At 33.1% G+C, this 144,179-nt stretch overlaps 4 protein-coding genes and 1 long non-coding RNA gene across 5 annotated transcripts; all 5 read right to left on the bottom strand.

Moving 5' to 3' along the window:
- Positions 1-55,551: 55,551 nt before the first annotated feature.
- LOC140050277 (uncharacterized) lies at positions 55,552-66,848 on the bottom strand. Its single transcript, XM_072095401.1, has 18 exons — positions 66,626-66,848; positions 66,335-66,523; positions 65,535-65,777; positions 64,921-65,160; positions 64,567-64,680; positions 64,141-64,407; positions 63,696-63,808; positions 63,130-63,331; positions 62,779-62,880; positions 62,327-62,454; positions 62,018-62,167; positions 61,547-61,913; positions 61,151-61,323; positions 60,610-60,777; positions 59,493-59,605; positions 58,732-58,994; positions 58,454-58,520; positions 55,552-57,222 (listed from the first exon to the last, which is right to left on the bottom strand). Exons 1-18 carry the CDS (start codon positions 66,846-66,848, stop codon positions 56,706-56,708), a joined length of 3,639 nt encoding a protein of 1,212 aa, XP_071951502.1. The 3' UTR covers positions 55,552-56,705.
- A 3,494-nt stretch (positions 66,849-70,342) lies between these two features.
- On the bottom strand, positions 70,343-99,778 carry LOC140050267 (uncharacterized). The gene is made up of 11 exons (XM_072095388.1): positions 99,757-99,778; positions 99,304-99,588; positions 98,744-98,989; positions 84,816-84,978; positions 84,357-84,493; positions 83,816-84,061; positions 77,877-78,152; positions 72,536-72,790; positions 71,551-71,835; positions 71,088-71,336; positions 70,343-70,353 (listed from the first exon to the last, which is right to left on the bottom strand). The coding sequence occupies exons 1-11, from the start codon at positions 99,776-99,778 to the stop codon at positions 70,343-70,345; spliced, it is 2,175 nt and encodes a 724-aa protein (XP_071951489.1).
- An 8,546-nt stretch (positions 99,779-108,324) lies between these two features.
- On the bottom strand, positions 108,325-115,229 carry LOC140055000 (uncharacterized). Its single transcript, XR_011846599.1, has 3 exons — positions 115,129-115,229; positions 114,588-114,833; positions 108,325-108,380 (listed from the first exon to the last, which is right to left on the bottom strand). It is a non-coding gene; the product is annotated as an uncharacterized lncRNA (long non-coding RNA).
- A 306-nt stretch (positions 115,230-115,535) lies between these two features.
- LOC140040723 (protein cueball-like) lies at positions 115,536-119,147 on the bottom strand. Its single transcript, XM_072086870.1, has 3 exons — positions 118,851-119,147; positions 118,287-118,532; positions 115,536-115,750 (listed from the first exon to the last, which is right to left on the bottom strand). The coding sequence occupies exons 2-3, from the start codon at positions 118,522-118,524 to the stop codon at positions 115,536-115,538; spliced, it is 453 nt and encodes a 150-aa protein (XP_071942971.1). The 5' UTR covers positions 118,525-118,532; positions 118,851-119,147.
- A 17,363-nt stretch (positions 119,148-136,510) lies between these two features.
- On the bottom strand, positions 136,511-143,615 carry LOC140040718 (hyalin-like). The gene is made up of 9 exons (XM_072086859.1): positions 143,603-143,615; positions 143,187-143,441; positions 142,800-143,084; positions 142,237-142,485; positions 141,835-142,089; positions 141,446-141,730; positions 138,943-139,191; positions 138,154-138,253; positions 136,511-137,668 (listed from the first exon to the last, which is right to left on the bottom strand). The coding sequence occupies exons 1-9, from the start codon at positions 143,613-143,615 to the stop codon at positions 137,410-137,412; spliced, it is 1,950 nt and encodes a 649-aa protein (XP_071942960.1). The 3' UTR covers positions 136,511-137,409.
- Between the last annotated feature and the right edge of the window lie 564 nt (positions 143,616-144,179).

The raw sequence follows: 144,179 nt of genomic DNA, 5'->3' as shown, positions 1-144,179 counted from the left end.
TGCAAGGACGACACTGCCTATCCTACCCCACGGTTCCAATTCTGGATCACTTTTAAAAATTATTTTCAGACCTGCTAGTGTTAAAAAATAGGACAGAATTATCAAAAGCCGGTGAGCAGTCTTAAATTAACAAGTAAACTGAAATTGCATTTTCTCGAGAACTACTTCTCCAAAAAACTTCATTTTTGTACACCCGTGTGTTTTTCGCGTTGCTGTTCTATTATTAGTCGACTGAAGCTATTGTTAGTTGAAAGGCTGGTTACATAACCTGTACACCAAATTCGTATGCACATGATTGTAGTGAAATTAGCCTAAATCACACAGCATAAGACACACACTTTTGGTGAAAATTGGGTCAATGTCAGGAGGCCAATTTTGATTTGGCCAAGTATCGCGCTATGCGCGAAGGCTAGTTTGTTTGTTTGTTAGCAGGATTACTCAAAAAGTAATTACAAAATCTTTACCAAAATGAATAGACAGATAGATATGTGGTCAAGGACCATTCCATTAAATTTTGGGACAATTTGGGACCACAGACCCAATTCTGGACCACTTTTTAGTATACTTTTTCAGACCTGCTAGTGTTAAAAAATAGGACAGATTTTTTCAAAAGCCGGCGAGCAGTCTTAAAGTAACAAGTAAACTGAAATTGCATTTTATCGAGAACTACTTGTCCAAAAAACTTCATTTTTTAACAAGAGGCAAGAGTTATAATTTGTGTTTTGTAATTTTAAAACATAATTTGATTTAATGGGCACGTTTTTTGACGTGAGTAGTTTAAAAAACCTATTTATTTTCAAATTCACTCGTTTGATTTTCGCGTTGCTGTTCTATTGTTCGTCAACTGAAGCTATTGTTAATTGAAAGGCTTGTTACATAACCATTACACCAAACTCGCATACACATGCTTGTAATGAAATTAGCCTAAATCAAACAGCATTAAGACTAAAAATATAAATATTTTTTTTTACCGGACAAATCTTATGTAGGAGAATTTTACAGTAGGCGGAGGTATGCACTCTCGGAGTGGCTTTCTAGTTCAAAATGTTCTTAGCTCCAACCCAAAACCATGGTGGGCTGGTCCTGTAGACCTATAATTTCGTTTCATATTTCAATGTTTTAAAGGGACCTAGCAGCTCTATTTTTCAAAATTTTCTTAGCTCCACCCAACCATCCATGGCGGGCTGGAACTGTAGACTTATAATTTTGTTTCATTTAACAATATTGGCAATTTCAAGTGCAATTTCCAGGTACCTGGCAGTTCTATTTTTCACAATTTTCTTAGCAGCTCAACCTCCTGGTCCTGGAGACGTATATATTTTGTTTCTTTTTTTTTCGAAATACTATAATCCAATTTCCGGGGACCTAACAACTCTACTTGTTTAACATGTTCTTAGCTCTATCTCAACCTCGGTGGGCTAGTTCTCTGGTAGACTTGTAATTTATTTTCATATATCAATGTATAATTGCAATTTCCGGAGACCTAGCAGCTCTATTTGTCAAAATGTTCTTACAGATCAGCCCATGGGTGTTAGTCTCGCGCACTTACAATTTTCGCACCCCACCAGACAGCAACCTGCCTACGCCTCTGCGAATATAACGATATATACATCTTGGCCCGTGGGAAGTTTTATGTTCGCGTATATTTTCTATGATAGGAATATTGAACTTCATTTTTAAAATTGAAAGGATGGATTTACACATTCATCGCATCGGATCTCGTGCTATGTATTTTATCGCACAGTATCTTATCATACCACACAAAATGGAAAAAGTTGGCTACCCTAAATCTGAATAAAACGGCCTCAAATTACGCTATAACGCGTTGCTTTCGGGGGCGTCGCCCTGGACCCCATCGGGGGCCCTCGGCGGCCCCCTGCCCCCAGCATAACGATGCTCGCTTCACTCGTATAGCCCCTCCGTCGGGGAATTTAGCCCCCGCGTCGGAAAGATCCTGGCGCCACCACTGACACGGCGATTACGGCAATCATTGTATACTAAATTACATTGAGTTATTCACCCGGCTATAGGGTATATATCTGAGGTTAAACATACCACCAAAGCACAGTCGTACACTAAACACATGCACTATCGAGGCATTTTCGGAGTGCCGCATTACCAACTGAAGTGTTTTTCGATCAAAGTTTATTATTAGTTCGTCGAAAAAGATCCGTATTAGAGTATTTAGGAAGGATTTATTTAAATTTACATTATGTGACATTGTTATTAAATGTAATGGAAACAGTTGCTCTAGCCTATTAAACAGTGTGTAAGCATCTAATTTTTTTCAAAATTGTCTGAGGCTCGGGAGGGGGACACGATTGGGGGGGGGGGGGACACCCACTCCCAAACCCACTCCCCTCCCAAACCCACCCCTCTTTCGCGCGTACGCCCCTCCCCGAATTACAAGCCGTTTAACGTCTTCTTTCTTAGGCCGAAACAAAACGGCTCACTGTGCCACAGAAGTTAGTTTCTAACTAACTAAATAATGTTTTAACTATACCAATTAGGTATAGTTAATAAGCACCTCCCCTAAATGAACTCCGCCTCCTCACCTCCTCCTATACGGGCCCTGACAAACAATAAATAGTATACTATATAATGTTGTTAATCATCTGAGACAGTGTGAAACAGAGTAGGTTTAGTTTTTACGAAAATCAAGAATTTCAATAAATAATGTAGTTTAAGTCCTATTTATTTGTTGTTAGCCGAAACCATTCAATTCATTTCAATGTAAATGTTTTTATATGGCAATAAATTTATTTGACTTGACTTGACTTAACTCTCAACCTATTAAGTGCTGGCAGGTCCTCCTTGTACGTTCCGAAATAAATTGTATTTAAACTTATTCCTTCCTGCGCTTAACAAATTCAGATATTTCAGATTTAGATACAACTTAACTTCAAATCTATTAAATTCAGGTTGAAGATTCCCCAAGTTTTTTAATCTGTGTGTTAAAATCCCAAGCCAGTTGAGGGAATCAATAAAGTGCCTAACTTCAAACTGAGTTACTATACCAAAAAGGGAAGATCAGGCTCGACCACTACCAGTTTTTAAAAAACTAAGTTTATTATTTTATTTTTATTCCAACGTTAATAGGAATGATAGTATATATAAGCCAACTATTTCATTTGAACTCTCTATATTATCTGTCTGCAGCCATCAACCCCACACACTAAGTCGATGCTGTATTTCTTTCATGTTACGTGTAGAACGGTTACATGTTATTGAATTTTGACATTTTGACTCACTAAAAATAAAGGTTTGTTTGACTTAACATAGGTGACCGCCATGAAAACTAACTACTTTTGTTCATTGGCTTGCATTACAAATGTTTGTTTACAAAACATTATAAAGTGTTCTGGAACATGACTACAAACATAAAAATGCTCAGGACCAGATCAAGATATTGATTAAAGTCTAACTAGGAAGAAAAAACTCACTTTGTGAATTAAAAAGATTAGAAATTCCAAGTATCAAAATCAGAAATATTAGTAACATTTTCCTGTAAATGTAGATGTAGGTAAACTAATAGTCTGATACAATAAAAACTAAAATTGTTTTATTCAAAGCAATATCTTCAACATCGTTTTGATGTGTGTGTGTGTGTATGTTGAATGTATACAAAGTTGTATGTACGAGGAACTAATAAATAAAATGTAGAAATAGTGCTTTATATACGTTTATCTTGATCTGAAATGTTTAAATAGGTACCAGGAGGTTCAAAGGATTAATATGCTCAAATGGTTTTATATTGGTGTTTTGTAGACGAACGTAGACAGTTGTATGTACAAAGAATAATGCATTATAGTTTGCAATACATTGTAACGTATTTATTTTGAATCGTAGCCTTTCAAAACACCTTTGACTAATGTAGGATTCATTTTGAACCACCAATTTGATGCCGTATTGAGAGGTATAGAAAATCAACAATCCCGTACTTAGCACGAATCTTATAATTTGCTTTGTTTTATGCCTTGTTTTTTTTTATTGTAATCCAACCGATTTAGCTGTTGCTGCATATTGGAATGTAAATGTGTTTATACCTGAATAAATGAAAAATAAATAAATAACATCTAATTTTGTCATATAAGGTACACTCTTACCTTCAACATGGATAACAAAAGTGCAGCTATCATTAAAGTTACCAGCTGAATCTGAGACATTGTACTGGACTGTTGTGGTCCCAATTCCAAACATATTATCACCAGACGTGTAGTCTGCTACTGGTACAGGAGTCTCTCCAGAGTTATCAGTAGCTGTCGGTACCATCCATGTGACATTGAAGACAGATGCCTCACCAGTTGTTGTGTTCACAATCGAATCCATTGGACAATCAATTATCTCAGGTGATTCTAGATCTAAAAATGATAATAATAATAATAGTAGTAGTCTTTAATATTAAGTTATGCAGTATAGAACTACTTAGTTACAGATATCAGAGAATTACTTTCTGTAGCACAAAGCTTTACTTCCAGTAAGCATAACACTTACAGTGCAATACAGTGCAATACAGTATGCTTGAGCAAGACATGACTATTTAATAGCAGGAAAAAATCTTACCTGTAAGGGTAATATTGAATAAACATATGGCTACATTTCCGGAAGGGTCAATAGCAGTATAGTTAACAGTTGTAACACCAAGATAGAATAAATCTCCTGAATTATGTGTCTTTTCAAAACTTACAACACCATCATTATCTGTAGCTGTAGGCTCCGGAGTCCAGGTAATATTACTGTAATTTTTGCCATTATCTGTTATGCTTGCAGTATTGTTTGGACAATTGGCAATAGCTGGATCTTCAATATCTACACACAAAATGAGTAGAAAAGAGTAAATATATCCCGTCCCTTAATTATAACAGGACTGTGTTTGATGAGTATAATCTAAAAACTTAATTTTAAAATTTTTTAAACAGAAATACAAAAAAAAAATACTTTATTGAAATATAATAAACATACAAGCAAGACTAAATTAGTTTAATTTCTTTTGTAATATTTCAAAGATTCTTTGAAAATTATAATTTTTGGAAAACTGGACATCGTGACTGAGCTTTACTTAACTGTGCCAATATGTTTTTAAACCTGGCAAATGTAAAATTATTCACCAAGAATCTTAGTATAATTTGAGAAATTAAAATGGTTGGTTATTGTAAAACGCGTTAGTGTGTCAACGGATGACGTCCTAATTACAAGCAATAGGGATTAGTTCGGCTTGTATTATAATTAATCAAGAGGGGTACTTTCGCTATGAATTGCGTCAAGTATGTTGTTTTATCGTATCCCACTAAACTCTATTTAATTCAAGGTATTTAAAAAATTATATATCTTTAAAATATTAATTAATTAAAAGTAAAGGAATAACGGAAACAGAAACATACCTACAACCACAAGTGTAAAGTTACAACTGTTTTGGTTTCCTGATGTATCATAGTTTATATAAATAATATAATTTTCTCCGATGGTAAAGTCTTGACCTGGAGCAAAATTAGGTGTTGATCTCTCTGAATCTACTAAAATGTTGTCAGCATTAGTTGGCTCCATCCATGTGTATGGTGCAAAGTTTTCACCAGCAGTGTTGTTGATATAAACAGTTGAGTTGTCACAAACATAGAAGACAGGAGGTTCTTCGTCTGAAATAAAATATTAATAATATATAATAATATATAATAATATTAATAATGAAATAAACAGATATGAGTTGCAAACAGTTATGGCCATGTTAATCTACAGACTAGATTATTACTATTGATCAATGTGAGAATTATACGGCTTTACCACGTTGAAACACCGGTTCTCGTCAGATCACTGAAGTTAAGCAATGTAGGGCCTGGTTAGAGCGTGGAGGGGAATATAGTGGTGTATATGGAGATGGTGTCCCATTAGGCATTAAACAGTCCTGGCTTAGTTTCATCCATCATTTACTTTATATATAAATATACTAACATTCACCGAAGAAAATTAATGTTTTTATGGTATGGTAAATATTTCTTCGAACGATATAAGTTATTGTAATATATATATGATTATATATTATTTTTAATTAATTCTTACCCACAACTTTTACTAAAAATGAACATATCGCCACATTGCCTGCTGCATCTTGTGCAGCATATGCCACATTCATGTCATAATCAGAAGATATATTGAAATATACTGGAGATCCAGGGTAGCTGTTGTTTGTAACCATGACAACACCTACATTATCAGTTGCTGATGGAATTGTCCAGATCACAGTTGCAAACATTTCCCCAATGAGTCTGTTGCCGGTTGGAGGATCAGTTGGTACCTCCAAAGGACTGGATGGGCATGTACCATTAAAAGATGGTGTCTCCAAATCTATAATAACAATGCAGAAAAGTTAGAAAGAGTACTAATATGCATTTTGAGAGGAAAATGTGTGGGGTCTCGAGGGTGTCCCATTAATAGAAGATCTACTTTATTACCTTTTCAACATTTTATGCTAATTTACTGAATTTAAATTATTGTATATCCTCCTTCTCCTAAAACTAGATCACATTTGACATATTCACATTACTTAAGCTCAAGTTTAATTTCTTCTTTTCTTACCTTTAACAGTGACGAAAAAACTACAGCTATCATTAAAATTACCAGCTGAATCTGAGACATTGTACTGGACTGTTGTGTTACCAAGTGCAAACATATCACCAGAAGTGTAGTCTGATACTGGTATAGGAGTCTCATCAGAGTTGTCAGTAGCTGTCGGTTCAACCCATGTGACATTGATGGCAAATGCCTCACCAGTTGCTGTGTCAACAATCAAATCCATTGGGCAATTGAAAATATCTGGAGCTTCTTGATCTAAACAATGTTGATAATAATATATGGATAGTCTTTCGATATATTGGATTATTCCAATTCAAACCCTCCCTCATTATTAACTGAGACAACAATGTTCATTCTTGTCTCAGTTATTATGGAATATGAGTATAAATTATTCTATTCTATGAATATATTATTAAACTATAGTAACACCTATTTTATATCAGTTACATTTTGTAACGTCTAGAATGTGCAGGCTGATAAGTTAGATTATTATCCTCGTGCAATTGTATGTGCCTCCAATACGATGCAACCCTCGATCCTGATTCAGAAACTACTACTTTATATTACTTCTTAGATTAGTGTATTTCTACATTTAACCGAACAACGGGTTTTAAGTATCTGATACATTATCTGTAGTAAAAATATCTGAAGAAAGTTGGATCACCCCATGAGTGTTACTTGTCTGCACTGATGTGAAGCGTATAGAAATGGCTAAGAATAATATGTCGAAATCAACCAACGGTAAAGTTACCATAAAAAATGGAGCCTCAATATCTATGAAAAGTACATGTAACTATGCTTAAGTACTGATTATTCGTATTTCAATTGAATTGATCTTGATATAAGGAGAGTTGTGAACACATGTCAACAATTTGTTAAACCGAATGACTTTTAAAGAATGGCTTGAGTGACTTTAACTTTTTTTAGTTTGCATTATGTACAAAAAAACACATTACAATTTGTTATTCTGTTACCATTTGTTATATTATGCTGCGAATAAAAGAAATGAATATAAAAGACAAATTATGAATCAGAATTACAGTATATACAAGAATTCAAGTGCACACGTTTCATTCCAAAAAAACATGGCTCTTACACAGGAAAATGAATTTTCTGTAGTTGTAATCATTATACACAATTGTATTTAATACATTGGCCTAGTATATCAAATATAATTATCTACTCTCAATTGAAAGTTAAAATGATATAATATCTCAAATGCTTGGCAAAATCAAATTTAAGACATTAAACTGAAGGCAGTCCATGAAACATTTCCATTAGAAACATACTGTTTACGTAAAAACTGCACTACCACTATCAATCGGGGGCAATTATGTAGCGCCTTTTAATGGTTGCCACCATTAAATGTGATGGCAATGCATCTAATGTTACACCCTCTTTAAGACACTCGTGATTTTATTTAAAATCAAGTCCAATAGTGGACGTGCATGGAGATGATAACATAGTTGAGTATTTTTGTTGTTTAACTACAGTACAGTAAAGTATGTCAATAAAAACACGGTTTGATTTAAACAATATGCATTGTTTAATTCAAATAAAAGTCAGCACAACTCAGTACCATTCATTCTTTCAGTCAAACACACACACATACAAAATACAGATCAGTTTCTTTGTTGTTAACTCAACTTGTCACTCATTCACACAAAATTATATTGCACACTGTTGCGTATGTACTTTATCAGCAGTCAACTGTATCAAAAATGATTAATCGTCAGTAACAAGACTCCTACAGTTGGTTTTGATTTTAATTGATTGAACTCCATGAATAGGTATTACAAAGAATAGCTTATAAATTATGTGTTGCTTTATTGTTAAAAGTTGTTATATTAGATAATACTGCAGATAGTGCTTAAATTAGGCCAAAATCGCAATGAATTCTACTAGTCCTAAGGGTTCCAAATCTTATAGGAACTCAATTTGACCAATAAAATCTCCGGACTATTCTGCACATGTATTTTGCTGGGGATGCAACAATTTAAACTAGATTGACATATTTCAATTGTAAACTGGAGATTTATTGTATAATTTATTTAAATACGGATATTTTATCTTCCTGAAAAAATGATTTATTAAATTGTATTGTTAAATATGTCATTTTAAGTCACATAGGCCTAATATATTTGATGGAAAAGTATTTACCTAAAAAACTGAAATTTAAACCAAGAAATAGTCAGATTTGGTTTTAATTCGGGTTTTTCAACGCAAGTGATTAACTCTATTAAAACTACAAACTTATCTTAGACAAAGTCTGATTTTATTAATTTTAATTTGTCATGTTTTTGGGAGACCTGTATAACTTACTAAATCAATAAAATGATTTAGTAAGCTCTTACTAAATCATTAAAATGATGACAGCATAGATTTATTTTATTATTATTATCCTCTAGATATTGACGCAGGTTACAAGCGTTACACGTGCCATAAAAACTACCACCTGAGCAGACAGGAATGGGGAAGAGTCTTACTTGGATCACTTAATCAAAATATTAAATTAAATTCCAGTTTTCGTTTCTGAAATTTGGCATTGAAACAACAAACCAGAAGTTAGGAAATTCAAATTGTATGTAGAAGCCAGCCGATTTTGTGTCTAGTATTAGTGTATAAATAGTACAGGGAAGGGTGAAATTACACTTTTCCTTGGATAGAGTTAAAAATGTTATAGTCAGGAGACAATAAATTGCAGATTTCCGCAGTTTATTGTATGTAGACATACAGTACAAGTGTCGGGTGTAGAAGCTAATAAAGAAGAATTATACTCACTTTGTGAATTAACAAGATTAATAAATCCAAATAACACAGTTAAAAATAATGGTGACATTATTGATCTAAAACAATATTTGTACGCTCCAAACAAAGCAAGATTAGGCGATAGATTCAGCTTAGGGCGAGATAAGTACTGATCTAGTTAAATTTTACAAGAGCGGTAATTCGGTTAAATTCATTAAAATGCGTTCGACGGCTCATGTTAGGGCGAGATAACTTAAGCATCACATGCTCGCGACCCCGCCGACACGAACATGAAGTACAGTTGAACAGGTTAGGGCACTTTATTGTGGGCTATTCCTTGTGTGTATAATACGCACCCATTCTACCACCTTCTTCTTTTTCGAGTACTGTTTAACGATCCGTCGACACAATGCTTCCTCAGTTATTATTATTATCGGGGTTTTTACTTATATTTTTACAAATGATTAATGACGATGTTATGCGCGATTTAAAATTGCGCAAAAAATTCTTTGCGCAATATTAATTGAAACATGTGTTAAACGTATTAAATTGCGCAAGTAATCTGCAAATTGCGCAAGGTTTTTCGACAGATTGTGAAATCATGCACACCCATATTTTTTAGTAATTTCTAAGAATGATTCAAAATTAAAGATAATATCGCATTTCCTTACCCTCCCGGGAGCTTCCCTCCCAATTTTTTTTTTCCGAATAAAAAAAATCTCGAATTCCCAATGGTTCTATAAAATACCATATTCACACATAATATTATGAGGAGAAGGCATAAATAAATACCAATAGTATAATATAATAATTTCAATTCAAATATCAATACTAATGACGATTAATAAGACTAATAAAGATTGGATTTTTTTAGAAACGATAATTATTACGAATTATTAGACGTCTACTATTTGACTTAAAAATTAATTTTAATGACAAAAGATATCGACCTTTCGGTACCATTCTCAACAACAAATGAGTACAATAATAAAAATAACAAACAGTTCGTTTTCAAATTGCGCAAAGGTGTCATATTGCGCAAGAACTATCTTGCGCAATTTAGAAATTGTGCAGCGCAATTTGAAATTGCGCAAGGATTTTCTTGCGCAATTTCAAATTGCGCAAGTTGATTGCGCAATTTCATATTGCGCAAGAAAATCCTTGCTCAATTTCAAATTGCGCAAGAATTTTTTGCGCAATTTTAAATTGCGCAAATCGTTCAAATCGCGCATAACAACGACACTGAACTAGATGAAGGTACTGCTTTGCTGCTGTTTGCGCTAGTTGAGTTCGTTTCTAGCTGCATGGAATCCCAGCGAATGATGCGACAACAACGACGGCTCAGATACCTACGATATGCCGAGGAACAGCGCGAACTTGGGGAGATCATGTTTCTTTTACATACAAGCCTAGATGTAACAACGGTTAGAAGGCAACTTTGGCGAAAGAAAAAAAGTGTGCATTGGTGGCAAACAATAGTACCTTTGTATTCTGATCAAGATTTTATCAACAATTTCAGGTAGGCCTAATGTTAATAAAGCTATGAGTTATTATGACAAGTATTACTATTTATTTTTATGTGTAGGCTGCCTACACTAACCGGATTAGGTAGGAGTACTGTATACTAGGCCTACTACATAGCTTGTATAGCTTTTTGCTATGCTACACTGGCGAAATTATTCCCTGAAACGCACTGAAACCTTTCAACTGAATAATTATTAATATGAAATATAACTTTGCGTTTACAGATTAAACAAGGAAACCTTCAAGTATGTCGTTGAGGAACTAAGGCCATATATTGAGAAATCTAGTAAAAAAAATGGTCCCACATTCTCTGCAGAATGGAGAGTTGCCATGACACAGATTATTATATAACTGCTAACCAATTTGGATGTGCCAAATCAACCGCTTGTACAGTATATCACGAAGTATGTGAAGCAATTGAAAGTGTTTTAATGCCAAAATTTATAGTTTTTCCAACTGGACAAGAACTTCAGGTAATTTACAGAGGAAGAACATATTATTAATGTTTTTATGAACAGATTTCATTCAAATGTAAATAACATGCTTTGCTATTGAAAATAAACAATATAAGTAAAGAAAATGAATTTCATTTTATTTAAGTATTTTAGTTATACTATTTTAAAACATGCAATAACATAATATGATTATTGATTGTTTTCAATGTACATATTATTGGGTTTTTTTTCTTTGCTTTTCAGAAAAACATAGAGAAATTTAAAATGAAAGGAGATTTCCCCCAGGTTGTTGGTGCAATCGATGGGACACACATTGCTATAATTGCACCACGAGAACAGGCTCAAGATTATTACAACCGCAAAGAATACTACAGTATTGTTCTTCAGGGTGTTGTTGATTGGCCTATTTATTGACACCTTTTGCGGCATGCCGGGTAGTGTGAATGATGCAAGAGTATTCAGTATTTCAAATTTTGGCGAATCATTGAAGACCGGCAACCTCTTTCAGCCGAATATTGAAGAGGATGTTAACGGTGTACAAGTTCCACCATTAATTTTAGGGGATGGGGCATACCCATTATTAAATAATCTGATGCGGCCTTTTCGGAATCGTTTAAACAAACAAAGGGAACAGTCTCGTTTTAATTATAAACTTTCTCAATGTAGGGTGGTTGTTGAACATGCATTTGGGCGTTTAAAGGGTCGATGGCGAATACTATTAAAAAGGAACGAGCATGAGACGCAAAAACTTCGTCCAGTTGTACAAGCCTGCTGTACACTTCACAACATTTGTACCAGCAATGGAGTTCCCTACCAACATGCTTGGACAGATGACGAGGTGAATGCCAGTTTGTCGTGCCAACCTGCTAGGGTCAACCAAATTGTAGAAGGTCCAAGAGCAGAGCAAATCCGAAGTGCTATCATTGCCGAATTAATGAAAGTTGATTAATATTGTGGTATCGTACACTACCAAATAAATGTTTGTTATTTATAGAAAATCTGTTTTTTTTTGCTTTTATGTTCAACATGGTATGTAGCAAACTACTACTCCATTAGAAACATACTGTTTACGTAAAATCTGCACTACCACTATCAATCGGGGGCAATTATGTAGCGCCTTTTAATGGTTGCCACCATTAAATTTGAGGGCAATGCATCTAATGTTACACCTTCTTTAAGACACTCGTGATTTTATTTAAAATCAAGTCCATTAGTGGACGTGCATGGAGATGATAACATAGTTGAGTATTTTTGTTGTTTAACTACAGTACAATAAAGTATGTCAATAGAAACACGGTTTGATTTAAACAATATGCATTGTTTAATTCAAATAAAAGTCAGCACAACTCAGTACCATTCATTCTTTCAGTCAAACACACACACATACAAAATACAGATCAGTTTCTTTGTTGTTAACTCAACTTGTCACTCATTCATACAAAATTATATTGCACACTGTTGCGTATGTACTTTATCAGCAGTCAACTGTATCAAAAATAATTAATCGTCAGTAACAAGACTCCTACAGTTGGTTTTGATTTTAATTGATTGAACTCTATGAATAGGTATTACAAAGAATAGCTTATACATTATGTGTTGCTTTATTGTTAAAAGTTGTTATATTAGATAATACTGCAGATAGTGCTTAAATTAGGCCAAAATCGCAATGAATTCTACTAGTCCTAAGGGTTCCAAATCTTATAGGAACTTAATTTGAGCAATAAAATCTCCGGACTATTCTGCACATGTATTTTGCTGGGGATGCAACAATTTAAACTAGATTGACATATTTCAATTGTAAAGTGGAGATTTATTGTATAATTTATTTAAATACGGATATTTTATCTCCCTGAAAAAATGATTTATTAAATTGTATTGTTAAATAGGTCATTTTAAATCACATAGGCCTAATATATTTGATGGAAAAGTATTTACCTAAAAAACTGAAATTTTAAACCAAGAAATAGTCAGATTTGGTTTTAGTTCGGGTTTTTCAACGCAAGTGATTAACTTTATTAAAACTACAAACTTGTCTTAGACAAAGTCTGATTTTATTAATTTTAATTTGTCATGTTTTTGGGAGACCTGTATAACTTACTAAATCAATAAAATGATTTAGTAAGCTCTTACTAAATCATTAAAATGATTTAGTAAGTTATACTGATGACAGCATAGATTTATTTTATTATTATTATCCTCTAGATATTGACGCAGGTTACAAGCGTTACACGTGCCATAAAAACTACCACCTGAGCAGACAGGAATGGGGAAGAGTCTTCCTTGGATCACTTAATCAAAATATTAAATTTAATTCCAGTTTTCGTTTCTGAAATTTTGCATTGAAACAACAAACCAAAAGTTAGGAAATTCAAATTGTGTGTAGAAGCCAGCCGATTATGTGTCTAGTATTAGTGTATAAATAGTACAGGGAAGGGTGAAATTACACTTTTCCTTGGATAGAGTTAGAAATGTTATAGTCAGGAGACAACAAATTGCAGATTTCCGCAGTTTATTGTATGTAGACATACAGTACAAGTGTCGGGTGTAGAAGCTAATAAAGAAGAATTATACTCACTTTGTGAATTAACAAGATTAATAAATCCAAATAACACAGTTAAAAATAATGGTGACATTATTGATCTAAAACAATATTTGTACGCTCCAAACAAAGGTGATAGATTCAGCTTAGGGCGAGATAAGTACTGATCTAGTTAAATTTTACGAGAACGGTAATTCGATTAAATTCATTAAAATGCGTTCGACGGCTCATGTTAGGGCGAGATAACTTAAGCATCACGTGCTCGCAACACCGCCGACACGAACAGGAAGTACAGTTGAACAGGTTAGGGCACTTTATTGTGGGCTATTCCTTGTGTGTATAATACGCACCCATTCTACCACCTTCTTCTTTTTCGAGTACTGCTTAACGATCCGTCGACACAATGCTTCCTCAGTTATTATTATTATCGGGGTTTTTACCTATATTTTTACAAATGATTAATGACGACACTGAACTAGATGAAGGTACTGCTTTGCTGCTGTTTGCGCTAGTTGAGTTCGTTTCTAGCTGCATGGAATCCCAGCGAATGATGCGACAACAACGACGGCTCAGATACCTACGATATGCCGAGGAACAGCGTGAACTTGGGGAGATCATGTTTCCTTTACATACAAGCCTAGATGTAACAACGGTTAGAAGGCAACTTTGGCGAAAGAAAAAAAGTGTGCATTGGTGGCAAACAATAGTACCTTTGTATTCTGATCCAAGATTTTATCAACAATTTCAGGTAGGCCTAATGTTAATAAAGCTATGAGTTATTATGACAAGTATTACTATTTATTTTTGTATGTGTAGGCTGCCTACACTAACCGGATTAGCTAGGAGTACTGTATACTAGGCCTACTACATAGCTTGTATTATTATTATTCCCTGAAACGCACTGAAACATTTCAACTGAATAATTATTAATATGAAATATAACTTTGCGTTTACAGATTAAACAAGGAAACCTTCAAGTATGTCGTTGAGGAACTAAGGCCATATATTGAGAAATCTAGTAAAAAAAATGGTCCCGCATTCTCTGCAGAATGGAGAGTTGCCATGACATTTTACAGATTATCATCAGGTATACTGTTCAATCAAACTGCTAACCAATTTGTATGTGCCAAATCAACCGCTTGTACAGTATATCACGAAGTATGTGAAGCAATTGAAAGTGTTTTAATGCCAAAAATTTATAGTTTTTCCAACTGGACAAGAACTTCAGGTAATTTACAGAGGAAGAACATATTATTAATGTTTTTATGAACAGATTTCATTCAAATGTAAATAACATGCTTTGCTATTGAAAATAAACAATATAAGTAAAGAAAATGAATTTCATTTTATTTAAGTATTTTAGTTATACTATTTTAAAACATGCAATAACATAATATGATTATTGATTGTTTTCAATGTACATATTATTTTTCAGAAAAACATAGAGAAATTTAAAATGAAAGGAGATTTCTCCCAGGTTGTTGGTGCAATCGATGGGACACACATTGCTATAATTGCACCACGAGAACAGGCTCAAGATTATTACAACCACAAAGAATACTACAGTATTGTTCTTCAGGGTGTTGTTGATTGGCCTATTTATTGACACCTTTTGCGGCATGCCGGGTAGTGTGAATGATGCAAGAGTATTCAGTATTTCAAATTTGGCGAATCATTGAAGACCGGCAACCTCTTTCAGCCGAATATTGAAGAGGATGTTAATGGTGTACAAGTTCCACCATTAATTTTAGGGGATGGGGCATACCCATTATAGAATAATCTCATCCGGCCTTTTCCGAATCGTTTAAACAAACAAAAGGAACAGTCTCGTTTTAATTATAAACTTTCTCAATGTAGGGTGGTTGTTGAACATGCATTTGGGCGTTTAAAGGGTCGATGGCGAATATTATTAAAAAGGAACGAGCATGAGACGCAAAAACTTCGTCCAGTTGTACAAGCCTGCTGTACACTTCACAACATTTGTACCAGCAATGGAGTTCCCTACCAACATGCTTGGACAGATGACGAGGTGAATGCCAGTTTGTCGTGCCAACCTGCTAGGGTCAACCAAATTGTGGAAGGTCCAAGAGCAGAGCAAATCCGAAGTGCTATCATTGCCGAATTAATGAAAGTTGATTAATATTGTGGTATCGTACACTACCAAATAAATGTTTGTTATTTATGTAAAATCTGTTTTTTTTTTGCTTTTATGTTCAACATGGTATGTAGCAAACTACTACTCCATTAGAAACATACTGTTTACGTAAAAACTGCACTACCACTATCAATCGGGGGCAATTATGTAGCGCCTTTTAATGGTTGCCACCATTCAATTTGAGGGCAATGCATCTAATATTACCCCACTCGTGATTTCATTTAAAATCAAGTCCAATAGTGGACGTGCATGGAAATGATAACATAGTTGAGTATTTTTGTTGTTTAACTACAGTACAGTAAAGTATGTCAATAGAAACACGGTTTGATTTAAACAATATGCATATGTTTAATTCAAATAAAAGTCAACACAAGTCAGTACCATTCATTCATTCAGTCAAACACACACACACACACATACAAAATACAGATCATACTGAAAAACAGTCGTCTTAATTCTTCTTAGCCCTGCAAAACACTCACCAGTAGATGTAAATAAAATAATATATTCCAACAATTTTAAATTCCAGAACTGAATTAATCACAAGTAAAGTAGATATAAAACTTTATTGAATAAAAAACATGCACTAAATAAATACAGTATTAACACAAATACAATACAACAATATTGCTGAGCTATTATTTTTGGTTTAAGTATGAAAAAAACACAGCACAGAAGATATTTCTCAGTTTGAGTTCATATATTTGTCCATTTTGTATTAGTAAAAAAAAGTTAGTTTCTATATGGTAGTATTCATTTACAACATGTAGTTAACGACCAAACACAATTTTATGTACAAAGTTAAAGTTTAGAATTGCTGCCACTGTTGACCTTCCTTGTATTGTTGAAATCTAGGATCAGACTGACCAAAATTCTGTTGATTTTGCATCGGCTGATGTTGCATCGGCTGACTTTGCATCGGCTGATGTTGCATCGGCTGATGTGGTATTGCTTGACTAAACAATGCCAAAAATTGCCTTTGGAAATTTTCGTTTTGTTTGCGCTCTTCCTTTTGATCTTCTCTCTGTTTTTCGATAGCCGACACCACTTTGTCTATCATCTTGTCCATGTTTTCTTGCACTTGTTTCATTTCCACTTCTTGCCTTTGATCTATTGTCTTCCACCTCTTGAAGTTGTACTCTTGAAGCTCTTTCAAATTTTGTGTCACTGCATCAACAGTCCTGTCTTTTTTGCTTCTTGATTTTGATGAATCATCATCATCTACAATATAAACAATAACATTAGCTAATTATTATGAATAATTAATATTCAAATGGTTTTGTTGTGGATTACATATCATTTTTTTAATTTATTGAAGCACACATGGCAAGACTTACTTGAAGGCAGGGGTGGCGCCAGGATCTTCCCGACGCGGGGGCTACATTCTCCGACGAGGGGGCTATGCGAGCATCACAAGGCTGGGGGCCAGGGGGCCGCCAGCGATTTTTTTTTTCGTACATAAGTTGGGGACCCCCTCACGAAACGTCACAAAATAAACATGAATAATTCATCAGCTAAATTTTCTTGTTCCGTGTGCACCCAAGCGTATAGCAACAAGAAGTGATTACACAACTGCGATACGATACTTTTACACAGTAGGCCTAGGATTCTAAGTCAATTCACGTGATTGCCTTCGCGCACTCTTCTTCATACACACACACACCACTATGCAAAATGTGTCGAGTCGAGGCTAATCGACAGCTAGGCAAGACATTACACTAAGTAGTAATTCATTGGACATAGCCCAAAGAAAGCTTAGACCCACAAGAATAAAGAATGTGTATAATTTGTGTACTGTATTTTTTTAATTCTGCTATTTTATTATCAAACAATATGCACGTAATCAAAGGAACTGCGCGTATATGAACACATGAGATGGGAAGGTTAGACCCACGAGAATAAAAAATGTATTTTTGTGTAATGTTTATTGTTTAATTTTGCTGACTCTAACACACACGTCACACACACCAACACAGCTACTACTAGAATAGACATGGGTTTAGAGAATAGTAATTAGGCCTAATAGTATCAATAGAAACTATAATTTTAACACGTAATTCTTTAGTAATAAATTATATTAAACACATCATAAACTAAAGGCTGATTATTTCGACAATCCACACAAAACGCCGCTATTCTATTATGAAATCGCACGCGGCAACCACAGCGGAGATAGGCCTAGAATCGTACCGCACTTGTGTAAACTACTGTAATCACTTCTTGTTGCTATACGCTTGGGTGCACACGGAACAAGAAAATTTAACTGATGAATTATTCATGTTTATTTTGTGACGTTTCATGAGGGGGGTCCCCAACTTATGTACGAAAAAAAAAATCGCGGGCCGCCAAGGGGCCCCCGGTGGGGGTCCAGGGGGGCGAAGCCCCCGGAAGCAACGCGTTCTAGCGTCATTTGAGGTCATTTTAATCAGATTTAGGGTAGCCATTTTTTTTCATTTTTTATAATGCATAAATAAAATACTGCGTGCAAAAAAACGGTGCGCGATGACTGTTTCAATCCATATTTTTTAATTTTAAAAATAAAAGTTCAAAGAAAATTTAGAAAAATAGAGTTGGAGGTCCTGGAAATTGGACTTATTATACTTCAAAACATGAAACAAAATATATAAGTCCCTATCATGGTTGTGACTGAGCTAAGAACTGTTTGAAAAATAGAGATGTTAGGTCCCGGAAAATGCACTTCTTGTACTTCGAAATATGACCAGCTTTATTGTTGGGGCTGAGCTAAGAAAATGTTTAAAACTAGAGCTGCAGGTCTTCAAAAAATTTGCATTTTATGCTTTGGAAACATCAGGCCCAGAGGCTTAAAAAACGCAAGCGTAGACCTTTTCAGTCGGGGAAATAAGTTTATTCCTCCCAAGTGTATGCCTGCGTACCATCTGGACTTCCGAGTGGTGAGAAATTCATGACATACAGGACATTGAAAATTTAATAACTTAGCTATAATAAGATGTTGGCTAAGCGAAAATGGCATGTTTTTTTGTTTAGTAATGGATGAAATATTTATTTTAGGTGCTCCACGGTACAGAAGGTTACTTGTAAATTAAAAAATTGGTGAACATACGAACAATTAACATAATTCGTTTTTGCTGTAGTGTAGCGTACGTCGACACAGTACACGACGTAACCGTCGGTAAACTTCGCCTGGAAAATAACTACAGTACAAATTTTGGTCCTTGGATGGAACATGATATCACGACCCAACGTTGAACGATTCGTACAAAGGGATACCGCCAGACAAGTGCGTACCTATAGCTATTGTTTAGTAGTAAGTTAGATTGCTGGCAATAATGAATGCATATAAAGTGCATAATATCACTCTGACGTACTCTCACGGTCAATGAAACGTCGAGGTTTTCTAGGCGCTGAAGCTACGAAGTGAACGCGAACGAATTATATTCCCCGACAAAAAGTATCCGAACCGTCGGTAAACTTCGCCTGGAAAATAACTACATTACACATTTTGGTCCCTGGATGGAACTTGATATCACCCGTCTCGACCCAACGTTGAACGATTCGTACAAAGGGATACCGCCAGACAAGTGCGTACCTAGCTAATGTTTAGTAGTAAGTTAGATCGCTGGCAATAATGAATGCATATAAATTGCATAATAGCACTCTGACGTACTCTCACGGTCAATGAGACGTCGCAGTTTTCTAGGCGCTGAAGCTACCAAGTGAACGCGAACGTTTTTTACTGTATATTATATTCCCCGACAAAAAGTACCCGTGTTCCCTTCGGTAACCGTCGGTAAACTTCGCCTGGAAAATAACTACATTACACATTTTGGTCCCTGGATGGAACATGATATCACGCGTCTCGACCCAACGGTGAACGATTCGTACAAAGGGATACCGCCAAACAAGTGCGTACTAGCTATTGTTTAGTAGTTAGATCTCTGGCAATAATGAATGCATAAAAGTGCATAATAGCCCTCTGACGTACTCTCACGGTCAATGGAACGTCGTGGTTTTCTAGGCGCTGAAGCTATATGAAGTGAACGCGAACGTTTTTTACTGTATATATATTCCCCGACAAAAAGTACCCGTGTTCCCCGACGGGGGGACCAGGCTCCCCGACGAGGGGGCTAGAGCCCCCGTAGCCCCCCCCCCCCCGCTGGCGCCACCACTGCTTGAAGGTCTACGTCGTCTGGTTGTGTGAGTTGTCGGCCTTTCCCGGTGTGATAAAGGGGTCTCGACAGGAAGTTGTGCGGGAGGGCTGGGACTTAAAGATGTTGATGTTGAAGTTGATGAAGCTGCAGACTTAAGAGTTGCTGTGTTAAAACAAAAGTTTGATTTACCATGAAAATTATACTATGAATTATAACAGTGTGTTGCATGAGCTTGTCGGGATAAATTTCACTAAAATTAAAAATCATGAATTCAATAAATAAAATGTAACTTACAAATTGGCCGAAATTGTCGCACTGACTGCTTTGCCTCAGATGCTAAATCAGTTGAAGTGGCAGTGCTGCTTGTTGAAGCCACATCTGACAGCAGTTTTCTTGTAGCAGTCAGTTCGCAGTCGTCATATTCATCTTCCCATCCTATGGAAGATTTAATTTGATCAAATATTAAAAATTATCACTAGTAAATCATGATTGTTCAGCTGAAATAACATTTAATATAATATGCATTCTTATTTTCGCAATGTTTCATTATTTTTTTTGCATTTCTCTTTATACAAATTATTAAATCACTGGTGTTTAAAGACAAAAGTTAAAAATTTACCCCATATTTTTCTTTTCTTAGGTGGTACTTGACATGAGTTAACAAATGCATTCTCCAACTCATCGTCATCATCACCTTGCCACAGAGCGACTAAAATAAGAATTAAATAGATTTAATATAACACCATTTCTTTAACAACTTACAAATTGCATTTGTAATACTGTACAGTATATATCTTTTGAAAAACTTACTTTCAGCTTTTTCCACACACTTCTTGCATTTTACTGCTGAGCCGAATCCTTCCTCTGATCCTTGTTATCCAAGGCATGGCTCTATAATATGTGTGGGTTTGTGGCATACCTTGCAAGTGTAACTCTCACACTCATTGTCACACACCACACAAATTGGAAAACCTATTAAATTAAACAAAGAAAAATATACACTGTGTATATTATAGTCCTAACTATTTGATATTTAGGGCTGCAAATAATAACGAGGGTTACATATATTTTTTTATTTTTTTAAATATATTTTATTTAATCAAAACCAACAGCCATAATTACCGCTACTAACAGGTTTGATACAATTTACAGTTTAAAGCACCCTGATTGGTCCTAACATTGATCAGGGCTTCTATTGATATACAAAATCAATAATATTATAAATCAAATACAGTAAATAACAAAATTTGTTATAAAGGAAAATTGTGTTTTTTAGTATAGTTTTCATTGTTAATAATTATTGAAAGATAAGTACGTTAGACCTAGAGTGTAGTAGTAAGTTATAGCATGGAGGTATACCTCCATGGTTATAGCATAGTATAAATAGAAATTTACCTTCATCTTCATCAGGCCTGAGCCTGTCTGAGCTAGGCTACTACTGTTGGATTACGGTCGAAGCGGCCGCTAACCAAAGCGGCCGCTAGTTCAATAACGGTAATTTGTATAGAACGCCGTGTGTGCTTTGATTGCCATTGTTTAGATCGACAGGTTTTCTTTTCCTCGAGGCCTCGGACGTAAATAACAACCTACATTATTAATATTATGTAATATATTCTCTTTTTTTACAGATTGAATGTGATAAAAAAAACATTGTGGTGTTTTTATTGTATAATAATGTATTATAAGCCAATTATTAAGAATAGGCCTAATATATATATATTTTCAATAAAGTATATCAAAATATATATCTTTGTTATTGTATATTAATATATTAGTAAAGTAACTACTGTAAGTAATACGTGTTCGCAAACATAATTAATTACAATAACATGATGACATCAATTTATTTAATATCCTAAATTGTTTTATACCTTCAGATATATAAATATTGATCAATTTAAAATGAGTTTTAAATACTAAAATAAGACGCAAGTGTCTGATTCGATAGTACATGATTTGGCTTATATTTATTGGTTTGACCATACATACAGCTGTAACTCAACTCGCCATAGGCCATGGCGTTGACAACGACAATCAAAGATTAAAGCGCACATGGCGTTCCATACAAATTACGATATTAAACTGGCGGCCGCTTTGGTTGGTAGGTCTATTCCTGGAGGTACTACTACTACTAGTAGACGCCGACTAGGACCATGGATGTGGTGGTACGGAGGACTGGCCCAACATTTCAGGAGGTGGATTCACTGAATGTTTTCCTCCGAGAATTTTGTTCAGTGAATGATAATGAGGCCACGCAGACTTGGGATCGTCCCTTGCCACATTACTTTCCCCCTTCCCCGTACCCCTAATAAAAATATTCCGGACAGATTTATGCTCTGACCGGAGGTTCTTTAGTTTTGTAATTACAATCGCAGCAGTAACATCATTGCCCAAGTCCCGCATCCGTTCGGCCATTTTTTCGTAGACGGCCGCCTTTTGTCGGAACAGCTTGTCCTCAGTTTTTTCATTGAAATCTGGCTCTCTTTAGATATCTATGAGGTCCAACTCTTGAGTGTACGTCCAACAAAACCTCTTTTTTGTCTTCGCTTTTACTTTTTCGGACATGATGAATGCGGTACAGATGTATTGAAATAAGTTTTAAAATAGTAATATGACAGATCGTCGCTCTCGGTTAACATGTGTTCAGAAATAAAGCGCTAACTTGTTGATGTTTATATGTCAAAGTTGAAATTTTCTTTAATCTGATTGGTATATTGGTGACCTCCAATTCTGAATGCCTCATGCTGTGTTAATTACCTTAATCGTTTTCTAGCTTTACCAGTGGATTTACTATTCCATCGAGGCGATGGCCTTGACTGACCGTAGTCGAGGAAATTCCTTCATCTGGCCCTAATAATTCGTTCACATCGAAGTTATGGCGACATCATCTCGTTAATCTAGTAAATTTATCTCGCCCTAAGTTCGATATGAACCCAACTAACATTTTTTTGCACTACAAAGAATAAACATTTTGCAATTTATCTTCAAAACAATGCGCAACTGTTTTAACGTAAACGTAGGGCCTAGGTACGTGTTGCTGTTGCTGTTGCAGGAAATGGTAAATTTAAGTAATAGTTAGGTATATGCATGCATCCTACAACAACAACAAAAATAAAATAACGTAAAAATAAAGATTCAACAAAAGCCACTTATTTCTGTTGCTGGCAATCTCACGCAAATTAATTAGGTCGTTTAAATTATTTATCTTAAAATTTCTGATAAATAAATCATTTCTAAGTGTACTTAACAGATTGGTTTGATGTTTTCCAATTCGCCCTTTTATTGGATTAGAGTGTACTATACCAAACACCAATGCTGAAAAAGCAGGAGTATCTTCACTCATTCTAAGTATATGGCCAAGCATAGACCACCTAAATTTATTTACATTCTCAGATAAAGGTTTAGTATTTGTTACCAAATATAACTTATTATTGCTAATCTTTTTCGGATATTTCACATTAATAATAGTTCTTAAGTGGGACCTATGACAGGTATCAATTTTTTTCATAACAACTTTGGGAGCAGACCAGCTATTGCAATTATACAATGAAATAGATACAACTAATACATTATGTAACTTGAGTTTCAAATCAGTTGCAATATCTTTCTTAAGCCACACATTATTAAAGTTGTTAAATGCTACATTTGCTAATATAATTCTATGCTTAATATCCTTAGTAGTATCTAAAAATGAACCTAAGACCTTATGAGACCTCCATACTTCAGATTTTGGGTCCTTACTATCAATAAACACATGGTTAAACTAAGTCTTGCTTTCATTAATAAATAAATTCCAATCTTTAAAAACTTTAACAGCAATTGACAAGGTTTAGAGGGCGCTCTGGTCAGGAAACCAAGGTGACAGGCCAAACTAAGCTCTGAGTAAAATAGTTATTTTTACACCATATTTCACTGTAAAACGAGGACTAAGTAAGTAATCCTGATTTACATAAGGATTCTGAACAAAAAGAAGTTTGTCGTTTGGTATATTACGATAATATACTCAAGTTTAACGTGTAAAATCCAACGTAGCTTAATGGCTACATATCAACCGAAATCTCCCGCCGCTTCTACAGAGTCAGCGGGGGCTACGAGCAACCGAGTAAACAAAGCCGGTATGCAAACAACGCAACAACAAGGAGGTGTGAAGCCGGTGTTTTTAAAAGCAGACCAAATTCCAACCGATAAATCGTTCTTTAGAGATGAAGATCTATGCATTACATTAACAAAAATTATACCCGCCGATCACATCGTAGGTGTTCAGAAAATCCGGAATCTCTGGAGAATCTATGTCAATGATAGGAAAGACAGAGTGCAACTAATAACGAACGGTATTAACATAAGAAATTGTAATGTCACAGTGTTCGACATTAATCCATATCTTGCATATAACAAAACGGACAGTACGAGAATCCTCATTAAAGATATTCCGTTGTCTGTAGCGGACTCCGAGATAGCAAACCGGTTAAAAGCATTGGGTTGCAAACCAGTAAGTGATATAATGAGGCAAAAAATCAGAGTCAACGGACAACTGACAAGTTGGCTTAATGGTGATAGGGCTGTCTTTGTTGAAAAAATGTCATCCCCCATACCCAGGCAAATCGTTCTAAATGGTTTCAAAGCTCGTGTGTTTCACGAAGGACAAGAGATCAAATGTAACAAATGCTTGAAAAATGGACACGAAGCTTATCAATGTAAGGCTAATAGAGTATGCTTTAAATGTCACCAAGAAGGTCATACTATGAGCACTTGCAACAATGAAATAGGCCAACAGCAAATATCAGCCAACTCAATGGGATCAACAGGGGCATATATTAACCGTATGTGGGAATCATTTGTGCACACTCCAATACCAAAACAAATAACAGATAAAGACTTAAAGATAACAGATAAAGATAAATCACATGATAATGCAAACCCAAATTCAGACACAGAAGTAGATATTGATGAAGTGTTCAGCTCACAAGATACTGCAGATGACAGCAGCGGAAGTGAATCTGATGAAGAACAAGAACATGTAAAAGACAAAGATATAATAATTTTGGACAGTGAGGAAAAGACCATTAGTGAAGCAAGTGAAAGCAAAGAACAGAAGAAGGTAACAGATTTTTTTGTTTCTTCCACTCAAAACTCAAAAAGTAACAATGAAAGGAAAGGGGCTACCACTGATGAAAGTAGAACTGAAAAAGATTTAAAGGAAACATCACCAGAAAATCCACCACAGAAAACCAAAAAAAAAATCAACCTAAGGAAAAGGGTTACAAGGAAGTAAGTTGCAGAACTACTGTATCATACTGTGCAATATGACTTCAAATGTTTATTATTACAATTTAGTTTTTTTATTTAAGATAAATTGTAAAGTTTATAAAATGTTGTTATATTTAATAATCATATGACACCAAACATACACCTTTTATCATTAAATGTTAGAGGATTTAGAGAAAAACAAAAACAAATTAGTATTTTTAAATGGGTCAAAGACAACAAAGCAGATATCATCTTCATTCAAGAATCACATTTGACAAATGATAAAACCCAGTCACTGAATGATATATGGCAAGGTGATTCCTACCACTGCTTTGGCTCATCACACAGTAGAGGAACATCCACATTTATTGCTAGTAAAATTCAACACAGGGTAACAAAACAATACAAAGATATTAATGGTAGATTTTTACTTCTAAGAGTTGAAATAGATGACAACTATTTCATTCTTGTCAATTCATATGCCCCAAATTATGTAAAAGATCGATGTTCTTACTTCAGGACTTTACATAAAACAATTAGTGACTTCAAAGAAAGCAAAAATGATAAAATAATTATAGGTGGTGACATGAATTGTGCTCTAGACAGAAAATTTGACCAAAAAGGTAGTGTCGATAGAGTAGATAATTCTGTTTTTACAATAACACATTTTATGAAAAATCTGAATCTTAATGACATCTGGAGAAAAAATAACCCGGATACATGTCAATTCACATGGCGAAGGAAATCCACCCAAACATACAGAAGGTTGGACTATTTTTTTATATCTAACGACTTATGTGAATATGTTAACACATGTGATATCAGGCCGTCAATCATGTCTGATCACCAAGCCATATCCTTAAAAATAAGTTTAACTAATGAAGAAAGAGGCCCAGGATTATGGAAAATGAACAATTCTCACTTAGATAATGAAGATTATATAAACAACATCAAAAACATAATAGAAAGAGCTAGATTAGAAGAACTTAACCCAAAGGATAAATGGGAAATGATTAAAGTAAAAATAAAGGAATTCTCCATAAAATATGGGAAAATGAAAAATAAAAATAAATGCAAAAGAAAAGAAATACTTCAACAGGAAATTGCTATCATTAATGATTTAATTATGAAAAAGGATAATACTGATAATAATATCCAGTATGAAACAGAATTAGATCAAAAAAAGAATGAACTTGAGCAAATTTACCTATTGGAAGCTAAAGGCGCTCAAATTAGGTCAAGAGTAAAGTGGATAGAAGATGGCGAACGAAACACTAAATACTTTCTTGGTTTAGAGAAAAATAATAGTAATAAAAAACATATTAAAAAATTAAAAAAACAGGACGGATCCATTATATCAAATTCCACAGAGATATTGAAGGAAGAGGTTAATTTCTTCAAAAAAATATATGCAAAACAGGATGTTCCTTACAAATCAATTGATAAGTACCTATCTCATGTTAATTTAACTAAACTCACAGAGGCAGAACAAGAGATGTGTGAGGGTCATCTCTCTCTCTTCGAATGTGAGCAAGCAATAAAGAAAATGAAAAAAAATAAAGCTCCAGGCAGTGACGGTTTAACAGTTGAGTTTTATCAACTCTTCTGGTACCTTATCTGTGACCTTGTTTGTGATGCACTAAATTATGGTTTTGCCACACAAGAAATGTCTGTGTCACAAAGAAGGGGAATAATCAACCTTATTTACAAAAAAGGTGATCACAAAGATTTAAATAACTGGCGCCCTATCACATTACTCAATATTGACTACAAAATAGCTTCTTTTGTTCTTACAACAAGATTACATCGAGTTGCAAAGTATATAATAAACAATGACCAAAAAGGGTATGTAAAAGGTCGCTTTGGTGGTGACAATATAAGACTAATAGAGGACATAATTACTTACATGGAAAATGAACAGCTTGAAGGTATACTTATAAGTTTAGATTTCCAAAAAGCATTTGACAGTGTCAATAGATCATTTTTAATAGAAGCCTTAAATAAATTCAATTTTGGTATTTCATTTGTGAACTGGGTAAAAGCACTGTATAACAATACAAATTGTATATTCACAAATAATGGTTGGCAATCAGAAAGTTTTGCAATGCACCAAGGTATTAGACAAGGATGTCCCTTGTCTGCTCTATTGTTTATTTTAGTAGCTGAAGTCCTAGCTACAAAAATAAGAGCATGCGATATGGTCAAAGGCCTGATTGTTCCTGCAGGCAATGGTATATTTAAAGATATTAAGATTGCACAGCTAGCAGATGACACTGTGCTTTTTCTAAAGGATATAAATAGTATAGATAACAGCATAAGTATTATTGAAAAGTTTGGAGAGGTTTCTGGATTAAAATTAAATAAGAATAAAACAAATGCTTTTTGGCTTGGCAGTTTAAGAGACTACAAGGACACACATGGTAACATTTCTTGGACATCCACACCAATTCGGATATTAGGTATCTATGTTGGACATGATAAGGAATATTGTTATCAAAAGAACTGGAAAGAAAAAATAGACGCATTAGAAAATACCCTAAAAACATGGGAGAAAAGACACCTCACTTTTTTTGGAAGAATTACTATTGTAAAAACATTAGCGCTCTCAAAAATTATATACAATTCCTGCATTTTGCTAGTACCAGAAAAAGTAATAAAAGAGGTGGATAAATTAATTTTTAAATTCATTTGGAAAACTAAGAAAGAGAAAATAAAAAGAAAAACCATGTGTGCCAATTACAGTCAAGGTGGTCTAAAAATGGTAGAATTCAGATCTCAGGTAATATCTTTCCAAGTTAAATGGTACAGGAGACTGTATGAAAACGATGATGCCAAATGGAAATATTTACCTACATTTTATATAGAAAAGATAGGCCCAAAATCATTAACCTCAAATTTATCAAAAGTTCCGTGTAATATATCCGTACCACCATTTTACCTCTCAGTTATTAAGTCTATAGCAGTAGCTAATGCTTGTAATAATAGATTAAATAAGGAACCAATAAGCTATGATGACATTATTAATCAATCATTATGGGGTAATGAGTTTATATGTATTAAAAAGAAGCCGTTATATAACTGTAACTGGATTAGTTCAGGGTTTTTAAAAATATATGATGTAATAAATAATAATGTGTTTAAGCCTGCGATAGAGATAAAAAGAAGGTTAAGATGTACACAAAATTGGATCAGTGAATATTCATGTATATTGAAAGCCATTCCAAAAGAATGGAAATGTATTTTAAAATCAACACATGACATTAATGTAAATGATATACCTATTACAAACAATAAGGTCTTAAATATGACGTCTAGACAATTATATAGATTCATAATAGATGCTCAATATATTACACCTACGGCACAGGTTAAGTGGGAATCCATATTTGGTAATATGCCATGGACAAAAATATGGGTTAAGAAATTTCTGGTCTTAAAGAAAAAAAACTGGCACATTTTAATTTTAAATTGTTGCACAGAATATTGCCAACAAATGAAAGATTACATAGGTGGAGACTTGTAAATTCCCCATGTTGTGACACATGCAATGTTATTGAGAATGATAAACATATGTTAGTAGAGTGCATAACAGTAAAATGTTTATGGAGAGAGATAAACGAAATAATTAGAGCAGTAAGCATACATATTCCTGTTTTTTCTTTCAAAAGACTTTTATTTGAAACTGACAATAATTACGTAAATAAATTATACACTTTAGGAGCATTTTGTATTTATAAAGTAAAGATATTAAGTTTATTGGAAAAAGAAAAAAAAATCAATCTCCTACAAATGTTTAAATCTGAAAAAAAGATAAGAAATATGTAAATCTGCAGGTATACTGTATATGCTCAACCAGATTAAGGAAGAAAATATGTAAATGAGATACCATGAATGATGAATCTATTATGTTTTTTTTTTTTTTTTTTTTTTTTTTTTTTTCTACTATACTGTATATTTTGTAAATATGTATACCTTGATGATTTGAAAAAAAAAAGACAAAATGTGAAAAGATTTTTATAGATTGATGATAAAAAAAAATGATGAAGGATAAGAAGGTTTAGGTTTAAGTGGTGAAGTGTTTTCATCAAAGCTTTCATATTATAGGTATATACCGTATATATGTAATTTGCACATTCTTACTGCATGTGGAATTTTGAAATGATAAAATGGTTAAAAAGAAAAAAAAAATGTCAAATTTTTTTAATGGATCATTAAACACAAATGTTGTTAAATGATAATGTATGTATAAAAAAATAATAGAATAAATAATAAGTAAAAAAAAATAATTGAATGAACCCACATAGGAAAAAAAAAGTTAAATGAAACTTTGATGGGTTATACTGTAGATGCAAAAAAGGATAATCTGTTGGAAATAAATTTTGTAAACATTTAAAGATAAAAAAAAATCAATGTTAAAGGATGAGGAAAATATAATGTTAACAGTAAAAAGTTAGTAAGTAATTAGTATAACCGAGAATATGCATTGTTTAAATGAAAATATGTTTGCATAGATAAACCCAAAGAAAAATAAAATGGGACAAACCCATGGGATGGATTTATTAAACATAAACGTATTATAATTGTATGAAATAAATATGCATGTAGATGAAAAAAAACCAAAAACAACTATGTAAGAAAAAATAAGCTTTGTTAATGAAAATGTGTTATAGATAATATGTATAAAAAGAGGAAACTATGTAATCAATGTGGTTAAATGATAATGTATGTATAAACAAAATAATATATGGAAATAGTTTTTTTTTTTTTTTTAAAGAAAATAAGTAAAAAAAAAAAAGTGGAATGAATCCACATAAGAGAAGAAAGTAAAAAAGTTAAATGAAAATTTAAGAAGTTATAGATGCAAAAAAGGATCTGCTGGTTTTGTAAACATTAAAGAACAAAAATATTAATATTAATGTTAAAGGATGAGAACAATATTATGTTAACAGTAAACATTTAGTAAGTAATGAGTATAACAGAGAATATGCATTGTTAAATGAAAATGTGGTAGATGAAAAAAATCAAAAACAACTATGTAAGAAAAAAAATAAGCTTGTTAATGAAAATGTGTTACAGATAATATGTTTAAAAAGAGGAAGCTATGTAATCAATGTGATAATATGTAAACAAATGAATAAAACTCTTTAAATAAGTATATGTATACAGATGATTAAACAAACATTGTAAATATAATGATATGTATAGTGTATAGTGAAAAATATATGTAAAGAGAACAGTGGTATGGAAATAAAAGTGGGATGAACCCACATAAGATAAAAAAAAAAAAAAAGCAATTGACAAGACCTTATCAAGTTCGCTCTTGAGTTCAGAAAGAAAGTCAATATCGTCAGCATAGGAGAATTCAAGCGGGAAACATTTAATGTCAATTGGTGGATTAGGTCTGAAAGTAGTCATAGCTCTTAACTGGTACACATCTCCAGCAAATGTGATAGTAAAAAAAAGTCCTGATAAACAATCGCCTTGAAAAGAACCTAATACAGATTCAAACGAACTGGAAAGTTTACCACCAACTTTTACTTGTAGTTTGGTATTTGATAACATAAACCTAAATAGGCGCATGTCATCGTCAGAACAACCAGCATCGCTTAGTAAACGTAACACAGTATCACGTTTAATAGTATCAAACGCAGAAGACATGTCTAAACCCATTTTGTAGAATTCCCATTTCTTTTGTTTGACTATAGATGTTAATATTCTTTGCGCCCATACAATATCAGCACAGCTCCGACCTCTTTTATAAGCACTTTGGAAGGGTCCTGTATAATTGTTAACGTTTTCCTCAATACGTTTATAAATAATCAACGACATTACTTTGCGAATAACGTTGCTCAATGTAAGAGGCCTTAGACTTTTACATGGTCCCTTCGGTTTTCCAGGTTTTTGCAGGAGTGTAATTAAACCTTCAGTTATACTCTGCAGATGTATATTTCTTTCAAAACATTGATTAATGATGCAAGCGTAAAGCACATAGACGTCATCGCTCGCATACTTGAACAATTCTGGTGCAATCTTGTCAGGTCCACAAGCTTTATTATTGTTTAAAGAGGAAGCAGCATTAGCCACTTCACTGACCGTTATTGGGTAGTTTAACTTTCTTGGTGGACCATCAAATGCGTTTATTGGATCAATGCTGACATCAGTTAACTGTTTGCAAAACCAATCTTTCACGACTTCTGCTTTCTTTTGATTTGAATAAATCGCACTTCCGTCATTTTCTGTTACAAATATTTCATTAGTTTTCTTGTTTGTGCAGAGTAATTTTACAGAATCAAACATTTTCTTTGTTTCATTTGTAGTAGTGATTCTATCGATCAATTGTTTTGCTTTGTTTTCTTCAATGTTTTTCAACCGTTTAGAAATTGCATTTTTTTTTCTTATTAATATACGTACGCAATAAACTACGATCTTTCGAGGTATTGCATGAGTTTAATTGACAACGTAACTCAGATCTTTCAACAGTGAGTCTTGACAACTCATTGTCTTGTACATAATTAGGTCTATCATTATTTGTCATACCAATTGTCTTCCGTGCAGAAAGTACAGTTGCTGTTAACAATTTACTCATTGACACATTAGGATCATTATTAATATCAATATTCATTTTACAAAGTCCACGTTTTATTTGATTACAATATCTATCACGTGATTCTTGATTTAATAACAATGAACAATTAAGCTTGATTGTATATTTACTTTTCTTAAAAGTTAGTACACGCATATTTAGATTAAATTGAGCACACACTATTTTGTGATCACTGATGGTTCTGGTGCCACTATATGCCCTACTATTTTTTAAAGTACTTTTAAAACGAGTTTTACAAAGTATGAAGTCAATCTGTCTATGATATGGCTTAGTTTCTTTTGTTACTCTACCAGCATCCCAGGTTTTAACATACATTGTGTGTGTTGTTACATGGCCAATTTTATGTTTGGATGCTGTATTACAGGCAAAAAGCTTATTATTCATCATAAAATTAAAAAAAAACTTGACCACTTTCATTAATAACACCGTGTCCATAAGAACCAATGTGTTCAGATAAGTTGTCAAAACCAATATTATTAGCTTTACCAAGTACAGCGTTAAAATCACCCAGCACAAACAATTCCCATTTTGCAGGTACACAACATGCTTTCTCAAGATCATTATAAAATTTATTTAGCAATCCGGGATTAGTTTTTTTGCCCTCACAGCAGTGGGGCTATATGCATTAACAACTCTACACTTAATGTAACCATTATTTTTTCGGGTTGGAAAAACAATGTTTAATGTTTTTTGAGCCATTGTCTGTAAGAATCAAAGAAATATCAAAAAGAGTGGCAGACTAAAAAAAAATGGATTTCTTTCAAATTTTGCACATGGCTATATATGTGTTGAGAGAAATCAAAATGAAATATTTTTTATTTCACACGTATATTTCCATGGCAACGGCCAAATTTGTGTTATTGACAAATTTAGTCCTTTTTTAAGGTTTTTTAAAATGGATATTGGTACTACTTTGATGAACGATATTTTTGTTTTGTTCATTTAATTATAAACAATAATTAGTGTATGCATAATAACAATGCATTGTGTACCTGTTTCAAATTTTTTTATTTTTTTTTATTTCATACTTTGGGAGATACCATTTATTTAAAAAGGGGTGTTTTTCACTTTTTTTAAATTGTTCAATGCAACTAAACTTTACTTCACCATAACGCCCAAAGTGGTGTATTTTTTTAGCTGATTTATTACAAATAGGTAGTACTAATGTTTAATAATTGATTTCTAACATAAACTACTGGGGTAAATTTAAAATCTACAAGCAGTGTTGCGAGAAACATAGGCATTTTTATAAAAAAAAAAAAAACATGGTATATTAGTAAAAACATTTTATTTTCTTTGATTATTTGATTTGAAACTCATTGGTCAGAAAAATTCTTAATGTTTTATAAAGTTGTAGTTGTGTTGTGAGAAAAAAAAAATGTTTAAAGCCCCATTCCCTACGTTTTTTAGATCTAATTTAAGATCACAAACTATATTTAATGTAAAAATAATACTATATGGTCCTATTGCGATAACTTTTTTCGTCTTTACACGGTTAAAAATGTGAAAAATAAGTCGATTCTAATAATTATAGCGGCCCGCTATAAATCCCAAAATGCATTGCGCGCGGATTGATATTTTTGTTTTTCACCTGTAATTCGCCCACTTTTCGATCGATCGTGAGGCCAAAACAAATGGAAGACTCCTAACTTTTCAGCGAAAATACCGGGTTTTCCCCAATTTGTATCAACGGAGTCTGGCAAAACTAGAAAGACAATTAATGCAGCAACTATACAACGTCAGGCTAGGTATATAGCTCGCTTACGATGTTCGTACGTTACCGATGTTTACCAGCTAGGCCTACAAAACTAAGCCTAGCTAGGCTAGGCCTAAGACCGTCCACGAGAGGTCGATCGCCGCGAGCTACTTAGGTAGTGCATTGTTTCTCACTTTTTATCATAATTTACCATAAAACGTACATTTAAGACAAGAAATGACATGGTTTAATGTTTTTAAAGTGATATATATGTATTATTTTCCAAAAAACGTCCAAAATTGCAGGGAAGGGGTCTTTAATTATAGATTCTGTAATTCCAAGTTTTATTGTCATTTTATAGGTTATATCCTCTGGAAATTTGAATAAATTATCAGATCGTTGTGAATTTTAATCTTTGCAACAGATTACTCCTCTCTTATTTTGAAGCTCCTCTTTCATTTGTTTACTTCTTTTATTTGCTAACCTAAGCAGATCCCACATGCCCATCCACCACCACTTTCGTCTACCACCCAAGAAACTCCATATTATTTTTTTTTTTAAATATCATTTGTTACGTAAACAGGTTTAAGATAACACTAAAGGTCATTTTTGTTACCTTTATTCAGATTCGTCAAGACTTTCTTTCTGATATTATTAGGATTCAGTATTTAAAGTAAATTTGGCAAAAAGTAGAAATGTAAAACTATGTAGAAAAAATGTTTTGTATTTATGAAAAACCCCTTATTTTTTTTAAATTTTCGCATAGAAACAGTTACTATGGTAAAATGTTGACCTCAAAATGAATGAATTTACAAGGTCAAGTTTGTCATAAATGGAATGCAGTAGAAGTAAAATTGAGAAAAATTACAAATGCAATCAATTCTTTGTATTTATAAAAACGCAATTTTTCAGGGTTTTTTTAAAATTACTTTCCTTAGTTACACATAGAAATGGTTGCTAAAGTAACACTATAGGTAAAATATGAAAATTGTTGAGAATTGTTATGAACTATCTTGTAAATTTTGATCAAACATTAATAGTTGTAGTAAAGTGGGGACCTCAAATGACCTATTTACAAGGTCAGATTTTTTGGGACATCTTTCTGTATCTCTTCACACAAAATAGATTTAAACATTTATAAAAACCATTGACGCAATTATTTCCAAGTTTAACATTATTTTCCATCAACTAAATATTTCAATGCAAAATACTGTTTTTCTGGCAATTAATTGAAATAAACCTGGCAACACATTCTCCTATTTTATCTAAACTATTCGTATGACTCTAGTAGCATTATGACAAGCCACATATACATTTTATTATTGGATTAGCCATATTTAAATTGTGTTTCATGTGTTTTGTTTGTTGATATTTTGTTATATTTTTTGTATTTTTCGTATTTTCCTGGCAACACAAAACCTATGTACGAAATTTACCCCAGTGTTTTTTTCGTGATTATTGTTGACAAACCTATTGACTATCAAATCAAAATACCTCATTGATTTAAAAACACCACTTTGGAAGTTATAGGTACGTTCATGAGGTATACTTTTATAAAAAAAAATATTTTTTAAAAACACCCCTTTTTAAAATAATGGTATCAACAAAACTCCATTTTGTAATTAATTTTTTTTCTACATTAAATGGAACTCAATACATGTTTGTTTACACTGCTATAAACAAAAACTGTATACTGTAAGTATTTTTGGTTAAAATAAGTATACAAGTTTGTACTTTTTCACTATAGAAAATCTGTGAAAAATGGCAAAAACATCAAAATTTGGATAATTGACCGTTGTCATGGCAACGGAGGCTAAAAATTAAAATGAATGTTGTAGATATGCTTTTTATTGAAATGTCTATTCATGGTAAAAATTTGAGAGAAATCCTTTTTTTTACATCTGCCACCAAATCTTTGATTTTTACAGACAATGGCTCTTAAGGTACACGATATCATCGTTAATTACGTTCCATGTCTCAACATATTCATTAATTAAAGGTGGCACGAGATAACATAATTACATTCACTAAGTATACTAGCCTTATGTACATATCTAGGAATATTTAAGGAACAATACTGACTATAAAATACCACACAAAAGACAAAACAGTGCGTCAAAACTAAACCAGCTACATCATGTAGTTAAAAAAACCACGTACTGTGTATTCAAATGAAGCACAACTTGTGTATTCGTGTATTGTTTGCAGCTGTACACTTTGGTCAAAAAAATTCGCTCGTGGTTCAGAGGTCATGACTTTCGGGATGTATCCAATCACGTGGATTTAGGCTGGCATTGACAGTCATACTCATAGTCCAGCAAAGGACTGTTTTATAACTCCGATAGTGGCGCGCAGGCTAGGTTCCGTGTAACACTTCGCCGTAAAATTACAGAAAAATATACAAAAAACTTCAAAAAACGATAAACAAATAGCAACTTCTGATAATAATAATAAGCAGCATGCACATAAGTTAAACTGTCTAGCAGTGGATTAAACACGTCGTTTTGACGGTAAAATATGCTCCACTGCTATGCGTGGTCGTTACACCATCGCGCCATAATATATAAAGCAATATATACAATATGCTGTTGTTAAAGTATAAAATAGAACTTTTATTCAACGATCAAAGAAGTCATGCATTACATTCCAATACTAAAAGACAATTCAGAAGTGGAATGCTATAGAAATATTAAAAAACTATTATTAGGTATAATGAACAATTACTCAATTTCTAGTCGTAGCCGAAAACTAGATTTCCGAGAATTAATCAAGTATTTTTTTTAAAAACAACGTTGATCTGCACAGAATACATATTTTTGTAGACCTACAAAATTATTATGCAAATATTATTATTATTAATAATATTACAGGAATCAGTTGGGCTTTTTAGACATGCAAACAACCATATTTAAATGATAACATAGGCAATATGAATTAGCTATTTATTGATACCGTTCTAAATAGGTAACGGTCTCTATAAGTGCAATCATTCGATCAAGTGCAACAATAAAATATTAGATTTTGAGATTATTTAATACAAATGTTGGGCTCATCAAGTTTTACTACTGGATTAAACTTGTTTATAGTATAGATATATATAACAGGAAAATGTTGCGAAAGATAATAAATATTAAATTAACAGATAGAGTGTGTTACATGAAAATATACGAGATAACAAAACAAGAAGAATGGAGTAAAAGAATTAAACGATGGAGACTAAAATGGTATGGACACATAATTAGATTACCGGATGATACCCCAATCAAACAAACAATGAAGGAAACTAACAGGAAAGTAAAACGACCCGTAGGAAGACCCATAAATAATTTGATGAATCAAATAAAGAAAGACTTACAAGGAAATGTAGACACTAACACAATAACACACCATCCTGCCATAAACAGACAAAAATGGAAACAAATTGTGGAAAGCGTAATGTCGGAAGACGGAAAACGTTAAGAAGAAGATAAAGTGGTTTAAATCTGACCATGAATCTATTTCAGTTTTTTTTTATAAATAGTAATAATAGAATTTTATATAATTTTGTAATACTCAATTATAATGATATTGTAAATATTCTCAATTATATTCCCGGGAACATGCTTCTTTGCTCATAGTAGTAAGTAGTAAGTAGAAAGTATTTAGAATTAAATACTAGGATTGTTGTGGACAATTTCAGGTTGGCCAGAACAAGTTTCAAAAGCTTTGTAATCAGAGGCTTTGTCCAAAGATATTACCATTAATCCTAAAAGATTCTGGGCGTGGATCAGGGCTTCTTGGAAGCATATACAAAGTTATAACGACCATGTTTATACGCCTCTGAATAAAGCTACACTGTATAAAATATATGCTTAGTTTTCCCCTAAAAGTGGATGCCACCAGGCTGCCACCAATTAGTGGAGTAAACTCTTATTTTCCTCTTTGGGAAATGTTACCCAAAATTGGGAAAGTGGATGTTTCCCTGGCGTGGGAAAACTAAATTTACCCAGCTTTTCGGGGTACATTACCCAGCTTTTTAGTGAAAGGTTTTATTACACCAGTTATTGGTGGCAGCAAAGTAGCAACCACATAATCTGGGTTATCTGGTTACACCAAAATGTGGGTTCACAGTGGATTTCCTAAAAAATACAGAAACGAGTAGAAAAAATGTATTCAAGATATACACATCCAACAAAGCTGTTTAATTACAACCTGAATTTAAATAACAAAGTGCAGTAACTGAATAACATCCTTTGTGTATAATTATACACGAGAACACAACTAAAAGTCTGCAACACCTTTTTTATATTAAATAATATACACTATTTTTCTTATAAAGGTAAATCAATATATATGTTATTAAGTTATTATTAAAATTAAATAAACAGCTCAATAATTACAAATAAAAATGACATTTTTAATTAACATTTTGTATAAAAATGATGTTGCAGAATTTGGCAAGGTATGTTTTCATGTAGACTTTAAAACACAACATAAAATTACAAGAATAGTATTATGATAGTAAATACCTATCACTGAACTCATGGCATTGAACAGAATCTGTTTTGAAATGATCAACAAAATGAATGAATCAACGGTTCATTGTTTTTTTTAAAACAAACTATTAAGCTAATTCCAATTGGTAAGTAAATGTAATTATTTTTAAATTAAATATGAGAACAAAATCCCTGCTTTGAAGTCTGCAACATTTGTTTTATATTAAATAATATACACTATTTTTCTTATATAATATATAATATAAAAATGACATTTTCCATTAACATTTGTATAAAACTGATGTTGCAGAATTTAGCAAAATACAGTATACTAAAACGGTGTCAAGGTACAAAAATGTTTCATCATTAGTTTACTTCTTAAGTTTTTCAGCAAGTGAAAGAACCCTTCGTGGTACCTTTATCTTGTCTGTAATTTCTAAAAGAAATTTCTGAAAGAATACCAAGGTTTCCAGAGCTCGTTTTTGAAACTGCAAATTACAAGCATAGTAAATACCCATCGCTGAACTTGTAATAAAGACTTTGTTTATGTAGAGCATTGTGTGTATATGTTTGTCTCGTGAACGGATTGCCACCTTTAAGAATGATAGTGATTGAATTTGCTTATGGTTATCCTGGGCAATTTGCCTAAATATATAAAATAAATAAATAAATAAATAAACTCATGACATTGATCACAGAATCTGTTTCCATCAAATTTACCTTCTCAGCAATGATATAACATTTCGGCTTATAGATATTGCCCACAATAGCAATAAAGAGTTCACCTTTATTTGAAGACTTGAGTATGGACTCTAGTGTACAATCATCCTATATTAGACCAAAACAAAAATCAAAATCAATCAACAAAAACAAATTTCAACACAGCATTTACAAGGCATTGTCTTTTGCAATTAAAATAAAATGCATGCAATATAAATAAACAACTTAAATGTTGAAGATTTTGTTTTACTTAATGTATTCAGTATATTTTATATAGAATTTGTATTTATTTCCCAATTTAAAGGCATAGCAAAATTGTAAACAGTGCATGCTAAACTAGATAAATATATTATTTACTTCAATATGTAGTAGTAAATATTTATTTAAACCATATTTCTATGTTTATAAACCAGCATTTTTATTATAAACCACCATTTAAAAGAAAACAAACAATGTGTCCAGTACCTTAAATTGTTTATGTAAAGCATCTGGGGAATTACCAAGCAAATATGGTAGGAAAAGTATTGCTGCTGTGGATTGTCGAGTAGAAGAATATATTCCAACAATTTCTGTATCAACTTGATCAAATATACCGTAATCGTCACTACTGATTTTGTTGGATGCTTTTCCAAGTGTCAAAATATCAGTAGCTACATTCTCCAGAGAACTTTGAAATTTTGTATGCAAACAACTGCCCATCAAACGGTTAAATTCATTGTCTAGACTTTCAAATTGAAATAAACATGGGAACTCTTCTTTAATTTCTGAAACTGGAGGGTTCAAATTTATAAACTGACGTCTTTGACGATAGGTGATTTCCATTCTTCGCTCTATTAGCTTTTGATTTGGTACATTTTTCTTGTTTTCCTTCTTCATATCATCTTTATGTTTTGTCAGTGTTAGTTCATCTTCCCCTTCTGGTATTTCAATTGCAAAGTTTACTTCTCCTCTATTAGCCTGAAAATTGAATTAAAGAAAATAAGTAAAAATATTAGCGATAACAATTAAAACAATATAATTTTGATAATTACATGGCAATCATAACAAAATGGAATTGTATAAATTTATGTTTGAGTATTTAGATTCCAACTTCAGGTCTTTTTCAATAAATGAACCAGCAAAATTCCCAGTGGAAGGGAAAGTGAATTTTAATTGGTAGGAGATGCATTCATGAATGTGATCATTACCATAGCCAAAATAGCTGTGCTATTTAAAGTTAATAATACAGATACTCACTTTCTTCAACTGGGGTTCTAGAGCATTCTGTTTTGGATTATTTCGTTGTAAAGGGCCTTCTGATTTTTTGTTTCTACGGACATTTTTCATTTTGTCACGTATCCGCTCCTGCCATCCATCTGTTCCACTCCCTAGATTTTCTTTCAAATATGGATACTTTTGTATTAAAGCAATACAAACTTATTTTCGTTGCTGCCTACTTGGAAAGTATGTATATTTCAAAATTTCTTCTGATAAATTGTCCAATATTTCTTTCCTTTGCCTCCAATTTAGAGGTTTTTTGTAGTACAGTGCATCTTGTAAATCTTTTGAAAAACGATCTTCATTTATAGGAAATTTGGTTCGAAATCTTTCATTGAGATGGTAAGACTAGTTTCCAGTGCATGTTTCATCTGAACTTGACTGGCTGTCTTTTTCCATTGCGGAGTCATCAGAACTTGCAATTGAACTATCATCAAGGCTCGACTCTGGGAGCGATGTCGGAGAAATTGTATTTCGTAAACTAACGTCTAATGAAACAAGGCCAACAGCCATTAAGTCGCGTGCTACAATGCATAGTGATACCGGACCGACAGACAGACCGACAGACAGACAGACAGACAGACCGACCGACCGACATAGTGAACTATACTGACCGAAATTACTGAACATGTTTAAAAATGTTGAAATGTTTAAAAACATTTATATTTTTTTAATTTACACGTGCGTAGCCTGTCACTTTTGACGTGCTCGTATAACGTAATTTCGAGTTGAAAAGTAAGTCAAGAAAACAGAAATCGGGCAAAAAGAGTGCGCAATAACATTTAACGCGCAGTGCGCGCGCAAAAATCAATCCAACATCAATTACTCTCTGACTCATCTTATATTTTACAAGAAAATTTTTTTCCATTCTGTAACTAAGAGTATAAAAGGTCAGTCAAAGCCAATTTAATGTTGCTGCATAAATCACTATTTTATAATTTTGTTTAAAATGTTAGGATTTGTTGCAATATAAGAAATTCCAATATTTTTATAATACTGACTTTCGAAAACTGTTACATAATTTTTAATATGGTATAATCAGAAAAAATAATAATCTAAAAATGTAGCCAACACTATTTTTTTCTTAAATTTTCACCAAAAATATACAATTTTCTATACAATGAAAAATTAATCACAGGAAACAGACTTCAGCAGAAAAGTTCACAAAGGAAAATTATTCATTGCAAATATAGAACTTTAAAGACACAAATTTACGCCCATTAACCATGTAGGCTGATAAAGGATAAAATGATAACAAGTGCGATTGCCTGATTACTGTGAGATCTTGTGTTGTATTGACATTATATGCTGACAAATGGTGTGAGTAAATAGATTCCACATTGTGAGTGACAAGACACAGGGAATCTTGATCGACAATTATCTTCCATATGTAACCAAATATAGGTTCATCCTCTCTTACTCCAATAACAACAAACATTCCCGTTTTATATTGAATTCCCTTAACATAGGCATTATTGCAACTGCACACTGTGTGTGAATTTATATTCATTGCATTTATAGTTGTTGTTTAACGTCTTCAGGATATAGTTCTAAAATATCATTAGTAATACGTTTAATATCAATGCTTTCTGGGTTTGATTCAGATCCTACTGCCATATAAGCCATTTTGTACTGATGCTTCTTTGAAATTGTTTTACATGGATTTTTGAAATTCTTAGATGTTTGTAAAACACGCTTACAATATGAGTGTTTTGCCTCAAATCGCATTGTCCATGTTGACTTTAAAGGACCATACGTAAGTATCTGATCAGGATAATGAAGCATATAATGTTGTTTAGGTTTTATTCTATTATCTGGGTAGAGTTCTTTAAACATCTCAAGATTTGTCTGAACAATATAGTTCAGATTTACAGCTACACCTATGGTGATAGAAGGGTAAAATATAATCTCAACACACTGCTTCAAATTTTCAGGAATTTTGGTCCCAATTAATAATGGCAGTAGTCTTATGAGACACCAGTTCATTGCAGCATTTTGTTTTACTTTTACAGTATTTCCCTTTACATGAAGAATAACTGGTTTATTCCTCTTATCTAATGGACCATATTTAAATGACTTGATCTGTTTATTAATGTAGTTAATTGTGACAAATCCACCTTTAATCAAAGAATTTAAAATCAAACTGAGTTCATATGGAATTACCCCTTCTAAGATGTCATACATACAATCAGCAGGCAAACCAGAAGTGACATGAAATGAAGGTAAGGAGTTAAGAAGTGACTTATATTTAACACCATATTGATTTGCAACTGTTGGATCATCTTGTACAATTGATACATGTCTGTCATAATTTTTTTCATTTCGAAGAACAAATTCTGATGGAATAAAATTTTTCTGCATACCAGTGTTTATACATAAGCAAAATCTACATGGCCTTTGAACTGTAGATGCAAAACTTTCATAAAATCCTCCAAGAAAATGCTGACCAAGGTTGTCACCAGCTACAAAAACAAGAGAACCTCTTAGGTGCTGTTGATCTACAACAATTCCCTCTCTTTCAAGTACTTCAAAATCTTGCAAAAGAGGAGTTAAAATTTTTTCTGAATATTCAATAGTCAAATACTTAGAAGGACACATAATCGCAAGATAAATAGACTTTAGTTGAGAATTTCTTTGATCACCAAGATTGTCAATAATGAAATAGAAACCAGCCATCTTGTGTTTTTTCGTATGAGCACTGTTACGGGCTCGCTCGTTAGGCTGAAACCAACAATAAGAACATAACAAAACACGTTGTAGTTGTCGTCCATCTTTATTCATCTCCTCTCTTTTACTCTAGAGGGCTCACTTCCGTGTTACAAATTATCACACACCCCCACTTAAAGAAAGTTTGATATGATTAAACTTATAACTGTTTACTATAAGATCTTAAATCTTTTCTTATACAGTAGTTATTTTAACAGGTCATTGATATGAATTTACTTCAACTGCTTCTTTAAAATTTCACAAGTTATAATTACTTTACTTTAAATCCGTGTATGCCATTAATGCGTCAGCTACAAAATTGTCTTTTTTTCTGATATGATGAATTTCCAGATTCATTTCTTGAACTGCTAAACTCCATCTCAACAAGCGTTGATTCTTGTCCTTCATTCCTGCCAAGAACGTTAATGGGTTGCGGTCAGTCCAAACTACAATTGGAAACGGAGTAGATCCAAGATACACTTCAAAGTGCTTTAACGCTGACATCAAAGCTAATGTCTCCTTCTCAACAGTAGAATAACGCTTCTCATGCTGGTTGAATTTTCTCGAATAGAAACACACAGGCTTGTCAACACCATTCTCGTCTGTTTGCGCCAACACAGCACCAGAACCAACATCACTGGCATCAATCATTAACAAGAACTGTTTATCAAATTGTGGAGCCATCAACACCGGTTTGTTTGATAACATCGCTTTAACTTTAATGAACGCATTATTGCATTCCTCCAACCACACAAAACTCGCATTCTTTTTCAGCAGATTCGTTAATGGAGCTACAAGCATTGAGAAACTACTGCAAAAACGTCGATAAAACCCAGCCATTCCCAGGAACCGCATTAACTCCTGCTTACTCTTTGGAACTGGGAAATCACAGACTGCCTTAATCTTAGCACTTAATGGTTTCACTTTTCCGCAACCAACTTTATGACCTAAGAACACAATTTCTGCACAGGAAAAACTCGCTTTTCGCCAAATTTACTGTCAAATTTGCAGCTGTCAACCTGACAAACAATGCCTTAATTCTCTGCACATGAACATCCCATGTATCATTATAAACAACCAAACCGTCTATATAAGCTTCACAGCCCTCCAACCCTAAAATTATACCATTAACCAATCTCTGGAACGTGGCTGGTGCATTCTTTAAACCGAAAGGCATGACTTTATACTGATAAAGACCCATGGGAGTTACAAAAGCTGACACTTCTTTTGCTCGCTCGGTTAAAGAAATTTGCCAGTAACCCTTTAGAAGATCAAATTTACTGACAAAATTAGCACTACCCACACGATCAATACAGTCATCTATCCTCGGTATGGGATATGAATCTGTAGTAGATTTGGCATTAACCTTCAGATAATCAGTACAAAAACGATACGATTTATCTGGCTTTGGAACTAATATACATGGAGAACTCCAAGCACTGCAACTAGGCTTGATTATATCATTCTTAATCATGTAATCAATCTCATTTTGTAATATCTTCATCTTGAATGGATTTGCTCTATATGGATTTTGTTTTATTGGTGAACAATCAGCTGTCTTAACGTCATGCTCCACTAAGTTCGTTCGACCTGGAACATCGGAAAACAACTGCAGATTTCCAAATATCAAACTAACAATTTCAACCTTACGATCGCGAGATAAATGACCAACTTTTTCTTCAATGTTTGCAAGGAAATCTGAATTACTGAACTTAACACATGTATCAGGATCCCCAAACTCTTCAGAATTCTCTTCAACAACACACGTAACTGGTGTTGACGTACAGGTATCACTATTGCTTTCGTCTTCAACAGGACTCTTGCACACAACCGGTTCTACTGTCACTCTGTCTCCGGCCAAATCATTCCCCAAAAGGAGTGTGACACCCCATAGTGGAAGACTCGGAACGACACCGACAACAAAATCTCCGCTAACAATCTGTTTCAATCCAAATTACATGAAGTGGGACTTCCTTATAACCCCCTTCAACACCTTGAATGAGCACACTTGCTCCAGCAGAAGACTCGTTTGAAAATGACAATGCCGATTCTATTATCAGGGATTGTGACGCCCCTGTGTCTCTTAAGACACGAACTTTACTCAGATTCACATCGTTGATCAATGCTACAGAACCTTTAGAGAGGAAAGGCTAAATAGCTTTCGCACTTTTTCCGGACCTGAAGATAGGATCAACTTCTCACTTTCATCAACGTCATGACTCTCTGTCACTTTCAACGGGACTGTATTTACTAACGTGTTTGGAAGTGATTGAGTTTCTTATTATCCCCTTTAGATTTGCTTTGAAACAGCAAGCAATCTGCCTTTATATGACCCTTTTTCTTGCAGTAAAAACAAGTTCTGACAAATTTACTACTACTATTAACTGTGGTTTTCTGACTTTGGACCTTAGAATCATCAACAAATTTTAAAACCGATTTGGTATCCACCACCTTGTGCGTGAGCACATAATTATCGGCAACAGAAGCCGCTTTCATTAAATTATCAACTTTCTGCTCCTCTAGATGTGTACAAACTTCAGTAGGAGAACAAGACTTAAACTCCTCAACTAACATAAGCTCGCGAAGCTTTCCAAATTCACCGTTTACTCCTTCCGAACTACATCATCTATCAAAAAGAATCTGCTTCTTACGTGCAAATTCTGTAAACTTTTGATCATAAGGTTTACCTAAGTTCCTAAATTTCTGACGATACGCCTCTGGAACTAACTCATAAGCTGACAAAACAGCAGTTTTAACCGCATCATAGCTTTCACATTGATCATCAGCCAATGCAGAAATACCTCTTGGGCTTTACCCATAGCACCCAGTGGATTAACTACTTCAAATTCGTTGAAATACAACACACATCGAATCCATGGCTCTGGTAGTCTTTTGTTTTTGTAAAAACTCCCATCAGTGAAATGTGACAAAACATAATCTGGATTGTCATCATTGACCGAATTAAAAATATGTTCTAGTTTATCGGGATCACCTAACACAGACTGAATAGTCTTTAAAACAGGAAAATAATAAAAACATTTGTTGCTATTATTATCTTCAAGTTTATACTGAATAGGTTCTACAAATTGAAAAGTTTTTTCGTAAAATTTCCTTCTTAAAAAATCAGTTTTCAGAGAGTCAAAGGCATTTTGAAAAACACCCTGTTCAACTGTCTCACAGATGCTTTCTTCTTCAAATCTAGAAAGATTTAAACCTCCAAAAATATTCTGTAGGGAAATACCAACTTGTTGATTACATAGTGAAATTAATTCATTTAGAGATACAAGAATTTTTTGGATTGTTGACCGAGGAACTAATTCTATGGCTTCAAGTTTTAACAAAACTAAAGCTAAGCTGTAAACACATTGGGTACAGGTGTTCGCAATTCTACTGGATAATCATCAATGTGCTCATCATCTAATATATCATGTTCTTCATCTTCACATTTCCATTGTGGTTTTAGGTTGGCACATGTGACATTTTTATGATTCCTACTAATGTGTGCTCTTAATGAAGAGTGTAAATGTTGAACTGAATTACAGTCTTGAATGGGACATTGCAATGAACCAATCTAAAAAATATGGATTTTAAGATGATTGATAGTTTCTTTGATGGAAATAACAGTAGAAATGCAAACCGGACATTTGTATATGTGCTCATGGAGAGTGTCATCCTGAATCTTAAAATGTTCTCTATGCTTCCTATACAAGTGAGACTTGTAAGAACCAACGTTTCTAAAGGTTTTTAAACAATTGTCTAAACCACAAGTAACATAAAAATTAGGATTAAATCCATGGTTAAATGATATGCGAGAAATTAGTTTACAAATTGTATATGATTCAAATAATCCACATATAGAGCAATTATATATCATACTAATCTATAAAAACATTGTAAATAGTACTTGCATTTATATCATTATCATTCATAAACAATAATACTGAAAAAAACTGTTCAGCATCTGAAAAATATAATCAAATTGCAATTAAAAATAATTATAATAAATGTATGAACATCTTAAATATAAATTTAGCTGTTTTCTCTAGTAGTTAGTACAGTCAGGGAAGAGTTAATTTAACTCTTCCCTGGTAAAGCATATGCCTAGGCCTACTGTAGTAGGTCATATAGCTAGCGTGCAGGCATCATCTAGTCTTGAGTTAAGAAAAGTTACTTGTCATATGGCGTATCGCTGGTAGGCCTATACGGGTATTGAATCATGTGATACTCTAGCGGGGAGGTATACCTCCCTTCTGAGAGCATGCACTCCCGAGAGACAAGATAGGCCTAACACGTTGTTCGTAGCTTACAATGAATAGTGTAGGCTATGATGTATTGTTAGATTCTTATTTTAGTCTTAGCTCTCATTTGACAATTTCCTAGTAAATAACAACATTTTCTTACGTTAACCTGTAGGTTTTGCCTTTATACAAGCCTTTTTATTTATAAATATTTATAAATCAAAACTTACCAAAAAAATCTGTCACGACGACAATCACTCGCGTGGCGCATGTAGATTTGGTGTAGATGATATTCTTTCCTTGCAGTTTCCGTGCTTTCTGGGTAACCACAATTCTCGCGCTTTTGGAGAAACTGTTCACGCATTTTTGGGGGAAAACTTTCTTCGCATTGTGATACCTTCTTCGTATCAAGAAAAGTTTATCCCTTTTGCAAGTGTAACCGTCGGACTCAGTGGTGGCGCCAGCGGGGGGGGGGGGCTACGGGGGCTCTGGGCTACGGGGGCTCTAGCCCCCTCATCGGGGAGCCTAGCCCCACCGTCGGGGAACACGGGTACTTTTTGTCGGGGAATATAATATACAGTAAAAAACGTTCGCGTTCACTTCATATAGCTTCAGCGCCTAGAAAACCACGACGTTCCATTGACCGTGAGAGTACGTCAGAGGGCTATTATGCACTTTTATGCATTCATTATTGCCAGAGATCTAACTACTAAACAATAGCTAGTACGCACTTGTTTGGCGGTATCACTTTGTACGAATCGTTCACCGTTGGGTCGAGACGCGTGATATCATGTTCCATCCAGGGACCAAAATGTGTAATGTAGTTATTTTCCAGGCGAAGTTTACCGACGGTTACCGAAGGGAACACGGGTACTTTTTGTCGGGGAATATAATATACAGTAAAAAACGTTCGCGTTCACTTGGTAGCTTCAGCGCCTAGAAAACCGCGACGTTTCATTGACCGTGAGAATACGTCAGAGTGATATTATGCACTTTATATGCATTCATTATTGCCAGCGATCTAACTTACTACTAAACATTAGCTAGGTACGCACTTGTCTGGCGGTATCCCTTTGTACGAATCGTTCAACGTTGGGTCGAGACGCGTGATATCAAGTTCCATCCAGGGACCAAAATGTGTAATGTAGTTATTTTCCAGGCGAAGTTACCGACGGTTCGGGTACTTTTTGTCGGGGAATATAATTCGTTCGCGTTCACGTCGTAGCTTCAGCGCCTAGAAAACCTCGACGTTTCATTGACCGTGAGAGTACGTCAGAGTGATATTATGCACTTTATATGCATTCATTATTGCCAGCGATCTAACTTACTAATAAACAATAGCTGTAGGTACGCACTTGTCTGGCGGTATCCCTTTGTACGAATCGTTCAACGCTGGGTCGTGATATCATGTTCCATCCAGGGACCAAAATGTGTACTGTAGTTATTTTCCAGACGAAGTTTACCGGTTACGTCGTGTACTGTGTCAACGTACGCTACACTACAGCAAAAACGAATTATGTTAATTGTTCGTATGTTCACCAATTTTTTAATTTACAAGTAACCTTCTGTACCGTGGGGCACCTAAAATAAATATTCCATCCATTACTAAACAAAAAAACATGCCATTTTCGCTTAGCCAACATCTTAGCTAAGTTATTAAATTTTCAATGTCCTGTATGTCATGAATTTCTCACCACCCGGAAGTCCAGATGGTACGCAGGCATACACTTGGGAGGAATAAACTTATTTCCCCAACTGAAAAAGGTCTACGCTTGCGTTTTTTAAGCCTCTGGGCCTGATGTTTCCAAAGTATAAAATGCAATTTTTTGAAGACCTGCAGCTCTAGTTTTAAACATTTTCTTAGCTCAGCCCCAACAATAAAGCTGGTCAAGTACAAGAAATGCATTTTCCGGGACCTAACATCTCTATTTTTCAAACATTTCTATTTTTCAAACATTTCTTAGCTCAGTCACAACCATGATAGGGACTTATATATTTTGTTTCATGTTTTGAAGTATAATAAGTCCAATTTCCGAGACCTCCAACTCTATTTTTCTAAATTTTCTTTGAACTTTTATTTTTTAAATTGAAAAATATGGATTGAAACAGTCATCGCGCATCGTTTTTTTGCACGCAGTATTTTATTTATGCATTATAAAAAATGGAAAAAATGGCTACCCTAAATCTGATTAAAATGACCTCAAATGACGCTAGAACGCGTTGCTTCCGGGGGCTCCGCCCCCTCGACCCCCACCGGGGGCCCTTGGCGGCCCCCTGGCCCCCAGCCTTGTGATGCTCGCTTCGCTCGCATAGCCCCCTCGTCGGGGAATGTAGCCCCCGCGTCGGGAAGATCCTGGCGCCACCCCTGGTCGGACTTCACCCAGATCGAAAGTGTAACCTTAAAAGATTACCCCAAACCAAGCAATATTATAATTTTCCACTGCTATATCTTATATTTTACACCACAAATTAAGAAAAAGTGGAGTTTACCTCATTGAGGAAATAAAATGACGCAAATAATGGTGTAAAATCCCAGTTATTTTTTACAGTGTAGTGGTGTTGGTACTTATTTTAATTTATTTTATAAATATTCTTTCCAGACGTATAATTACTCTGATGCTTTTGATCTTCCTGAGTATCCCTTGGACAATCTCTCATCGGTAGCTGTCTGATGCAGTTCATATTAGCAAGTTATATATACTGTTACGGGCTCGCTCGTTAGGCTGAAACCAACAATAAGAACATAACAAAACACGTTGTAGTTGTCGTCCATCTTTATTCATCTCCCCCTTTACTCTAGAGGGCTCACTTCCATGTGACAAACCCATCACAATACACAAAGCTCCCATTTATGTTCCATTAATAAAAGTATTTGATTTATCTATTTCTATCGAATAATTTCCTGATGTATGGAAGCATGCCATTGTTTGTGCCATTTTTTCAACATTCAACAGCTTACTATGTCGGTCGGTTTGTTGGTCGGTCGGTTGGTCGGTAAATACTAACTTGAGCTCGCGACTGCAGCCATGTATGTGGCCTTGTTAAAGAGTGGGTGTCACAATTTACAATTATGATTAGTTTAATCACTAAAAGCACATAGTAGTTCGTAAAAAGTAACGGCCTTAAAAAATTTAAATAAATAATGAGTTGAATCACTAACATCAAATTATAATTAACACGTAAAGTAAAAGCCAGTCATTTCAGCCCCGCAATGTGCCTGTATCCGTATTTTCCGAACATATCGAGGATTAAAAATATTGAATGTCGCCACCAACGACCATTTTTTCGGATGTCAGGGAACCCGGAAGCCAAGTTTACCGCGCGAGTATGTAAAAATCACCATGTGATATCCACAATATTCGATCGGAAACGCTAAATTTATCAAATCTACGTTTCACGGTACATCCGAGATAGATGAGGTAGGTATCCAAGGCTGAAATCTTTCCCAAAGTTTTTCCATTGTGCTAGCCTATGTAAGATAATAATATAAAATATATAGAAACTTGTAAAACTTGTTAATTGGTCGATCTTACTAACACAATTTATAATTACCTAAAACTACTGTAGTCGCATTCATTTATTTACTTTTATTTCATTCCATACCAACAGCGAATCATCGTCACTAACTGGTGGTACGGTAAAATCTTGGCTTTATTACTTATGGAATTGTATTGTAAAGAAAGTATGGAAATAAAACTACATTTACAACCGCTAATGTAGAAAACCCCAGCTAATGTCGAAACAACCGGCAATGTAGAACAATCCACCGCTAATGTAGTAAACCCCCCAGCTAAAATGTAGAAACACCAACAGTTTTCATGTAGTAAATAAAAATCAACACCAGCTAATGTAGAACGATCCCCAGCTAATGATGGGGATAAGACAGTTCAAATTACTGTACAGTATACAAAATCAAAATAGGAACATTTCTAGTAAACAAAACAGCAAATACATATCAACAGGATAAACAATGTGGCTACGCCTACGGTATAAGTACAACTAAAATAATGATAACAATACAGTAAACTTGCATTGCTGGCTTTAATTCTATAAAAGCATCCAACAAGGTATCATTCAGTAGTATTCAACAACGTATATCTAACAACAAGCTGAGTTCCTTCCTTAATACTGCTCTCCCATACAAGCATTAATGCTAACCTATGCATATTTTAACAGGTGGATGAAAACAATGGAACAAGAACAAAAGAAGTCTTAACGTAAGAAAAAAGGGGACCTTCATAACCATGCAATAAATTCAAATCTTAACTAAACAAGGGATCTTCTTCATTAAAACAAAACAACAACAACAATTTAATGGAATCACTTGTGTAACAGTGGCACACGTTAGACAATACCTAACGGTGCATCTAAAGCAAAACATTATTTGCAGGGTTATTTAAAATTTCAGTTCGTTTTTTCCAAGAATCTTTTAAATATATCTTACAACACTTGTCAAAAAATTGAACCAAGTGTGGCATTCTCAGAAAATAAATCATCGAGTAAATAGTGAAGTTTTAGGTCAGCGGAACAATTTGAAAATATGTCCCAGTAATCTTGTAGATTGTTTTCATATAAATAAGTTTTAATTTTATCAAACACCTTATACCTAATATTATTTAATTCAGGACATTCTAAAAGGAAATATTTATTATTTTCAATACATAATTTACAACTACCATTAAAATTCTCGTACCAACCAATCTTCTTCCTTCAAGATCTAAACAGTTAGACCTAGCTTTAAACTTTAAATTTACTCCTTTAAAGTCAATTTTGTCGTCCAAGTACAATAATCCTTTCCTCTTCGGTATGCTCATAAGGATCAGTTACTGGTTCAGAAGTAATATTTTGCAGTTAATTTCTTATATAAATATGAAGTAAACCCATTCTTATGCATTTGATTTCAGAAAGTAATTCGTAAACCCATTCTTCTTTTATAAATCAAAATTAAAAATTAAATCGTTTGCTTGATTTAAATGTAGTATTTTATTGGAAAACTTCTATGAAATTATAATTTTGAGCTGATTCACATTTATTAATGAATTTTATATTTAAATGGAGTTTTTTCTTTTATAAGCATCTGCTTCAAGAATTTTTCCCTTGTCTTTGTTTAAATCAATTTTGTAATTATAAATGTTAATTTTGTCGTTTATTTATCTACTTTATTTACAAAGACAATAAAAGAAGTTGTCATTGTCATTGCCATTGTCATGAATAACAAATACTTATTAAAAAGCGGGTTTCGTTAGTAGCCGGCAACCGGCGCATTCGACCGTCTACTTTGACATTTTATCCGGCTACTTTCTGTCTACCTAGGCCTACCTAGGCCTACACGGCCTAGCCTAGGCTAGCTCCCGGCGCGAGTACTTTTATTAATCAAGAACAATACGTACGTGTTGTTGTATTTATTACGTTCTCGCGACGACACGATACGTATCTTAGACTATGGAATTTTCCTTTGAAACTGTTCGCACTGTGTGTGTGTGTGTGTGTGTGTAAGATAAGATAAATTTATTGAACAAACGCTTTTGTATCAGCGGCACACATTTACAAGGCAATGTAAAAACAAAAAGAAAAGTATCAAAAATTAACATTTAAGTCTTAACTAAGAAGCGAATTATACAAGTAAAATGAAATTAGTAAAAACAAGGTAATCTTACAGATCGAACAATACTTAACCTATATGATGGAGTTAATGTTATTATCTATTTATTATCAGTATTATTAATATTTTCAAGTTTAAAGCGAATATATTATCATTATTATTACTAAAAAATATATATTAAAATAAATGCAACTTTTATATGATTATTTGTTCTTATTATATTTAATATTAATAGTTATTTGTAATTTAATTAAACGTGATACAATTTTTATTATACTATTTAGTCTTATTTTTAGTACTGTATTATTTATTTATTTTTTTTAGATTTAGGTTACATTATATAATTTTGAAGAGAAAAAAAAAATAAATAAAAAATAAAATAAAAATATAATATATTATTGAATTAGATAAATGGTAAAATAATGTTAGTAGATAATATGGTGGGCGGTAAATATTTATATATTATATATTAAGTGTAGTCTTTCTATGTCTCCATGCAACAGTTAAGTATTGTTTACAGTGATAGTCTACAATTTCACCGTAGCATGCGTTTCCGAGGCATTGTTAGAATCCTTCAACCGTGACGACCTACCCGTCAACGGCGAATACACCAACGCGATTCGCTTAAAATGAAATCATATGATGTACTGATATTTCTGTGGTTGAGCCTCTCAGAATTTCACGAAAATTCTTTTAAACATGTAAAAATTAGATATTTTTTTATGATATACGATTTATCTATAAACAACTCGAATTATAAACTACCTAATATTTCGAGAAAATAAAACATTTTTAGCACTTAGAATTTTTTTTTATAGATTTAAATGAACATAACGTGTAGAACTATATTATCTTGGCGTAGGAAAACAAATTTTAATTTGTGAGAGGCTCAACCATGCTGAAGGTATAGTGGGGGAAGTCCTCTCCTGGACCGCATGTAGCCGTTTTGCGTTGAAAATTGTCGTACGGGCTTGTGTGGTTCGTGTCGTTAACTGTATCATATAGTTAATACGATGCATTGGAAATCAAACTTATATGATCTTTTAGATTAATAAGTAAATAATTTGACCCTAAAGCCATTTTTTCATAGTATATTTATTCTCAGAGTAATTGATAATCAAAAATTGTTTACTAGGCCTATAGTCCAGTCAAAAATCACCCTCACCATGGTATAAGAACGTACCCTAATAAAATTTCATCCGTAGGTTCTATGTATATAGGTAATAACATTTCTTGATGTTGCGTCTTGCAAAACTTGGGATTTTACGAGAAAATTAGACTTTTATACCCAATTTATAACCGCCTCATGTCGTATTATTGTGTGTACAGCGAATGCGACGAAGCGTGACTGAAATTACGAGACGCTGTTAGCGCCCGTTGAAAAATGCAATAACAAAGCTGAAAACCTACAAAATTAATAGTTTATACAATAATTTAAATATAGTTTACAATAAATTGTATAATAAAATACATAACTTATAAAGAAAACCCAAGTATAAACTAAAATATTTACAAATATGTGTTTAAAAATGTACAAATCAAAATGGCCTTCCATAAAATAAAGTGCGCCCTCACGCGTCATACTTTTATCGGACTTGTATGGATGGTTATACAAGGCATTAATATACGAAACCCGATGCGGTTTGTTAGTTATTGCCTTTTTTTACGCAAGAAGCAGAATATTTTATTTTCAAAAATTTATTTATATTTTCCACATCACAGCCAATCACCGGGTCTAATCGAATCAAAACTGCGATCCCTGATCCGGAATTGGCTGGCTATATATAGTTGCGATACGTCACTGACTCTACTAAGTCATAAACAAACGAAGCATGGATTAAGTACCTTGTCCATTATTATTCCCACAAAAAGGTGAGTATATAGATCGTGATTACAGCGTTGTAGCTACTACACGTAAGATTAGCTAGCCTACCAATAGGCCTACCTATATCAATATCGGTTAATCATAGGGTTTACTTGTAGGTAGGTATCCTTACTGATTTTTTGTAATTTTACATGTAGGCTGGGACAACAACTAGTTGTAGACAATTAATAATAATATATAAAATAAAAGAGTATTATAAATAAAGTGCTTACCAACATCGTCCTGTGTATTCTACTAGAGTAAGTATATCTCTCTGGATAAGCCTCTAAACTCTAGGCATCAGCTAGCTTTAGGCTTTGAAGTAACCCTCTAGACTCAGCTCAGTTCACTCCATGCTTCTAAATATATCTTTTTGTTCTTACGTAACAAGCAAACTAAATCAAGCATGATTAATTTGCATATACATATACCACCTGATTTATAATTTAGCTAAAGAATACAAAGTTAACACGAAAATACACTGTTCAAGCACATCCTAAGTGCTGTAATCGTTCTTTCATTTCTGCTGCTCAAAAGTTTGGTAAGCAAGTTTATGCCTTCACACTGACTAGTCGGAAACCAACGAATAATTTAAACGTTTTGAACGACTCAACAAGAAAAGCAAATGTAGACGCTGATATAAATTTCCTGGAATATTTTAACTCACATTTTAAACTACAATTATTTTTTTGTATTATTTACCAACAAGACGGAAAGAATTTAATGTATCACATATACATACGGTATTATTAAAATGTATTAGTATCTACACCAAAAAAAAAACAAACGAAAGTGTGGAAAGAAATAAGTGATAGTGGTTATTGTAGTAAATTAAAAGAAAGTGGAATATAACACAATAAAGTTACGGCTGTTACCTATTGTTTTGTTTATCTATAATCTTAAGTTTTTTTGTCTTTTTGTAATATTTGAATACGTTCAAAGAGAAATAAAATGTGATATCATAAATGTCATATAAAAAATAAATTACAATCATGAGGCAAACATATCGATTTAAAACAAGAATCTTCAGACACAATAGCTTCTATAAGTATTTTATTATAGTATTCTATACTAGTTACATTCATTGGGTATTCTTTATATCACTGTGTAATAATGCACTGTGTAATAATGCTATAGTATCCATTATCTTGTTTTTAAACATGTTATTTATTATTATTAAAATTTTTTTTTTTTTTTGTATAACTGATTTCTTTCTTTATTCATCCAAAAAAACCCCCATAAACATAACATTATAATATAAAACATTAAAATAATTGGATAAAAAAGAAGAAGAGAAAAGGCAACTTCATACCTATCTAGCTCTACTTCCTGTATAACTAAAAGATTTCGATTTTATTCAAATCAAACAAATCATATTATGATAGAATTTAATTACTAATAATATTATAATAGTAATAATAATAATAGATGTATATATATATATATATAAATCATACTGTAAAATATATATTTGTATTATTACTTTAAATGTTTGGTATGCTAATTACAGTAGCAATCCATTACGGGATTCCTTGAGTAATAAACTGTTAGTAATATATCGATTTAGTAATCTATCTATTTAATCTATCAAATTATTTGAAATAATGATAATAATATGACATTAGATTGTTCAAACAAATGTACCTAAAATCTGAATACATAATTAAAAATCTCTAGTGTTTTTATAAACCATTCACAATTTACAATAATGAGCATAATAATAATACAAAACAAAAAGTTCGAATTATAAAACCATAAGGGCTTTCTTCACTTTTTGCGGAGTGTTTAATATTTATTTTTGTTTTATTTATTTCAAAAATATCCAAAGGAAAAATTAAGTTTCAAATTAAGGATGATATTCGACAAAAATATTAAAATATAAACTATCTAGTTCTACATAAATTATATTCGATGTAAAATATTTGTAATAATCGACCATAATAAACCACAACAGCAAATTATTATTGTTAATAATATTTAATATTAAGTATTAAAGCAAAAGTAGTTTGTTTACATCGGGGTCCCAGATACAATTATACTCGTGTATCTAAATCAAATTGATTTGTGTTTACCTTAGATGATTATAATATATAGAACAGAACGTTACCTAAAATCACAGAAACCATCACCGTTACAGAGATTGGGCGGTCCCAATAATAATTTAGAAACATGCGCAAATCAAGCAACTGATTCTTGGTTGTTACTTGAATTGATCTTAGAATCCGAATTTGTTTTCATCCCTTTAGACGAACTCAAACCAAATGAAGTAGTTGTACCTGCACTGGAATTGATAGAGCTACTTTTGGTTCCTCTAAGTGTTGAAGACACCCCGTTAAATCTTTTACGCACCTCTTCTGTCCAGAAAATACGAACATCCTTACTTCTTAAACAATACAGAACGAAGATAGCAAAACCTTGAAGAGAATTCAGGATACAGAAGAGTATCTGAATCACATTGGAGGCACTACCAATTGCAAAGAATCCAATAACCCATGTCAATCCCATAATTACTGATATGCACGCTGCATTCTGCAGTAAGTGCCTGCTTTTGTTGTGTTCGTGAGCTTGTGCTGTTATTTTACCAAGTTTACTTATGCTGCGTAACACCATAATAAAGACAACCGTATTAAAGAGTAATGCGATTGCAATAGGTAATGCTACGCTGTAATACATACGGGTTACAACAAGGAAACAGCTGTAAACAAAAATACACACAGTTTCAAAGTGGTATATTCTATTATTTTATTATAGAACAACTTAAATTTAATAATATATATGTTTATTTTAAAGAAAATATGAAGTAACAAATAATGAAAATATCAGAAAAGGAAATGAGAAATGAGTTAAATTAAACTCAATATATGTTCTCAAAAATATGTTGTAGTTAAAGGTTGTGTACACTTAACAGATAAATCAAACCGTTTTTAGTCGCGTGGAAGCGACTCTATAGTTCACTATGTCGGTCGGTCGGTCTGTCTGTCTGTCTGTCTGTCGGTCTGTCGGTCGGTCTGTCTGTCGGTCTGTCTGTCTGTCGGTCCGGTATCACTATGCGTTTTATCGCTTTATGACCTTATCTTGATATCAGTTTAATCTAGCTAAGTTAATTTTTCACAGAATATTCCTTATGGCCAGGAATCGATGTGGTTATGTTTTCACGGTGCGCAATAAAAAATTACGCGGTCTACGCACGATTTAACGAAATCACGTTTGTAATCATATCTTAACAACCATGAATCACAATTAAATAAAATTTGGTACTCATAAATTTCAGGGCATAAATCATCATATGGCAATACAATTACGTGCGTAGCGCATGTAACGCATGCGTACGCGCGCTTAAAATTTTCAAAATTTATTTTCGATGAAATAAGAGTACGTTTCAGGCAATTTTAAGCGTTTACAAAATTGCCATGAGTGCGCAGATTTTTGCGCGCGCACTGCGCGTTAAATGTTATTGCGCACTCTTTTTACCCAATTTCTGTTTTCTTGACTTACTTTTCAACTCGAAATTACGTTATACGAGAACGTCAAAAGTGACAGGCTACGCACGTGTAAATTAAAAAAATATAAATGTTTTTAAACATTTCAACATTTTTAAACATGTTCAGTAATTTCGGTCAGTATAGTTCACTATGTCGGTCGGTCCGTCTGTCTGTCGGTCTGTCTGTCTGTCGGTCTGTTTGTCTGTCGGTCCGGTATCACTATGCATTGTAGCACGCGACTTAATGGCTATTGGCCTTGTTAATTATGAGGTTAGTCGAATTATTGGAAACCTGCGAGTTGGTTTACTCAATATTTAATAAATATTAATAATTTAATAAAATAATATTAATAGATTACAATTTAATGTTACTATTTAAGTTATTTTAATTAATGTATGCTGCTTTTATTTCTTGAACTGTTTCTAAATAAATGTTGTAACTTACTAGTCTTTATTTGCATAATTGTCAACATCAATACTAACAGTAATAGCAACAATCACAGCCGGTAGACCTGTAAACAATAAATGTATATATAGTGATAATCACACATCCTAATGTATTAATTAAAAAGTAAACCCAATGAATCAATTTAGCGAGTATGGTTTGGTTTCCATTTGAAAACATGCTTTGACAACAAACAGCCACCATCAATGACTTCTTTTTAATCATGTAGTTAGTTTACATTAGCTAATAATTGTTATTTTGTATGTTTGTGCACTTACCCCAAGCAAAAAGACAGGCTTTTAAGAAAAACCTAGAAACGTGTGTATTATAAACTTGCACGATCAAGTAATACAGGTTAATAGCCTGCACAGACATCCAAAACATAGACGTCAACAAAAAGTAGTGAATCAGTCCAGCAATGACCGTACAAGGACCTTTTTTATCTTTACTGTCAATCCCAACCAGAAAGATCAGATACAAGCAGAGTAGTGATAAACACAGGTGGCATAATATTTGTTTTGGTTTACTCTTTCGTAGCTTTCTGAAATTTGAAAAATAAAACAGCATCTGTAATTTAACCTGAGTGAATTGTGAGGTTGAAAATGTATAATATTGCTTTGTTGTCATCACATTGAACTGAACTGTTTATAAAAAGATAAGAATGTGGTCAATGAAAAGTTTTGAACAAGTAAATTGAAAAAAGATTAGTTAATCATAAAAATTAATATTTTTCAAAACATTTCACTTTTTTTGACAAATTTATATTTTTGTAAACCCGGAGGAGCTCTCATCATTTTAGAATAACACTCATTTTTATAAACATAGAGTCAACTTTATTAGTTGAAATTTACGAATGAAGAACCATTACCATGTTGTCCCTAATCTAAGATGTAGTCTGCGATTTCTTCTATAGTAGGAATTAATTAAAATTACAGTTTAATAAAAACGTGTATTTTAATTTAAACCAACCTAGCTACCAAAAGTATTAAATACTTCCAACTTGATAATGATAAATGTTATCAATTAATTTTGATCCTACCTGTTGATTGTAAAAGAAACTAAGGTTGCAAGTAAACAAACGATTGAAACACCAAGACCAATATTTGTGATGTACCTTGCAATCGGTGGATCTTCTTGACCTGGGTAAAAATTCTAAATGGAAAAATACAATGTAATTTTAATAAAGTAGTACCATTACTGACTAGCCTTGATAAGAGTTGTGCTCGTGTTAAATGGATTTGCGTACAAACCTACCATATTGTCTATAATTCAGTATGGTGCTGAGAAAACCATAATACTAGTGTAAAGTAGGCTTGAACATTTAATTCAATCTTTTCTGAATTGCATTGTATAGCTATTGAAGGATTTATAATACTATTTTCACTAATATACTGTAGTGTCGCACTATAAAAATGATTAACAAGTACCTAATAATTTGATTGATGATGTTCAATAAATATTCTATTAAAATCATAATATACTTCATCATTGTATAACTATTGAAGGATTTATAATATGTTTACTAATATACTGTAGTGTCACACCATAACAACAATAACAGGCGAATGAGTGGCCGAGCGGTTAAGACAGTGGAACCATAATACGTAGCCATAACATCGGCAATGGTTCGCTCACTCGCTCCATGGTTCTGGTGGAAGAACTTCTCGGATAAGGACTATAAACCATAGGTCCAGTGTACACACAGCTCATGTGCACTTTAAAGAACCTAGTATATCTTTCGAGACAAGTAGTGTACTAGTCCACACAAACACAGCCACTGTCACACACAGCCACTGTGCAATTGGGACTGGACCGTTGTAGAGGTGTTGGTCCAGATCCTTCACTAACAGAGTTAATGAGAAGTTGAATAAAAAAAACAAGAACAAAACAAGTACATAATACTTTGATTGGATGATTTATGATTCAATAAATATTCTATTAAAACCGAATGTCGTTTTTTGTTCTACACTCTGAAGTACTGTTTGAATTGTTGAATAGCAATTCGAACAAAATGCATTCGGTGAAAGATCAACATTTGTTCTATTTTATCTTGGCTTCACCTTTCATCTTTCACCTCATGAATTTATTTGAATCATAGCACTCATAGAAATGCATTATCTGTATGCTACGTTTGCTATAGAACTTTCATAACTTGCCATAAGGATTGCAAAATTGGTTAAATGGTCACAATGACAAATTTGTCTGTCACTGCCATCCAACGATCCATTAGCTAAGTAGCATCCAGCACTTGACCAGCCACCATTACCATCATCAAGTTCAAAATCCCAAAACACACAGGCTGTCTCATTATTATTTTTAGATATCTAAATAAAAAGAAATTAGAATGATTATAAAATGAATGAGGTAATGTTAACAATTCTTGGCCGACTAATGTTCCTGCTTTCAACTTGTTACGATGTACTAAAAGTATATCTGCTGACTACAGAATGAGACTTGAAATACAATATATTTATCAACATTTTTATTTTGTAATAAAACATGGTAACATAGAAAGAGTCGGATCAAACTTTTCATAATTGTAAGCATATTATCTCAACTTTCAAGAAAGTAGAGAACCGCACTCTATAGGGTACAATCAACAAGGCTATGCGTACCACTAAACTCTTAAATGTCCCAATGACAGATATGTACCGGCCGCTTATAATAATAAAACGTAATGTTGAAATGTCTAATTACCTCAGCAGGTATAAATGTTGTGACAATTGGATCTGATAAATTGTTCAGTTTAACTCCAGGTATTGACAATGAAATAATCTGACCATTGGTTCTTGTTGCATTATTTGACTGGTTTGTTGGAAATAGTGAACTGTCATTATATATTACTGTAACCACACGAAAATCAGATGTTCCTGTTTTAAAAAAAATCAAATAAATCATTATTAGGGATGTTTTCTGATAAAAATCTGAACATACATTATAATTACAATGTATTTTGTAAACTTTTATTTCTTTTAAACATTTGGAACAGCCATGTCATGCTTGTGTGTTGATTATTCATTATGAATAACGAGTACGTTGATGATGATCCTGATCATGTTGTATTTCAAAATAATCGTCATTTTGACCACTTACCATTGGAGGCTGCAAACATTTTAGTAATTGTTGGAGGAATGTAAATACTGACAGATGCGGCATTATTCAGCTCATCCTTCTTACTAAATCCTGTCACATTTACTATTGCATTAGTATCTGCAGACTGATAAGATGCGATTCCAATCCCAGTGTAATCAAGTTCATTTGTTTTAACACTTTGAGCTTGCACTGCTACGCTGCTGGTTACAAATTCATATTTATCGTTTTTAAGATTAACAACTGCTAATTGTTCTTCAAGGGATTCAACAATTCTACTAGGAGCTTGTGTTTGCATCTGACTCTCAAGGAGAACATCATCGTCTACTTCAAAAAGACTAGCAACAGTGCCAACTAACGTTGATGTTACCTGTACGGAGATTAAAACAAAGAAATAATAATACACATGGACAACCCTCGTTTACAAAGGTAATATTTTATACTGCAATGTATATTAAAAAAATATAAACTTACTTCAGCAGATGTTGAATTTACAGAAGTAACACTTTCAATTATTTCTGCAGTTGCTTCCAAACCTTCTGGTGTAATAGTGTCTGATTCAGTTGTTGTAATGTTGTTGACTGCTGTAATTACTTCCTCTGCATTTTCTTCAGTAACTGTGATCTAAAATGAATTACAATATAATAATAAGATAGTAAAACACGTTGAAATAAAAGTAAGTAGATCAAATAAATCAAATAAATTATTAACTCATTATTAATTAGCTTTTTACAATTAGATTTCAGCAATTGTAATAGTCAATGTAACTCTTTCTTCACTGACCATGTTTAACCTTTCTAGAAGTTCATCAGATGTAGCATCTCTACCACAGTCTTGCAAAATCACATTCTGCCACACAGCAGCTGACAGACCATCACTATAGCATGTACACAAGCCTAGAGGCATACCATCTGTTTATGACAAAATATACTATTTATATTGCTCAATGATGAATACAGACTTTTGTGAGGTATACAGTAACAATTTAATAACTCACCGCAGCCATGTAATAAATTTTGTAATATCTTTTATCTGAATATTTTTAATATGAACTAAAAGACGCTAAGCCTATTGTGTCCTTATTTTAATCCCTTGCAAGCTGTCAAAGTACGGCATCACAAATATCAGGAAGTAATAGGAACGTGCCATCTCATCCTCAAGGACCTCACTTTTTATCAACATTTTATTTCATATTATATAAAAGAGATCAATCCACAAACGATCATACAACTTACAGTTGATTTTAGATTCTGGACAAATTTCTTCAGATTGTGTATTCTGACCGACATCAGCAGGACCGAATGTTAATCCATCTATTATCTCTATATTGCAACTCTCTAATGAATAAAAACAATGTATACATGCTTATTATTGATTAAAATAATTTACAAAAACAAAAATAAACAATTAATGAACGTGTTTAATGTATAAGAGGATACAAAGGAAGAAGATACGAAATAAATGTTAACATAACATTTTTTTTATCTTATAAAATGTTATCTATCAATTGGGAAAGGATTCCAAATCAGGATGGAAACGAGAAGTTACATGCTAGTAATCTAAAATCTAGTTTAAACAAGTTTTACCGGTGCTAAGTATGACAATATTATCAGCATCTATAACTCCTTTATCTCCTATCTTTTTAAATTCTCCTGCTAAACTTTTGCTGAAATTATTGTAACTTTGGTCTGCACTTGGTTTATATATGTTTATGTTAGCAATCACACTCCCAGAACGTAGTGCACGAACTTGAACAAATATATCAGTTATACTTATACTCTCAGTTAACTGAAAACAAGAAAAAAAAAGTTATGGTGAATAACTGCACACAAAAATAACCAATATTGTAATTGTTTATGAGTATGGATTTATGTTGACACTAACACTACTAACAATACTATAATTATTGGAGTGTCCTACCAACACAGTTGAAATTGAAACGTTCCAGTTTATTCCAAATTTATTAAAAATGATTTTCAATAGCTTTTTGTACACCATGAATTGTCAAAATACAAAGTCTTTTTCATATTATATGCCATTATTACAAAATATTGACACCACTCGAAAAGAAAATGAAATAGTCCAGGTTTAGTGATATACATATTTTTAAATAACATATTCATATAATTATAAATTGTTGAACAAAACCTACCAAGTTTTCAATTTCAGTTGAAGTGTTTTTGAATTCTTTCGAGGAAGGGTTGTTTAATGCAGACGTAAATTGTAAATTCTTGAAAGTTAATATTGTTGGTACAGTAAATGCATCTAAGGATTAATAGAAACACATTATTAAAATAAATTATTTAATGTAACATTGAAATCAGCATGTTCCATATACACATACATAAAATATCAGCTTTTCTGATACGAAGTCTAGTTAATGCATCACAGTAAAATGAATACAGATACAGTAGCAGCACTAGGCTAGTCATAAATTCTTCATGGACATAACGATTGGATGGAAGTATAAAGTAAGTCAATTGAGTTTAGTGCAGAAAATTGGTTTAGAGATCTTTTAATTCCACAATTCATGTAACCGTGTCTATTTTGCAATTTGATCACTATTCATTTACGTATTACTATTAAAATAGGTTTACCTGCAACAACAAGGACTGCCTTCATTGACATGTCTGTTACGTCATCATGTGGCGATACTCCAAATGCTTTGCAGTAATAATAGCCTTGGTTTTCCAGACCAACTTCATTAATTGTGAGGAACTTTAGGCTTTGTGTTTCAGATGGGAGTTCGATGTCGTCTTTATACCAACGCCAATTAATTGAGTAAGTTACAGTACACTGGAAAGTGACTGTATTTTGTAAATTAGCACTCAGTGAAAAAGGTTGAATTTCTGCTGTTGGTTCACCTAAATTATACAGTATAATACATATAATATGATTAATGTAACAACATTTGATTTATTAATTTTAACATTTATTTTTTTTTGCCAACTTGTAGGTCATGCATCTCCTAATACAATATTGAGCCAAGGTCTGACTTTGATAAATTAATAAAATGCACATACCTGGTAGTATTTGACATAAGTTGCCTTCATATAATACAGGACAGTTACATGCAAAGCTCGTTTCTAACTGTACACAAGTTCCTCCATTTTGACATGGTGAAGAAGTACACGAATCTGTAATGAAAGAAAAGTTCTAATATGTCAATACAGCTAGTAGTACTCACTCTACGAAAGCAACATATTCATTTAGTTATATTAGAAAAAAACTCTTTATTTCCATTCTTCAGGTTGATTTTTTGTTTTTCTGTGCTCTATTTTGCTCTATGCTACGTGTATAGGTAATGTTTTAAGTAGTAGAATTGTTTGATACATTTCACATTCATGATCAAATTAATTATTAACAAAAATACTTGCCTCCTATTTTTATTTCAAATTGACATGTACCGCTGTTTTCTGATTGGTCAAATCCAGTATAAAATACGGTATGCGTTCCAAATGTAAATATATCTCCAGAATTACTTGTTGAACTTAATAAAACAGATTTTCCAGAATTATCAATATACCTAGGGTCTGGCCAAGTAATGGCAATTCCAGATGTGGTAGTTGCTATATCAATGATGTCATCAGGACACTCTAAAACCGGTGGTTCATTATCTAAAAAAAAAAAATAACCATACATTAAAAAAAATATCTTCACCTGAAATTGAGAAATAATATTATTTAATATAAAATAATATTACGTCTACCGACTTTACGCCTTCTATTATTATTTGTTTCCGGTTTGTTATATTTAGGAAGAGATTGTTGATAAAATAGATGGCGCGATGTTTATAGGTTGTCCTTGTTTGACTGTGGAAATCCAAAACTAATCAACTAAAGTTATTTGCATTCTAAATCATCGTATTTTGGTCTGGTGAAAAGATTAAATATTAAGTACAGTTACTCTTGTAATCTTTAATTAACGATACACCAAATAAAAAAAAGAAATAGAATAAAAACACATTATTCCAAGATTTCCAGATTATTACCTTCAACCGTGACATTAAATTCACATTTGTTCATGTTATAGCTGTTATCACTAGCAGTGTATACAACAGAAGTGGTACCAATATTAAACGAACTACCAGGACTCGGTGAAGCAACTAGTGACACTTGACCCGAGTTATCTTCAATTTCTGGAGTGTCCCAACTTACACGTGCAGTAGATGACCTATGATCGGTTTCTGTGAAAATGCTATCAGGACAAAATTTGAATTCTGGATCTTGCTCATCTAATGAAAACAAACCATGTAGTAACTGTTCATATTCATAACTTATAACGTAAAAGTATTCTATTGCTATGCTTTATGCTCTATCGTCCCAGAGCCATGATATAATATCTGAATGTACCGCGCGCAGTATGACGTGAAACTGGAAATTGAGGTAAAATTAATTAAATTAAATAATATCAACATGATAGAACATTCTAAATGCAAAAGGTAGTCTGGATTCGTCAACAAACAAATACAGGTGAGAATAGAATAATGTAAACTACTCAAAGATTAATTTCAAACTCCACCTTTATGCAGCTTTTTGATTGATCTATCAATGTATTATATATTTGAATAAAACAACATTGAAATATATTAACTACAGCAGATCTATAATTCCTAACATAATTTAGTTTTGATGATGTGGGCCTCCTAAATCGAATGCCTCTATTAAAAACGCATCTCAATGGATAAAAAACCTCCCATGAACAATGAACATTGGACAATCGTAGCCTGCAATAATTGATTGAACCCGAAGAGCAAAAGCCATTACACTTATAATTATGGTATCATGTCACCAGACTCAAAAGATGAAGACATTACAGTCACAAGTCCACCACTATTGTCCCTTGTAATAGGAGGATCCCAGGTGACAGTGGCATTTGGACTTCCTATATCTGTGCTGACATTTACTAGTCCATACCCTTCTCCGATGTAATTGTTAGAAGTGTCATTTGTTGGGCAGTCAATCATTGGACTTTCATTATCTATTCACAACATAAATAACAGAAATAAATAAATTACATTTGATATAACCATATTACTGTAGCTCAATTTTATTTTCCACCAACGAGGTACAGTTGTCTTACCGTTAACAGTGATAACGAAACTGCAGCTATCATTAAAGTTACCAGCTGAATCTGAGACATTGTACTGTACTGTTGTGTTGCCAATTGCAAACATATTATCACCAGAAGTGTAGCCTGCTACTGGTACAAGAGTCTCTTTAGAGTTATCAGTAGCTGTCGGTTCCATCCATGTGACATTGATTGCAATTGCCTCACCAGTTGTTGTGTTAACAATTATATCCATTGGACAATCTATAATATCTGGAGCTTCTGGATCTAAAACATGAGGTAATAATTATAACTTATATCTAGAGGGTACTCCGAGAGTACAAACCTCCGCCTACTGTAAAATTCCCCTACATAAAATGCCCCCTGAATATTTTTTTTTTACATTTTTTGTTATTAGTTCTAAGTGTAAATATGTTAACTGCACACTACAAAGTTGTGGATGACAGTGTGGTGTAATGGTTATGTATCCAGCCTCTCACAGTTGAGATCGCTTGGGGATTCTACATTGTTCAGCGTCGTGAGCGGACGTGTTAAATCTGCCGCTCCTGGATAGTGTTAAGTCATACGATTTTACCTATGGCTACCACTATTATTTGCCTAGCACTGATATGTTTATGCGTTGTGGATGATTGTGCGGTTCGAGCCCAATACTTATCATCATATGTTGTCCATCCTAACTCATCTAGTCGCAGCAGAGATTGTTGGTATGAATCACCACTACAATTTCGATCTAGGCCAAGATTGTTACGGCGTACCAAGCATGGCCATTATTCTGCACCGTATAGGAGGTATGATAATTCCACTTCTTCATTTCAAACATCTTACGGGAAATTCTCCTTTAACAATCTATACTTATGTGGAGATATTGAAGAAAACCCTGGACCACAAAATGCACAACATGTTGGAGACGAAGGTATGCGACCCGATGGTTACGTAACCAACTATGCACTTCAAGGTGGCGTTAATTGTTTAAATATCAACGCTCACAGCATTGTAAACAAGTCATTGTGTTTACAATCAGTGCTTGTAACCGAAACAATTGACATCGTTTTCATGACTGAATCATGGCTAGATGGTCATATAAATTCCACTGAAATATTCCCCAAAGAATATGCTGTTTTTAGAAAGGATCGCAATCGTCATGGAGGTGGTGTTGTTGTTGCGGTACATGAGGATTTGCGTGCGACACCATGTCTTAATTATTCCTGTCCTGGAATCGAGCTAATATGGTGTACAATTGAAAGCAAACACGGGAACATTTTAGCAGGGACACTGTACAGACCTCCGGGTAGCAGAGTGGATTTCTTCGAAAAACACCAGGAATGTGTCGATCAAGTGTTAGTGGACGCCCATTTGTACAGTTTAATAATTATTGCAGGTGACCTTAACATTAATTTTAAATCTACTGGTACAATTTCAACGGAACAACGAAATATGCAAAACACAGTAGACGTCTTAAATCTAAGGCAATGTGTTAATTTTTACACGCATTACACTAAGAATTCGGCTAATACAATTATCGATCATGTTTACTCTAGTAGTACTGACATGGTAGCTGAAATTCAACCTCACCCAGGTGTCGACAGTGATCATGAAGGAGTTTCCTTCAAACTTCGTATCTCAAAGGAGAACATTTCAAGACCAGCGGGTACTTTTTATGATTATTCTAAAATTTGTCCCCAACGTTTTATTGACAAATTCGCAAATATTAACTGGAACTGTGATTCCACTGACGTGAATGAGTTATGGTTAAACTTTAAATGTAAATTTATTGCAGCTATTAATGATGTTGTACCCCTAAGGTCGGCCAAAAGGTGCCCTAAAAAACCTTGGATCTCAAGGGAGATTCTTAGTTTAATTAGAAAAAAGAATAGATTTTATAAAGCAGCTATTAGGTCTGTAAATAAGGACAAGTGGGATAGATACAAACGTAGTCGTAATGACTTGAAATCTAAAATTAAAAAATCATATAAAAGTTATCTAAAGAACCTTTCCTTAAAAAACGACCATTGTAAACAGTTCTGGTCCTTCGTTAGAAGCTCCAGAGCTAAACCCGGCACTGATACCTTTGTCATTGAGGGTAATCGTGTCAACAACCCAAAGATCATAGCTGAGGCCTTCAATAAAAGATTCTCAGCTAATTTTTCTCATGACTACCCTGACCACCTTTTAAATAATTCTTGTATTTTGCATGCTGGCTGCCCCAAATTCACTGATATCCAAACCACTAGTGCTGAGATATTATCTGTTATTAACAAACTAAAAACAGGTAAATCTCCTGGACCTGATGGAATAACCACAACTATGATTAAAGTTGCTGCTATTTACATAACTGAACCATTATGTAAAATATTTAATCTATCTCTCAGCTCTGGTGTGTTTCCCATTGAAATGAAGGGAGCCAACATCATTCCAATCAATAGGTCAGGTGACTATAGTGATGTTTCTAATTATAAACCGATTTCCTTATGTTCTACAATTGGTAAATTGCTTGAGAGAGTTGTTGGTCAAAAGTTACTATCTTTTCTTGAAGAAAATACACTTCTCTCCGAGAAACAACATGGCTTCTTGAGGGGTAGGTCTTGTACCACCTTACTTACAGATGTTATAACTGATTGGTCTAAAATACTTGATGAGCGTTCTCCGCCCCATATCGATGCAATTTTTCTCGATTGGCGGAAAGCTTTTGATAAAATTAGCCATAAGATTCTGTTAAGTAAATTTCATAATTTTGGTATCTGTGATTCAATGCTGGACTGGTTTAAATCCTACCTATCCTGTAGATCTCAAAGAGTTACATTTAGGGGCTCCACTTCCGAGAATATATTGGTAAAATCCGGGGTTCCTCAGGGATCAGTGATTGGGCCAATCCTCTTTAATCTCTTTGTATCCGATCTCCCCTCCTGCATTGAATCACAGATACAACAATATGATGATGATACTCTCATATACAGAGCCATCAGAAACAAAAACAAAGATAAAGATAACCATAATGATAATGATGAAATGATCTTGCAGTCGGATCTTCATGCTATTAACAACTGGTGTGTGACAACAAAATGCTACTAAATACTGACAAATGCTTTGTGATGCACATAACTAGATCTAACAGTCGCCTTGAACAAGCATGTGATTATTTTATTGGAGATGATAGATTGCCCGTTACGAATTCCATTAAATACCTTGGAATTCACCTGAATCGCAAACTCACTTGGGCTGATCATGTCCAATATGTTAAATCCCAATCTAATCGCAAGTTTGGTTTTGTGAGACGTATTGTCAAATGTCGTGATAAAGCTATTATATTGCGACTATATATATATCGTTAGTTAGACCATATATTGATTACGGTTTACCTGCCTGGATCCCCTTTCTTAAAAATGACATCACTGCTCTTGAAGCTGTCCAAAGGAGGGTCACCCGCACATGCTTCCCAAGATCAGCCAGTCTCCCTTACCCTGAACGTTTGAAACGCCTTAATCTGATGTCCATTAACAATCGCATTAGGTATTTATGTATTAATTTTGTTACCAAATGTATGTACAAATTATATGATGTTAAAGTTTTTAAATATTTATCTATTGCAGACATGTTAATAACTTTAAGTTGCGCAATAATTTTATAGCCCGGACTGATTTATTTCATAACTCTGTCTTTAATTTTTTGTTAGACATTTTAGAGATCTGCCTGCGGATCTCTGCGACCAACTTTTAATTAATATAAACTGTTTTAAGCATAGCCTTAAGAAATATTTTAACAATCTGTTTTAATCTGAACATATGTATATTTTAAAGATATTTTCTTAATTCTATCTTTTTAAATTAACAATTTTTTATAAAAACACATTGTTGAATTTTATAGTTTTATCTAAATTTTAATAGAATCCATGTATTATTCATTTTATGTAAGTATTTCGATGTGGAGAGCCTCTCGACGGTTATTTTTATTTGTAACTTTTAGGTTATCCGGCCTCATTGACTTACTTTTGTATTGTTTTTTTGTACTGTTCTGTATATTGGCGAAATAAATGATATGATATATATATCGCTGGTTCAAGTCCCACTGAGATTTTTTTTTTATTATTTTTTTATTTCTTTTTTTTTTAGTTTTTTGTGGACCTTGATCTTTGACCCTGACCCTTCAAAATTTAACCACAATTATATGATGTGTCATTGATCATTGTGGCTAAGTTTGGTGAGAATCGGATAAAAACTGTGGTCTCTAGGCAGTAAAATAGTTTTTGTTAGTTGTGACCTTGACCTATGACCTTTTCCCCTCAAATTCGAACTCGCCGAACTTTTGGGGCATAGATCATTGTTACCAAATTTGGTGAAAACCTAACCTCCTTGGCGGAGGTAATAAATAATAGTAATAATACTCAGGAAAGAAGATCAAGGTAATAATGCATTTATGCAAACATTTTTGTATTAATTAATTTAAATACGTCAGAGGAAAGAATTCCATCTGTGCTTACCAGTAACAGTTACTATAAAGGTACATGTTCCTGCATTGCTTGAACTATCAATTGCATCATATGTAACATCAGTTATACCAATTTCAAATTCATTATTTCCAGGATTGTACTTGGACGTTGGTGTTATATCTTCATCAGAATTGTCAATTACTATTGGATCCGTCCAGTTGACATTGGCTGCTTGATCTGAACCCTCTGCTGTAGTAGTTGTAATATTTGGCGGACAAACCAAGACTGGATCCTCAATATCTAATATTACAAAAGGAAGAAACAAGAATTATTAATGCTAAAATCATATTACATTTTGTAATGGTAGAATGGAACAATTCATTTTCTTATTTCTACATAAGAGTGTTATGTGTGTTGAAGGTAAATCTTATAGTATGTTCATAACGTTCTTTAAAAAAATTATAATTCCTGTATTTTGTAAATTATCAAAATTACAAGGAGGTTTATATTTTACCTTCAACATTGAGGCCAAAGTCACAGGTGTCAATATTGCCATAAGGATCAGTTGCTGTAAAAGTGATTGTGTGAGTACCATATGGCATCATGTCACCAGACTCAAAAGATGACGACATTACAGTAACAAGCCCACCACTATTGTCACTTGTCTCAGGAGGATTCCAGGTGACAGTGGCATTTGGACGTCCTATATCTGTGCTGACATTTACTAGTCCATACCCTTCTCCGATGTAATTCTTTGAAGTGACATTTGTCGGGCAGTCAATTATTGGACTTTCATTATCTACACAAAAATAACAGGAATAAAAAAATTAGAATTTAACAAAACCACATTAAACAAGAAATATTTCGTACAAAAAACGCTGCTCGCTTATTGACGTAACAGTTTTAAAGATATATTGTCCCTCTGAAAAATATTTTTTATTTCAAATTTGTTTTTGAATGTGTCATTTTATTGTCACATAATAGTTATTTTACCTAACAAAATGTAATTTAAAGCAAAAAAATACTTAAATTGTCTTTCAGAGAATGGTTTTTGAGTTATAATTAAACGTTTCTTTTCTCTTTTTATATGTGAATAAATATTATTTTTTTGTTACAAAAGTGAATAACTTTGATATGAAATACAGACTCAATTTCTGTCACTTTAATACAAACATAGAACTATAATTATAGTTCCATGGTACAAACAAAAACTTTCATTTACAGTATTATATAATATCATGGGACACATAAATACCAGAAATGCTTTGGGATTTGTCATTCAACCGTTAGACTCTTTTCCCATACGTTTTTTTGTGTCTAGCAGCTGGGACCTATAAATTATAGTGGAGTTTCCATTTTTGCAAAAATGTCAGTCTCTCAGTTAACTAAAATTGCTGCTTGCTTTATATCGGATTACGTCATCTCTTGTGACGTAGCGGGCTAGAGCAGCAGCGTGAAAAACTATAACTCAAATTTCCTCTTATAGGAAACAGTCTTACCTTCAACAATGATTACAAAATTGCAGCTATCATTAAAGTTACCAGCTGAATCTGAGACATTGTACTGGACTTTTGTGTCACCAATTGCAAACATATTATCACCAGAACTGTAGTCTGCTACTGGTACAGAAGTATCTCCAGAGTTATCAGTTGCTGTCGGTTCCATCCATGTGACATTGATTGCAAATGCCTCACCAGTTGTTGTGTTAACAATCATATCCATTGGACAATCTATAATATCCGGATTTTCTGAATCTAAACCATGAAGATAATAATTATAATTAATGATATCTATAGTAAAAATTATACCCAGTGATTGAAGAAAATCATGACCTCCAAGAGCAAATCTTTGTAGAACTAGAAAATCCTTCGTTGTAAATAGCATTCATATTTTTAATTCTAATGTAAGACGTTAATGCAATATTTAAATAGTTTTACATTTTTAACAGTATTTTTAACTTTTTATCTTGTATTTTTAATCTGTTATAATACTGCACGTTTTAAATTGTTGCAATATTGTTGTTTTAATCTACCAAGCAAAGTGAATTTCCATTTTTATGGACAAATAAAATTTCTTGAATCTTGAACCTTGAATCTTAAAATGCATTATACAATAATTAACATATTACTAGAGGGCTCAATCGCTTCGCTCGCGTACTCTCTAGTGGGTGTACCCGAATGGTCCTCGAAAACATGACCAACGCCTCTGGAAATTGAAGCCCGGGTGACACCTATGCTGCTGCTGCATATGACTGATGAGTAATTGTATGTTTATTTTGTGATGTTTCATGGTTATCCATAAATTAGCTAACTTTGTTATTCTTGAGATTCTGAATCCAAAAAAGTTAGGTGCCATTTTTTTCGACCACTCCTTCAGCCGCCATTTTGTATTTCAAAATGGCCAACTTTCCACACTAAAGTTGGTCATCCATGGTATCATTGAAAAGGGAATTTAATACTGATTATTTTATTCCATTACACCCATATCAATAAACGTATAGTTACATAGTAATTGCGAAATAAAAGAAATCACGTGACCAATAATGGTCAAAAGGTCAAAATAATGTACTTTTTGGTATCGTTGGATAGATTTTTTAATTCTGAATACAGTTTTACTAATATCTATTATATTTTACTTTGTTTATTGTCATAATGTTCCAATTATGTATATAAATTGTTTTTAAATGTTCCTTGTTGTTTTATCATGCTAATTACTTTCTTATTTACATACAACCTGTAAAGAAACGAATTACGGTGTTTTTAACGTCTAAAAGATCCCTTTGATTTTTACGTACCGTATGGTTTGTGATTATCGCAATATAAATCCTAACTATACGTTGTTATTAAAAGTCACATAGAATAATTAATCAAACTATACTTGTTTGTGGTAACTTAACTATAAGAACTTATCAGAAAGAAGGGAAACAAAATCCGCTTTCCAGCAATAATATTCAAATTAGTTTGAGAAAAACGAAATCTTTTAACTACAGAGACACTTTATAAATATGTACCGTATGTAACGATTTCAGTTATTGAATTCCCTTTTATAAATTTGTATTTTAATTTTGTTACTTTTACTGCATTTCTCAGTTATATTTATCAAAAATGCAGTGGGGGTTTTTTAAAGAGTGAAGTGCGACCACACACCGGTAGGGGATGGAATCGGCTTTTCAGTCATCGGTGCGTTTTAAATTATTATTACTAGATGGGACCATCTAGGTCGTACCCACAGATGGTTCTCGAATACACAGTAATTTCAGCGTAACAAAACTGGCGATTTCAAATGTACGTACCGCAGGACTACAGTATAATACATTGTCGTTTACAGAAACGAATAAATAGACACGATGATTTATGTAGTCAACTAAAATTAGCACCCTGGGAATTACTTCCGAAGGAGAAACTTATCACAAAATGAGTCCAAATTTTTGATTTGGACTCATTTAAAGAAACCCAATTTGTGTTTTGTATGTAACATTAGGGTTGAGGGATGAGAAAGCGGATAGGTACAAAGAAGAACAATTTTTAAATATATCCTTTATCCCCTCAGTAACGAAATATTTCTTTCATGTTTTATAGGCCTATAAATAATATAGGCCTACATCTAAATACAGTAAAACATTTGCGATTTAATACTTTGTTAAAACTGTCACTGTCATAATCGATTGAAATACGACTACGACGTTTATATTTCTGGTAATTATTAATTAATACAAACGTTGAGAAGGAACTGTCAGTATAAAGTTTATTTGTATATAATAATGTGTTTATATATCTAACAGTAGAGCCTATCCACAATCTCAGTAATAAAGTTTATTTGTATATATTTTTATATTACATCTAACAGTAAGAAATGCTCGATTCAAATAAGGACCTAAAATAGTTAATAGGTATTTACAGTATTGTCAAAGTATTGCAAGTTTATTCTCAAAGGGCCCATATATTTACCTACCCTATGTGTTAAACCAAGGGCTCATAAATTTACCTGCTTGTGTTAAACCAAACTCTGGCAGACTGAGAGATTGGGATGTTCCATTCATCGCAAATCAATACATTTGTATAATCGTATATTAAATCAAAAATCAAAATCAAAATAGTATTTTTAAAAGAAAATCGGCCTGTCTTCAACATTATGATGCTGTACTCTAGCTGTTCAACCGGTTTTCAGCTATTAAAAACAATTATCATAGGAGGAGATAGGAAAATGCGAAGCCTCTTCGCATTTTTGTGGCGGGTATTTTTCAAGATGGACATCCATTAGACAGTGTATACCACGATCGGAAAACACCCCTATTTGGGGCAAATCGTTGAACCCAAATTCGTTTTAATCGTCAATAACTAATTATCTAACATAATTTAATTAGTAAACAGGGTTACATCAGGTGGTTAAAATCAGTACCGAAAGTACGAACCAACTTTATATACCATCGAGTAAAAATTCTATAAGTAAGGCGCAATTTACCGAACTTTGCCCTTACGTAAATTTATATATAGATTATTATTTTATTGTTCTTGGGCATGATCCCATTGTATCCGTTTGTTGAGTATTTGTATTCTTATGTGTATGAGCATATGCCACCGATTTAATTGTATATTCAATAAATTATGTTATCTGGAACGGTGGAAGATTATTCGACTACTTATACACAGTATAGATGAGCTGTTTTCTATCCTGTCTTTATGTTCACACAAATAGCCAATATATATAATATAAGAATGTGTACATACATTAATTTAAATAAGCAACAACTTTTTTTATCGATTTACTTTATATATATAGGCCTAGGCTTACAACATGCAACCATGCTATTGGCAGAAAACCATGTTTGAGAAAAACAACATAGACGCTACTGCACTGGATATAGTTATAAATAAAATTACATTAACTAGCAGAAATAAGACAAATCTAAACTCCTTTTCAAAGTTACGTTTCTGCTGTAGTAGTTGTATGAACTTGCTCAAAAAAAAGGTACCAACATCAATTACTTTACCTCCAAGATTATGTTTGCGTCGCAACCGGCAAAGCAATGGTTGTTTGATCTTGTTTTTAGTCGCGTGGACGCGACTCTATAGTTCACTATATCGGTCGGTCGGTCGGTCGGTCTGTCTGTCGGTCCGGTATCACCATGCGTTTTAGCACGCGACTAATGGCTGTTGGCCTTGTTTAATGTACTTGAAATGCGAAAACCGGGCATATCGAGGATCTTGATAGTTAAACTTAACTTATACTAAAGTATTTTCCCACTGAAATTGTTATTGTTATCATTCAAACAGTAGTGGTGACCGTGAAAAGAGACGTGACAATTATTATAAAAGTATGATTACTTCAGACGATCTTCACTTAGTGAAGAACTGAACAAAGACACAACAGGAACAAGTCTTCTAATTATACTTACACTTCTAACCCACCCACGACACCAGAGTAAGCCTACCCTAGGAGTATGAAAGGACGCAGCCCTCTTAATATTACACCTAAACATAATCATCATCCGGAAAACTAGAACTACTGTAGCTAGAAATGATGGTCGATTGTCAGCTTCTGAACGGGCTAATATCCCTTTTGAAGCCCTCACGGATGTCTATAGTAGACGATGTTACTGATAGTCTTTCTGATAATGTTTCTTGTAGTCTTCCACAACGTTTTAATGCTCAAATTATGGTACATGTAGAAGGTCACAAAGTCAGTGAATTAATTGATAGTGGTGCTCATATTTCATTAATTTCTAAAAGTTTCGCAAAAATAACAAGTTTATGAAATCAAGAAGTATAGAAAAGGTACTTGGACAAGCAAAGGCAGATAATGGAAGTCTATTAGATATTTTATGTCGTGTTCGCATTAATGTTTACATTGGAGTAACCCCATTATACCATGATGACCGCTAATCTCAGGTTGGGATTTAAAACGCCAAAAGCCAAATTGCTTTGCATAATTGTAATGCTCATTAGAAAAGAGATTTAATTGTGTCAGCAGGTGGTATTTGACAGTTAATCAATTAGTTGACAGTTGTTGCTAAAGTCACATCTCCAGAGTATTCTTCTTTACCGCAAGTAAAGTTTAACCGTCTTAACGATATATCCAGCCATCGCAAAAATTAAACAAGATACAACTGACCAACAATAAACAAACCAATACCTAGTCCTGAAACCACAAGATGTGACAGAGCTGTGAAATTACCAGCATGGTTTTTAGAGAAACGGTTACTCTACAGTTGTATTTATTTATTCATTTAATATTTATTTATTCATTATTTTCGAAATAATACGGTTAATAATTATTCTATTATAATTTGGAGAAGTGAGACACTTCTCAGATGAGAGGGGAAAGGGCGCTATAAAGAGAGAGACAAGCTCGGAGGACATTTGTTTTAATAGAGAATGGAAGAACTTAAAAAGCAAGAACCATATTTAGTAATTAGCTATTTGCTAAAAAGAAATGCTGATGAACATTCATGTGTGTTTATAATTGAAACATTCCATATTCTAGAATCAAATAACACAATATCATAATTCCTCTTAGGTCGTGTTTCCGCAAACAAAACAGAAACTAATCTATAAAGGTTTTGTAGAAATGTGTTTGACCTGAAGGATTCATTGCTGCGTTGTAAGAATTGAGCACTTGGTGTTACGGTCATGATTGATCATGCGTTCTTCATTAAAAAAAAATTATCTAATTGGATAATTTGCTGACTTTGATTATCCACATACATTATATAATTGAAAATATGGTTTGATATATTAAACTGTATATAGTTTTTAGTTTCCAAGATTATTCATATCGGTGTTTTTTTTCCCTTAAGGATACAATATAAAATTCTTGAAAAACTTTTTTTCAGATTTTTACCTTCAACCTTGATATAAAAGTCACAAGTTTCATTGTTGCCAGCAGAACCAATTGCTGTAAAGGTGATTGCGTGAGTACCGATTGGTATCATGTCACCTGACTCATACGGTGATGACACTACAGTCACTGTTCCATCGTCACTTGTCACAGGAGGATCCCACGTGACTGTGGCAGTTTGACTCCCTTCATCTGTGGTAATTTGTATTAAACCAAATTCTTCTCCGATATAATTGTTTGAAGTGACGTTTGTCGGGCAGTCAATAGTCAATACATTATCTACAGAAAATAAATCACAATATTTTTATGATACTGAACATAGGAAATAAAAACTAATAAAATTTCTCTTGACAGCATTAAACTTGGTTGGAACGACTTTTCATCCTAATAATATACTCTGTTAGAAATGTCAATATTGTTTTAAGGAATGATTGAGAGTTTGAGAGCGCTCGAATATATTGTAGAGGCTTGTTCCAAGTGCATGAGGCTTTGTGTGTGTGAGTGTGACTAAGACATCTCAGTTGGGGCGACTTTTTCTCATTCTAAAAGATTTTCTCATCTTTACCGTTTCAAATTAATTAATTAAATTTCACTGGGCGGTTTAGAATTCTGTTCTGTCTGGCAAAAGTCGGTAAATCACGCGTTACTTTTAGAATTTTTACTCGATGGTATAAAAAGTTGGTTTGTATTTTCGGTACTGATTTTAACCACCTGTTGTAACCCTGTTTACTAATTAAATCGCGTTGAATAAGTAGTTATTGACAAATAAAACTAATTTAGGTTCAACGATTTGCCCCAACCAAATAGGGTGTTTTTCCGAGCGTGGTATATACTGTCTTCCATGGATGGAACATTCCAATCTCTCAGTCACTCCTCTGTTTAGAGATCCCGATTCGTGAATAAAAATACTGAAAAGATGAGGGCGTATTTATTTGATCTCTGGTGCGCGTGCGTATATTTGATGGACTATTCATTTCCGCCATACCCCGCCGAGAGTGTTAAAGAGTTTGAACAATACCATGACAGGATAATGGTATAATGGTTAGGACATCTGCATATCACGCAGAAGGTTCAGAATCTCGGTTGTGGCAACTTTTTTCTCATTTTTACAGATCTCCTCATCCTCATCTCACGTTTATTTAAATTCTCATTGGTGAATATATTATTCAGTTTCAGTTTTTATTTTCCAATATAAACAAGTGTAATGAATATAAGCAAAAATGGAAGGATGACCAAAAAAGAGCAAAGCTCGTACAGTATTTGGCCACCTTAACAAAATAATTAATACATGATACAAACATAATTGAAGCACAGGACGAGACAATACTAGCTAAACATGTTGGCATATGAACTCAAAGATGTAAATGTAAACATATTTGTAACACTCATTGATAAGTTAAGAGCAAATTATTTTTATACAACTTTTTAAATACTTCGACAGATGATGAATTACGAATAGAAGCATCAATACTGTTCCATAAAATTGGACCATGTCCTCTGATAGTGTTTCTGCCCATATCGGTAACAAAATTATAAGGACGATAAGTATCAAATGACCTGATGCCATAATTATGAACTGAGTTCACTCTAACAAAATAATTAGAAAAGTTAGCTGAAAATAAATTATTCTTAAATGTGTACATGAAAACACCTTATGAAGTTAAGTTAAGTTGTTAAGACTAGCAAATAATGGTGGTGAATGCTCAAGGAATTGAGAATTTGTGCATAAACGCATTATGCGCTTTTGTTTGCGATAAACAGTTTCAAGGCGACAGTTATTGTGGTCAGCCCAAATCAAGCTGCAATATTGAATATGAGAAAGGACTAGAGTCTTGTATAAGGATGATAGAACATTGACATGTAAAATTGGTTTTAGCCTAAAAAGAATACCATAATATTTTGAAACTAAGTTTGCAATATGGATTGTATGTTGATTCCAGGTTAAGCATTCGTCCATTATTACACCAAGAAATTTACAACTAGTTACACGAGAGATGTTATTATTATCAATGAAAATGTTAAGGTCATTGTAAACACGGTTACTATATCTGTTCTTAAAAATCATATAATTAGTTTTATTAGCATTAAGCGATAACTTATTTGCTTTAAACCAACTCGAGATAGTCGAGAGATCGGAATTAACATTATCAACTAGACGGTTTAAAACATTATCTGAAATTAAAAGGTTAGTGTCTGCATATAAAATAAGATTGGAATGTTTACAGATGTTTGTTAAATCATTAATGTAAATAATAAAGAGTAGCGGGCCTAAAATTGAGCCCTGTGGATATGATAATTAAAAGAAATATATTGCTTTCTATCCGTCAGGCAACTTCTGAACCAATAAAAGGCAAGACCACGTATACCATAATGCTGTAGTTTAGACAGGAGAATGTCGTGATTAACGGTGTCAAAGGGCTTTGAAAGGTCCAGAAATATCCCAAGAACATGCTTTTTCATATGTAATTCACAGATTATTTTATCATATGCTTGTAGAACAGCCATTTCAGTAGACATGTTTGGGCGGAAACCAATTTGGTTCTCTTGCAATAAATTAAATCGAGAAAAATAATTAGAGTCTCTTATGAATTATGCGTTCTAAAACTTTGGAGAAAACGGGCAGTACCGAGATGGGCCTATAATTGCTAAATTGATCAGTCTCACCATGTTTGAAGACGGGAATTATCTTGGCAATTTTCAGCTTCTCCGGGACAAAACCGGTAGCTAGTGATAAATTAAAAATATGAACAAGTGGAGATGCTATTAATTCCCCAACAGATTAATAATATCTGGTTTAATGTCATCGAAACCGCTGCTAGCACCAGATTTCAGATTTCTGAATATTGTGAGTACTTCATCTTTATCAGTTGGTAAAAAAAAACAGAGAGCTAACGGGTGATTTTATGTTATTTATAAAATAATTAAAAGTAATATCAGATTGAGGAATTTTACGTAGGCATTCGGGACCAATGTTGACAAAGTATTTATTAAAGTTATCAGCAATAATTTGAGAATCAGATATATGTATATCATTTATTTAAAAAAATGATGATATGTGTTTATTGCTTTGTCTACCCATAATGTTATTGAGAACATTCCAAGTCTGTTTTGAATTAAATTTTGTTTCCTCAAGCTTTTCAGCATAATACTGCTGTTTAGAAATCCTTATTAAAGAAGTAAGTTTATTACGATAATTAACATAAGACGTTTTGTTGGATTCAGTAGGGTTACTTGCATACTTTATGTATAATTTATCTTTTCGAGTTATTGATTTTAGGATCGCCGAAGTAATCCAAGGTTTTTGAGGAATACAACGACGCCGGGAATTGTTGTTGGAATGTTTAGAGATGGTAAAATGTACATTGTAGACCTCTGTGAATTTATGGATGAAAACATTATATGCATGGTCAGAAGAATCAAGATCAGTAATACAACTCCAATCAACCAAGCTTAAATTTTCAAAAAAGTGTTGAATTCTAGTTTGGTTAAATAAACGAGTGGGAATTTTATTCGAGGTATTTGCGTTGCTAATTGGAGTTGATTTAGTGATTTGGTAAACAGGATAATGATCAGAAACATCGGCAATAACAACACCCGATTTTATATAATGAGTAAAAACGTTAGTGAAAATTTTATCAATTAAGGAAGCTGTTGAAAAGGGTAATTCTGGTGGGTCTATCGATAAGAGGAAACATATTATGGTTATAAAAAATAGAGAGGAACTCATTAATAATGTGATTGTCATTAGAATGTAGAAGGTCAAGATTAAAATCACCGGATATATAACATTGTTTTTCTTCAGTATTAATTTTTGTGAGACAATTTGTAAGATCATAAAATTTTTTTTCAATATTGGTACGATGAGCACGATAGATATTGCCAACGACAATGTTTTTCCTACCGGGAACTGTTATTTCGATAAAGATAGATTCAGAATGATCAAAGTGCTCAGACGGTTTGTCAATTAATTTTAAATCATTCCGGATTCGAAATGAGATTGTATTATGAACATAGATAGCAACACCACCACTACTTCTTCCACAGCGTGGTGTATTAACAAAGTTATAGTTATCTATGTGGATTAAATTGGAACCATCTTCTTTAAACCAGGTTTCTGATAAAGTTAGAATCGAAAAGGTATGCCTTAAACTAGTGAGGAACGTGCTAATCAGATCAACGTTTTTATTGAAACTTCGTGGATTTATATGTAAGATGGAAAGGTCCTTTTCACATGTAGCTGAGATGTTATGATCAAAGGTATAAGAACATGAATGTGGTATGTCATAATCAATTAAATTATTATAGTTATTTATCACATCGTTAAAGACAAATGGATTAAATTTCAGATTTAACATTCTATTATATTCAAGGGTATTATTAAGACTGAATAAAGCAAATTTAAATTCATCGTCATCAATGTAATGGTTGAAAGGAAAGACATTTCCAGTACATTGAAAACAAAACCAGTCCTCATTAGCATTAACATCGGTATAAATACAATGTGTATGGTAAAAAGAGTTACAAATATTACAATCGTTGACTGATGACTTCTAATGTCTTTTGAACAGCAATTACAATAGTTAGTCATTTACTTGAATAATATAAAATGGAATGTAATCGGTCATTAAGTATAACGCATAATGAAATATATATGTAAAAAAAAGAGTACCATGCCAACATATAACATATTATACACACTTAAACACATATACTTATCTAGGCAAAAAGTGAAAAACGAAGAGGACAAGAACAATGTGTTACTGGGGAAAGGTACATGTGATGTTTGAATTTAACGTGTGGACAGATAGAAAAATCAATGAAATCTCATACTACTTGCATTTTAAAAATTATGAAATAATTACTTAATGTAAGAATGGAAATACAAACAATTTACAGTTTCTCACTCCATACAGTACTGCCGGCTTTGCGTAGTTCAACAAATAAAGGAAAATAAACGATTCTCATTCTAAACAGTACGGAAGTTCATTAAACAGTTGGGAAGTTCATGAAATAAATTAAGTGTTGAAAATTTGTCCATATGCTTCACCACTGTCTCCAAGTCGGGCATCTCAGTTCGAATGCCTTTAATGTCTGCATTAACCTTGGTCATTTGAGACGCTAGCGCGTCAAACCGGGAGTTCATATCAGCGTTTAATTTGGTTAACAATGCATGCAAAGTATGCATGTTTACCTCATTTTCTACAGGTGGCTGGTCCGGTTGGCTACTGCGGGTTCGTCTACTACTGGCCTCGGTGGTAGTCATGGTTTTAAAATTACGAAAACCAGTAAAATAGAGCAAAATAAATCACAAAATATATAATTCGTTGAGACTGTGCGTCTATAATTCTCAATATGGTCGATAACTAGTAATTAAAGTCCAATTTGGTCGGATTTAGGACACTTTCCGCAGCACTATTTTATTCGTGTCCGCTCTCCATGAAGGTAGGTTAACAGTTATATACATATAAGTACATTTGTAAAAATTAAAAGTAGGTGTTTAAAGTGGTTAAAATACAGGTATATTTACATAATAAGATGCTTGAATTCAGTATTAACCATTAACCCTTATCGTTTTTAATGAATTAATAGCAATTGGTTTTATACGGTTTAGATGCAAAAGTTATGAACCGGAACATCAAAATAAATCAACTGCGGTTAGTATGGCTATACATACTCCCCATACTCATACCAGAATCTGTGGCTGTAGGTAGTCTACATAAACTATAGCAAGTGTTTAAGTCAGAATATCAGTTTTATATTACTTGGGTGTCAAGCCTAATATCAAAACAAATATTTTCATAACGTATTTTTAGTCCAAAGAGTAATGTTTAGAACAAAATATAGAATATTTTAACTCGGTTTAATATACTGTTTATGCTATTATATTGGAACTTGCAGTGGGAAATAGATTTTTTAAAATATTTATCAAATACAAGTATTACCAGTAAAAATGTATAAACTTCCTGGTTGATTAAGTCGGCCACTTTGAATTGATGATATTCCAGTCCTTCTATTAACTTTATACACGCCTGCAATCAAATCTGACCAGTATATATAGTTTTTATAAATGTCGATAGCAAACGGGTGTGTTCCATATCTAACATCTAATATTGTTGTTCGCTTCGTTCCATCAAGATTAGCTTCTTCAATTTTATCTGTTCCTGTGTCGCACCAATACATCTTTCCATCTTCAAAATAATAGAACGGTGGCATGTTGTACAAAATAGTTTGTATCTCGGTATTTTTTTTCAACAAGCATATAATTATACAAAATATCTATCTATCTATTTGTCTCTCTGTTTGTCTGTCACTCGAACTAAACTAAACTGTTTACACAAATAAAATTTACAAAAAAATTGTTTAAACCATCCTCTATTGCTATTATTACCATTACTAAAATTAATTTTCCTTGAAAAAACATTTCAAATTAATTTTTTCACTTGGACTCAATGCAATAATTATGTATAGTTTCTCCTAACTTACCTGGAACTGATAAAACAAGTCCGTTTGGATATATAAGTCCTGTCGTCACCAAGGCGGTTCTAGTGGCATTCAAGTCATTTAGCTTCGCACGCTCTATCATCTCATTTCCAGGTCCAAGATCAGTCCAATACAAGTATCTTTTTTATAATTAACAAATTAAATTACTAATTACTTTATGAAGATTTAAGTTGATCTATACTATTTGTTACTTACTTATTACTATTGTTGTTGTTTTATTTTATTTTATACTGAAAGATGCCAATGTTTTATCACTAATGACATTCAGAGAAACACATTAACATTCTTCAATAGTAAATGCGCCGTGTTGATGCATCTACAACAATGGTATGTTATGACATTCAGAACGTAGTGGAATTTTTATTGAAACAGTTTATCTCCAAATTGAGTTAAACAAGATACAAAACGAACCAGTTTTTATTATTTAATTCCATTACATACTCGTTTACTGTGTCTATTTTAATTGCACGTGGCTCAGCCAATTTCATGTCAAAAAGAACTGTTCTGTCCGTTCCATCCAAATTTATTACTTCAATTCTGTCTTCTGAAGTACTTGTCCAATAAAGTTTATTTCCAATTCCATCAATAGCTAAACCATACACCCCTGAGATAAATAAAATGTTATAATCACAAATTAGGAAATCATTATTTAATAAACTTTTCTAAAAATTTACATGAGAAAGATTAAACAGTTACGATACACTTAATACTCTGGTTAGGCACACACATCACAGATAATCTGTATTTACATTAATTCACATAACTTACAAGGTACCGTACTGGCACCTTTTTTGTTTACTCAGGACACGTCAGATATTAGGTCGATATCTTCGAGTTGTCCAATGATAACACTTCCGGACGACTCAGCTATGGTTGGAATTATTATTCACAACAATTCCTCTCTATTATTATAATTATTCGATTTACCGATTACATAAAAAGAAATGCGGATTGATTTTCGAAAAAAATGCTGACTGTGATTCCGGGATACGTTAAAGGAAAGGAAGTAGAGATTGTTAATAATAAGTAGGGCCTATCTAGGAGTGTTGTTTGACTATAAGATAAGATAAGATAAGATAAGATAAGATAACTTTTATTGATCCTCAAAAAGGAAATTCATTGCTCGTCATAATAACAAGAAAACACAATAAAAACAAATATAGCATAAAACCTTTCATATAAAAACATAAAAAAAAAATACAAGATAAAATTATCTTCTTGACTTTCTGTTGTACTGGATGATACCGGAGGGAATAAAGGATTTGGCATATCGATTAGTTTTCACACTGAGGAGCCTGTAATGGTTGGATCATGTTGACCATAATAGTCAGAAAGTTGAACACAATTCATCCATTCATTTCCTTTATTTCGAATAGTATATTCATTATACATACAAAACATACAAACCAGAAAATGAAAAAAATTCACCAGGAAATTAACAATAGAATATTTCACAAAAAAAACCTAAATATCCTAAAATATCAATTTGCACAAACGCTGATGCAAGTTGGATTGTGGAAGTATATCAACTATTATATAGTTTTGTTTGATTTTGTTGTCGGTGTCATTCCGAGTCTTCCAGTATGGGGTGTCACACTCCTTTTGGGGAATGATTTGGCCGGAGACAGAGTGACAGTAGAACCGGTTGTGTGCAAGAGTCCTGTTGAAGACGAAAGCACGGTGTGTTTAGAGAAATAATTATCACATGTGTTTCCATCATGTCCGTTAAACGCGATCTATGGCAAATAAAACCATAGATGAGGATGAGAGTATTGACTTATGTGATAGTTTTTACGGAGACATTACGGATCGCGTTTCCCAAGAGGCTGTCTGCTCAGGTCCCGAGTCACACACTGCCCAGGCTGAACAACAGCTCCCAAAAGTGTGTGATTTCGGTCCGACAGTTCTCAATCGGTCCAGGTTAGTGGAAGAGCAGAGTAAAGATCCTGATTTGGTTTCACAAAAAAAACCTAAATATTGTAATATAATGTTTGGGTTGTTGAGGTACTAATGAAGACTCTGACTCGCTTGACTGTCGTAACACATATATTGTTTATTCAGTATAATACTTCAGTACAATATACAACTATAAGTATAGATAAGGAACGGACAATCAATGATGCTGTCAGTGAGGTGTGAAGTGTGTAGGTCTGCTTCTGAAGAAGTGGCTGTGAGGTGTGTCTGGGCCCTTCTGAAACTTGGGGGTATATTGGCTCAGTTCATTTGCATAATGTCACTACGTAATATTAGAGGGTAACGATTGGTCCTAAGTTTATCCAGGGGTGTTTAAGTGGGAGTGATTAACGGTATAATAAGGTATTTCTGTGATGGATGACACTGTCAAATCTGTACTTAAATAGTGTCAGTCACTCCTGGTTTAACGATGGGAAAAGTCACAAAATTAAGCTAAGTGTTTTCTTTAGGGATTCTATTATAAACTAAATGGTCATTAAAACATCTGGACAAACTCTCCTCTGGACTTTCTGGGTCAAGTTTGTGAACCTATTTAAATTCCGATACAGAGGTCGATTTCTTAAATATAACAGTATATCGTTATATTACATCCCTCTGTTTCCCTTTTTTTTTTTTCTAATCTATTTAAAATATAAAAATGGTTATAATAGTGGCATGCAAAATTAAAGTTATATAAAAGAAAAAAACATTATTATACATATAAGCAAAAATTGAGTTAGCCAAAACCATTGACTCTGAAGTGTAACCTTATCACTTTCACTCTCTCTCTTCTCTCTCTTAAAAAAAAATGAAATTAAAAATGAATTTGGTATAAAATTCGCGTAAATCAAACATAAATCAGTTAAAAATAAAATACAAAACTTAAAAATAGTATGTTACATTGAACATACATCAATCAAATTGTGCGACAACTCATCGCGTTCTAATGGCCTTCAAACATAAATCATCAAATCAAAACATAAAACTCAAGAAACTGTGGCTGATAAGCCTAAAATCAAAATGTCAAACTTAATCACTTAAAACTTTAAAAGAAACAAATGTGTGTGTCCCGTTGACACAAACTTATCCACAATATATCATTATCGTCACAACTTTATCGATTTAAGCATTTATATTCACATGTAATTACGATTTCAATCGGTCGACAAATTCGACTTTTGTACTCAATGTCAACAAAATTACAATTAAAAGTACTAAGAAAATCTCCTGTTATTGTATATCAATTAATTAATGCTTGAGATTAACGACTCAAAATATTTGTTACAAAATGCTTGTCGTTCTTTTCAATATCTCAATATATCGATCATCAAAATTCAAAATTAATCTTTATCAAACTCGTTACAAAATCAATACTTAAACATAAATTCAATTCTCTTTTAACTGAAATCACATTATTATTTAACAAATCTCATCAAATACGTAGACTATGCTATCATTAATTTAGCAAATGTCGTAATTTAAAAATAATCTTGCAAAAAAAATTAAATCAGTAATTCGTTGCATTATACAAACGTTTTATGAATCGTTTTGGCGATCCACTTATCGGTATCTGTTTATCATTAATGATCTCTTTAATTAATTTATCTGTATCGTTATATCTGTCAATATCCCACCAAAATTTGCGATCATTAGATTCGTGTTTTGTTTTATCGGTGTTGCGTTTGGCTGAAGTCGGTTTAGAATACGAAACTAAAACTTGGAAATGTCCTGCTTTAAATCTACCTCGGTTTAATGTCATATTTGAATCATTAGGTGCTGTCATAATTAGATTAGTTTGTTCCTTGATTTGTTCTTCTTTCATTTGGAATGGGGCTGCTAATCCCATGTTATTCTCTACACAGTCAATGTAAGGTTGCAAGTTAAGGGGTTCTATCTTAGTTGGATGTGTAAGGGTATCTGATTGCAATTGGGCTGGTGTCCTATCATGTTCGTCTACAAATTCAACATTGATTTCGTCATTTACTACATTAATGGTGTTTTGGATTTTATCGTTATTATCATCGGTGGGTTCATTCAACAATTGTTAAAGTTTTTGGAGATGTGTAAAATTTTTGCGTTCTTTGGGTGTTCTCGTAAAACAGGGTTTCAGTCTGTTATAATTGAATACGTCGCGAAGTATTTCTCCTTTAATCGTCGCTAGGATGTAGTGTGTTCTGTCTAGTACTTCATGAATTACTAATGGTCCGACCCATTCTGCGGCGATTTTCTTTGAATTTGCCGTTAGTGATGATGATGTTGGCTTGTATAAATATACGAGTTGTCCTACTGAGTAAATTGGACTTTTTTCTAAGCGTTGGGAAATCTTTGAGTTTTGGACGTTTTGTTGTGTTCGCTGTAATTGTAGCATTGTCTGTGAAATGTTTTGAAATTTCTTCTTGAGATGTTCAAAGTATTCTTCATAGGAATGAGACAATCCTGAAATAGGGTTAAATGCTAATGAGGTCAAACTTGGAGGTTGGCGGCCAAAAACTAATTCGTAAGGGGAGTGGTTTCCTAGATGTGGGGATGTAAACGAGTTATAAGCATAACATGTTGTTGATACAAATCTAACCCAATCTGTTCCGAATTGGTTAAGGTTGACCTTTAACAGGTCCGATACGGTGCGGATATGACGTTCAACTTGTAAACTACCGTGATTGTGGACGCTGATGATTTTCCTATCAATGTTAAGGGTGTTACATAATAGTGTTAATAATTTTCCTGTAAGGGAGGTTGCTGCATCTGAAATAAGACGAGATGGGGGTCCAAAAATACTGATGACCTTTTGAATTAGTGCTTCACAAATTGTTTCGGCATCAATGGATTTCAAAGGTACACAAATCAAAAATCTAATTATCTCATCACATACTACCATAATATGTTTAAAACCTGAAGGTGAAGTTGGCATACTCTTAAAATCTAGACTGAGTGTATGAAAGGGACGGTAAGTTGCTGGTACTTGATCGTGTAAAGGACGTAATTTATCGGTTTTGGGACGAAATTGTTGACATCTAAGACACGCTTGGGTATAATTGTTGACTTTCTCGAACATAAGGGGCATGTAAAATAATTTCCTAATAGTAAGGTAAGTACGCATCGTACCTTGGTGGCTACTTAACAAATTGTCGTGATACTGAGAAATAACAGTCTCTGCTAAGTTTTCAGGAACAGCTAATTGCAATACAAATTCTCCACCTTTATCTTGGAAAAATAAACGGAATAGTAAACCGTTGCACAATATGTACTGCTCTGACTTATTCTGAACTGCACGACCTGCTTTCGTATCAGCTGGAAGGATATCATGAGCTAAATAATCGTAAACTGGCTTAAAAAATGGTGAAGTTTCTTGTTCAACACGTAATTGTTTAACATCTACTGGGAGGTTATAATCTCTAATTATCTTTCTTTGAATAACATCCATTAATCTATCTAAGTCTTGTTGTTTTGGGATGTGTGCTGACTTAAATTCAGTTATGTTGGGTACTAGTGGTTTGGGCGATGTATACAATTCAACTGGTACGTTTCGATGTGTAGTATCTTTGCTTTGCTTGTTTTTGTCTACTAGTCGTTCCTCTGGAGGTTGTCGAATGTTTACATTACGTATTGGGGGTGGTGTTACGATAGGTGGCGTTATGATAGGCGGTGATCGATGTGCGTTTGTTTGTTGTCTCGTGATTATTTGTGGTGTAGCGGTAGGTTGAGGTGTAGGTCGCGTGTTTGTTGTCACTGGGTTTTGATTAATGACAGGCGTTTGTTTGGGTTTTGTAAGTCAGGTATATTTATTCCCATTTTCTTGGCGTATGACCTTGTTACTGGTCTGCTAGTAGATGTGTTTGTAATCGGGTTAAGAGATTCAGTCTCTGTAATATTAAATGCAATGGGTACAACTTGATCAATTTCGGAATCGTCATCACGAGGGGCTCGGGAGAGAAAATCTGCTAAAACTAATTCAGTTCCTTTCTTATAACCAATTTGGAAAATGTATCCGGACAATCGTAATATTAGTTTCTGTAAACGGGGTGTACATGGCTGATCTTTTGAATTCCAAATTTGTACAATTGCTGAGTGGTCTACGAATGCATCAAATTCGCAACCCTTTAGTAAGTGTCGAAATGCTGAAACGTTAATGTAAAGTCCAAATAACTCTAATTCTGTGACGCTATATCGTTGACAGGCTTGTGGTAAGATTTTGGAATAATAACCTATTATGTGTTCTTTATCGTTTACTGTTTGTGTTAAATATGAACCTGTTGCGGTTCTTGAAGTGTCGCTATATAGCGTAAATCTACCTTCTTTTCTAGGCATTTGAAGAGTTGGTGGTTTAACCATTAATTGTTTAATTTCGTCAAATGCTTTCTGGTGTTCAGTAGACCAAACAAATTTTCGGCGTTTGCTTGCGAGTGTGTGTAACGGACGTAAAATTGATTGTATTTGAGGGAAAAAATGGGATACATAATTTACTGCACCAATAAATCGTTTAGTTTCTTTATGGGTTCGTGGGGCTGGCAAAATTCGGATAGCTGCACACCTGTCGCCTAATGGTGTGATACATGCGTGTCCTGAAGAATTAATCAGGATGGTGTGTCCCATATATTGCACTTTATTCTTGAATAACTTACATTTCTTTGGACAAATTCTAAAACCATTTAATTGTAGGGCTTGTAAAACGGAAACAAGGTGCTGCTTATGAGCAAATTTGTCTTGGCTAAATAAAATAATATCATCATGATGGGCGATACAGAATTCTCTAGAATTTGGGATTTCATTTAAAATTTCGTCAATCTTTGCTTGAAATATACCTGGCGAAACGTTTAATCCTTGTGCTAATCTCTTATAATAATAATGCTTTCCACCATGATATGAAGCTATACCTGTATATTGTTGGGCATGTTCGGCTAATGGTACACAGTGGAACGCTGATTTCAAATCAATTACGCTAAGAATCTGTGCATTAGCGTTACCTATTGTTTTCAAAGTTTCGGCTAATAATGGGAATGGGTGATTAATACGTTTTATCCTGGAATTTAGATAGCGAAAGTCTGTGACAACTCTTTTATCTTTTGAATTTTTCTTTGAAACAAGAAGGACAGGGGAAGTATACGATTGGTGTCCTACTGCTAAGATTCCTAGTTTGACTAATTTGTTCAATTCGGCCTCAATAACATGTTTGTCTTTGTCTGTCGCGAAGTCGAAAATGGTCGAATAAAAAATGTATTGAAGTTTGGGCAGCTAGATAGTTCACCATAAAGTGAAAATGCGTTTCTGTTTTGTTGTAAGGTTTTATACAAATCTTCTTTTTCTCTATGTGTTAAAACGCTGTCTGTTAAATCAACTTGTTTTCTAATTATTTCTTCCTCGGTTAAAGATAGCAATGGGTCTGTACGTTCTAAATGTGGGTACTTGTTTGCGTTGTCATTGGTCAACTTTATTCTATCTATTGGTAGGTCATTAGTAACTGTTACAAGGTTGGTTAAGTGAAGGCTCGCGATAGGTTGATGTGTATTTAGAGATACGTTTCTGTTTGTGTTGTTAGTGATATCAATGTTGGTTTCTCCTCTATGTAATTTTACTAACATATCTGATGGACAAAGTTTTGAAATATGGGTGGTTGCATGTAGAACAACATCAGAATTGCGTACGAATGCGGGAACCCTTCCTTTTAATTTAACTGTTTTAGTATCACCGGGTTTAAGAAAAATCTTGTGTACAGGACGAAAGCTAAAAATCTTTGGTCTAATGCGAAAGGGGTTTTCCTTAAAATTTAAAGTACCGTCGAGTTCAGACAATGTTTCGGTTCCAAGTATCAGGTCAATACCTGTCAAATTTTTAACGATTAATGCTGAAATTTTAAATTTGTGTCCTTGGATAAATAATTCGAATTGCACTAAGTGGTTGGCATATAAGAAGTCACCGTTACCTAATCTAAATTTAGTTGTGTTCACTTTAACTGGCTTTAAACGCGATAAATAAAGTGAGGAATAAACGTACGATTGTGAGATTATAGTTCTAGTTGAACCACTGTCAAATAAAGTTAAAACATTTCTACCATCTGGTAAATTTCCTTTAACGTAATTTCTGTCGTTAAGTAACAAATCAATATTATCTGAATTCACTAAGTATTTTGCCTTAAAATTGTCGTATTTAGTATGGGGGGCCAGATTATAGGCGGCATCTAGTCCCCTTTTTAAAAATCCTGCTGGTGGCTAGGGTAGTAATTGTTTGACTGTTGGTATGGGTATGGCGGGGGATAGTTTCCGTAAGAGCGGTTTTGTTGTCGGCAGTGCCTTGCTTAATGGCCTGGTTTCCCGCAGTAATAACAGGTTGGGGGAGGTTGTCTATATCTTGGGGTCGGTGGGGTCTGGAATCGGGGTTTGTATGGGCTTGGGCTTCGGTTTCGTCTTGGGATATAATTTCGGGTGGGGGAACGTGAGCGTCGAGTATCATCTCATTCTCATTCTCATTCTTTCTTGGAGATCCAAGAAACATTTATTATATATGGCCTTTGCGTTTAAAAATTCTGTTCTACGTTTAAATGAAAAAAATAAAATATTTTCCAAGTTTAACAATAAGATCAGTATTTGTGGCAGACATAAGATAAATATATTTTAATTTAGTTGGGTTGTTTGTATAAAAGGAAAACATATATTTAGTTCTAATATCTGAATAAAATGGACAAACTAAAGTGAAATGATATTCATCTTCAATTGATTGTAAAGCACATAATTTGCATAATCTTTCATTTCTATTTATACAATTCCATCTTCCTTTTTCAATTTCTAATTCTAAAATTCCTAGTCGTATCTTAGTCATAATTTGTCTATGTTTGTAATTTGTTACTTTCGTTAGATATTCTTCAATTCCAAACTTATATTTAACGTGCTTGTAATATTGGAGTTTAGAGTGTATCCTAGTATCTTCGTAGAATTTCTGTCGTTCAATATCTGTAAGCCTTTGTTTAAAATTTGAAATAAAAGTATATATATTATTAACCTGTTGTGAGTACCATATGTTACCAAATCCATTTATTCATAGTATTTGTTTTACGTCATTGGCCCAACATTGCTCATTTCTTTGAGCTTTTCTATATTGAAAATCATAACATTGTTTAATAAATTTGTCATTATCCATTTGGATTACTCTAAGCCAATAACGAATTATATTAATGATAATTTGAATTTGGATAGTGAATCTTCCACATTCTCCTCTCACTGCAACACTTGGTGCAGAATTACCTATTCCTAGAATGTATTTACAGAATCTTAGATGAACTTTCTCTAATACTGTTATATCATTTAAACCCCATATTTCGCTACCATAAAGTAAGATTGGCATAATCTTAACATCAAATATATGGTTCCATATATTAACTTGGAGGTTACCAAAACGTCTATGGGTCAATCCTTTTAATGTGAACAAAGCCTTATTAGCTTGTTGACAATTGTATTCTTTGGCTTTATTCCAATTACCATTTGAGTTGAAAACAACTCCTAAATATTTAAAGGATTTGACAATGTCAACTGTATTTCCATTGTAATTCCATTTTTCAAATTTGTTAAGATTACCACCATTCTTAAACACCATAATATTACTCTTGTTAACATTGACAGTTACTTCCCATCTTGTACAATAGGTAGATAACTTGTTTAAATAATATTGTAGACCATAAACGGTATCACCAAATAACATAAGGTCATCTGCATAGAGTAAATGATTAATTTTTAGATTTCCTATTTGGATTCTATGCTCGTCGCCTCCCTCATTTAATGTTTCACTCAAATCATTAATAAAAACATTAAATAAAAAGGACGAGAGTGGCGAACCCTGTTGTATACCTATTAGACATTTGAAAGAATTACTAATATTGCCGTCGACCTTAACATGTGCTGATAACTTATTGTACATTGAATTAATAACGTTTAACATTTTTCCTTTTACTCATGAATTTTTTAGTTTTATGTGAAGATATTGATGTCCTACGGAGTCAAAGGCTCGTTTAAAATCAATGAAAGCAACATATACTTTCCCACGTTTTTTTCCTAGGTATTTATTAATGATTGTGTTAAGAATAAATACATTATCCGATGTTCTGAACCCCTTTCTAAAACCGGCTTGTTCCTGATGTAGAATGTTATTATCTTCTGCCCAAAATTGTAATCTTTTATTGATAATGTTTCTGACCAATTGAATTTAGTTTGTTTAGGATTAGGACAATTTTCAATATCTAATTTTTTTATTTTTATATTATCTTTAGTTAGTAGGCCTAATTGAAACGTAATTGGCATATGATCAGATTCTATTCTATTTTCTACTTTCAAATCTTCTATGTACCTGAAGTTATCAGCTTTTGTCAATATATAATCGACTACGCTTTTGCCTTGTTGTCCTATGAAAGTGTAGCTTTTACTATACATTGGGTTAATTCTACCATTAGCAATTCTTAAATTCGTTTCTTTACAAAAATTGAGAAGATCTATGCCATAATTATTCGTGACGTTATCTTCATTAATTCTAATTTTTACATTATCTTCATCATCTTCAATATATAATTCGTTATCCCAATCTATTGGGCATACATCGTTGTTGACATAATCCAATAAATCTCCTGTTCTACCATTGAAGTCTCCAACAATGAATATTTGATTTTTATTATTATATTTATATAAATATTCAGCGTATTCGTTTGTAAGTATTTCATATAAATTGTTATTATTAGCATCATCATTAAGGGATCGTTTTGTTGTGGCCATGTCTAACTTGAGAGAATTTATCTCATGTTGGAGCGATTCGAGACTATTAGGCCTATCTGTTTCCTTATTGATATTGAATGAAACTTCCCGTGTGGCATCATCTACGGAAAGGTCAAGGTAATTTTGTGTGCTATTTACGATATTTTCAATAGTGGCATCGATTGGGGTGGACATGGCTACAGCTGCTCTACATTTTGGTGGAAGGGTCGAAATAAATTTATTCTTTATCTGCTGGTCAGCGTATCCAATTCTGTCTGCGGCTTGTTTGATTTTGGTTAAGTGCTTTTCGGCGTTGTCGCCAGTGGTGTATGTAATTGAATCGTATTCTCTTATGTGCGCATAGATTGATTTGTTTTTACTAAACCTGTTGATGAATTGGGTTTTTAAGGATTCCAGTGAATCGAACTGCTTTCCCTCAATCCAGAGTCTAGCTTGGCCCTGAAGGCTACGTTTAAAAATACTTATTACATTAATTAATTGGGCATTGTTTACAGGGTTTTCTAAAGTGTGGGCCTCAAGGTAGTCGGTAAACGATAAGTAATGTGCACTACATTGGTCGTGATCGGTTATGGAACCGTCATATCTTTTGGGAAGGAAATCGGTTTGTCTTAGGTGGGGCACGGGGTGAGGATTGACGGGCTCATTTAAAATTACTTCGTTATCAACAACGTCGACCATACTTTATAATATTAATTAATCAAAATATCAAAAACAATTTAGTGTATATATATGTAAACTCTCACTTTTTCAATCAAGGTTACAAATCAAAAATCAAAATGGTTTTGACTTACCCCAAATGCTTCGGATCCAATTAAAAATGAATTAAAGGAATGCAAAAAGTGTTCAAAAATGTCTAAATGTTCAAACAACGAATTAAAGAAATGTTAAAGGTGCTCATCAATGTTCAAATTTTCAAACAACGAATTAAAAAAAAAATGCGAAAGGTGTTCATCAATGTTCAAAAAAAAGTAAATGTTAAAAACGATCGAAAAAAAACGGCGTGAAGTTGAAAGTGTCCAAACGAAACAGTTCTTGTCCGCTTGCTTCTGTTTTGATTCTTCTTGGGTCTTCCTCGATTATCTTCTTTGTCTTTATCCAATGGTTATAATTTGATAAAATTTCTGCTTGTCTCGATCTCATTCAAATATGATTTCAGCTTGTCTTTTGTGTCTTCCTCGATTATCTTCTTTGTCTTCATCCAATGGTAATAATTTGATAAAATTTCTGCTTGTCTCGATCTCATTCAAATATAATTTCAGCTTGTCTTTTGAGTCAAAGTAAATTTCTCTCCTTTCAAACAAATATGGTTATTTTTGTCTTCGTCTTCGTCTTCGTGTCTTGTTAAGTGTTTATTTCTTGTTTTCTCACTCCGTTCCTTATGAAATTTGGGTCTTCCACCATGTAATATAATGTTGCGTTGTTGAGGTACTAATGAAAGACTCTAACTCGCTTGACTGTCGTAACACATATATTGTTTATTCAGTATAATACTTCAGTACAATATACAACTATAAGTATAGATAAGGAACGGACAATCAATGATGCTGTCAGTGAGGTGTGAAGTGTGTAGGTCTGCTTCTGAAGAAGTGGCTGTGAGGTGTGTCTGGGCCCTTCTGAAACTTGGGGGTATATTGGCTCAGTTCATTTGCATAATGTCACTACGTAATATTAGAGGGTTACGATTGGTCCTAAGTTGATCCAGGGGTGTTTAAGTGGGAGTGATTAACGGTATAATAAGGTATTTCTGTGATGGATGACACTGTCAAATCTGTACTTAAATAGTGTCAGTCACTCCTGGTTTAACGATGGGAAAAGTCACAAAATTAAGCTAAGTGTTTTCTTTAGGGATTCTATTATAAACTAAATGGTCATTAAAACATCTGGACAAACTCTCCTCTGGACTTTCTGGGTCAAGTTTGTGAACCTATTTAAATTCCGATACAGAGGTCGATTTCTTAAATATAACAGTATATCGTTATATTACAATATCCTAAAATATCAATTTGCACAAACGCTGATGCAAGTTGGATTGTGGAAGTATATCAACTATATTATAAGTGTCATGAATTCTGTTCTTAAAACTATGTATGGAGTTCCTCCAATATTCATAAAATGAGGGAACGTTATTCGTAACAAAGATCATGCTTTCGCTATAACTAGGTAACTTCAGTAGCTTACCGTAACCCGTTTTTAAAGTCTCTATGAGTTCACAGTACCTTCACTAAATTTTCTCCATACAGTCTGACCTTGTCCTATCTATCTCATATGTACCGCGAAACGTACAGTTGATAACATTAATGTTTACTATTACGATATGTTCTCTCTTAGGAAGATATTATAAAGGGTTTTAAAAGAAAACGTCTGATTTCATCGGTAGATTTTCAACCGTCCGCGATAACTGAGTTCCGGGTTGATGTAATCACTTTGCGACTTCCGAGTTTTTGCTCCCATCCAAAGTTTGCCATTGGCGGTGACATACATATTGATCTTTTTTCACAGGCCACGCGTGAAGTTTATGCAAAATGAAAACATACTGCAAAAAATAACGAATACAGGTGTACCGCCGTTAGATCCGGGGTGCGCGTTGGCCCATGTCATGTGTCGTGTTTGGTCGTTTTACCAGATTTAAACTAAATAATGTATTGGTTATACCAATTAGGTCTACTGCATTTATTTGAATAAACGCTCCTCTCCCATAAAATTTTATTTGGAACATATTCAACCTAGACATTCCTCTAAAAAACGCCACATCATATTTGTAGTAGAATGTATTGATCTACAATTTACCAAGCATTTTGATAAAATTGTTTACTGTATTTATCACTTGTTGATTATATTAATTACGGTGTTATATTTATCCATACCTAGGGAATTTATTTTACTATAAAATGTCACCATATTACAACAAACAACCGTCTCCCTCGAATCAACACAACAATGAACATAGTACTTTAAAATGTCATATTCCTCATCTTAATTAGTCTAAAAAAGACACTGACAAGCAGATTAGGTTTATTTTTACGAAAAGCAAACATCAATAATTATATGGTAACCGAGGTTTTTACCCGAGTCAATATTTAACATTCCGAGATCCATCGTCTACACTTCATAGAGGGCGCACCTCTAGTTTATAAAAAATGTACATCGTTACAAAGCATTTCAATACTAATTATACAGAGATTATACTAAAAAACACATTTTCTATCTGATCAATAAAGATTCTTTATTGTGTATGCCTATTATAAATGTTTATCATTGCAAAGAATTTCAATAATCATCGTCTCAACTTACTAAAGCATGAGCACTCTCTAGTACAATAAATGTAGTATGGAACTAGAGTATTTTGTATTATTACAACTAAAGAAGATGTACACAAAGATGTCCAGGCCTATGCGTTGTAGTGAGTAGTTTAGGGAAATATTTTAGCAAAAATACAAGATCAAAATCAACAGACTGTATCATATAAAAATTGTAAATTTGCTGATGGTCACAAGTAGGCCAAAATCATAAATGTGTTGATTGTGTTATTTTAGCTAGCTTAATAACTAAAGTTTAACCAATTATTGTTGGTAATACCAACAATAACTGGGTAAGAAATCCTATTTTTTTAAGGAATCCACACTATAAATGAATTATCCTACTAGATAGAAAATAATTATTTGTTCTTACCTCCGGTTTCAAAAGAAACTAAAACTTTGTGTTGTTTTGTGACAAATGAATAATATTCAATTGAAGACGTGGAGACGTCAGACCAGTATAGCGCTGAGGTGGTGACATCATAATCAATAGCCGCTGGTCTGGTTAGTTGAACATTTTGAATTACTGGAGTAAAGGTTAAAGATGTGGCATTACCGGAACCTATACTTGACATATACATTACTGGAGGAAAAACGTTGGCCACAAACATGAAATCTCCTGTAAAATAAAGTAAAAAACATTTAGTATCATTGTACTCACTAGACCTTTAAACTTTGTCATGACTTTTTATTTTATATATAATTATATACAAATTTATTTTTTTATTTTTGTATATGGGTCTTGCGTGACAAGAAATCTCTTCTTGCAAGATCCTCTATTAATGGTATTTTTGTATTGTCTCATTATAAATTACCACTCTTTTTATTGTATTGCTTTACCAATGATAGAAACTAATAAATGTTGAATTATTTATTATTATTATTATTATTATTATTATTATTACATTTACTAAATTCTTGAAAACCTTGTACCTTGGACCCGGAAACTTAAATCACAGTTGTCACTATTTCCAGTAGGGTCAGTTGCTGTAAAGGTGATTGTGTGAACACCACTTGGTATTATGTCACCTGATTCATAAGGTGATGACACTACAGTCACTATTCCATTGCTATTGTCACTTGTCACAGGAGGGTTCCAGGTCACCGTGGCAAGTGAATTTCCTTCATCCTTGCTAATAACTATTAAACCAAACCTTGTTTGGTTGTAATTGTTTGAAGTAACATTTGTTGGGCAGTCAATAACTGGGCGTTCATTATCTAATATAAAAACACATTTTAAAGTATATTAGGCTTCTCTAAAAAGAAAATAAGACAAAAACAGAAAGTATGTATGTAGTACAAAGAAACTAAATTCTCTATATATTAATGCTACTAAATTTTTCACGTATGCATTTCATCCGAAACCTCTGAATGGTACGTGCTCACATTTGGCACACTGATTTACCATGATGGGCCACACACGGTAGGATATCACTTTCCAGAATTGTTGTTGTTGTTGTTACGTCACGTATTAACCTTGCAACCTTATCTATTGTGTACCGCCATGGCCGGATATATAAACCATGCCGGCCTGCGAAAATAATGTTTCATTTGCTCAACGCTCGCCCTCTGAATCAAAAGTGTTTTCGATTACCATGTGCACTTTTTGTGTTGATTTCAAGTCCCTAATTAGCTGTAGTTTTACTATACTTCACATCTTAATAATTCTATGATTTACCAATTCATTTATCATTATTATTTATAAACTGCCGACAGATTGACAGGCAGAGTTCAACGTGTATGTCCTTCTCATGCACGTTTTCACATTCTGATGCGCACCCTAGATTCATATTGACACAGCACAATTTGTCTTTAGCGTCTTTTAATAGGGGATCTACTATATTACCTTTTTAATGCTAATTTACTGAGTTTTAAATTATTGTACATCCTGCCTATTTCTCCTTTGAAAGGTAAAACTAGATCACATTTGACAAGAAATATATACAACATAGATCAGCTATCAAAACATTAAAGCTTGATCAACCTGTAGCCGTACATTTTAATTCAGCTGGTCGATTGCAAATTTCAGAGTTATTGCAATAGACCACGATGTCAAATGGAGCGACAAAACTCGCAAAGACAAAGAAAACCACTGGGAATTACTACTTAAAACCACAAAACCTTAAAACCTTTTGGACTTAACATTAGGAACATACTCCCAGATCGGTAACATTATTCCATTTACTACCAAAATTTAAGTTTCAATATTAACCACCATTTAAGCTGTTTTTTAGTCTCATTCCAAAATTGTTTATATCTCTACCAAGCTACCTTCTTTGTTTTCTACTCTTATTCAGACTCCACCCTGGCTTCCTTTGTTATATTTCTTTTATTCCTGTCCACCCAGGCAGCACTTGCCAGCTTTATACTATGACGTTATCCAAATTCCTTCACTTGCACTGATGAAGAGCTAGTGTTGCCCGAAAGCTCTGCTAACTTTTCTGGCTGTTTACTTTATCGTTTTGATTTAGCTTTTCGCTTTTTATTTTTGTATCTCCATTGAGATCCAGCCACTGATACCCACAGCATTGTCATTTTTTCAGTAATTTGCCTTTGGATTTATAATATATATATATATATATATATATATATATATATATATATATATATATATATATAAATCGTGGTGAATTTAACGCAGACCATGAAAGCGAAAGTGCTCGATACAAAATGTAGAGCCAAATATAAATAAATGAAAGACGCTAGTAAATTACCAACTGAACATTTTATTGCACTACAGGCTGTTTCATGAGTATGAACTCAATCTTCAGGTGCTTGGCTCTGAATGATAGTCACAAGTGAATACAAAAAGCTATAATGAATTCTTAAGGCAAACTGTTTATGTGAACAATAGTATGCTTAATTTAGTACAGAATATCAAGTTTGAAGATAATAAATGCCCGTTTCAGAAAAACCTAGAGAGAGACGCGAAAAAGATAAAGCAGGACAGCAAACTAATTATACCGGCAGACAAATCAAATAACTTCTACCGCATGGACGCGAATGATTATAACGACTTATTGCAAAAGAATATAACAAAAACATACAAAAAAGCACCGGCGGATTCTGTAAATAGTATAACCAAAGACGAAATTAAGATAGCCAAAGAACTACAGCTAGATGACAGGATAGAAACAACTGGAAGACGTAATGCCTTTATAACCCTGAAAAATCATAAGGAAAATTTTGTAAACAAGCCGACTTGCAGACTAATTAACCCCTCAAAATCAGAGATAGGAAAGATAAGTAAACACATCCTAGAAAGAGTTAACAAACATATCGCACGTAAGACCAAGCTTAACCAGTGGAGGAATACTAACGACATGATAGAATGGTTTAAAGGCATCCGGGATAAGGAAAATCATCTGTTCATATGCTTTGATGTAACAGAATTTTATCCTTCGATAACTTTGGACCTTCTCAATGAAGCCCTCAACTTTGCTAAAAAATTCACCGATATTACAGAGGAAGAAAGGGAAATAGTAATCAAAGCCAAGAATACACTACTATTCAACGACGAGACAGCTTGGTGCAAAAGGAACACTACATTCGATGTTACTATGGGTAGCTACGACGGTGCTGAAACATGCGAGTTAATTGGTCTGTTTCTGCTAGCCAAACTGGAGCCCAAGTACGGTAATAACATAGGATTGTACAGGGATGACGGACTCGCGGCATTTAATGAAACTCCTCATGTTATTGAAAAAATAAAAAAAGATCTCTGCAGCACATTCAAAGAACATAATCTAAAGATAACGATCAAAGCGAATAAGAAAATTATAAACTACCTAGATGTAACGCTTAATCTCAACGATGGAAGCTATAAGCCTTATTTAAAGGAAAACAACAAACCACGCTATGTTCATTGCAAAAGTAATCATCCAGCATCAATAATTAAGAACATCCCTGAAGGCATAAACAAAAGATTATCAAACATTTCTTCGAATGAAACTGTTTTCAATGAATCAAAGAAACCGTACCAAGAAGCCTTGTATGAAAGTGGATACGACCACAATCTGAAGTACAACCCGACCAATACCAGCGCACAAAATAATGTGAAGAAGACAAGGAAAAGAAATATCATCTGGTTCAACCCGCCTTACAGTGCCAACGTGAAAACCAAAATAGGGCACGAGTTCTTAAAGACTGTAGATGAATGTTTTCCACATAACCATGAGCTAAGAAAAATATTTAATAGAAACACCATTAAAATCAGCTATAGTTGTATGCCTAATATAGGGTCTGTAATATCGGCCCACAACAAAAATGTATTACGTAATGATATGCCCTGTGATAACATCAAGCAATGCAACTGTCGAAATGAATGCCCATTAGATGGGAAATGCCTAACCAGTGGTGTTGTTTATCAGGCTACAGTAACAACAAATGATGATGATAAAGTTGAAACATATGTCGGACTAACCGAAAACACATTTAAATGCAGATATAACGCACACAATAGTTCATTCCGTAATGTTAAATACAAAAACAGCACAACGCTTAGCCAGTACATCTGGAAGCTAAAAGATGATAACATAAAGTATAACATTAAATGGCGAATAATAAAGAAGTGTAAACCATATTCCAATGTTAACAAACGGTGTAATCTATGCTTACAAGAGAAGTATTATATTATATGCAAGCCTGAAACCAGCTCACTTAACCATAGGAACGAATTAGTCAGTGCATGTAGACATAGGAGAAAGTTTCTACTAAAGTATCAGTAATTTAGATAATAAGAATTTGGTTAACAATAGACTGTCCAGGAAATAGAGATGTGTTGTACTTGCTAATTAGCATACTATTGTTCACATAAACAGTTTGCCTTAAGACTTCATTATAGCTTTTTGTATTCACTTGTGACTATCATTCAGAGCCAAGCACCTGAAGATTGAGTTCATACTCATGAAACAGCCTGTAGTGCAATAAAATGTTCAGTTGGTAATTTACTAGCGTCTTTCATTTATTTATATATATATATATATATATATATAATAATTGTTATGTTAATAACATAAAGGCATGTTGCCAGAAAGTCTGCCAAAAAGTAGTACTTCAAGGATTATATTAACAACGAACTTACAAAAGTCATGTGACTGAATTGGTAATAATTTCTTTCCAGAATGTACATTCACTTACCTTCAACAGTGACAACAAAACTACAGCCATCATTAAAGTTATCAGCTGAATCTGAGACATTGTACTGGACTGTTGTGTCACCAATTACAAACATATTATCACCAGAACTGTAGTCTGCTACTGGTACAGAAGTATCTCCAGAGTTATCAGTTGCTGTCGGTTCCATCCATGTGACATTGATTGCAAATGCCTCACCAGTTGTTGTGTTAACAATCATATCCATTGGACAATCTATAATATCCGGATTTTCTGAATCTAAACCATGAAGATAATAATTATAATTAATGATATCTATAGTAAAAATTATACCCAGTGATTGAAGAAAATCATGACCTCCAAGAGCAAATCTTTGTAGGACCAATAATGGTCAAAAGGTCAAAATGTATTTTTACCAAAATAATGTACTTTTTGGTATCGTTGGATAGATTTTTTTATTCTGAATACAGTTTTACTAATATCTATTATATTTTACTTTGTTTATTGTCATAATGTTCCAATTATGTATAAATTGTTTTTAAATGTTCCTTGTTGTTTTATCATGCTAATTACTTTCTTATTTACATACAACCTGTAAAGAAACGAATTACGGTGTTTTTAACGTCTAAAAGATCCCTTTGATTTTTACGTATGGTTTGTGATTATCGCAATATAAATCCTAACTATACGTTGTTATTAAAAGTCACATAGAATAATTAATCAAACTATACTTGTTTGTGGTAACTTAACTATAAGAACTTATCAGAAAGAAGGGAAACAAAATCCGCTTTCCAGCAATAATATTCAAATTAGTTTGAGAAAAACGAAATCTTTTAACTACAGAGACACTTTATAAATATGTACCGTATGTAAAGATTTCAGTTATTGAATTCCCTTTTATAAATTTGTATTTTAATTTTGTTACTTTTACTGCATTTCTCAGTTATATTTATCAAAAATGCAGTGGGGGTTTTTTAAAGAGTGAAGTGCGACCACACACCGGTAGGGGATGGAATCGGCTTTTCAGTCATCGGTGCGTTTTAAATTATTATTACTAGATGGGACCATCTAGGTCGTACCCACAGACGGTTCTCGAATACACAGTAATTTCAGCGTAACAAAACTGGCGATTTCAAATGTACGTACCGCAGGACTACAGTATAATACATTGTCGTTTACAGAAACGAATAAATAGACACGATGATTTATGTAGTCAACTAAAATTAGCACCCTGGGAATTACTTCCGAAGGAGAAACTTATCACAAAATGAGTCCAAATTTTTGATTTGGACTCATTTAAAGAAACCCAATTTGTGTTTTGTATGTAACATTAGGGTTGAGGGATGAGAAAGCGGATAGGTACAAAGAAGAACAATTTTTAAATATATCCTTTATCCCCTCAGTAACGAAATATTTCTTTCATGTTTTATAGGCCTATAAATAATATAGGCCTACATCTAAATACAGTAAAACATTTGCGATTTAATACTTTGTTAAAACTGTCACTGTCATAATCGATTGAAATACGACTACGACGTTTATATTTCTGGTAATTATTAATTAATACAAACGTTGAGAAGGAACTGTCAGTATAAAGTTTATTTGTATATAATAATGTGTTTATATATCTAACAGTAGAGCCTATCCACAATCTCAGTAATAAAGTTTATTTGTATATATTTTTATATTACATCTAACAGTAAGAAATGCTCGATTCAAATAAGGACCTAAAATAGTTAATAGGTATTTACAGTATTGTCAAAGTATTGCAAGTTTATTCTCAAAGGGCCCATATATTTACCTACCCTATGTGTTAAACCAAGGGCTCATAAATTTACCTGCTTGTGTTAAACCAAACTCTGGCAGACTGAGAGATTGGGATGTTCCATTCATCGCAAATCAATACATTTGTATAATCGTATATTAAATCAAAAATCAAAATCAAAATAGTATTTTTTAAAGAAAATCGGCCTGTCTTCAACATTATGATGCTGTACTCTAGCTGTTCAACCGGTTTTCAGCTATTAAAAACAATTATCGTAGGAGGAGATAGGAAAATGCGAAGCCTCTTCGCATTTTTGTGGCGGGTATTTTTCAAGATGGACATCCATTAGACAGTGTATACCACGATCGGAAAACACCCCTATTTGGGGCAAATCGTTGAACCCAAATTCGTTTTAATCGTCAATAACTAATTATCTAACATAATTTAATTAGTAAACAGGGTTACATCAGGTGGTTAAAATCAGTACCGAAAGTACGAACCAACTTTATATACCATCGAGTAAAAATTCTATAAGTAAGGCGCAATTTACCGAATTTTGCCCTTACGTAAATTTATATATAGATTATTATTTTATTGTTCTTGGGCATGATCCCATTGTATCCGTTTGTTGAGTATTTGTATTCTTATGTGTATGAGCATATGCCACCGATTTAATTGTATATTCAATAAATTATGTTATCTGGAACGGTGGAAGATTATTCGACTACTTATACACAGTATAGATGAGCTGTTTTCTATCCTGTCTTTATGTTCACACAAATAGCCAATATATATAATATAAGAATGTGTACATACATTAATTTAAATAAGCAACAACTTTTTTTATCGATTTACTTTATATATATAGGCCTAGGCTTACAACATGCAACCATGCTATTGGCAGAAAACCATGTTTGAGAAAAACAACATAGACGCTACTGCACTGGATATAGTTATAAATAAAATTACATTAACTAGCAGAAATAAGAAAAATCTAAACTCCTTTTCAAAGTTACGTGTCTGCTGTAGTAGTTGTATGAACTTGCTCAAAAAAAAGGTACCAACATCAATTACTTTACCTCCAAGATTATGTTTGCGTCGCAACCGGCAAAGCAATGGTTGTTTGATCTTGTTTTTAGTCGCGTGGACGCGACTCTATAGTTCACTATATCGGTCGGTCGGTCGGTCTGTCTGTCGGTCCGGTATCACCATGCGTTTTAGCACGCGACTAATGGCTGTTGGCCTTGTTTAATGTACTTGAAATGCGAAAACCGGGCATATCGAGGATCTTGATAGTTAAACTTAACTTATACTAAAGTATTTTCCCACTGAAATTGTTATTGTTATCATTCAAACAGTAGTGGTGACCGTGAAAAGAGACGTGACAATTATTATAAAAGTATGATTACTTCAGACGATCTTCACTTAGTGAAGAACTGAACAAAGACACAACAGGAACAAGTCTTCTAATTATACTTACACTTCTAACCCACCCACGACACCAGAGTAAGCCTACCCTAGGAGTATGAAAGGACGCAGCCCTCTTAATATTACACCTAAACATAATCATCATCCGGAAAACTAGAACTACTGTAGCTAGAAATGATGGTCGATTGTCAGCTTCTGAAGGGGCTAATATCCATTTTGAAGCCCTCACGGATGTCTATAGTAGACGATGTTACTGATAGTCTTTCTGATAATGTTTCTAGTAGTCTTCCACAACGTTTTAATGCTCAAATTATGGTACATGTAGAAGGTCACAAAGTCAGTGAATTAATTGATAGTGGTGCTCATATTTCATTAATTTCTAAAAGTTTCGCAAAAATAACAAGTTTATGAAATCAAGAAGTATAGAAAAGGTACTTGGACAAGCCATTATACCATGATGACCGCTAATCTCAGGATGGGATTTAAAACGCCAAAAGCCAAATTGCTTTGCATAATTGTAATGCTCATTAGAAAAGAGATTTAATTGTGTCAGCAGGTGGTATTTGACAGTTAATCAATTAGTTGACAGTTGTTGCTAAAGTCACATCTCCAGAGTATTCTTCTATACCGCAAGTAAAGTTTAACCGTCTTAACGATATATCCAGCCATCGCAAAAATTAAACAAGATACAACTGACCAACAATAAACAAACCAATACCTAGTCCTGAAACCACAAGATGTGACAGAGCTGTGAAATTACCAGCATGGTTTTTAGAGAAACGGTTACTCTACAGTTGTATTTATTTATTCATTTAATATTTATTTATTCATTATTTTTGAAATAATACGGTTAATAATTATTCTATTATAATTTGGAGAAGTGAGACACTTCTCAGATGAGAGGGGAAAGGGCGCTATAAAGAGAGAGACAAGCTCGGAGGACATTTGTTTTAATAGAGAATGGAAGAACTTAAAAAGCAAGAACAATATTTAGTAATTAGCTATTTGCTAAAAAGAAATGCTGATGCACATTCATGTGTGTTTATAATTGAAACATTCCATATTCTAGAATCAAATAACACAATATCATAATTCCTCTTAGGTCGTGTTTCCGCAAACAAAACAGAAACTAATCTATAAAGGTTTTGTAGAAATGTGTTTGACCTGAAGGATTCATTGCTGCGTTGTAAGAATTGAGCACTTGGTGTTACGGTCATGATTGATCATGCGTTCTTCATTAAAAAAAAAATTATCTAATTGGATAATTTGCTGACTTTGATTATCCACATACATTATATAATTGAAAATATGGTTTGATATATTAAACTGTATATAGTTTTTAGTTTCCAAGATTATTCATATCGGTGTTTTTTTCCCGTAAGGATACAATATAAAATTCATGAAAAACTTTTTTTCAGATTTTTACCTTCAACCTTGATATAAAAGTCACAAGTTTCATTGTTGCCAGCAGAACCAATTGCTGTAAAGGTGATTGCGTGAGTACCGATTGGTATCATGTCACCTGACTCATACGGTGATGACACTACAGTCACTGTTCCATCGTCACTTGTCACAGGAGGATCCCACGTGACTGTGGCAGTTTGACTCCCTTCATCTGTGGTAATTTGTATTAAACCAAATTCTTCTCCGATATAATTGTTTGAAGTGACGTTTGTCGGGCAGTCAATAGTCAATACATTATCTACAGAAAATAAATCACAATATTTTTATGATACTGAACATAGGAAATAAAAACTAATAAAATTTCTCTTGACAGCATTAAACTTGGTTGGAACGACTTTTCATCCTAATAATATACTCTGTTAGAAATGTCAATATTGTTTTAAGGAATGATTGAGAGTTTGAGAGCGCTCGAATATATTGTAGAGGCTTGTTCCAAGTGCATGAGGCTTTGTGTGTGTGAGTGTGACTAAGACATCTCAGTTGGGGCGACTTTTTCTCATTCTAAAAGATTTTCTCATCTTTACCGTTTCAAATTAATTAATTAAATTTCACTGGGCGGTTTAGAATTCTGTTCTGTCTGGCAAAAGTCGGTAAATCACGCGTTACTTTTAGAATTTTTACTCGATGGTATAAAAAGTTGGTTTGTATTTTCGGTACTGATTTTAACCACCTGTTGTAACCCTGTTTACTAATTAAATCGCGTTGAATAAGTAGTTATTGACAAATAAAACTAATTTAGGTTCAACGATTTGCCCCAACCAAATAGGGTGTTTTTCCGAGCGTGGTATATACTGTCTTCCATGGATGGAACATTCCAATCTCTCAGTCACTCCTCTGTTTAGAGATCCCGATTCGTGAATAAAAATACTGAAAAGATGAGGGCGTATTTATTTGATCTCTGGTGCGCGTGCGTATATTTGATGGACTATTCATTTCCGCCATACCCCGCCGAGAGTGTTAAAGAGTTTGAACAATACCATGACAGGATAATGGTATAATGGTTAGGACATCTGCATATCACGCAGAAGGTTCAGAATCTCGGTTGTGGCAACTTTTTTCTCATTTTTACAGATCTCCTCATCCTCATCTCACGTTTATTTAAATTCTCATTGGTGAATATATTATTCAGTTTCAGTTTTTATTTTCCAATATAAACAAGTGTAATGAATATAAGCAAAAATGGAAGGATGACCAAAAAAGAGCAAAGCTCGTACAGTATTTGGCCACCTTAACAAAATAATTAATACATGATACAAACATAATTGAAGCACAGGACGAGACAATACTAGCTAAACATGTTGGCATATGAACTCAAAGATGTAAATGTAAACATATTTGTAACACTCATTGATAAGTTAAGAGCAAATTATTTTTATACAACTTTTTAAATACTTCGACAGATGATGAATTACGAATAGAAGCATCAATACTGTTCCATAAAATTGGACCATGTCCTCTGATAGTGTTTCTGCCCATATCGGTAACAAAATTATAAGGACGATAAGTATCAAATGACCTGATGCCATAATTATGAACTGAGTTCACTCTAACAAAATAATTAGAAAAGTTAGCTGAAAATAAATTATTCTTAAATGTGTACATGAAAACACCTTATGAAGTTAAGTTAAGTTGTTAAGACTAGCAAATAATGGTGGTGAATGCTCAAGGAATTGAGAATTTGTGCATAAACGCATTATGCGCTTTTGTTTGCGATAAACAGTTTCAAGGCGACAGTTATTGTGGTCAGCCCAAATCAAGCTGCAATATTGAATATGAGAAAGGACTAGAGTCTTGTATAAGGATGATAGAACATTGACATGTAAAATTGGTTTTAGCCTAAAAAGAATACCATAATATTTTGAAACTAAGTTTGCAATATGGATTGTATGTTGATTCCAGGTTAAGCATTCGTCCATTATTACACCAAGAAATTTACAACTAGTTACACGAGAGATGTTATTATTATCAATGAAAATGTTAAGGTCATTGTAAACACGGTTACTATATCTGTTCTTAAAAATCATATAATTAGTTTTATTAGCATTAAGCGATAACTTATTTGCTTTAAACCAACTCGAGATAGTCGAGAGATCGGAATTAACATTATCAACTAGACGGTTTAAAACATTATCTGAAATTAAAAGGTTAGTGTCTGCATATAAAATAAGATTGGAATGTTTACAGATGTTTGTTAAATCATTAATGTAAATAATAAAGAGTAGCGGGCCTAAAATTGAGCCCTGTGGATATGATAATTAAAAGAAATATATTGCTTTCTATCCGTCAGGCAACTTCTGAACCAATAAAAGGCAAGACCACGTATACCATAATGCTGTAGTTTAGACAGGAGAATGTCGTGATTAACGGTGTCAAAGGGCTTTGAAAGGTCCAGAAATATCCCAAGAACATGCTTTTTCATATGTAATTCACAGATTATTTTATCATATGCTTGTAGAACAGCCATTTCAGTAGACATGTTTGGGCGGAAACCAATTTGGTTCTCTTGCAATAAATTAAATCGAGAAAAATAATTAGAGTCTCTTATGAATTATGCGTTCTAAAACTTTGGAGAAAACGGGCAGTACCGAGATGGGCCTATAATTGCTAAATTTATCAGTCTCACCATGTTTGAAGACGGGAATTATCTTGGCAATTTTCAGCTTCTCCGGGACAAAACCGGTAGCTAGTGATAAATTAAAAATATGAACAAGTGGAGATGCTATTAATTCCCCAACAGATTAATAATATCTGGTTTAATGTCATCGAAACCGCTGCTAGCACCAGATTTCAGATTTCTGAATATTGTGAGTACTTCATCTTTATCAGTTGGTAAAAAAAAACAGAGAGCTAACGGGTGATTTTATGTTATTTATAAAATAATTAAAAGTAATATCAGATTGAGGAATTTTACGTAGGCATTCGGGACCAATGTTGACAAAGTATTTATTAAAGTTATCAGCAATAATTTGAGAATCAGATATATGTATATCATTTATTTAAAAAAATGATGATATGTGTTTATTGCTTTGTCTACCCATAATGTTATTGAGAACATTCCAAGTCTGTTTTGAATTAAATTTTGTTTCCTCAAGCTTTTCAGCATAATACTGCTGTTTAGAAATCCTTATTAAAGAAGTAAGTTTATTACGATAATTAACATAAGACGTTTTGTTGGATTCAGTAGGGTTACTTGCATACTTTTTGTATAATTTATCTTTTCGAGTTATTGATTTTAGGATCGCCGAAGAAATCCAAGGTTTTTGAGGAATACAACGACGCCGGGAATTGTTGTTGGAATGTTTAGAGATGGTAAAATGTACATTGTAGACCTCTGTGAATTTATGGATGAAAACATTATATGCATGGTCAGAAGAATCAAGATCAGTAATACAACTCCAATCAACCAAGCTTAAATTTTCAAAAAAGTGTTGAATTCTAGTTTGGTTAAATAAACGAGTGGGAATTTTATTCGAGGTATTTGCGTTGCTAATTGGAGTTGATTTAGTGATTTGGTAAACAGGATAATGATCACAAACATCGGCAATAACAACACCCGATTTTATATAATGAGTAAAAACGTTAGTGAAAATTTTATCAATTAAGGAAGCTGTTGAAGGGGTAATTTTGGTGGGTCTATCGATAAGAGGAAACATATTATGGTTATAAAAAATAGAGAGGAACTCATTAATAATGTGATTGTCATTAGAATGTAGAAGGTCAAGATCAAAATCACCGGATATATAACATTGTTTTTCTTCAGTATTAATTTTTGTGAGACAATTTGTAAGATCATAAAATTTTTTTTCAATATTGGTACGATGAGCACGATAGATATTGCCAACGACAATGTTTTTCCTACCGGGAACTGTTATTTCGATAAAGATAGATTCAGAATGATCAAAGTGCTCAGACGGTTTGTCAATTAATTTTAAATCATTCCGGATTCGAAATGAGATTGTATTATGAACATAGATAGCAACACCACCACTACTTCTTCCACAGCGTGGTGTATTAACCAAGTTATAGTTATCTATGTGGATTAAATTGGAACCATCTTCTTTAAACCAGGTTTCTGATAAAGTTAGAATCGAAAAGGTATGCCTTAAACTAGTGAGGAACGTGCTAATCAGATCAACGTTTTTATTGAAACTTCGTGGATTTATATGTAAGATGGAAAAGTCCTTTTCACATGTAGCTGAGATGTTATGATCAAAGGTATAAGAACATGAATGTGGTATGTCATAATCAATTAAATTATTATAGTTATTTATCACATCGTTAAAGACAAATGGATTAAATTTCAGATTTAACATTCTATTATATTCAAGGGTATTATTAAGACTGAATAAAGCAAATTTAAATTCATCGTCATCAATGTAATGGTTGAAAGGAAAGACATTTCCAGTACATTGAAAACAAAACCAGTCCTCATTAGCATTAACATCGGTATAAATACAATGTGTATGGTAAAAAGAGTTACAAATATTACAATCGTTGACTGATGACTTCTAATGTCTTTTGAACAGCAATTACAATAGTTAGTCATTTACTTGAATAATATAAAATGGAATGTAATAGGTCATTAAGTATAACGCATAATGAAATATATATGTAAAAAAAAGAGTACCATGCCAACATATAACATATTATACACACTTAAACACATATACTTATCTAGGCAAAAAGTGAAAAACGAAGAGGACAAGAACAATGTGTTACTGGGGAAAGGTACATGTGATGTTTGAATTTAACGTGTGGACAGATAGAAAAATCAATGAAATCTCATACTACTTGCATTTTAAAAATTATGAAATAATTACTTAATGTAAGAATGGAAATACAAACAATTTACAGTTTCTCACTCCATACAGTACTGCCGGCTTTGCGTAGTTCAACAAATAAAGGAAAATAAACGATTCTCATTCTAAACAGTACGGAAGTTCATTAAACAGTTGGGAAGTTCATGAAATAAATTAAGTGTTGAAAATTGCAAATAAAACGACTACCGTCCGGCGTTTCTAAGTTAAAAAATGAGTTAATGTTAAAAGAATAGTAAACAATTTACAAATTCTCTTTCCATATTACCTTGTCACTGTCTATCAGCTTGTTTCGAATTGGAATGAGCCTTTTCCGTTCCTGTTGCATGGCTGTAGGCAGATGTGGAACAGCAACAACCGGTTTCCCAGCGATGTTCAGCTTAGCGCGAAAAATGTAATTCAAAACGGCCTCGCGATCCTTCATTTTAAGAAATTTTGCTATGATGGGCTTAGTAGTCGTTACAGACTTGGTAGGCAGACGGTGGACATTTGCAAACTCGATATCGTCAGCAGCGGTGTTTACTTTGGTCAGCATCTTCCGTAGGACATTCTCGGTGTCCTCACTTGCACTGGATTGAGGGATGTTAAAGAACAATAAATTTGCTTTTTTACTGTAAAACTCCAACTTTAACCTGCTAGCATTCAGCTCTTGAATTTTATCCTTAAGTTCCGACTCCAACTTTGGTATGATTTCCTCCTTAATTTCAAGAATATCTTTGTCCATATGCTTCACCACTGTCTCCAAGTCGGCCATATCAGTTCGAATGCCTTTAATGTCTGCATTAACCTTGGTCATTTGAGACGCTAGCGCGTCAAACCGGGAGTTCATATCAGCGTCTAATTTGGTTAACAATGCATGCAAAGTATGCATGTTTACCTCATTTTCTACAGGTGGCTGGTCCGGTTGGCTACTGCGGGTTCGTCTACTACTGGCCTCGGTGGTAGTCATGGTTTTAAAATTACGAAAACCAGTAAAATAGAGCAAAATAAATCACAAAATATATAATTCGTTGAGACTGTGCGTCTATAATTCTCAATATGGTCGATAACTAGTAATTAAAGTCCAATTTGGTCGGATTTAGGACACTTTCCGCAGCACTATTTTATTCGTGTCCGCTCTCCATGAAGGTAGGTTAACAGTTATATACATATAAGTACATTTGTAAAAATTAAAAGTAGGTGTTTAAAGTGGTTAAAATACAGGTATATTTACATAATAAGATGCTTGAATTCAGTATTAACCATTAACCTTTATCGTTTTTAATGAATTAATAGCAATTGGTTTTATACGGTTTAGATGCAAAAGTTATGAACCGGAACATCAAAATAAATCACATGCGGTTAGTATGGCTATACATACTCCCCATACTCATACCAGAATATGTGGCTGTAGGTAGTCTACATAAACTATAGCAAGTGTTGAAGTCAGAATATCAGTTTTATATTACTTGGGTGTCAAGCCTAATATCAAAACAAATATTTTCATAACGTATTTTTAGTCCAAAGAGTAATTTTTAGAACAAAATATAGAATATTTTAACTCGGTTTAATATACTGTTTATGCTATTATATTGGAACTTGCAGTGGGAAATAGATTTTTTAAAATATTTATCAAATACAAGTATTACCAGTAAAAATGTATAAACTTCCTGGTTGATTAAGTCGGCCACTTTGAATTGATGATATTCCAGTCCTTCTATTAACTTTATACACGCCTGCAATCAAATCTGACCAGTATATATAGTTTTTATAAATGTCGATAGCAAACGGGTGTGTTCCATATCTAACATCTAATATTGTTGTTCGCTTCGTTCCATCAAGATTAGCTTCTTCAATTTTATCTGTTCCTGTGTCGCACCAATACATCTTTCCATCTTCAAAATAATAGAACGGTGGCATGTTGTACAAAATAGTTTGTATCTCGGTATTTTTTTTCAACAAGCATATAATTATACAAAATATCTATCTATCTATTTGTCTCTCTGTTTGTCTGTCACTCGAACTAAACTAAACTGTTTACACAAATAAAATTTACAAAAAAATAGTTTAAACCATCCTCTATTGCTATTATTACCATTACTAAAATTAATTTTCCTTGAAAAAACATTTCAAATTAATTTTTTCACTTGGACTCAATGCAATAATTATGTATAGTTTCTCCTAACTTACCTGGAACTGATAAAACAAGTCCGTTTGGATATATAAGTCCTGTCGTCACCAAGGCGGTTCTAGTGGCATTCAAGTTATTTAGCTTCGCACGCTCTATCATCTCATTTCCAGGTCCAAGATCAGTCCAATACAAGTATCTTTTTTATAATTAACAAATTAAATTACTACTTACTTTATGAAGATTTAAGTTGATCTATACTATTTGTTACTTACTTATTACTATTGTTGTTGTTTTATTTTATTTTATACTGAAAGATGCCAATGTTTTATCACTAATGACATTCAGAGAAACACATTAACATTCTTCAATAGTAAATGCGCCGTGTTGATGCATCTATAGCAATGGTATGTTATGACATTCAGAACGTAGTGGAATTTTTATTGAAACAGTTTATCTCCAAATTGAGTTAAACAAGATACAAAACGAACCAGTTTTTATTATTTAATTCCATTACATACTCGTTTACTGTGTCTATTTTAATTGCACGTGGCTCAGCCAATTTCATGTCAAAAAGAACTGTTCTGTCCGTTCCATCCAAATTTATTACTTCAATTCTGTCTTCTGAAGTACTTGTCCAATAAAGTTTATTTCCAATTCCATCAATAGCTAAACCATACACCCCTGAGATAAATAAAATGTTATAATCACAAATTAGGAAATCATTATTTAATAAACTTACCTAAAAATTTACATGAGAAAGATTAAACAGTTACGATACACTTAATACTCTGGTTAGGCACACACATCACAGATAATCTGTATTTACATTAATTCACATAACTTACAAGGTACCGTACTGGCACCTTTTTTGTTTACTCAGGACACGTCAGATATTAGGTCGATATCTTCGAGTTGTCCAATGATAACACTTCCGGACGACTCAGCTATGGTTGGAATTATTATTCACAACAATTCTTCTCTATTATTATAATTATTCGATTTACCGATTACATAAAAAGAAATGCGGATTGATTTTCAAAAAAAATGCTGACTGTGATTCCGGGATACGTTAAAGGAAAGGAAGTAGAGATTGTTAATAATAAGTAGGGCCTATCTAGGAGTGTTGTTTGACTATAAGATAAGATAAGATAAGATAAGATAAGATAACTTTTATTGATCCTCAAAAAGGAAATTCATTGCTCGTCATAATAACAAGAAAACACAATAAAAACAAATATAGCATAAAACCTTTCATATAAAAACATAAAAAAAAATACAAGATAAAATTATCTTCTTGACTTTCTGTTGTACTGGATGATACCGGAGGGAATAAAGGATTTGGCATATCGATTAGTTTTCACACTGAGGAGCCTGTAATGGTTGGATCATGTTGACCATAATAGTCAGAAAGTTGAACACAATTCATCCATTCATTTCCTTTATTTCGAATAGTATATTCATTATACATACAAAACATACAAACCAGAAAATGAAAAAAATTCACCAGGAAATTAACAATAGAATATTTCACAAAAAAAACCTAAATATCCTAAAATATCAATTTGCACAAACGCTGATGCAAGTTGGATTGTGGAAGTATATCAACTATATTATAAGTGTCATGAATTCTGTTCTTAAAACTATGTATGGAGTTCCTCCAATATTCATAAAATGAGGGAACGTTATTCGTAACAAAGATCATGCTTTCGCTATAACTAGGTAACTTCAGTAGCTTACCGTAACCCGTTTTTAAAGTCTCTATGAGTTCACAGTACCTTCACTAAATTTTCTCCATACAGTCTGACCTTGTCCTATCTATCTCATATGTACCGCGAAACGTACAGTTGATAACATTAATGTTTACTATTACGATATGTTCTCTCTTAGGAAGATATTATAAAGGGTTTTAAAAGAAAACGTCTGATTTCATCGGTAGATTTTCAACCGTCCGCGATAACTGAGTTCCGGGTTGATGTAATTCCGAGTTTTTGCTCCCATCCAAAGTTTGCCATTGGCGGTGACATACATATTGATCTTTTTTCACAGGCCACGCGTGAAGTTTATGCAAAATGAAAACATACTGCAAAAAATAACGAATACAGGTGTACCGCCGTTAGATCCGGGGTGCGCGTTGGCCCATGTCATGTGTCGTGTTTGGTCGTTTTACCAGATTTAAACTAAATAATGTATTGGTTATACCAATTAGGTCTACTGCATTTATTTGAATAAACGCTCCTCTCCCATAAAATTTTATTTGGAACATATTCAACCTAGACATTCCTCTAAAAAACGCCACATCATATTTGTAGTAGAATGTATTGATCTACAATTTACCAAGCATTTTGATAAAATTGTTTACTGTATTTATCACTTGTTGATTATATTAATTACGGTGTTATATTTATCCATACCTAGGGAATTTATTTTACTATGAAATGTCACCATATTACAACAAACAACCGTCTCCCTCGAATCAACACAAACAATGAACATAGTACTTTAAAATGTCATATTCCTCATCTTAATTAGTCTAAAAAAGACACTGACAAGCAGATTAGGTTTATTTTTACGAAAAGCAAACATCAATAATTATATGGTAACCGAGGTTTTTACCCGAGTCAATATTTAACATTCCGAGATCCATCGTCTACACTTCATAGAGGGCGCACCTCTAGTTTATAAAAAATGTACATCGTTACAAAGCATTTCAATACTAATTATACAGAGATTATACTAAAAAACACATTTTCTATCTGATCAATAAAGATTCTTTATTGTGTATGCCTATTATAAATGTTTATCATTGCAAAGAATTTCAATAATCATCGTCTCAACTTACTAAAGCATGAGCACTCTCTAGTACAATAAATGTAGTATGGAACTAGAGTATTTTGTATTATTACAACTAAAGAAGATGTACACAAAGATGTCCAGGCCTATGCGTTGTAGTGAGTAGTTTAGGGAAATATTTTAGCAAAAATACAAGATCAAAATCAACAGACTGTATCATATAAAAATTGTAAATTTGCTGATGGTCACAAGTAGGCCAAAATCATAAATGTGTTGATTGTGTTATTTTAGCTAGCTTAATAACTAAAGTTTAACCAATTATTGTTGGTAATACCAACAATAACTGGGTAAGAAATCCTATTTTTTTAAGGAATCCACACTATAAATGAATTATCCTACTAGATAGAAAATAATTATTTGTTCTTACCTCCGGTTTCAAAAGAAACTAAAACTTTGTGTTGTTTTGTGACAAATGAATAATATTCAATTGAAGACGTGGAGACGTCAGACCAGTATAGCGCTGAGGTGGTGACATCATAATCAATAGCCGCTGGTCTGGTTAGTTGAATATTTTGAATTACTGGAGTAAAGGTTAAAGATGTGGCATTACCGGAACCTATACTTGACATATACAATACTGGAGGAAAAACGTTGGCCACAAACATGAAATCTCCTGTAAAATAAAGTAAAAAACATTTAGTATCATTGTACTCACTAGACCTTTAAACTTTGTCATGAATTTTTATTTTATATATAATTATATACACATTTATTTTTTTTATTTTTGTATATGGGTCTTGCGTGACAAGAAATCTCTTCTTGCAAGATCGTCTATTAATGGTATTTTTGTATTGTCTCATTATAAATTACCACTCTTTTTATTGTATTGCTTTACCATTGATAGAAACTAATAAATGTTGAATTATTTATTATTATTATTATTATTATTATTATTATTATTACATTTACTAAATTCTTGAAAACCTTGTACCTTGGACCCGGAAACTTAAATCACAGTTGTCACTATTTCCAGTAGGGTCAGTTGCTGTAAAGGTGATTGTGTGAACACCACTTGGTATTATGTCACCTGATTCATAAGGTGATGACACTACAGTCACTATTCCATTGCTATTGTCACTTGTCACAGGAGGGTTCCAGGTCACCGTGGCAAGTGAATTTCCTTCATCCTTGCTAATAACTATTAAACCAAACCTTGTTTGGTTGTAATTGTTTGAAGTAACATTTGTTGGGCAGTCAATAACTGGGCGTTCATTATCTAATATAACAACACATTTTAAAGTATATTAGGCTTCTCTAAAAAGAAAATAAGACAAAAACAGAAAGTATGTATGTAGTACAAAGAAACTAAATTCTCTATATATTAATGCTACTAAATTTTTCACGTATGCATTTCATCCGAAACCTCTGAATGGTACGTGCTCACATTTGGCACACTGATTTACCATGATGGGCCACACACGGTAGGATATCACTTTCCAGAATTGTTGTTGTTGTTGTTACGTCACGTATTAACCTTGCAACCTTATCTATTGTGTACCGCCATGGCCGGATATATAAACCATGCCGGCCTGCGAAAATAATGTTTCATTTGCTCAACGCTCGCCCTCTGAATTAAAAGTGTTTTCGATTACCATGTGCACTTTTTGTGTTGATTTCAAGTCCCTAATTAGCTGTAGTTTTACTATACTTCACATCTTAATAATTCTATGATTTACCAATTCATTTATCATTATTATTTATAAACTGCCGACAGATTGACAGGCAGAGTTCAACGTGTATGTCCCTCTCATGCACGTTTTCACATTCTGATGCGCACCCTAGATTCATATTGACACAGCACAATTTGTCTTTAGCGTCTTTTAATAGGGGATCTACTATATTACCTTTTTAATGCTAATTTACTGAGTTTTAAATTATTGTACATCCTGCCTATTTCTCCTTTGAAAGGTAAAACTAGATCACATTTGACAAGAAATATATACAACATAGATCAGCTATCAAAACATTAAAGCTTGATCAACCTGTAGCCGTACATTTTAATTCAGCTGGTCGATTGCAAATTTCAGAGTTATTGCAATAGACCACGATGTCAAATGGAGCGACAAAACTCGCAAAGACAAAGAAAACCACTGGGAATTACTACTTAAAACCACAAAACCTTAAAACCTTTTGGACTTAACATTAGGAACATACTCCCAGATCGGTAACATTATTCCATTTACTACCAAAATTTAAGTTTCAATATTAACCACCATTTAAGCTGTTTTTTAGTCTCATTCCAAAATTGTTTATATCTCTACCAAGCTACCTTCTTTGTTTTCTACTCTTATTCAGACTCCACCCTGGCTTCCTTTGTTATATTTCTTTTATTCCTGTCCACCCAGGCAGCACTTGCCAGCTTTATACTATGACGTTATCCAAATTCCTTCACTTGCACTGATGAAGAGCTAGTGTTGCCCGAAAGCTCTGCTAACTTTTCTGGCTGTTTACTTTATCGTTTTGATTTAGCTTTTCGCTTTTTATTTTTGTATCTCCATTGAGATCCAGCCACTGATACCCACAGCATTGTCATTTTTTCAGTAATTTGCCTTTGGATTTATATTATATATATATATATATATATATATATATATATATATAATAATAATTGTTATGTTAATAACATAAATGCATGTTGCCAGAAAGTCTGCCAAAAAGTAGTACTTCAAGGATTATATTAACAACGAACTTACAAAAGTCATGTGACTGAATTGGTAATAATTTCTTTCCAGAATGTACATTCACTTACCTTCAACAGTGACAACAAAACTACAGCCATCATTAAAGTTATCAGCTGAATCCGAGACATTGTACTGGACTGTTGTGTCACCAATTACAAACATATTATCACCAGAACTGTAGTCTGCTACTGGTACAGAAGTATCTCCAGAGTTATCAGTTGCTGTCGGTTCCATCCATGTGACATTGATTGCAAATGCCTCACCAGTTGTTGTGTTAACAATCATATCCATTGGACAATTGAAAATATCTGGAGATTCTTGATCTAAACAATGTTGATAATAATATATGGATAGTCATTCGATATATCGTTGTTGGATTGTTCCAATTTCTAAGAACACCATTCAAAACTGTCATCATTAATAACTGAGACAACAATGTGCATTCTAGTCTTAGTTATTATGAAATATGAGTATATTATATCCTATGAATACATTATTAAACTTCTTTCCCTTTTCAGGGAATTTATTGGTTCAAAGTATATTGGCCTTTGGCCCTAATACAAACAAATAAAAATTAACTATAACTTAAGATAATGGTTTCTTCTTTCAAAAGCAAACTAGACGTATTTTCCTAAATTATAAGTAAAATTTGTGTTGGAAAGTAATAAACAAAGCTTATTAATAGAAGGAAAAACACGAATAAATCTTGGAATAAAACTTTTTCTTAAATCATTATAAAATGTGCATTGCAAAATAAAATGATATTCATCCTCAACAATGTTCTTTTTACATAATTTACACGTTCTCTTATATCTTTCTACACCTTCCCATCTGCCCTTTTCAATTTCTAGCTCTAATATCCCTAAACGTAACTTAGTTAATAATCTTCTTTGTTTAAAATTAATGATGTTGGTCAAGTGATAACTTAAACATATTTCTTTTTTATCAAGAGAAAAGAGCCTTAACTTATTATGTAAACTAAATTTTTGAATGCATTTTTGTTTTTCAATATCACATAAGCGCAATTTAAATTCTCTCAAAAATAAACCTTTACCATTAACATATTGTTGTAACCATATATAACCAAAACCAGTAGAAAAGAGTAAGTGTTTGACCTGTTGTGCCCAAAAATTCTTAAAGTATGCAAACACCTATTTTATATCCGTTACAATTTGTAACTTCTAAAATGTGCAGTCTTAAAATGTTATCTTCGTGCAATTGTTTGTGCCTCCAATACGATTCAACGCTCGATCCTGATTCAGAACTACTATTATTATTGCTTCTAAGATTAGTGTATTTCTACATTTAACCGAACAACGGGCTTTAAGTATCTGATACATTATCTGTAGTTAAAATATCTGAAGAAAGTTGGATCACCCCAGGAGTGTCTGATGTGAAGTGCATTGAAATGACTAAGAATAATATGTCAAAATCAACCAACGATAAAATTACTATAAAAAAGTGGAGCCTCAAAATCTATGAAAAGTACATATCACTATGCTTCAGTAATGATTATTCGTATTTCAATTTAATTGATCTTGATATAAAGAGAGTTGTGAACAATTTGTTAAACGGAATGACTTTTAAAGAATGACTTGAATGACTTCCTGAAAACATGTTTTTTGCATTGTGTACAAAAAAACATTAATGACAATGAATTGGAACAAAATCCCCATGACGAGGTGAACACTCAACAAACTTATATAAATGATATTATACCACCTGGAGTTGCCTCAAATTTAACATATACGATCAATTCAAATAAAAATGAAACAATTAACTATCAACATAACTGTTCGCTAAATGAACATAATAATTTAACTGAAAATTGTAAAGTATTTTTAAATAATGGTCTTAGTATCCTAGGATTGAATATAGTTTCTCTACCAAGCAAATTTGATGAATTTAAGTATCTAATCAACAACAATTCTATTGATATCATAGCACTCAATGAAACACGTTTAGATAATGTAATTGAAGATGAATCAATACACATTGATGGCTATGATATTTATAGAAATGACAGAAATAGGGAAGGGGGAGGGGTTGCAGTTTATGTAAATAGAGGAGGATGTTTTACTGGTAAACTAAGAAATGATTTCATGAAAATGGAGCTTGAGATAGTAGTAATCAAACTTTGAAAACCAAAAACTAAACCAATCATTTTAATAGCATGGTACCGCCCACCAAACTCAAAAATTCAACTTTTAGATATTTTTGAACAAATTTTAGAAGAAAACGAATGTCTAAACAAAGAAATAATAATAATAGGAGATGCCAATTGTGACACACTTTCACAAAACCCTACTTGCTATACACAAAAATTAATGGATATAACTAATAACCATTTTCTAACACAAATTATAACTGAACCGACAAGGATAACAAACGAAAATAAAACTCTGATTGATCATTTTTATACATCCTTTCCAAACAGAATATCTTCCTCGGGTGTACTTAACACAGGAATTAGTGATCATTCAACTATTTACGCTGTCATTGGTAAAGAAGAAAAACCAAAACATAACCATAAATATAAAACAAAAAGGAACTATAATAACCTTGATGAGGAAAAACTACAAACTGATATGTTAAATGTAAATTGGCATGAAATAACTTCATATACAAATGTGAATGACGCTCTGCAGTTTTTTGAAGACAAGTTTTTACAAATTGTTAATAAACATGTACCTTTAAAGAAAAAACGGGTTCGAAATAAAGATAGCCCATGGCTCACAAAAAATGTAATATTACAAATGCGAAAACGTGACTCAATGAAAAAAAGAGCGAGTAAAGAAAATTGTCCTCAATTATGGAACGAATACCGTGAATTAAAAAACAAAGTAAATTACGATATCAGGAGATCAAAAAAAGATTATTTCTCTGAACAATTAAATACAAAAGATTCCAAAATAATCTGGAAAAACATAAGATATATTGTACCATCTAAGAATAAAAAAAGTGTTATAAGTAGTATAAATACAATAAATGGCCTTGAAACAGATTCTTACAAGATAGCTAATACTTTAAATGAGTTTTTTGCAAACATAGGACCTAACCTAGCTAAACAAATTCCTCAATTTGAAAATAACCATGTAAATTATGAATACCCAAATCAAGGTGAAGACAAAATAAATTTCACACTTGTTGACGAGGAATATTATGTATATAAACAAATTTTATCATTATCTGACAAAAAGGCTACAGGAACTGATGAAATTCCTGCTAAACTAATAAAATTAGCAATCAACTCAATTGTACAACCCATTACATTTTTAATTAATTTATCTCTAAGACCCAGCGACTTCCCAAGTAAATGGAAAAATGCACGAATATGCCCAATTTTTAAAAATGGCGACCGAAGTGAACCATCTAACTACAGGCCAATTTCTGTACTACCAATTTTATCGAAAATTATTGAACGTGCTGTCTTTGACCAACTCTATCCACAAATCAACCCTAAATTATACAATCAACAATCTGGATTTAGGCCAAATTACTCGACATCATCGGCATTAATAAATATAACTGAAGATTGGATTGACAGTATTGAAAATGGTAAATACATAACGACTAATAATGCTTGATCTCCAAAAAGCTTTCGACACTGTTAATCACCAGATACTAATAAAAAAACTACACAATTTTAATTTTGCTAATCATGTTATCAAATGGTTTGAAAATTATTTAACAAATCGTACACATATTACTAATATTAACAATGTTGATTCGGTAAAGTCTAATAGTGTTTGTGGAATCCCTCAGGGATCAATATTAGGGCCCCTTCTATTTATCATGTATATTAATAATCTACCTAACTCAGTTTCTCATGTAAATGTAAGCATGTACGCAGATGGCACTGCGTTATATTATGCATCTAAAGACATACACGATATAATAAGCAAAGTAAATACTGATCTAAAACATGTACAACTATGGTTAGCAAGTAACAAATTAAGTCTAAACATTAAAAAGACTGAATATATGATTTTAGGAACACATCAAAAATTAAATAAATTGATTAACATGGATATTAATATTAATATAGACGGTACAAAACTTGAAAAAGTAAATAACTGTAAACATTTAGGTGTCATTATCGATGAAAATTTAAAATGGCATAAACAAATAGATCAGGTGAAAAATAAAGTAATATCAGGTCTGTACTATCTAAAAAAATGCAGCAATATTTTCCCCCAAAATATTCAATCATTAATGTAAAAATCTATCATAGCCCACCATTTTGACTACTGCAATGTAGTATGGGGTCGTTGTAACCAAACCCTCAAATATAAACTCCAAGTACTCCAAAATAGAGCGGCTAAACTAATTACACATACACCTAGGTATGACTCTAGCTCACAGGCGCTCAAAGATTTAAATTGGCCTAATTTAGAAGAAAAACAATATTACAACGAAGCAGTCACAATGTATAAAATAATGAATAACTTGACACCATCCTACTTAAGAAACAGGTTCTATGAACGCAAACAAACATATAATACTAGATCAAAAGATATTCTAAGTTTACATAAGGCAAACACTGAGTATAAAAAGAAAAGTTTCTCGTATTCTGGCGCAAAGCTATGTAATAGTTTAAATGCTATAAACTCAAATGCAATTACAGCTCCTAATATACATATATTTAAATAATAGTATGTAAAAATAGTATAAATAGTTTTGTAGTAAGTAACGGCCTTGTGAAAAACACCAATATGGTGATTCAAGTGTTGCATCCGTTTTTAAATAAAGTTATTATTATTATTATTATTAAACACAATACAATTTGTTATTATGTTACCATTTGTTATTATTATGCTGAGAATAAAAGAAATGAATATGAAAGACAAATTATGAATCATAATTACAGTATATTTATAACCATGTTATACATTAATATTTGTAAACTACCGGTATAGATAATTTGGATGTAATGTTGGAAAAACAAAGATCACGATACTCAATCAATCAACCAATCAATCAATCAAAGTAACACTTATTTATCTTCTTCTCTTTCATAGAATATAAAAATTAACAGTAAATATGATAAAAATAAGAGGGGCAACATTCCAAAAAAGCGAAGCTTGTATAAGGCAGCCCATAAAAACTGAAAAAGAAAACAGGACAACGCGGGAACCGGAAACAGGACAAAAACAGTAATGAAGACTTTTAGTTTCCGGGTACCGAAAAAGACTAAATATAAAAACTACAATGAGTGAAAGGATAATTACACATAACTGGGTAAGAGGTGTCGTTTCAATTTAAAAGAAAAACTCTTCTTAGACAAAACACTTTTTATAGGAACTGGTACGCTATTCCAGAGTTTAGGACCAGTGAACAACTTAATGCTATGTTTAAAAGAAGTAGTTTTAAAAAAAGGAATACGTATTTGATTTGCGCTCCGAGTTTTGTAGTTATGAAAATTAAGATTGAAACTAAATAAATCAAGTGTGATGGCAGGATCGAGTTTAGCCATGAATAAAGAAAAACACTTTGTTGATGATGGTTAATATCCTGCATTTTAAGAAGACCAAATGAAGAAAATAAAGGATTGGAATGGAATACGGAGGAGCATTTGCTATGTATCTTACGGTTTTCTTTTGGGTCAGTTTGTTTAAGGAGGACGGGTAGATATTGCCCCAAATAATATTACAATAAGTGAAGTAAGGGAGGATTAATTAACAGTAAAGAATGCGGAGTATGTTTTGAGGGATGAAATATGATAATCTATATATGATACCAGAACTTTTGGATATTTTGTTTTCGACTTCAGTAATCTGATGTTTCCAATTTAGTTTACTGTCCAGATAAACACAAAGAAATTTAGTTTTCTCAACAATAGGTTTTAATTGATCTTTAATTTTTAATTTGAAAGTACTGGTATTTAGCGGTATTTGTGAATTTTTGAACACCATACAACAGCACTTCTTTAGATTAACAGAAAGTTTGTTTGCAAAAAATGATGTTAACATTTTGGGTAGATTTTCAGTTGATATTTTAAAAAGGGAATCTACATTTTTATCAGTGTAAATTACGGTTGTGTCATCAGCATACAAGAGAAACGAAAACATATTCGAGGCATTATGGATATCATTTATGTATAATAAAAATAATAGAGGCCCAAGCAGGGAACTTAACAATAAAAACTACAATATGATTTGCATTGTTATAACATACACCAAGTGGTACAGAATTAAGCTAATATAAAAATAGATATTTCATTCTTCGATATCTGGACAATATGCAACGCAATTACTTTTACATTTTTATAAACCTCGTTTAAAAAAAGTTTAGTCGACGATTTAGCCGGCCTGCCCCTTCGAGGACTAAAAATACATCAAAATCCGTCTCGGTTTATTCGAGGTTGCCATGATTTAGTCACCGATTTAGTTGAAGTTCGGTTTATGAATTAAAATGAATTTTAAAGTTTTAGATCGAACTACGATAAAGTTCGGTTTAAGAATACGGACGTACGTCGGTGATGTTTCAGTATTAAACATGAACAAAAGAATATAAGTGCAGTCAACTCGACCACTGTGGTTAGGATTAGGATACATCATATATTCAATTTGACGTTGATTGTAAATAAAAAAATTCAAAAAAAAAAAATATTACTTAAAATAATCGTTTCGTATTCAGAGAAAACAACTAGGTCAATCGGTTTATATATAAGGCACTTGATAACAATAAACATCATACCTTGAATATTCACTGTAACATAACACGAGGCTTGATTAGGTGTCGGTGAAGAATTGTCAAGGAATGTGTACTCAATGATAGTTTTTCCAAAAGGAAACAAAGCAGCAGTTTGGAAGACATAAGAAACCATGTCAACAGTTAAACGATTTGGGTTGATTAGTGTATAGTTTGGAAACAAGCAAGCGACTAGAACATTATCCACTACAGTAATGTTGAAACTTACAGTACCATTGGAACTTCCAGGATCAGTCATACCATATACTATGGAAGGACATGTCGCAGTAGGTGGCTCAACATCTAAACATAAAAAAGAAAGCAATAATATACAAGATATTACAGATTTACAGGCTATTGAGTGAATAAAAGGTCAAACAGAATCAACCTAATGTAATAATGGTATTGATATACTCTTTATCTGTTCTAATTATGATATTCTTAAAGTATTTTGTGTAGTATTTTAAATTTAAAATTCGTCATCTTTCGTTTCTGTATCTTGCATACTTTTTGTGTCCATACATTCTCCCATTAAGTATCTATGTTAATAATCACATTTTATGTGTTGAGAGGTAAAGTTATTTTTAATAATATTTGTATGAATAACAATATTGTTTTAATTAAGGCATTGTGGTATTTGCATTTCTAACGTCATCTAACTACCTCTTACCTAATTGTTCAATAGATGATTTCCCATCACATAACCAATTGTAGTCTTATTCTCAGAATCGATCATCTTAGTATTATAATATAAGTAGTTCTTTGATAGTAAACCAATAAAACTTACGTTGGCAAGACAGTTTCGTCTAGCTGTCAGCTTGACTTCTCCAGTTGCTATGATGCGTTATGGCGCCGATTGGTCTCCTTTCCAGCCACTAGATGATTTTGTTGTGTAGCCTAGGGGACCAGTCGTCGTCAGAAGCTGATCGTAAATGTGAGATAGTTGGTGCGCGCCTTCGTCTCTATTCATCTTTGTATTTTTATTTTGCTTTCTTATGCTGATGCTTTCTTTAATTTTACGTTTAAGCCAAACTTGTTCTTTGTGTAGTACCTCTATCTTATCCCAGTTAGGTATGTGGTTGTGTGTGGTCATATGGTCCGTGATTGCTGATTTATGTAAAATAGAGGACGAAACTTTCCGTGATGCACGCGTCTGCATGTTCTGTGTGTTATCCTCAACATCTTTCTTGTGCTCTTTAATTCTGGTTTTGAGTGCCAGGGAAACGGGTAGGGCACTCAAAACCAGAATTAAAGAGCACAAGAAAGATGTTGAGGATAACACACAGAACATGTAGACGCGTGCATCACGGAAAGTTTCGTCCTCCATTTTACATAAATCAGCAATCACGGACCATATGACCACACACAACCACATACCTAACTGGGATAAGATAGAGGTACTACACAAAGAACAAGTTTGGCTTAAACGTAAAATTAAAGAAAGCATCAGCATAGCAACTGAAGAAGTCAAGCTGACAGCTAGACGAAACTGTCTTGCCAACGTAAGTTTTATTGGTTTACTATCAAAGAACTACTTATATTATTATACGAATCGAAACCAGAAGAAATGTTTTCATCATCTTAGTATTATTTCATTTTTAATGTTATTATTATTCTTTCATTTAAGATTCTGTTGCTTACATACAAAGGCAAGCACAACTCTTCACCAACATTCGAAAAAGAACTCATCAAATGATATGCCCTTAAAATACCTCTGAGGTCTTCTTCTGGGTCTCTTCTCTCACACTCTGTACGCTCTTTCGTAACTCTTAAAATTTCTTCTCCTTTAAACATCTCTCTCTCTCTCTCTCTCTTTCTCTCTCTTTCTCTCTCTGATTAATTATATCTTAATTTTCCTTCTTACATAGTAGGCCTACTGTATATTTATTTATATATTTAGGCCTACTTTTTATATCCTTGTTAATTTTGTATTTTTATAGTTTAATTTGTATTTACTGTTTGTATAGTTTGCCGACCATCTGACCGACATAGAGCTGTAGAGTCGCGTTGCACGCACGCGCGCGACTAAATATAAATGCAAAATGTGTGTTTGGTTTGGCGGGACGGTTATGCGTTGCAAAGTTATATTTTCTTGTTAAGAAGGTCGTATTTATTCCTCTTTTTTGCATGGTATAATTTTTCTATAAATACATTCGACGGAGTTAGCTAGTTTTTTTAACGTTTAACTTAAACATTTGTATTTTTCATCATTTCGTTTAATATACACGTAACATTATTTCCTGGACTTTATTATTCTTTTTTTCGCATTGGAAATACCACATTTTACATTTGCACATGTCAGTTGCAAATCAGTTAATAAATTGTTTCTGTCTGTAGATGAATGTTATAAATGTTTTCCATTTCATTTTTACATAGTAACATTGTTATTAGGTTATACAAAACTGTATTATCGTGGTTTAATCACATTTATAATTGATGTTTAGTTTATCCTATATTATGATTTTTTGTTAGATACTAAGATAAAGGTTTTAATAATTTACCTTCCACCTTGATGAAAAAGTCACATGTTGCATTATTTCCAAAGAGATCGGTTGCTGTGAAGGTGATTGTGTGAGTTCCAATTGGAATCATGTCACCAGACTCATATGGTGATGACACCACAGTCACTGTTCCATTGCCACTTGTCACAGGAGGATCCCACGTGACTGTTGCATTTGGACTTCTTTGGTCTGTTTGGATATTTATTAGTCCAAATGCTCCTCCGATGTAATTATATGAAGTGACATTTGTGGGGCAGTCAATCATTGGCCGTTCATTATCTAATAACAAAATAAGGAAAAACAAAAATAACACAAAGAAAGTAAGAGAAAATGAAGAATAATCTGCTTTTTGGTGCCAGGCCACTTAACTACTGCGCAGTGTGTAGTGTTCTCGGTCTTGGTACTTTTTGGTGTAATTTTCAGTATTGTTACTGTAATCCTTATTTTTGTTTGAATTATTATTATTATTTTAGGGGTCAATGTGAGACAAGTTCTACTTCTAATTTTGATCCCTAAGATGGTCTTATATTAATTGTTTATGATTGTTTATTGTAATATTGTTTGTTATATATTGTGACCATCTTAAATAAATGTATTATTGAATATTGAATATTGAATATTGAAATGTAGTTTTTAAAGTCTGTATTATTCAGTTCATTTAAAATCGCTATATATATCAATATTATTATTATTATTATTCAACGAGTATTTTTTCATTCATTCTCCTTTTTATCGGTTAGTAAGTGTATACAAAACATACAAACACAAATTAACCAGGAAATTAACAGCCACAACACATCCTAAACTATCCTAAAATATCAATTTCGGACCAACGCTGATGCAGGTTTGATTGTGGACGTACATTGACAATGATGGATAGATTTGTAAAGACCATACGGTTGCATGCATGCATGCGAAACGATGTCATTTTATTTAGACTTTACCAAAACGAGATTGTTATACATAGTGTTAGTTTGCAAATAACGATATCTTATATAAATAAATATATAAATTATGCTTAATTCGGACAAAGGCGAGCACAATGGAACAAGGCCAACAGCCATTAAGTCGCGTGCTACAATGCATAGTGATACCGGACCGACAGACAGACCGACAGACCGACAGACCGACAGACCGACAGACCGACAGACAGAGAGACCGACCGACCGACATAGTGAACTATACTGACCAAAATTACTGAACATGTTTAAAAATGTTGAAATGTTTAAAAACATTAACTTTTTTTAATTTACACGTGCGTAGCCTGTCACTTTCGACGTGCTCGTATAACGTAATTTCGAGTTGAAAAGTAAGTCAAGAAAACAGAAATTGGGCAAAAAGCGTGCGCAATAACAATTAACGCGCAGTGCGCGCGCAAAAATATGCGCACTCATGGCAATTTTGTAAACGCTTAAAATTGCCTGAAATGTACTCTTATTTCATCGAAAATAAATTTTGAAAATGTTAAGCGCGCGTACGCATGCGTTACATGCGCTACGCACGTAATTGTATTGCCATATGATGATTTATGCCCTGAAATTTATGAGTACCAAATTTTATTTAATTGTGATTCATGGTTGTGAAGATATGATTACAAACGTGATTTCGTTAAATCGTGCGTAGACCGCGTAATTTTTTATTGCGCACCGTGAAAACATAACCACATTGATTCCTGGCCATAAGGAATATACTGTGAAAAATTGACCTAGCTAGATTAAACTGATATCAAGATAAGGTCAGAAAGCGATAAAACGCATAGTGATACCGGACCGACAGACAGACAGACCGACAGACAGACCGACCGACCGACATAGTGAACTATAGAGTCGCTTCCACGCGACTAAAAACAAATATCCGTCTTGGTTACCTACCTAGAAGTCATTTCCGGGTTCACGTTGAGTCATCACCTTGCAACTTCCTGGTTTTAACTAAGTATGCCGTTGATGGCGATAGTCATTTAAGTTTTTTGTTTATTTTCGGACCGCGCGTGTGAAGGTACAGTAGAAAATAAAAATTATACTGCATATTAATAAAGATTAAAATTAAATATATTCATAAAGAATCGAAGTATATTGTGGGAAATAGTATATAAAATTGCATCGGGATAACTGATGATGTTTAAAATCGAGTGAAACTCCGATATCCGAGTTGTTGAGTAAGCAGGCAGGAATAACTGTGGGCTATCTGTGTCCCGTTAGGACCTTTGGATACTTCTGCCCATGTTGCAAGCCGTTTAAAACGTCTTCTTTCTTAGGCCGAAACGAAACGGCCCACTGTGTCGCGGAAGTTAGTTTCTAACGATTTTAAACTAAATAATGTATTAATTATACCAATTAGGATGGTATTTATTTGAATAAACACCAAACACCTCCCTAATAAAACATCACTTGGAACCGCCCATCCACATTTATACAATTATTGTATTATATTTATAACACAATTATACTATTTGTAGTAGAATTCATCTGACTGTTATTTACAATTTACCAAGCATTTGTTATTCTTTATACCACTTTCATATCTATTAAAAGATTCGATTTGATTTTTAAATGTTACCCTATTATTCAAACTAAAAAATTAAACGTATCCTCGAATAAGCACCTCCCTCAAATGAACTCCGCCTCCCCACCTCCACCATATACGGGCCCTACCAAACAATAAACACTATACTTTAAAATGTTATTAATCATCTGAGACACTGTGAAACAGAGTAGGTTTAGTTTTTTCAAGTATTTCAATAATGGTAACCGAAAACTTCGAAACTAGAACGTCCTTCTAAAACCGTTTTACCGAGTCACTATCATTCCGAAATTACTAACCATCTGCATACTATAAATATGAGTTAATTATTGTGAGGCTGGTTCACCATGTAGTTTAAGTTCTATTTATTTGTTGTTAGCCGAAATCATTCAATTCATTTCAATGTAAATGTTTTTATATGTTTACAAATGACAATAAATTTATTTGACTTGACTTGACCTAACTCTAAACCTATTAAGAGCAGGCAGGTCCTCTTTGTACGTTCCGAAATAAATTGTATTTAAACTTATTCCTTGCTCAACAAATTCAGGTAGTATTTCAGATTTAGATACAATTTCAAATCTATTAAATTCAGGTTGAAGGAAGATTGACCAAGTTTGAATCTGTGTGTTATAAGTCCACAGCCAGTCGAGGAAATCAATAAAGTGCCCAACTTCAAACCGAGTTACTACACCAAGAGGCTCGGCCACTGCCAGTTTTCAACAAACTAAGTTTATTATTTGATTTGTATTCCAACGTTAATAGGAATGATAGTAACATATCTATATAAGTCAAATATTTCATTTGAACTCTCTATTATTATCTGTCTGCAGCCATCCACCCCACTCACTAAGTCAATGCTGTATTTCTTTCGTGTTACGTGTAGAACGGTTACATGTTATTGAATTCTGACATTTTGACTTGGCATTACAAATGTGTCAATAAAACCTTATAAAGTCTTCTGGAATTTGACTACAGACATAAAAATGCTCACGACCAGATCAAGATATTGATTAAAGTCTAACTAGAAAGAAAATACTCACTTTGTGAATTGACAAGATTAGAAATTCCAAGTATCAAAATCAGACATGTTAGTAACATTTTCCGTTTAAATGTAAACACAAGGTAGGCACAGTAATCGTCTGATACAATCCAAACTAAAAATGTTTCACTCAAAACAATATCTTCAACATGGTTTTAAAATGTTGAAAGTATACAAAGTTGTATGTACCAGGAACTAATAAATAAATGTAGAAATAGTGCTTTATATACGCTTATCTTGATCTGAAATGTTTAAATACCAGGAGGTTCAAAGGATTAATATGCTCAAATGGTTTTATATTGGTGTTTTGTAGACGAAAGTAGACAGTTGTAGATACAAAGAATAATGCATTATAGTTTGCAATACATTGTGACGTGTTTATTTTGAATCGTAGCCTTTCAAAACACCTTTGAATAACGTAGGATTCTATTTGAACCACGAAATACTAAATAAATATAAACTGTGAGTGATACCGAGTTGGTTGCAAAATGTTCAATTGTTCTCAATTACTTGAGTCCGGATCGATTATTTATCATTTTGTTATATTATTTTTCTGCTAAAAACCCTATCCAGTGGCAATTTGTTGGGTCCAAAATGTATCCACTTAATAGGTGAGCACCGTCAGCTGTGGACACGACCTAGATGGTAGGCGAGCGTATTATATTTATTTTCTATGACTCCAGACATTCCGAAATAAAAGCTTAAAAAAGAAAAATACTCACTTTGGGAATTGACGGAATTAAAAGTTCCAAATATCAAAATCAGAAATGTTAGTAACATTTCATATAAATGCAAAGAAGATAATATCTTCACCATAGTTTGACATTTTTGGGATGAACAGAACGTTGTTTGAACCAGGAAATAATTGATAAATGTATAATGCTTTATAAATGCTTGATTTGATTTGTTTAACTAGTACCAGTGGGTTCAAATGATCAATATGTTCAAGGGGTCACATTGTGTATCTTAGACGTAAACAAGTTGAAGGTACAAAGGAATAGTGCATAGTACTGATTAGTAGGATCGATTGAATTTGAACCAAGAAATACTAAATAAATATAAACCTATTACTGCTTTATGAACTACCTGTAGCTTACTTGTTTATTCTATGAGTTTCTTTTGAATATTCTCTAGAAAACATCATAAAATAGAAAATACCAGGTCGATAGGTACAAGGAAGTCATGCAACAATATGTTTAGAAGGGTTACTAACTAGGAGTTACATATTCTATGAAATGTTTTTTTAAATACTCGTTTTACCACATTGCTATAACTTGAATAATATCTTGTAATTAATTGCTGTGATTTTAACACAGCCCTTTTTGAAAGGTATTTTGAAATAAAACATTACAATAATTAAGGGTGAGCAATTATGTATACATATCACTGATTGTATGCATTTGGATAATGATACCATTTATTATTTATGTAATGAAGACCAGGAAGAGCTTTCTTATGTATTACTATCTGTTTAAATTATCAATTTAATTCCAATTTATGTGGGAAAAAGTTTTTCTTTTACTCCACCAAAGCAAACTATATATAGCCTTTGGGTTTATTCTTCTTTATCTATTCTGTCCTTATGACGTCCTCGCCTCTGTCCACGACAGTGGCTGCATGTGCACCATCACTACAGTAGGTAGTTACCCCAACTAGTTTTGAAAAAATGTACTATGTTTTTTTGTGCAGAGAACATTGTGCGTGCAAATAGACTGGTTTTGTCCTTATCCGAGAAAACTTTACTACCAGAACCATGAAGCAAGCGAGTGGACCTTGATCCCTTTCCGGTTTGATGACGATGAAGTCCACTGTCTTAATTCGCTCACCGCTGAACTGGTTTATTAGTTGTAGGCGACTTATGAGATATAAAATTAAACATGACATGCAAGTCTAGTACGATTTGGACACTGGAAATGTCTCCCTAATCCCCTAATCGTCACCCTACGATTGATTGATTGCAACATCACATTGCACAAATAAATCATTATTTCCCACCTTCAGTAAATGTAAAATCCTTATAAGGTTTCGTTTCCAATACGAAAAAAAGAAGATGTAACACCCTTCGTGTGTCTGTAATCTGCGTACTTTGACATACTTACGGTGACATGTTTCACGTTCAGTGTAGCTGGCTTAATACGTGATCATTTACATACAATGCCACGATTGGCGCTAATTTTATTTCAGGTGTAACGAACGAGTACAAAATGACTACAAAATCGAAAATATCAAACAGCACAAAAACAGCAACGTAAACGGTTACAAAATTAACAAAAGTACGAAACGGTACCAGCATAAATCGAATAATAATTATTTACAAAACAACACAAAAACAACGTTCGATGCAACAGCTAAACAGCCTAGTGCTAAAAAATGCATACGATCCGTGTATGTAATTCTCAAAACAAGAAATACACTGAAGTTAAATTACTTGAGATATTTAATGACGTACTATGAGAGGGGAGGTGATTTCAAACCAACGGTATGCGTGGGATAAGATGTATGGTGTATTTTATAAGGGGTAAAACATCTATTGCATAGTACCGTACCTTTTTTGTAAAAACAAATGAAATAGATTCATTTAAATTCAATAATGTTATTACTATTGCCATATAGTACATTGTTATGCAGTATTGTTAGTGATTACATGTATGTATGTTGATCGCTGTCTTAATATATCATATTATCTTATAGCCATTTAACTGTAAACACAAAACGATCAATAATTTGTTTACAATATTATAATAATCTTATTATAAAAATCTTACCAATGTAACGTAAACATTATTGGCAAAATAATGTTCTTGTTAATTGTATGTAAGTCGGCCCATATTTATATTATGTGACCGGAGTAATAATGTTAAACGCTTAGAGGTTGTTATTATAAATTACCTAAAATATTATATATTATAAAAAAAATATTAATTTAAATTGTATACGTACATAATTACTTTATTTATATCCCAATTGATTCACTATTACAATAGTAAATATAATGTTATTATTAAAAAAGTAAAACAGTTTTTATTATATTTACAATAAAATATACCATAAGGTAACAAAAATAACATATTGTCTATATATACAAATCAATTAATAATTTTCCGTAAAATGGATAGTTTAAGCGGAAAGAAGGAATTGTTAATTAAGGCTATTTAATATAATTCAAATTATTATGGAGAGGGAAGGAAGGCTTAAATTACATGTACCCAAAGTAATTTAAGAAGGAGTAAAAGAGCGGCTATAAATTATCTAAAGAACATTAGATACATGTAAAGATTTGGCAAAAAGAAAGTTGGTTGCTATGAAACGCCATATGTGCCAAACTATTTATCTTTTTACTAATTTCGGTCCAGAACCTAGACTAAGTTTCTATTTGAATAGTTCGTAAAATCTAAACTTCTTTGGTTCCTAATTGGAGAGGTCCATGTTTTAGATGATTACTTACGTTAACTGAAAGCGTATTTTTTTCCAGGACGAACGTGGGCAGAAATCATAAATAATTCATTAGACCTACCTTAATTATTTTCTATTATAAAGAATTGCAAGATAGCTGATCTACTTCTTAAATGTACTAAACCTAACCCTCTAGCCTACCACCACTTTTTGTTAATTTTCGTACCATTTTACCTAATTGTTAACACTTGTATTTATGTCCACATATATAACATGTTGACAAGATTAATTGTGCTATTGAAATTATCACCTTTAATCTATGCAGGCCTAAGTAAAAAGCTAACCAAAGATTGTGTTAAATAAAGCCTTCGATTGATCTAACATGTAGGCTACTGTTGCAGTAGTTTTAAACACACCCATCTTCGTTATGCCTTTCCATGTAACTGAATTATGGAATCTAAATTCTTATGAACATCTAGGTAGACAATTTGACTTACATTATGTAATAAATTGTGTCGCCCCATAGGCATTGTCACCACGTTATTAATTGAACAATGGAAAGACGTTTCTGCTTTATTTATATTATTATGCCTTCATAAAACAATTATTTGACTTTTTTATATATTATAATACATTGTTCATACCTTTTTGATTACCTTATCATTGTAAGGGTTTACATGATTCTATTGATAAATATGTATGATCCTGATATTCAGAATTAACACTTTCTGGTAATACTGCCAGAGTTGGCTCAGCTGCAAAATTGCCAGTGCCAATTGTTGATAGGCTCGCCTCATATACTACGTTTGCCGGTTGATTTGTTGTTGGCGTGTACATGTCGTTAGTCACAGTCATGTTCATGTCTAAGATATTACCATCCACTCTATTGACAATAGTATTGTTATTCTTGTAGTGGGACCTAAGATAAATGTAATAACAGAGACTTATAAGGCAACTATGAATTAAGATAATTATTTCAATGGTTACTTGAAGCATATTATGTCTAACAACATATTTAATGCCTGTAGCTGCCTGAATGATTTATTGCCATTTACTGCTGGTTAGGATTGATAGTAGCACTTATTTGTTTGGTTATTTAGAATTAACTCTACCTAATGAAAAGTGGTATCTAATGGTGTTAATTAACGCGCTTTTGAGAATTTTGGCCACGGGAAGTTCTTTACTGATCACGTTATTATTCTAAACAATGTAAAAATATATCTTCTGTTGAATAAAATGCATTTAAACAAATAACTGCATATTTTAATAGAATAATTAAATTGAATATTTTATTCAAATTCATTTTTAAGAATAGCTCGATTTTGTAAATCTGTTAGGCCTAATGTATTACACTTTAAAAAATGTCAAGCTAGATAGGAATAAATATGTAAAACAGAAAAATACCTGCAATAAAAGAAAAAAGTTGGAGACATCACCATAATTATTATAACAAGAACGATTATTACTGCAATCAGATAACCCTGTACTTGGTTCATGCTATTGCCTTGAAAAAATATATATAATTATTACAACGATCATTTTTGTAGAATGCAAGAAATCAAAATTGTCGACAGTTTCTTTGATTTTTTAACTTATTAGTTGTATCTTGATTATTATTTTGTATACGTTTTATGATAAATTCCTTTTATTTCATTTATGAATTATAAATCTAAAATAATGACACATGTACATGTCTAGCTTTAAAAACCGTGCGTTTTAAAGGCGTATAATGTATGCAAATTGATTATATAAATATACTCTTCAGCATAGCTGGTGACCCTTATTTTTTAAGACTTATTTTAAAAGCGAATGAGTTGTAGATATAGATTCATGTAAAATTTAGGCTGTCATTATTTTATAATGTCATATATGGCCATCTGAATTTTTAAAAATTGTATCTCTTTCGACACATATCGCGTAAACGTTATCACTTTTCTTCCAATTTTCAATATGTTATTATTCAAACAATTTCTCTTTCAGAAATATGGATTTATATTTTTTTATTTTTGAAAAAGTCATCATATTCAATCAAATGAATAAACGTGAATGCCATACAATAAAAAATAACTGTTTACAGTGACAATACAGTCTTTTTCAACAATTCACGCTTGTTGAATTGAACGGAGACATTGCCATGTCATGCTGCTATGCTAATACATGTTAACATGATTCTATAAGCATTTCTATACTCACCACCAGTAACAGTAATTGTAAATGTACATGTTGCTGAGTTTCCTGAACTATCAACCGCATCATATATGACATCAGTGCTTCCAATAACAAATTCATTATTCCCAGGATTGTACTTGGACGTTGGTGTTATATCTTCACCAGAATTGTCAATTACTATTGGATCAGTCCAGATGACATTCACTGATTTATCTGAGCCATCTGTTGTAGTTGCAATAGCAGGTGGACAAAACAAACCTGGATCCTGATTATCTATTATAAAAATGTCTAAATATCAAGATCATATCGTTTCTAAGCATAATTTAAAATTCGTTCTACTGTTTTAGTCATTATAGTTAATTAAACTATAGCATATTTCGTATTTTAACCGATCACCCAGTGAAATTCATAGGTAGAATCGATTTAAAGATGTATTGTCACCCAAAAATAAGTAAAGACTAATACAATCAGATTTTTAATATGCCATTTTATTATTTCCAAAGCTATTTGCTTACGTAGAAAAAACAAGAACAAAGGTAATGATTTTACTTGTAAAAAGAAAACATTAAATACACGTTTAAATTTAACAATGACCCCATTTTCTGATATACAATTTGACCTTTACATTGAATAAATTCCTCTGGTTCCAAATAATATTTTTGTGGATTTTTACTTTTATGTTAAACCAAAACAACGAAAAGGAATAAAATTACCTTCGTGACGTTTCGCCGACAATCTGTCAGCTGCTTCAGACTAATGCCTGGGTTGGAATGGTCTGGTTTTTTGTAAGTGACGCTGAACAGCGCCACCAGCCGTCTGGTTGGTATTGACGGTAGAGCGTCTCCGCTGGCCCCCTCCTGCTTCAACTTTTTCCAGCAAACTATCATATGTATGTGGGAGGTCATACCCACCAATGTCTCTGTTGATATTATGTGGTCTTTTTCTTATGCAGATAGATTCTTTTATCTTTCTTTTGTCTGTCTGTGCTTCTTTTTCAATAACTCTCGCATTCCAATTTGGAATATGGTCATTCCCTATAGCGTGGTCAGTTATGGCTGACTTATGTAAAACCTGGGACGAAGAATTTCTATTTGCACGTGTTCTAACTACTTGGTTGTGTGTTGATACGTCTTTTTTATGTTCCCCAATTCTTGTATTCAGTGCCCTTCCGGTCTCTCCTATATATACTTTCTCACAGTTTAGACAGTTCACTTCGTATATAACCCCACACATGTCTTCCGTTTTTATTCTATCTTTTGGGTGGACCAGTCCATTCTTTAATTTATTACTTGGAATGTAGAAAGTGTTCACTTTGTGCTTAGCAAAAGTGCGTCGAATCTTTTCAGAAATTCCGTGTATGTATGGGATACCTATGTGAGCTTTCATCTTCTCCATTTCCTTTCTTTGGCGTTCTTCTGGTTTGTTTTTTGACTTTTGTTCTTTCCTCTTGTTTACGACTCTGTCTACTGACCATTTTGGATAGTTACAAATTTTCAATGCTTTTCTAATGTGTTCCAACTCATGTTTTTTATCTTTCTCTTCACTAACAATTGTGTCTGCTCTATTCACTAACTAACTTTCTTCATTCCAAGTAATAAATTAAAGAATGGACTGGTCCACCCAAAAGATAGAATAAAAACGGAAGACATGTGCGGGGTTATTTACGAAGTGAACTGTCTAAACTGTGAGAAAGTATATATAGGAGAGACCGGAAGGGCACTGAATACAAGAATTGGGGAACATAAAAAAGAGGTATCAACACACAACCAAGTAGTTAGAACACGTGCAAATAGAAATTCTTCGTCCCAGGTTTTACATAAGTCAGCCATAACTGACTACGCTATAGGGAATGACCATATTCCAAATTGGAATGCGAGAGTTATTGAAAAAGAAGCACAGACAGACAAAAGAAAGATAAAAGAATCTATCTGCATAAGAAAAAGACCACATAATATCAACAGAGACATTGGTGGGTATGACCTCCCACATACATATGATAGTTTGCTGGAAAAAGTTGAAGCAGGAGGGGGGCCAGCGGAGACGCTCTACCGTCAATACCAACCAGACGGCTGGTGGCGCTGTTCAGCGTCATTTACAAAAAACCAGACAATTCCAACCCAGGCATTAGTCTGAAGCAGCTGACAGATTGTCGGCGAAACGTCACGAAGGTAATTTTATTCCTTTTCGTTGTTTTGGTTTAACATAAAAGTAAAAATCCACAAAAATTTGACCTTTGTTTGCTTGTAATTACAGTTTATTCAGCTAAACATTTTTGTCTCATCCATGTAATACATTACAATGTCATATTTAACAATGTGTTTAAAAGGGCTACGATTTTGACTCTGTTACTTCCCACTAGGGTGAGGTTTAAAAATAATGAATGTGCTAGTAAAACAGTAATAATACTCAGAAACGAAGATCAGGGTAAAAATGCATTTATGCAAACATTTCTATATTAATTAATTTAAATACTCCAGAGGAAAGAATGAAAGCCATCTATGCTATTTAAAAAGAGGTTTTCATTTACCTTCAACATTGAGGCCAAAGTCACAGGTGTCAATATTGCCATAAGGATCAGTTGCTGTAAAAGTGATTGTGTGAGTACCAATTGGTATCATGTCACCAGACTCGAAAGATGATGACATTACAGTCACAGGTCCACCATTATTGTCACTTGTCACTGGAGGATCCCAGGTAACAGTGGCATTTTGACTTCCTATATCTGTGCTGACATCTACTGATCCATAACCTTCTCCGATGTAATTGTTTGAAGTGACATTTGTCGGGCAGTCAATCATTGGACTTTCATTATCTATAAAAAAAAATAACAGCAATACAAAAAAATAGAATTTGACAAAACCACATTATTAAAACTATAACTCAAATTTCATTTCCACCTATAGCAAACAGTCTTACCTTCAACAGTGATACCAAAACTGCAGCTATCATTAAAGTTACCAGCTGAATCTGAGACATTGTACTGAACTGTTGTGTTGCCAATTGCAAACATATTATCACCAGAAGTGTAGTCTGCTACTGGTACAGGAGTCTCTCCAGAGTTTTCAGTAGCTGTCGGTTTCATCCATGTAACATTGATGACAAATGCCTCACCAGTTGTTGTATTAACAATTATATCCATTGGACAATCTATAATATCTGGAGCTTCTGGATCTAAAACATGAGGTAATTATAACTTATAATAAATAACAGTAATAATACTCAGGAAAGAAGATCAGGGTAAAATGAATTTGTGCAAACATTTCTATACTAATTAATTTAAATACTACAGAGGAAAGAGTGAAAGCCATCTATGATTACCAGTAACAGTAACTGTAAATGTACATGTTCCTGCATTGCCTGAACTATCAACTGCATCATATATAACATCAGTTCTACCAATATCAAATTCATTAAGTCCAGGATTGTACTTGGACGTTGGTGTTATATCTTCATTAGAATTGTCAATTACTATTGGATCAGTCCAGTTGACATTGGCTACTTGATCTGAACCCTCTGCTGTAGTAGTTATAATATTTAGTGGACAAACCAAGACTGGATCCTCATTATCTAATAATATAAAAGGAAGAAACAAGAATGAATAACGCTAAAATCCTATTACATTTTGTAATGGTAGAGTGGAACAATTAATTTTCTTATTTCCACATAAGACTTGATTCATAGTTACGAAATAACATTTTAATTCTTACAGTACAGTGTATTATTTTTGTCAAACTTACCGTATAAACAAATAATAAACAAGCCGTTAAAAAACATAATTACCATTATGCAAAGAATATCGATAAAATAATAAATGGTACTTATTACTATTATAGTGCTTTTAAATATTGGTGAAAATTCAGAATAAGAGATTCTTACTTTACCTTCAACTTCGATATCAAATACACAGGTGTCGCTATTGCCATAAGGATCAGTTGCTGTAAAAGTGATTGTGTGAGTACCATATGGTATCATGTCACCAGACTCGAAAGGTGATGACATTACAGTCACAAGTCCACCACTATTGTCACTTGTCACCGGAGGATCCCAGGTGACAGTGGCATTTGGACTTCCTATATCTGTGCTGACATTTAATAGTCCATACCCTTCTCCGATGTAATTGTTTGAAGTGACATTTGTTGGGCAGGCAATTATTGGACTTTCATTATCTATTCACGACATAAATAACATAAATAAATAAATTACATTTGATATTACCACATTACTGTAGCTCAATTTTAATTTCCTCCAACGAAGTACAGTTGTCTTACCTTCAACAGTGATACCAAAACTGCAGCTATCATTAAAGTTACCAGCTGAATCTGATACATTGTACTGAACTGTTGTGTTGCCAATTGCAAACATATTTTCACCAGAAGTGTAGTCTGCTACTGGTACAGGAGTCTCTCCAGAGTTATCAGTAGCTGTCGGTTCCATCCATGTAACATTGATGGCAAATGCCTCACCAGTTGTTGTGTTAACAATTATATCAATTGGACAATCTATAATATCTGGAGCTTCTGGATCTAAAACATGAAGTAATTATAACTTATAATAAAATAGTAATAATACTAGATAAAAAGTTCGGGTAAAAAAAGCATTTATGCAAACAATTCTATATTAATTAATTAAAATACGTTAGAGGAGGAAAGAATGAAAGCCATCTATGCTTACCAGTAACAGTAACTGTAAAGGTACATGTTCCTGCATTGCCTGAACTGTCAACTGCATCATATAACACATCAGTTCTACCAATATCAAATTCATTATTTCCAGGGTTGTTCTTGGACGTTGGTGTTATATCTTCATCAGAATTGTCAATTACTATTGGATCAGTCCAGGTGACATTGACTGCTTGATCTAAACCATCTGCTGTAGTAGTTGTAATATTAGGCGGACAAACCAAGACTGGATCCTCATTATCTATTTAATTATACAACAGGAATAAACAAGGATAACTAACGCTAAAATCATATTACAATTTATAATTGTAAAATCTTAATTTAGTACATACAAAAACAAATTAAAATGATACCATGTTAAAAAAGGCGAATTGACAAATTATTCAGGTATAAGTGTGTAAAAATTAAGTTTCTGATATTGTTCATTATTATGAGTTCTCCATAATTGTGTTGGGAAATTTTTGAGAAATTACTGTTTTAATTTGGTACTTTATTTTAATATACACCGCGTGAGTGATTTGGTCGGGGGAACGTTACACGTTCAAATTATCCGCAACGTCTAAAAGGAGGGTTCCGGGTTTA

This window comes from Antedon mediterranea, chromosome 1 (genome assembly GCF_964355755.1).
Source record: "Antedon mediterranea chromosome 1, ecAntMedi1.1, whole genome shotgun sequence".
Lineage (NCBI taxonomy): Eukaryota > Metazoa > Echinodermata > Crinoidea > Comatulida > Antedonidae > Antedon > Antedon mediterranea.
The sequence above is the reverse complement of the archived record's forward strand: the minus strand, read 5'-3'. Positions and strand labels throughout refer to the sequence as shown.

Excerpts from the sequence above, each read along its gene's own strand:
- LOC140050267 (XM_072095388.1), bottom strand. The coding sequence starts at position 99,778 with ATGGTAAATCAGTGTGCCAAAT. Across the intron at positions 84,979-98,743 it reads AGTTTCTTTTGAAACCGGAG|GGGTGTATGGTTTAGCTATT; the intron begins GTAAGAACAAAT and ends TATTTATCTCAG. Across the intron at positions 84,062-84,356 it reads ACTTGTTTTATCAGTTCCAG|ATGGAAAGATGTATTGGTGC; the intron begins GTAAGTTAGGAG and ends ATTATTTTGAAG.
- LOC140050277 (XM_072095401.1), bottom strand. The coding sequence starts at position 66,848 with ATGGATATAATTGTTAACACAACAACTGGTGAGGCAATTGCAATCAAT. Across the intron at positions 61,324-61,546 it reads AATGTTTGCAGCCTCCAATG|GAACATCTGATTTTCGTGTG; the intron begins GTAAGTGGTCAA and ends TTTTTAAAACAG. Across the intron at positions 57,223-58,453 it reads AATTATGCAAATAAAGACTA|CTGTTTCCTTGTTGTAACCC; the intron begins GTAAGTTACAAC and ends TTTTGTTTACAG.
- LOC140040723 (XM_072086870.1), bottom strand. The coding sequence starts at position 118,524 with ATGTTTGTGGCCAACGTTTTTCCTCCAGTATTGTATATGTCAAGTATA. Across the intron at positions 115,751-118,286 it reads AGTTTCTTTTGAAACCGGAG|GGGTGTATGGTTTAGCTATT; the intron begins GTAAGAACAAAT and ends TATTTATCTCAG.
- LOC140040718 (XM_072086859.1), bottom strand. Across the intron at positions 143,085-143,186 it reads TTTTGGTATCACTGTTGAAG|ATAATGAAAGTCCAATAATT; the intron begins GTAAGACAACTG and ends TGTCGTGAATAG. Across the intron at positions 141,731-141,834 it reads TTTTGGTATCACTGTTGAAG|ATAATGAAAGTCCAATGATT; the intron begins GTAAGACTGTTT and ends TTTTTTTTATAG.